The 109,811-nt window shown below is 42.6% G+C and overlaps 13 protein-coding genes across 20 annotated transcripts in view; 8 read left to right on the top strand and 5 right to left on the bottom strand.

The window, feature by feature from the left end:
* gpr25 (G protein-coupled receptor 25) overlaps positions 1-1,186 on the top strand; it is a 2,088-nt gene extending 902 nt beyond the window's left edge. The window contains exon 1 of the mRNA XM_076141098.1: positions 1-1,186. This exon is cut by the window's left edge and continues 902 nt beyond it. Within this exon, the coding sequence (XP_075997213.1) occupies positions 1-257 (257 nt within the window). The 3' untranslated portion in view covers positions 258-1,186.
* A 7,789-nt stretch (positions 1,187-8,975) lies between these two features.
* inavab (innate immunity activator b) lies at positions 8,976-18,762 on the top strand. Of its 4 annotated transcripts, XM_076141299.1 has the most exons (11): positions 8,976-9,206; positions 10,928-11,074; positions 11,188-11,301; positions 12,966-13,099; positions 14,340-14,462; positions 14,577-14,808; positions 15,015-15,068; positions 15,153-15,486; positions 15,905-16,060; positions 16,244-16,946; positions 17,571-18,762. In XM_076141299.1, exons 3-11 carry the CDS (start codon positions 11,247-11,249, stop codon positions 17,664-17,666), a joined length of 1,887 nt encoding a protein of 628 aa, XP_075997414.1. In that variant the 5' UTR covers positions 8,976-9,206; positions 10,928-11,074; positions 11,188-11,246; the 3' UTR covers positions 17,667-18,762. The 4 variants fall into 4 exon arrangements, with proteins under 4 accessions (XP_075997414.1, XP_075997415.1, XP_075997416.1 ...); XM_076141300.1 differs by lacking the exon at positions 10,928-11,074 and having other exon boundaries at positions 15,908-16,060; XM_076141301.1 differs by lacking the exon at positions 10,928-11,074 and having other exon boundaries at positions 17,574-18,762.
* Positions 18,763-20,957: 2,195 nt separating this feature from the next.
* adipor1a (adiponectin receptor 1a) lies at positions 20,958-26,150 on the top strand. The gene is made up of 8 exons (XM_076141069.1): positions 20,958-21,080; positions 22,239-22,432; positions 22,519-22,632; positions 23,429-23,600; positions 23,706-23,892; positions 24,520-24,707; positions 24,851-25,044; positions 25,296-26,150. Exons 2-8 carry the CDS (start codon positions 22,289-22,291, stop codon positions 25,422-25,424), a joined length of 1,128 nt encoding a protein of 375 aa, XP_075997184.1. The 5' UTR covers positions 20,958-21,080; positions 22,239-22,288; the 3' UTR covers positions 25,425-26,150.
* A 1,816-nt stretch (positions 26,151-27,966) lies between these two features.
* Positions 27,967-30,619, top strand: rabif (RAB interacting factor). 2 transcript variants are annotated; one of them, XM_076141386.1, is made up of 3 exons: positions 27,967-28,050; positions 28,625-28,788; positions 29,420-30,619. In XM_076141386.1, the coding sequence occupies exons 2-3, from the start codon at positions 28,633-28,635 to the stop codon at positions 29,666-29,668; spliced, it is 405 nt and encodes a 134-aa protein (XP_075997501.1). In that variant the 5' UTR covers positions 27,967-28,050; positions 28,625-28,632; the 3' UTR covers positions 29,669-30,619. The 2 variants fall into 2 exon arrangements, with proteins under 2 accessions (XP_075997501.1, XP_075997500.1); XM_076141385.1 differs by having other exon boundaries at positions 27,997-28,094.
* A 1,755-nt stretch (positions 30,620-32,374) lies between these two features.
* On the top strand, positions 32,375-47,795 carry kdm5ba (lysine demethylase 5Ba). Of its 2 annotated transcripts, none has more exons than XM_076140942.1 (27): positions 32,375-32,664; positions 36,635-36,712; positions 36,936-37,058; positions 37,176-37,346; positions 37,565-37,690; positions 37,965-38,055; positions 38,163-38,302; positions 38,643-38,801; positions 38,943-39,062; positions 39,510-39,668; positions 40,110-40,291; positions 40,517-40,679; positions 40,946-41,065; positions 41,276-41,470; positions 41,752-41,933; positions 42,346-42,470; positions 42,689-42,839; positions 43,040-43,160; positions 43,378-43,733; positions 43,933-44,071; positions 44,158-44,337; positions 44,431-44,589; positions 45,256-45,687; positions 45,767-45,854; positions 45,961-46,166; positions 46,264-46,536; positions 46,657-47,795. In XM_076140942.1, exons 1-27 carry the CDS (start codon positions 32,512-32,514, stop codon positions 46,792-46,794), a joined length of 4,530 nt encoding a protein of 1,509 aa, XP_075997057.1. In that variant the 5' UTR covers positions 32,375-32,511; the 3' UTR covers positions 46,795-47,795. The 2 variants fall into 2 exon arrangements, with proteins under 2 accessions (XP_075997057.1, XP_075997056.1); XM_076140941.1 differs by having other exon boundaries at positions 37,176-37,382.
* A 1,286-nt stretch (positions 47,796-49,081) lies between these two features.
* On the top strand, positions 49,082-54,649 carry nelfcd (negative elongation factor complex member C/D). Its single transcript, XM_076140973.1, has 15 exons — positions 49,082-49,267; positions 50,178-50,290; positions 50,379-50,488; positions 50,645-50,754; positions 50,850-50,957; positions 51,057-51,209; positions 51,357-51,487; positions 51,583-51,748; positions 51,833-51,967; positions 52,060-52,199; positions 52,322-52,436; positions 52,527-52,622; positions 52,719-52,859; positions 52,972-53,101; positions 53,748-54,649. The coding sequence occupies exons 1-15, from the start codon at positions 49,211-49,213 to the stop codon at positions 53,780-53,782; spliced, it is 1,740 nt and encodes a 579-aa protein (XP_075997088.1). The 5' UTR covers positions 49,082-49,210; the 3' UTR covers positions 53,783-54,649.
* ctsz (cathepsin Z) lies at positions 54,198-57,330 on the bottom strand. The gene is made up of 6 exons (XM_076140974.1): positions 57,083-57,330; positions 56,129-56,292; positions 55,783-55,962; positions 55,547-55,697; positions 55,264-55,426; positions 54,198-55,059 (listed from the first exon to the last, which is right to left on the bottom strand). The coding sequence occupies exons 1-6, from the start codon at positions 57,208-57,210 to the stop codon at positions 54,934-54,936; spliced, it is 912 nt and encodes a 303-aa protein (XP_075997089.1). The 5' UTR covers positions 57,211-57,330; the 3' UTR covers positions 54,198-54,933.
* A 1,015-nt stretch (positions 57,331-58,345) lies between these two features.
* On the bottom strand, positions 58,346-63,818 carry npepl1 (aminopeptidase like 1). The gene is made up of 12 exons (XM_076141280.1): positions 63,579-63,818; positions 62,199-62,384; positions 61,890-62,060; positions 61,659-61,748; positions 61,295-61,376; positions 60,997-61,139; positions 60,765-60,842; positions 60,566-60,666; positions 60,244-60,367; positions 59,972-60,148; positions 59,761-59,871; positions 58,346-59,318 (listed from the first exon to the last, which is right to left on the bottom strand). The coding sequence occupies exons 1-12, from the start codon at positions 63,735-63,737 to the stop codon at positions 59,160-59,162; spliced, it is 1,581 nt and encodes a 526-aa protein (XP_075997395.1). The 5' UTR covers positions 63,738-63,818; the 3' UTR covers positions 58,346-59,159.
* A 704-nt stretch (positions 63,819-64,522) lies between these two features.
* On the bottom strand, positions 64,523-76,003 carry ankrd52b (ankyrin repeat domain 52b). The gene is given in 29 exon segments (XM_076141118.1): positions 64,523-66,372; positions 66,375-66,535; positions 66,906-66,997; positions 67,390-67,472; positions 67,941-68,023; positions 68,255-68,400; positions 68,547-68,630; positions 68,736-68,823; positions 69,211-69,430; positions 69,585-69,702; positions 69,941-70,028; positions 70,134-70,335; positions 70,439-70,510; positions 70,605-70,716; positions 71,067-71,126; positions 71,221-71,361; positions 71,458-71,526; positions 71,655-71,772; positions 71,871-71,953; positions 72,204-72,318; positions 72,484-72,562; positions 72,657-72,869; positions 73,007-73,149; positions 73,255-73,342; positions 73,455-73,655; positions 73,736-73,806; positions 74,315-74,393; positions 75,001-75,084; positions 75,854-76,003. Coding segments are annotated over 29 exon segments (3,186 nt in total). The 5' UTR covers positions 75,881-76,003; the 3' UTR covers positions 64,523-66,306.
* A 112-nt stretch (positions 76,004-76,115) lies between these two features.
* On the top strand, positions 76,116-91,807 carry LOC142990980 (natural resistance-associated macrophage protein 2-like). Its single transcript, XM_076140888.1, has 17 exons — positions 76,116-76,269; positions 80,243-80,327; positions 81,941-82,077; positions 82,317-82,436; positions 82,670-82,789; positions 82,922-83,028; positions 83,125-83,195; positions 83,290-83,357; positions 83,465-83,620; positions 83,752-83,910; positions 84,047-84,133; positions 84,251-84,370; positions 84,527-84,676; positions 84,826-84,899; positions 85,276-85,429; positions 85,758-85,811; positions 89,677-91,807. The coding sequence occupies exons 2-17, from the start codon at positions 80,294-80,296 to the stop codon at positions 89,752-89,754; spliced, it is 1,689 nt and encodes a 562-aa protein (XP_075997003.1). The 5' UTR covers positions 76,116-76,269; positions 80,243-80,293; the 3' UTR covers positions 89,755-91,807.
* A 530-nt stretch (positions 91,808-92,337) lies between these two features.
* On the top strand, positions 92,338-93,874 carry cnpy2 (canopy FGF signaling regulator 2). Its single transcript, XM_076141384.1, has 6 exons — positions 92,338-92,420; positions 92,654-92,760; positions 92,848-92,963; positions 93,135-93,332; positions 93,448-93,544; positions 93,642-93,874. The coding sequence occupies exons 2-6, from the start codon at positions 92,661-92,663 to the stop codon at positions 93,683-93,685; spliced, it is 555 nt and encodes a 184-aa protein (XP_075997499.1). The 5' UTR covers positions 92,338-92,420; positions 92,654-92,660; the 3' UTR covers positions 93,686-93,874.
* An 8,486-nt stretch (positions 93,875-102,360) lies between these two features.
* LOC142991186 (EEF1A lysine methyltransferase 3-like) lies at positions 102,361-104,361 on the bottom strand. The gene is made up of 3 exons (XM_076141222.1): positions 103,878-104,361; positions 103,656-103,767; positions 102,361-103,088 (listed from the first exon to the last, which is right to left on the bottom strand). Exons 1-3 carry the CDS (start codon positions 104,037-104,039, stop codon positions 102,691-102,693), a joined length of 672 nt encoding a protein of 223 aa, XP_075997337.1. The 5' UTR covers positions 104,040-104,361; the 3' UTR covers positions 102,361-102,690.
* Positions 104,362-104,622: 261 nt separating this feature from the next.
* stx16 (syntaxin 16) overlaps positions 104,623-109,811 on the bottom strand; it is a 6,062-nt gene continuing 873 nt past the window's right edge. For 2 of the 3 annotated variants that reach the window (XM_076141219.1, XM_076141221.1), the window contains exons 2-8: positions 108,273-108,380; positions 107,964-108,104; positions 107,688-107,850; positions 107,443-107,531; positions 106,250-106,393; positions 105,975-106,055; positions 104,623-105,835 (exon numbers count right to left, since the gene is read on the bottom strand). In XM_076141219.1, coding sequence (XP_075997334.1) covers positions 105,734-105,835; positions 105,975-106,055; positions 106,250-106,393; positions 107,443-107,531; positions 107,688-107,850; positions 107,964-108,104; positions 108,273-108,380 — 828 coding nt within the window. In that variant the 3' untranslated portion in view covers positions 104,623-105,733. Of the gene's footprint in view, positions 105,836-105,974; positions 106,056-106,249; positions 106,394-107,442; positions 107,532-107,687; positions 107,851-107,963; positions 108,105-108,272; positions 108,381-108,547; positions 108,560-109,811 lie in introns of all 3 variants that reach the window. The other variant, XM_076141220.1, reaches the window with a different exon arrangement.

Below are 109,811 nucleotides of genomic sequence, written 5' to 3'. Positions count from 1 at the left end.
GTTACTCTTTATCGTGGCTGAGTAACGGCCTCCTGCTCTCCTCCTGCCTGGCTTTCTTCAACAGCTGTGTCAACCCGGCCATTTACCTCATCCTGGACCATCACTTCAGACGGCAGGCTCACGGCCTCTGCATGTCCTGCACTGGGAAGCCAAAGTCACCCCACAGTTCCAACTCTTCAGCTTCATTCACCAATGCTGCTACCTCGGACAGCTGTGGGACAACGCCTGTGAGGGGCCATCATCATCTTTGTGATTAGAAACTCTGATGGGTACAGTGTCTGCATTTAACATTACAGTAGTCATGGACGGATTACTATGTTTGTTATTTACTTGATCTGTGACACTGGTTACAATTTTGAATTTAGCTTTTAGTAATGCTTATTTTATCCTGATTTTAGACATGTATCGTACATTTAATAACATAACAGACCTTCTTTGAACATGAAGTTCATATTGCTTACACATTATCATGCAAGGATGTTGATATAAGGCAAAAGTCTTATATCAACATCCTTAACTTATAAGAAGAAAGTTAGATAGCCAGAACATAAATAAAAATGCTTATTTGTTTGTATCTATATTTCAATACATTGATGATATTGGCAGCATTACAGGCATCGGGTGCCATGGTTTTCATTCACCAATAGGATTTTTTTTTTTCTACATTAAAGCATTACTTTGTAAATAGTAATTGCCTGAGTAATGTTTCATTGATGTTTTTACTTGTGTGATAAAATTGTACCTTTTAACAAACAAACATTTTGCTGTTTGTGGTGTTTTTTACAACAGGCATACATAACGGACATACTGATAATGTGCTACTGTCAGGGCTTTTAAAGATATCAGAGAGAACAAACAAACAAACATGTGAATAAGATGTAAACTCACAAGCATGCATTATGATGTGCACAGTTGAAATGATTTACCTTCTTCCAGAAATTATGTATGAGCCACACATAAATGTAAGTTGTTTTTATGTTAACTAAATATTATTATAATCAAACTTACAATTTTGGTGAGTTGATATAAATGGGAACTAAAAAACTGAATGCCTGATGATTCCTCATGTTGCCTGACCTGACATCTCTCAATTATTATGTACTGTACTGCATGTATGCCTGTTTGTGCATGTGTGTGTGTGTATTTCAGGCCTGTGTCAGTTCAATAAACCGAGTGAAGAACTGAATTTTCCCAGTGTGGGACTATCAAAGGTTGTTCTTCTTCTTCTTCTTAAAAGTGCAACAGAAAACAAAGTTATGCTGCATAGGCAAACAAGATTCAAAATCAATAATCTGGCATATTGGGGAATAGAAATGTAATTTAATATCATTATTCAATTGTTTCATATAATGAAAAGGACAAAAAGAGCTCAAATCTAGAACAAATGATGCAGATTTAAAGGTGCAGAAATTCTAATGTAAAGTGACTCAAATCAGCTTTCAAAGTCTCCTAAATTTTCAGAAATATAGAAAAGATAATCACAGCTTTTCAGTAACAGCTGTAGCTTTTCAGCTACATTGTTAATTGAAGTTGTCCATTTGTCTTTATGATTGATGATTTATGTAATGTCACAGTGCTCAGTCTATACAATAATGTTTGGTTGTTAACCAATAGCACATTTGATACAATAATGTTGTCCTGTATTACTTGTCTGTACATGGCATGAAGAAATACATCACTGCTCTCTAGCCAAATGCGAGGTGTGAAAAGCGAGGTTTATTTTGCACCTCACACACCCTTTGCAACATGACTGACACACATTTCAAGACCAGTTTATGCAGTAGAAAAATTTAGAAATTCAGATGGAAATTATAGTAAATTGAAATGACAATTAGCTGGAAAATCATCCGACATAACCTTACGGGAAACTCCAGGGGTCACTTACAGCGAGTACAGCCAAAACCATCAAAACAAACTCTTTCCTAACCTCTTTGCAAGAATGTACTCGTCTGTAAACGAGTAGAGTTTAGCAGACAGATTCAACAGACTGTATGAATGTTTCAATGTGGGAAATTAGACATTTGAAAGTTCAAATGTTCATTCATGCCCAATCAGTTTGCACTTGTTGTTGTGTTATGAGTCACCCTGGGTTGGGTGCCAGGCTGTGTGTATGTGTGGGTGTGGGTGTATGTGTGTGTGTGTGGGTGCAGGAAGTTCCCTATTTGTTGCTGCATTTTCGTAGAACACTGACCTCATAAAAACTGATCAGAATCACAGGTAATGTTGCTATTAAATATAAAATAAAGAATGGCAGACAGTGATTGCGATGCTTAACTAAACTGACAATGAAACTAAGCCTGACTGATCTCTTTCTGTCACAGCAAAGTTAACTGAAATAAGAAGTATTGCAAATCATCTTCATATTTGAACTGTTGGAAAACATTTCAGACAAATAAAGAAAAGGTTTTTTTATGTTTTGTTCTCACAGCAAACTGCTGTATGCTGGACTACAGGTACACTTAAACAGTTATCCAGTTGTTTTTGCTTTAAAAGTAAGCAAAACAAGTTATCAATCAGTGTTTTGTTGTGAACAATCACAGTGTTCAAGCGAATGGAGATAAATTCCACATTTTTGCTGATACTCATTTAATTTGTTTGATTTGTGTGCCCCGAATTCGGTGGTTTCACGAGTCAGCTCTTTTAATTAGTGTTGCTGTGCTGTCAAGCACAATAATTCATAATAAAATTACTGAAGTTAGTTGTTTGCGAACACAGATGGCATTCAGTCAATGAAGACAAATTCTACTTTATCCAAAGTCCGCGGTCCAAGGCTTACATCATACTTTACTACTAATGGCACAATGGGGATTTATCTTTGAAAACTATACTTTTTTGTTTTAGGATTTGTAGAAACGTTGTTAAGGAAGTAGAGAGTTTGCAGGGTTTTATGAAAAGACGTTTCTGCCGTTATGTGATGACTGAATTCATCACATACATCATCACATACAGCAATTCTGTGTGTTTGGTTTACATAAATTGAAAGGTCCTGACCTTTATCTTCAATATGATTGTCGGGCACTTAGGGTGAGATCTTACAGTAGTATTCCATTAAACGGTGAGAATGCCAACCTGTAACGTTCTCCTGCAGAGGAGCTCAGATGTGTCTGACACTTCAAACTTTGATTTTGAAGACAGAATGACTCATTGATAGGTTCACATACATTGCCTTCAACTGTGACAACCTGCATCTCGGTTTCAATGATAAAGGCTTTTTTTACAAGTAAGACAAACACTGAGCAGACCTGATATAATTACAACGTCTTAATGTATAAAAGCAACTCCAATCAAATTTCAAGTTCTGAAACCAGGTTTTTGAAATGATGCTGTAATACCATAGATTCAAATCTTAAAGTTGGCAACAAACCCTTTACTGTACAAGCAAGAAGGATGAAGGCTGAAGAAACAAGGACATACATGCTTCCTGGATTCAGATGGTCCCCATATGTAGGATTATGTAAGAGTGAAACCATTTAAAAAAAAAACTCTATTAGCAGCACACATTACAGTGGGAATTAAAAAAGACTTCCCCACATATATACAGTACGTATATAGATAACGCACACACATTGTGAGCATCACCTTGCTCGCGCTCAGTAATTACAACTTCAGCAACATTTGCCCTTAAACTTACTTATGCTGACTCATATAGTGACAGTGTGTTACTGGCTGTAATCTGTTCATGTGAACGACAGAACAGAAGATATGAATTATTTAACCAATGCCATAAATAAGATATTAGCTTTTGAGATCATAGTAAGTCTGTGTGTAAGGTCTCTTTAATGAGAATACCCATTTAGAAATGCTATTTCAGAGTGTGATGAAATGTGATGAAATTTGTTATTATAATTTTTTTCTCACGTTACAATAATTCACAACATGGAACAGTGAATTATTAATGCATTATGGTTATGAGCACAATATCATGCTGGGGTGCATCAGTTCTGAAGTGAGGAAAACCTTTGCTTTTGGTGGCAAGAACATACTTGTAGTTGCCACAGTTACTGTATATTCTGTAGGCATGCAGAGGGTTTTACTGTTTTATCTATTCACACTCAGTTGACTTCATTATTATTATTTCTTATTCATTAAATCTCACATTTTCCTACCTTGCTGGTTCCTTTTCAGGGTCAGGTTTTCAGGGTGGGGTGGGTGTCTATCCGATTATGCACTGACCAGGAGGAAAGGACAGGTTGTCAGTTCCTTGATAGCTGTGCTCTGGCTGTTTCCTCTCTTTTCTTTCTTATTAATGACTCTTTGTTAACCACAATCGATGATAGCATTTGTTCCAGGTGATCAAATGTTAACCCACATGGCCGCTTTCAAAGCTTGACCCACTAAGGCCTGCAGCAAAATGATGAACGCCTTCATGTCATGTCACCTTTCATTGTTATTGGCCACACACAGTGTATCTACAAAGTCATAGCTAAAACACTGGTCTCATTCCTTACATATTAAATATATATCCCTTCAATCTAGACTTTGTTCAAATGAGGTATCGACTTTGTATCACATGGGTAAACGTTTACGTAATGCACTGCTGACCTCTAGTGGCTAAAACGTGTAAAGCCCTTCCAATAGTTTCTCCTCGTCAGTCCTCAGTCATAGTAGAACCTTGGCTTCGTTTAACTCGTTGACGTTTGCTTGTTATAAAAATTAAAGTTATTTAATGAAATACAAAAGGGAATACGTAAATACATGTACACAGATACATACATACCTGCATCATCTCCATCCGAAAAACCGCCCACACACCCCAGTGAAGAGAGAGGGCAGTAAATGGTGCTTTCAGGTGCTCTTCTAAAACTCGTAGGTATGCCTACCTTTAGTGGTAGATACAACTAGGCACCTAAACACAATAATACAGTAACTGACGAACTCGACTCTGTCACAAATACATTGTGGTAGTGAGTGTGTATAATCTGATCCAACGACGTCTTCACGGTGTCTGACAGCAGATGTACAAAGAGGAGAAAGTCAAATAACACGTATACTTTAACGATATTTAAATAATCAGCTGGGCTGTGTTGTAGAGATCTCTTTCGCTATGATTCTAAAGTTGACGCTTAATTACTTTAACTATACTTTACTCTTTTAGCTTTATATTACGCAACGTCTCCCCGTCTCAGTTGCTGCGATCAATGCTAATATGGCTTTTTCCGTTAACACGTGAAGGCAACAAAGGATTGGTTTACTGGACACTCGAAGTAGTCGCTCCAAAAATTCAAGATTGAGGAGTAAACGTGTTTTAATTTATACATGTATTCATAACTTTATCCGCAAGTTCTGTGTTTTGCGGGAAAACGAATGGCGGTGTGTCGTTTTCTTCCGCTTCTTTAATCAATGTGATCAAACAAACATCAGTTCCAGCTCAAATCTGGAAGAATGCATGAAGCCAGAGGAGCTCAGATTGCATGGATGCAGATGGGGCACGATGCAAGCTAACCAACTAGCTCCTAAGGTAAGAGCTCAAACACTGGGAACGCTCATGTTCTAATGCGTCTTAAAGGCTCTACATGCATGTGCGCAGGGGGCTTGTTTGTCTAATCTATACCTTACTTCTGTTGTTCCTTTTTAAAACTCGCAATTCCAAGCACCTAAGATCAATGAAGTAGGGCTAACTGGTAGCAAGTAGGTGACTTTGTAAAGTTTGTTAAACACTTCAAAGCGGAGGCCCTCTGGCTTTGTGAAGCAGAACTGACTGACCGACTTACTACCATAAACTTTATTCCCCCCCTGAGAGCTTTTAAGTAACCGAGGTTTGGGTCCAGCAGTTAAAGAAGAAGATTTTTTTTAATGATGCATCATATTTATTGTCTGCACATATAACACATGTCGTCATCTTTAATTCTACATTTTCATTTTGTTTGATTAAACACATTTTCCAGTAGTTCCAACTAGCAGTGATTATAACAAATATTATTATTATTACTTTTATGGTAGGACTTAGGTCTTTCTGGAACAAGGGAAAGAAATCAAAGACAATATGGTCGTAACAGTGTAAACACATGGTAATATACTCTGTCTGATCTGGAAGCATTGCATTGACCAGTACGGAAGTTCTAAACAAGCAACATCCTCTTTTATCGAAAGTTTCTGTCAGAGGGAACAATGAAGTTGAAGTATAAGTATACAGATAAAGTATACTATCAGTAAGACATTGTTATTTCTTCCTGCCATTGTCCCGGTCAGTTTATGTCTGTCATGTATGAATTTGTATCAAAAATGAATGAGCCTCTCTCTCACTCACACACGCACATACACTTATGCTGATGATCATACACAGCATCAAACATCCATCATAACACCCTATGTAGCAGTCATCTTGTGTCACTCTGCATAACAGAAGAGCTGTCACTTGATTTGTGAGAGATACCATCAGTATTGTTTGGATTGTTGGTGGTGGGCCTGACCCTTTTGTTTACATTCTGTTTACTGATTGTGAGTTAAATGCTCCAGTAGTCCCATTGCTTGGTTAGTGATTTCCTTGGCTTTAACCATTTCCCCCCCGTGCTGTGCATTCCTGAGCACAGAGAGAGCCGTGGCCACAAGTGGATTAAATGTCTGTGTGTGAAATGGTGTTCATGCGTTTCAAACTTGCCGACTCTCAGCTGCAGGGCTTGGTCACCCCTCAGATGTGGCCTAGATTTATGTGGTGGTGTCCAAACTCATGATTCCCTTATCCACTTCAGAGTTGTGCCACCTCTGTGATCTTGCCCGCTAAAGGCTCGGCGAATGATCATTTCACGTCCCCATTATGCTTGATTAGAACCTTGGCAGAAATTTGGCTGCAGGAAGCAAGGATAGAGTAGGAGAGAGAAAGAGAGAGAGTGTGCCAGTTTACCTTTTAAAGCCTTAGGAGTAGTAGCATATAACTGAAACTTAATTTACGTGCCAGCGTTTCATCACACCAGCTGGATTCAAGCATCATTACAGTCAAAAGGATTGCATGTAAGTGAACCCGCAGCGTTTGATGCAGAAGCGACAAGGTTGTAAAATGTTGAGGGAAATGATCTGTTGACAAACGTTCCTCTTGGCAGCTGATGGCACTACACACTGGCAGCACCCTGGCTCTGCACTCCTGTTGTTAAAGGACTGGAGAATATTTAAAGAATTTGTTTAGCCAGCTGCTGTGTAACCTACACAAAGGCCCTCCTCTGTCTCCTCGGGGCTGCTGGCTTATACAAACCACCCATGACATCCACCAACTGGCTGCTATGACGCCGAGCAGTGGAAGTTGTTGCTGACAAGTATCAAGTACAAGCATGATGGACAGAAAAGCAGGAGCGGCACCGGTGGAAGAATGACAGAGTATTATCTGATGGATGATCACATTTTCTAGTGGTCTTAAAAAGGAATCTGCATGCTCTCCTCTCTCCAGGTTTGGAGATCATTGTCAAGTAACAGTGTTGGCATCGCGGCTTAAGATCTGGCATCTTGAAAGGAGATTATTCCTAATTTGCATACGTTTATATTCTCTTCCATAATACCTGACTTTGATTGGCATGTAGTGCTGTTGTTATAAAAGGTAATACCTTTTATAATTTATTAGCCATAGAAGCACTTATAGGTGTGAAGTAGCCTTTTCATACTCAACACTCATTTTATAATGTAAACGATTCTGTACGTTATCATAGTGGTGGACAGTACTGTAGATTAACACACGTGGTTTTGAGCCAAATACCATTTGTTGTTCCAGATTGTATACTTAATTTCTCTCTCATTTGGCCAATCAGAGTGTAAAGAATGCAGACTTATTTACATATTTATGCATTTCACCTCTTGTTTCTGTGTGATAACCTAACTAAACAAACTATTAAGACATTTATGGATTTGTGATCTGTTCAGGCACATTATCTGTAAGTTATTCTATCATTTGCACTTTGTGTTGAATAGATGCATAGTGTTCTCAGCGAGTGAGATATTTGAAGTAAATTCATCGACAAATTCGACATGGTTTCAGTTTATATCTTTGTTAACCTGATAAATGTTATACTTTGCTGCGTTGCCAAAGAGAAAAAATAGCTTGAAGGCATTTATTTTCACGCTTGGTATTTCTGTCCAGTTGTGCTTCCACGGTCCGGCCTAAATGTGGCGGAGACCGAACCAGATATCTGCCCATTTTTCACCGGATAGCTGCAGCTTTGCCTGTGCCGTGTCATTTGAGATCGGATACTTAAGTGTCTGGGAATTGCTGGACCTTGTTCGGAGTGTCTAAGCACTGGCATTCCTGGAAAGCCTAAATGAATATTGAGAATCCCAATGAATGTGAACCATGCAGTGCAGAGCAGGTGCTCATTCTGGGTCTCTGTAAATCATGCAGACTCTCCCACCGCCATACGTTCCCCTCTTTTCAATGGAAGATGGCCACAAAAAGGGTGCAAATGTAAAGATGGTAAATTTCCACTCATGTAAAACAGTTATCACTGAATATCACATTTTATTGGCCTTTTATACAACCAGGAGATGGCAGCAGACATGCAGGCACACACACCAGATTCTGATCTTAGTCGAGACTGGCTTGAATGTGGACATTGTGAGAAAATGGAAAGGTTCCGTCCTGTGAGAGAAGCATGAAGAGGCTCTCGACAAGACGTTTCATCCACTTATAAAGAGACTTCTTCCACTGCCCTCATTAACCAAGAATGCAGGATTGTGTGTGTGTGGGAGGAAAGTCGTTTTATATCTTTCCAAAAGAGTTTCTTTGAATGCTTTAAAATGAAACCTTGCAAATTTCTCTGTGTGCTTAAATCAAAAACAGTGTTAAGTTCAAATACCAAGCAAGACTTTGACTGTTATCTTTTGGTGTTTGAGTTTTCCCCCCTGGGTCTGCTTGCTGACTGAAGTTGTCATTCTGTATCGTGAGTTTTGTAGGTTGTCACAGGTCTCAGACGAGTCACTGCCGGCCCCTGCTCGCCGGACACAGATAAGACGCGTAATTTGTCAGTATGTTGCTCATTGTTGTTGACACAGTTTCGTGCTCCGACAGGCGAGCCGAGTGACACGATACTGAGTCAAGTGTGGAGCTCCCTCTTCCCCGTCCGAGGCCACTCCTCTGCAGCAGGACCAGCGTTCAGTGGGCGAGTCTCTCATTCCGCTCCACACTCCACACTCCACACAGCTCAGGTTCTCTTCATTTTCATTCAAGCCAGGATTACTGAAGGACGGTTCACAGCATTCGGATTTTCACTTATTTCTCCCTTATGTTTGTAAGTAAATACCTGCTTACTTTATGTGTTGTCTGATTAAGTTGGTTTTAACTTCTTGATCCAAATGTTTTCATCCAGTGGATACTGAATGAAAGTATGTGGATTTATTAGGCAGTCTGTTATTGTATTAATTATGTTTGTGAAAGGGATTTTTGATAAGGATACATTTCCATCCATCTTAAATCTCTGCTGATGTCATTGTTTGCCTGGAACTCCATGCTGAAACCTGGCCACAAGTAATGAAACTAGTGTTGTGTGTTTCAGTACCTCTCATGCGAACAATTTTAAATGTCTGCTACCAGAATTTTTCCACATCTTATATTGGTTTCTTATGTGTCTATTTAATTGCTTATTCTAATGTAGACAGCTGTAGAAAGCTTAAACTGGACGAGACACATTTTCAAACATGTATTATGGGTAGTACACTAAATAAACCCACTAAATTCAGATTGTATTACTTTATAGTGTCAGGGCACTTTTGTAGTTATCGTCACGTACAAGTTCAAGCAGTAGTTCGACCATGTGGTGTGCAGAAGTAACAGTCTGCAGGTTTCCAGAGGATTCCTTCAGACAGAGAGGAGAGAACTGCACACGTCTGAGCCTTTTAAATGGACACCAGGCTTTAAATGTACTCCATGTGAATCACTGTTTTGTATACACTCATAAGAACATCATCTACTTCATCTGTGGAGGGATTTAGAATATTATTTGTTGATTTATTGCTTTAGTTTTCCATTATCTTATTTATCAGAACTGTGATCTGTATGGAGAAAGTGTATTGTTTTGTAGTGAAGTACTTTCTGTCCTTAGTGGGATTTTTGTTAACATTCTGCGATCGTGCACATCTATCATTATATCCTGCTTAATATGATGGATGGTTTCGATTTGTGCCAAACGTTTCGGGGAATGATTATCGATACAGCTTTTAGTTTCATGCGGTTTTGGTTTTGAAATGATTTGGTTTGTCTGCTTGAATCAATGTGATCGGATGGGAACCGTTTTACTTTCATCCGACGCAAACAGCAGAGAGGTTTGAGTCATTTTCAACGTGAGGAGTCACACGAGACCAAACGACCTCGTTCAGCTGGGTGGAGGGAAGTTTGGATCCTTCTCATGACACCTTATTAGTCTTTGTTTGTCTGAACCCATTTCCCAGTGGCTTGATGAGCAGCAATCAGAGTGTTAACCAGTTAGCTTCTTCACATTAGCCGCGGTTCTCCTTCCCTGCGTGCTGGAATGCAAACACAACCACATTCCTCGCCTCATGTAGTTAATAATCAAACCAGCACTTCAGAAGTTTCTTATTTTACCCGTATGATTATATGGCTTGTACTCTTTCAGCTACTTATCAGCAGGCCGGGGCGATAATGATAATCGCATGACATCAGTCACAAACAGGCAGGGGCAGGAAACTCCCCAGACTGAATATGGTCACGTGTGTGTTCAGTGTGATGACTACAGCTGATTCCGGGGTCAGGGAGATGTCTCAGCCCGGCACGTCACACCTGAATCATTCCGGCAAAGGGGTCACAGACACTGAAGTAGCAAGGAGTGCTCGCTGTGGCAGGATCTGACTTTGGACTTGTGTGTGTGTGTGTCTGTATTTGCTTTTTTATTACTCATCTATGCAGCTTGTGCCTCTATGAGCTGCTGGTAAGCTGTTTATGGTCTGTGTGCTGCTGGACACTGACTGTGTTGTCCTTTGGGTTAGTTTGTCACAGGGTTTGGTCTTTGAAGTGTTGCAGACGATGATGAAATCTTAAAGAAACAACGGTGAAATAGCGAAGAAAAGAGGCGACGTGTTGAATCTTTCGGCACTGATATTGCATCACAAATACCTCGTCTTCATCGTCTTTCGTTCCATGTAGGTGCAGTCAATTAAATGGATGATACCAAGTCGTAAAAGCAACATTATCCCTATTTTTTTATAAACTATCCATTGTTCAAAAGCCTGATTATGATGATTTGTCGTTCTTTACAGGACATGGTGAGCCTGGACGTTTACTGAAGAAGAAGCAGCAAAAAGGTTGATCTAATAACATGGAAGTCAACGGGGAGATCAGCGACACGGACAGCGGCATCATCCTTCATTCAGGTAAGACAGATGTCTGCTATAACGGCACAGATGGTTCATATACCATACACACACTTTCTGTTATGTATCAAACCTGCACACCCTGGATTACAGCCACACTGAAACAATAAAGCACCTGGCTCTCATCACCGCTCACCTGTGCCTACAAGACTTCAGTCAGTGTTGATTGTTCAGCCTCAGTCACATGCTTGAGTCCAACTAAGCGTATGATGTCATCGAAGCACCTGGTGTTCTTTTGCAGCTGACCTTAAACCTTCAAATTCTAATTGGGTCAAAACCTTGTTTGAAAATGTGTTTCTTATGCTCTCCAGCTGAATAAGACGAGCGGCTGTGAGCTCATCTTCACACATAATGTACGATGGTGAGAATATTGCTTTAGTTTAACGTATAACACTCCTCTTTCAACAGTCGTAGTCATAAATGAGCCCAGCCGTTAAAGTACAGTTATCGTTGACAGAGCTGTTAATCAGGTTAATCAATACCTTTACTATTTGACCTTGACCCAGTAGTTTTGCCTGCATTTGGCACTTAACGGTTCTTAATTTAAGCAGCTGCGCCACCTTGGGCCTGGCTTCTAACCATTCATCTTGTAATTTATAGATTTGATTAGCACGTGTATGTATTAAGTAGAATAACGTCCTTTCAGTGTTACAAAAGATTACATATAGATAACTGCTGCTGGTGTTACTCTCAGCTCGGCGTGAATTACATCGTCAGTAAAAGTATCCACATTCCTAAGTCAGCTTCCCGTTCCCGTCTAGTCACTTGATATATTGTGAAGCAATAATTCTTCCACCCATCGGAAAACAAGTCATAAACACAAGAAGTTGTCATGTGAACCCTGAAGACACATGTGATCCATTGTTGCCTGCTGGCTGATTGCAGTCACACTATCCTGCACGGCACAGACAATGCAATGCACAATGCTTCACACCGTGTTTGCGTTCACGTGGCCATCAATATTTTTAACTGTGTCGCAAATTGCCCTTGTGTAGGTTGTTCATCCAGCCCCTTAACTTGCCACACTCGGGAGTTCACCTCCGCTTTAAGGAAATCTTGTTTCTCCTCCCCCGAGCATATTGAACATACTGATTTGCTCTGTCCTCTCCTTGTGCCATAATTGAGCCACATGACGTCTGCTCTCCACAATGCTAAATATTGTCTATCGGGCAAGAACGGGGGGGATGGTCAGCAGTTTAGGAAGTGGTATGCCTCGGCTCTATTGTCTTCCCGTCAGACCGTGGCACCTCAGACATTTGTCGCTACCTGCAGGGTCTGTGTTAATAATCTCCGAAGGCATGTGGTATTCAATGCATTCTGCCTCGGGGCCACTCCCACGGCTCTGAGAACGGTCCTAATGTCGTTAGTCACCAAGGCTACACACAGTCACACTTTGTAGTCACAGAGATCGTAACACTCAGTCAGTGCAGTTCCAAAGTGTTGCGGACGACTGTTACAAAAGAAAGGTGAAGGTTTTTTACCGGGGGGATATTTGTAGTGTTGTGGCCTCAGCTTAATCGGTAGCAGTATGATGGAGTGCAGGATTGAGAATCAGGAGACAGTGTTTATAACCACTGTTCAAAACTACACTTAACTAAAACTAACTACAAGCATTCACTCAACAGTCGTATTTTAATCCTCCTCTGTGACTGTGTGTGTCGCAGGCTCAGACAGTCCCACCACCCATACAAAGGATGTGACCACACACACGCGGGCCATGAAGCTCAAGCACCAGGCTCTCCAGGACCGGCTGGAGCTCTGCATTCTGGAGCTGAAGACGCTCTGCATCCGAGAAGCAGTGAGTACAAAGCAGAATACAACGGACAGATCATCATCAGAGGGATTTTTTATGTATTCGTCCAGGTGTAAATAAACTCAGGGGATTCGTACATCATTAGGCAAGACGGTACGAACCATAAATGATTCAGTAGCTTTAGTAATGGGTGTGGAGGCTGGATGTTGGATGACGCACTAATGCTGGATGACAAAGTTAGCTGGACATGTGGACACTGTATGAGATGTGTTGGTGCTTGTTTTCAGAACATTCCATAAAAACAAACAAACAAATAAATATTAAAACGATTGAAAATGTCTTCCACTGAAAACATTCCCTGTGCATTGAGACCAAGAAAATAGGTTTTTTTTTATTGCGTGACCTTTAGCACAGCCTTCAAGTTTCAATGGTTCTCTTTTGACGAGACTCCCACAGAGAGGAAATGAAAGAAGAACACAATTCTCGTCCATTTTCTTTCAGTTCCTTTGCAATTAGTAAAGCAGTAAAGCCGCAGGAGGAATTACAATCTAAAGCAACGTCATTGTTCACGTATCTCTTTCTTCCAAGTTACAAAAACCCACAAACAATCTATCAAATTTCCACACTGAACCCACATTCTCAGCTTATCTGCTCGTACGCAAGTGCTCTGGGGTGAAATCTCAGGCCTGATCATTCTTTCCCGTTGACACTTGGTTGGGCTGGGCATTCCTGTTAGGACACGCTTAGGTGCACACACATAGGGCTCCTATGACGCCTCTCCGCTCTCTCCGTGACAAAAGAACGAGTAAGATCATCGGCCACACTGTTGTTTTTGTCTGTCTACTAAAGAAGGCTGGCCAAGAGTGACTCAAAGTGACAGAATCAAAGAGTTTACATGACTGATATCTAATTAAACAAGTGATACTAGCCGCCGCGCTTTGGGCTTGGCTTCGACGTGGAAGCTTCACACAGTAAGTGAGATCCAAAGAATGTGTTGTGAAACAAAATCTCTGGAAAAGCAAAAATTGTGCAACACACCCCTAGAACTTATACGTCTCAACACGTAAGGACAGAGCAGATTATTTCTGCATGATTTCAAAACTGCCACCAACACGGAAAAATATGGATTGGCTGCGTAGAGAGATACACGTCTTTATTTGAACTCGGAGAATTAACGTCACTGTTACACCAAGCTCATATCTGTTAACAGAAACCTGCACTTTTATTCCTGTTCAAACATTGTTGCGTTGACAGCAGCATTTGTGGTATTTCCCGTACCATTCAGGAGTTGACAGGCAGGCTATCAGACGATTATCCTTTACTGCCTGGAGAGAAGCTACCACAAATCCGGAGACGTATTGGAGCTGCATTTCAACTGGATGAGCAAAGCATCCCACAAGGATCAGAGGTGACAGCCGCACAGAAAGAAAGGAATGTTGTAATCTTTAAAAACCTCAAGCACATAAAGTTTTACACACATCTTCTCTCTCTCTCTCTCTTTCTCTCTTTTATAACTTTTCAGGGGTCGGAACTGAATTCAGTCGACTCCGAGTTGGCACTTCAGATGAAGATATTCGAGGCGGCTCGGAAGCTCTGTGAGGAGAATCACCTGAGCAAAGCTGTGAGGAAGAGCCGGCTACAGCAACGCAAGCGGGAGGAGAAGAAACTCAAACAGCTCCAGGAGACGGCGTTTCGTCTGCGGCTGGAGCACGGTCGCGCCTCACCGCTCCCTGCTTTTAATCTTGCACAACAAGGTGAGACACACCCTGCCCGATGACAGGAAAAGAGCTCCAAATCTAATCTTTCTTCGATGGGGGGGGGGGGGCGGCCCTGCTCGGAAAATTGAAATTTATAAGAAAGAAGTGGTGAATTAATTAACATTTCTTGGCTTTTTCTGTGTGTGGGAATGCATTAAATCTGATACCATTGAAATGAGAAAATCCTGCATGTTTCTATTCAGACCTGGGTACTTCTGATGACAGTTCTCTATCTGATTCAGCTGTGCATGATGAAGGTAAGACACACCCTCGCCTCATCCCTAACATTCACCCTCATATCAACCCAACAATCCACTGAATCGTCCTGTGATTTCTTGCAGAAGTGACCAGCCAGTCATCACAGCCGTCCTCAGGCCTCCCCCGTCCAGGACAGCAGGATCCTCCTCTGTCCCGCCCTTTACTGTACTCCTCACAGTCCTCCTTAGACGGCTCCTACATGTCTCCGGCCGTCACCCCGCAGTCCCTGCTGCTGACGCCGGGCCTGTCTCCCCACCCGAGCCTGTCTCCCCACCCGAGCCTGGGATCCGTGTCGAGTTTTAGTTCCAGCTCGGCAGCCTACGATCTCCCTCCAATCGAGCACTCCCCGTGGTCTGAGTCCAGCCTGGACCAGCCTTACCAGAAGACCAAGAAGTCGCGCTCCTCCTGCAAGACGAGGTGAAACGCGACGTCTCTTCTGCCCATATTCTGTTAGTTACGCTAGTCATGGAAGAAAGAGCAAAACATAGATTGAACATGTAGTATTTTACTTCAGAGATGATAAACACATGCATTTACCCCTGTTAATCAGATAAATGTGTTTATTTTCTGGATATTATAAGTGGAAAATGCTAATCAGCATGTCTGAGTAACAGAAATATCTCAAAGGCTCTTCAGCAGTGTCGTTAAAAAATACCAAGCAGACCTCCTGTTCTTCTGCCATTGAGAATCTTCCCAGTACAGATTTGCAAATTAATCAGCCCTGTCCATCTGGGCTGAAATCACACTCTACATTTATCCTTTCATACGTGTCAACTCTGCATACTAAATTGTAACACGCCTTCTTTGTTCCCGTCGTCCTGCGCTCTGCATTCAGCAGTCCGGCCAAAAGTGACGTGTTGCCACCGTTGGAGGTTTGCCTGGCACAGTCGGGTCTGCAGAGGCAGCTCTCCCATCTCAAACTGGGCCACACCCAGTCGTGCAGCACCCCGTCTACGCCAGAGATGCGCTTGCACAGACAGCTCTCCCTCAGGTAGCCCCGCCTCACACGCATCCATGCCAGCACCACACACACCTTTTGTTACCCTTTACTTTACTTACCCTTTAATTATCGTATAAAGACAGGATTTCCCTTTACATATTCAAAAACCATTGGTTGTCAATTCCTATGAAAGCGTCAATTCTAAAAGCAGGATTTGTTGTATGATTTGTACAGGGTATCCAACCCCGAGACCTCATTTAGTCCAGAAAATGAACGCGGACGCACCAGACTTCCCAGGAGGCGGTTGACCGATTACGCAATAACTTGTCCCGAGGCTCTCACTCCGACAGCGAACTATGGAAGCCCTGCTGCCTCCGAGGACAGCAACTCTGAACACTCATTTCCGTCTTACACCAGCTCCCCGTGTAAAGACGTGCCCTGTGATGTGCCCAAACCGTATCCGTCTGTATTCCAGCATGGCAGCCCTGTAGCCAGCTATGGACAGATGGCCTTCCCAAGTGCTGGGTTTTACCAGAATCCCAGGAACCTGTCCAGCCCCAACTTCCACAAAGTCTACTACAGTGACGACATGGGTTACCCTCTTAATTTGGACATGGTACAGAGTTATTATGTGCCCGCGGCTCCTTCTCCTTCCAGTAGATATGACTATTGGTACAAAGACGCTGCCGTGCCCGTTCACAGAGCGCAGAGGCCCCCTGATATCAGGCATCCTCCCTCCCCGGCTCAGTGGGATCATCCGCACTACCGCCCCAACGGTCTCCCGCGGCAAGTGGTAAACGAGCAGCTTAAGTCGTGGCACAGGCGGAATCAGCTCAGAAGTCCAAGGTCCCATTCTCTTGACAGACGGGGAGCAGTCAGAATGAAGAACATGTCCATGCGTGAGCCAACACGCTACCAAAGTCAGAAGCATGAACAGGTAAACAGACAAAACTACCTAAACAACAGCAAATGGGTTAGATGTTGAATTATTATGTCACTAGTAACAAAACCCAGTGGAAGAAATGATTTGTTTTCATTTCTGTGGCTTCATTTCTGCAGTTCACCCACACATCTTCTAACCACTTAGCAGTCAGAAACCTAGAACCTAAAGTTAACTTCTGTCTAGCGTCACATTACTGTGGAAATGTAATGCATTCAGTACTTGCAGCTGTTTTCGTTGTTTGTGTTTTTCCCAGTCTTCATGCTGCTTCTACATGAATATGGAACAGTTTTATGGAATAATGTGTAAATGTTAGTCACAGCTGCAGGGTCACCGTGATTTACAACTGGAGGAAAGTAATGGATGTTAGCTGGAGGCTGCATTTAAATCTGCATGTTAAAATCTCATAAGCAGCAATTACTGTATACAGTGAGTGCCTAGGATCATATAATCAGTGACTCAGCAGTAAAACAAGAAGGAACATTTAACCCACTGGCTGTTTGTATAATCATATATGTGTACGCTGCTTATGTCTATTCATCTTGTAGTTCTATACAATTGTAAGTCGTCTAATCTTGAATGTTACGTTTGAAGTATTTCATATTACTTTTATTTATTCAGCAGATGATCCAAAGAAGAGCTCCCCAGAGGGCTGCGGACGACACTGCAGGATGCTATGGTGTTGACGATACTTCACAGATTGTAAGTCAGGTGTGAGGAGGTGAAACCTGGACCTCTTCACCGTACAATACGTTCAATCAAACCCAAAGTGAAGAACTCTGTACATTGTGTTGGATTCACTTTTTTTTTGACCGCGCAAGTCACGCTGTTTACATGCCCCGCTTGTATTTGTACAGCACAGGGGGGAGGACAGATGATGGAATGGAGTATTTTCCATCATAACCCAATCTAATAATACAACAGAGCCACAAACAGCATTGCTCCCTCTGAACATGGGCCAATGACTCACTGGTCGTTATCGGGTTTGTCACAAGAAGTGTTGATTGCAGAGCCCTTGTGTTTGATTTAGGGGTGCGACAATTTGTGTGACAACGGTGTTGAATAATTATTATTCAATGAATGAATGTCCAAAATTTGTTAATAAATACAATGACAACGCATAATTAAAAGACAGTTTTGAAAAAGGGATTAAAAGAGGAAATTGCATTGAATGTCCGAACGTGTGTATTGATACACCCATAATTGGACTGGCTTCTATTGTAAGGTATTCCTGTTATAATTACCATCTGATGTGTGTCTTTCATGTTATCCATTGTAAATTAAGGCTGCTGTCCACCAGCTTTTAAGCGTTGTCCAAATGCCTTTAGAATGTTGTGAATTGTATGGACATAAAAATTCACTGCCACTGTTTCCTTAGCGAGATGCCCAGGAATGATTCTAAAAGTGGCTGCTGGCTCATTACTGATGAGCCGGCTCCCCACAGGGTCACAAAGCTTAATCATGACCACTGCAGTGTTTGACATTGAATAGATTTATTAAATACATAGTTATTTTCATATGCAAAACAATCAACGTGAAACGGTAATTGTGCTCAACAGCAGCTTCTTATTGTAGCAAGTAGATGTTAAATGAATAGTTTGCGGAAGAAAATAGTAATTGAATTATGAAATATAGTCATCAAGTCAATTGTTGAATCTTTTTCACAGTGTAGTGATGTTATGGCTCTCAGAAGCCAGAACACACATCCTGATAATGATGGTTTGTAGGGAGGATATGCTCCTGTCGGCAAAATTGTCTGTCTCTGCCAAATGTTTCCTTTGATAAAAGACTGTGACTTAACATATTCAAGACATTTTCTGTGTAATGTTGCCCTCATTGAGTCGTCGTGTTACTGAAGTTATTGAACTCCTAAGATTTCACAATTGTTGACTTTATAAATCCACACATTAGTCTGTAGCTGTGCCAGTTTACTTGAAATACTATAATCCACTAGTTTAACTAGACGCTGATTTATTCACGAGTTGCAAATGATCATGAGTAGAATCTTGACGCTTGGTATCTGTTGCAAGTGATGTTGGCGGTTAATGTAATGTCACAAGCTTTAACAATGACTGTGTTGTTGCATAAGTGTGTTTAAAGAGCTGATCACCTGAGACTTAATTTGCTGTTCAAAGCCAAAACAATTTAACTCCCTGAAGTGGAGCTTCCCATGTTGGACATCACTGCCTAAAGCCTTTTTCACATGCTCAGCCTCAAATTGCTTCACGTAGCTTCCACTGAGGTCATATCCTCTGTGTTCTGTTTTTGCATCAATGTAAGGGTTTTTAATAATTCAGTGATTCACAAAGTTCTACAGCTAAATGTTACACTTTGGCTTAGTGAAATATTTTTAAACTCAGTATATTTTTATATTAATATATTGATTCTGTTATTTGATTTGATTTTGGTCAGAAATTAGGCTGTCGGTATTTCCAAAGGATATTTATATTTAGTTATGGACTAAATAACTAGTCCAGGCTCTAAATTGTGTATTTGGAGCTTGAACCAGGTAAACAGTCTGGCTTTAGATCATCATTCATTTCAAATCATGACTTTGTGGTGGTGTATTTACCCCCAAGAAGTAACACTATGAATGACTTGGCAAACCACTCCAGACTGATATTAACCGCAATGCTCAGATTGACTTTAACCCTCTGAAGCACAACCAACCATATTACTACTGTGTGTGACTCATTGGCCAATTGTTAACATGGCAGAACAAGAAATTGCTCTTATCTGTTTCATAAGAATTTCACATAAACTAACAGAGCTACCAACACCTTTTTTTTCCGCTCCTGTATCAAGAACATTTTTGTGGCAGAGCAGCGAAACCGCCCCACGTGAACCACACCTGCTTTCTGTGGGGTGATCAGATAGCAGGACTTGTTCTTCTACTGTGAAGCCTCCACCTGACGAGGTGTGAAATGCAACATTTGATGCTTGTCATGTGAAATGAAGCTTAATTGTATGGGGAAACACTGGTCCCTAAACTGAAGCTCCCTTCTCTCAAACAGATTACATTGAAACTGGTGGTCTTGGGTCAAATGTGTTGCTTTGAGGTTGTCGGTAGATCATATAGGAGTCGGAGAAAGTTGTTACAACTGTCTGCAAATCACACCTACACAGTGACCAGTCCATCACAGTGACATATTTATTTGTTAATTTATTATGGTTTGCACCACTAAACCAACAGAACATTTGGAGAAGGCAGACTTGAAATAAATGGACCTGAGTATATGAATTCCAGCAACAGTAAAGATTGTGTGTACAGTGTACAGTAGGTTTTGTTACTTTGTGTGCTTTTTTTACTGTCTTTTTTTTATCAGATTGTCATACTTGCATATTAGTCTAACTTTAATGTAACATTGTTATTAAAAATCTGAAAATAACTTGCCTGTGGAAGTAAATAAAGAGAAAATTATGTATATTGATTCATTTGCAGTTACTTTCTATTCCATAGTCAAAAGCTCCATCTGTGTCTTGTTTGAATAATACTGCATATAATTACGTGTATAGCATTTTTATTAAGTGATAATATATATATAAGTACACATAATGTAAGTGTAGTAGGCATCTCTGCCCAGGTTTGAAGGCTGATGACAAAGAGGACTAACAAAGAGTTTGGGTACCTACACCTCAGATGTGTCTACCTAATGAACATAGACAGGTAATTAAAACATTTTTGGAAAGTACCAGCAGCTGTATGCTGGCTGACATTTTCAGACACTTCTGTAGATTTCTCCCGTTTATCTTGTTTCTAAGATCTTAACATTCCCATGACCCTTCCGGGTGCATGCTGACATTACACTCTGTCACCCTGTGTATTCACGAGGTTTTTACATGTGCATCCAAAACTTAAAGATGCTTCTGTGATACAAATTTGTGCGCACAGAGCAGGATTTCTCATACTAGACTCACATTTATAGCTGCAGTGCATCGCGAAAGACCAAATCTCGTGTGACCGGCTTTGTTTCTCTGATAAAGCCATTGTCCGTGTGTTTCATAAGCGCTTTTACTTTGAAAGAACGTCTGGTTTGGCTGGTTTGGTATTGCGGAAGAGACGCTAGCTTCCGGAAGGGATTGTGTTCCGATAAATAATTCACCTTCCTTGTTAGACGGCTACCTTGTCAGGTAACTAATGTCCTTTTCATGACATTTTCACACTCATTACCCTTGTTAGTATGCGACGAACTATATGTTTTAACCGACGCAACGCTTATTTAGCTTCTGCTCGTCGGTTGTTTGACCAAACTGTCGCTGCTCTGTGGTCACAGACGGATACAGAGCTAGCTAGCAGGTAATGCTAGCGAGCTCGTTTTGACAGTCGGATAACTAAAGCTAAATTTACCGTACAATCTTTGCAACGGGTTTAAAATTATGAATCCACTTTAATTAACAATCATATAGGCGCATCGAAATGACGTTTATGTGTCAAAATTCAGCGCTCGATGACATTTTGTTCTCCGAGGTGTTGTCGGGCTAGTAAACATCCGCCTGCTCGGCTCTAGTCAATGGTAACTTGGTGAAATGTTTTGTTTGCTGTTGTCACGCACATCTGTGTATCAAATGACATCACTCTTTTGCTCCATCTGAGGGATACTGTCCAGATAATAGGCTGCGATCATATTGGACCAGGAAACTAAATGGAATGTTGGCACTCCATTGTTCTCATGTACAGAATGTCTGGCTCAAGAAATGATCAACAAACACAAACGCGCTGTTTCTCAAAGGATCAAATGACCACATTCTGAAAACAAACGAACCCAAATTAAACTTGTGTTTGCTTGTAAAAAAAAAAAAAAAAAAGGGTGAAGATAAAATGCTCCTTAGGCTAAATTCTTTGGAATGTTAGTTGCCTCAGGGTGACACGAGCTTGGGTCATTTTACTGATGGTAGTTAAAGAAAAGAATGATTATGGACATTTTTACTCTTTTACTAATTTGGATAGGACAGGTGAATGCCACAGCCACAAACAACAGGCTGCTACATTGTCTGCTACAAATGTTGACATGAATCAGATTGATGGAAGTGGGTGGCATAAATTGAATCATCCCAGTTTTATTATATTTAGTGTACAGAAGTTAATGGACATCCCACTAAGCCATAGGGTTTTGTATAAGACCTTGATTTAATTCTAGACAATACAGAGCTACTGTATGTCAAGGCTTTGCTAAACTATGTAAAATAAAATGTAATACACGTTGTGGTTTAATTATATGGTAAAATTATTTTGTTATTATCATTATTATTGGTGAAAAAATCCTAACCATGAATGTGTTCTTGTTCAAGTGTCAAGCAGAACACAGGGGTTGTGAGAGAGTCATCAGGCACGTCTCCCTATGTCAGGCCGAAACGGGTCTGCGAGTGATGCAGACTGCCGAATCTCTGAGGACTGCAATGTCCCAGACGTGGAGCTGATGGAGCTGGGGCCCCTGCTGGAGGCGGGGGGGAGACAGACCGGTCCTAAAGGAGTCCATTCAGAGGTAGGAGGAGTGTTTTTGAACAAATGGACAAACAAAGATTGCCTCAGCAGCCTCTTATACAAACACACACTCTGATCTGTGTTAAGGGAGCCGCAATGCTTGCCGAAGAGGACGACGACGACGATGAAGTGGGAGAGGTCCTGACGTTACCGCTTCAGGCTCATCATGCAATGGAGAAGATGGAGGAGTTTGTACACAAAGTAACAATGACTTCTTTGTTTATATTTTTTCAGTGCACATTCCTATTTTTGGCCATCAACTATTATTTATTTGTCAGAAGAGTGAAGTGAAGTGACAAACAAAGATTTAGGCCAACACAGTGAGCAACCTTTGTCCCATATTGTGTGAGTAGGTCAAAGCCACCATAAACGCCATACGATTCCGTTGTTCTCATTGTGAATGACGGCATTACACCGCTGCTGAATGCATCAATTTGTCAACAGGCCCACGGATAAGGAAAAGAAATCCTAACTTTCTTTGTGTGGCGCCTCGTGTTGACTTTTCAGTATGAGTTTCTATCGAACTGAAACTGGTCGTCCTTGTTCAGTACAAAGCCTCGCCCGCGGTCTGATAGAAAGCTGTGGTTCAGTTTTGATGTTTTCATGATTGAACTACACCTGCAGACGCGCGTCTCGTGTGAAAGCACAGCCAGAGATAGAGAGAGAACCTGACGCAACAGTCCGGTATGAGTAAGTCTAAGGTGGATCCAGTGTGTTTATTACTCTGCGTCACAGGCTGAGTATGTATGTGTGTGAGAAAATGACAGACGGGGTACGTGCGTGTGTAAATGACGTAAATTAAACACTCAACAGCTGTCCCGGGATGCCAAAGTTGGCACCTGAGAGAGAGAGAAACAAACAAGCTACTTTAACACAGTCTGACATGTAGACACAGTGTATAAAGATGATCCAGAACCCCAAACATAGCTTTGTGTTACCCCTCTGTCATTCAGCCCTGGGACCGGTACATTAATGGTTGATCTGGTCTTCTTTCCAGGTGTGGGAGGGGCGCTGGAGGGTCATCCCGTTCCACGTCCTGCCAGAGTGGCTGAAGGACAACGATTACCTCCTTCATGGACACCGGCCCCCCATGCCGTCCTTCCGGGCCTGCTTCGGAAGCATCTTCAGAATTCACACTGAGACGGGAAACATCTGGACACACCTTTTAGGTGAGAAGGAACGACTCACAGAAACACATTTTGCTCAATTAGTGTATTGTAGTAATCCTATGATTTTCAAGTGTTTCTCTTGTAAAGCTCTTGTCTCTTCCTCAGGGCTGATTTTATTCATCTGTCTGGGCACGCTCACCCTGCTGCGGCCCAACATGTACTTCATGGCCCCGCTGCAGGAGAAAGTGGTGTTTGGAATGTTCTTCCTGGGAGCCGTGCTGTGCCTCAGCTTCTCCTGGCTCTTTCACACAGTCTACTGCCACTCCGAGAAAGTGTCCCGCACCTTCTCCAAGTAAGAACACGTCCGGTGCCACGGAGGACTCGCTCTGCCACGACGAGGCCTTCGGGGGATTAGTTTGTGTTTCACTCCCTGCTGTAGTCGCTCCTGTAGTACAACACGGGCAGGTTTCAGTTTCAGTCATCTGCAATTTCCTTTTTCGATGCGGTCCTGCAGCTCCAGCTTGCCACCTAGAGGTCGAGGAAAATAATGGGAGACGAAGCCAAATTCAGTTCAGATTTTTGCCTCTCCTCCAGTGATTTGTTACAAGTTTAACAATCCTTCAGCCTTTGCAGCAGCTGTACAAGCGGCAAAGAACACAGTCGCACCAAACTTTGTAGACAGAGCTGAGAAATAAACCTCAGACTCTCACCGTGACTGTAGGCTGGTTTATACCTGAAACTGAAACCTGTCCGCGGGGTCGAGCACAATTTTTCAATCCTACAATAAATACTGTGTTTGTGACTCTTATAATGTTACATTGCTGTTGACTAGAGGTGTCTGCTCTCCTCATAGACATGCAGGTAGAGAAAATAAGTCTGAACACCTGACAGAGTAATGCAGTCTAGTACCACAGTGCCACCATGCATGGTCATAAAAAACGACATCATTACTTGACTTGTAATCCTCCTCTCTCCCCAGGCTCGACTACTCAGGCATTGCCCTGCTGATCATGGGCTCGTTCGTGCCCTGGCTGTACTACTCCTTCTATTGTTCCCCTCAGCCTCGACTTATCTACCTCACCATTGTCTGCGTCCTCGGGATCGCCGCCATCATCGTGGCCCAGTGGGACCGATTCTCTACACCTCGTCACAGGCCCACCAGAGCAGGTGCTCCTCAATTCATTCATTCATGTTTCCTCTGTAATTCTATGCAAGTATGGAGCAATTTATCATCATCGTTTGCATTTCCTATAAGAACCGGATAAGAAGAGAGAATTCTTACGCCTAAATAACCTCCATGTTTCTCCCAGGCGTGTTCATGGGTCTGGGACTCAGCGGCATTGTACCCACCATGCACTTCACCATTGAGGAGGGCTTCGTCAAAGCCACAACAGTGGGTCAGATGGGTTGGTTCTACCTGATGGGCGCCATGTACATCACTGGTGCTGGACTGTATGCAGCCAGGATCCCCGAGCGCTATTTCCCGGGGAAGTGTGACATCTGGGTGAGTATATAATGTGCAGCGTCGAGATTCAGAAGATTAAAGAAAATAATGCTTTTAATAAACAGGGGAGATGTGGACATGGGTTTACATGCTGGGTAATATTCTGGGGCCTGCTAATGAATTTTGATAACTTAAGGAGGATTTAGAGTAATACTTGTCTATGTTGCATTCGTAGTCTTTGGCCATTGTGTTTCTTTGGTTCGCGGCAGTGACGGTCACTGATGCAAACGTGTCTCTCTTGCTCTTTGTAGTTCCATTCTCACCAGATTTTTCATGTTCTGGTGGTGGCGGCAGCCTTCATCCATTTCTACGGGGTCTCCAACCTACAGGAGTTCCGTTATGGCCTAGAGGGAGGGTGCACAGACGACACTCTACTCTGAGACACGACTGTGACTTACACTTTTCTTTATAGCCCCACACACACACACAAATGTCAGACACACACAGACAATTAAAATGCTGCTGGAATTCAGTATAGTCACTTTTTGCTCCCTCTCTACTTTTGACTTTCTCACATCCTGTTTGGGTTTTTGTTGTCTTTCTCCTTTGGCTCATTTTTGCTCCGGTAAAGTAGCATCAACATGCCAATGGGTTGTAGAGGGAAGCTTCAACAGGCACTACTTATTTTATAACTATTAAGTTTAAAGTGTATATGATCCGTAAAGATCAAAACCCAGATCAGAACCATAACCTCACAATAAGCTTGTTACATTTGCACAGAATTATAAAGCGTTTGGATCGTGCTGGAGCAGAGTGCACATACTGTAAATCATGTTCACCTTCTATCCTCCCAATTTCCATACGGGTAAGAGGATTAGTGTCCTGTCCACTGGAGTACAGCATAGAACAGTCAAGGGCCATTCAGGAGGAGGACCTACACACACAGACACGTACACATAATTGTTACAGGATAATGAAAGCATACACATGTTGTGTACAGGCATTACCAACTTTTTTTTTTCTTTTTTTAAACTCTGATTGTGCAGCTCTCTTTTAAAACCCAGATTAATGTCATCAATCTATACATCCTGCCTCTCCGAGAGGACATGGATGAGCCGAGCCTATAGTCTCAAATAAATAAAGAAACCGCATGAACTATTGAAAAAGGAAAATAGTGTTTAAAGCCCCCAAAATATGATGTAAAGTTGTTTCTGTACAACAGGCTGGAAAGTTAATCACATTTTCCGCTCTGAGGCAAGATGAACAGCGAGGCTGAACATTTACATTCAATCATTTATTTCTTAGTTATTTGCATTTTGTACTGTATATTTAAAAAAACAAGTTGCTATGCTTTAATTCACCCAAACAAATGAGTTTTAAGTTTCTTAATAGCACAACTAACAAGATTGTTCCATTTGTAGCAGCTGTAAAAAAAAATTAAAGAATTCGACCAGTAAAGATTAAATAAAGACGCTTAAATCTTTGAAGTGATAAGTGGTTCAGCCATCATCGTTCAGTCATATAATACTATGGATTAATTTCTTGAAAAACCGTTCCTGGGCTACGCACAATGTACAAATATGAATAGGTCAACTTTTTCCTGCTAGAGGGTTTTCTTTTATGCTAGATTTCCGATGCAATCAGAGGTGTAGATATCAATTACACCCTATATATTTTAAAATCACTGTATGGGATTTACCATGTGCTGTGTATGTATAAACTTTTAGTATTCCTGTGCCTTAGGCCAATGGAAATGTTTTTGAATAAAATGGCCTATCTTAACAGTTGAGGGAGCTTCAATGTTTTCCAGATAAATCTTTTCTTTCCCTGACCATATATACAATCAAATCCTTATTGATCTTACAACTCCATTGATAGGTTGTATCAACTGCTGTTTAAGACTCGTTTTTTCTAGATCAACTTATTCAAGCTTTATTACGACGACTAAAACATTGTGTATTCTTGACTTTGTGTTATGTCCTGTGTAGAAAGTGAGAAATCATGCATTTCCTGAAATGTAAACAAATATTTATTAATGGTAAACTTGGAAAATTATTGTAATAAATTTTTTCCACATGTACAAGTATGGTGTGTAATTGCTTTTGGGTTTTTTACTCTCAAACACATAAAAAACATCTTGCACATTACATGAGAAATGACTCCCTCCTGTGTTCTTTTGCAGGAATACATTGACACGATTTGTTAAACTTACAGACTGACACTAAAATGGCAGACTGCTGGAAAATGAACCTAAAAAGCATTAACACTGCATTCTTTTACAATTTCTTTTCAGGTTGTTTTTTTTGTAAAATGTCAGCCTCGCCTTCTATAAGACTGGAAATGTGGTCATGCTGCTGTAGTGATCATTTTTTACACTGGCCTTTTATTTGTCATGTGAGATTTTTTTTGTTTTTTCAGTTTGACCTTCTGTAAAACACATTTCCATGTAAAAAAAAAAAAAAAATGCTCCATTATTTTATTCATTCTATAAACACAGTCTCTGCATTGGTACATTGTCTTCATCTGCATACATTCTTACTTTGTAACCCCCCCCCCCCAATTTGTATAAAACATTTCTGATTTTCATTTCAGAAAGGTGACTAATTATTATTTATTATTTCATCTCTTAAATTATAACTAGGTGTATGAGTCACCGCCTATATGTCGGAAGTAAGACTTAAGTTCTCTACTTATTTAAAAAAAAATCCAGTTCAACCCCTTTATCACAGACACCATGACAAGACAATATAAAATCATACAGATTCTGCACTCAATTGCTCACATTGATTTTTATTTTTTATTTTTTTTGATAATTTTATACACAGGAGGGAAGAAAAGAATATAAGACACAAAAAAGAACAAAGTAAAAACAATGAAGAGAGCAACGGTGCGAATAAGGATGTTTTTCTCGTTTTTCTGCGATAGAAACCTTACTCGCCTTATGATATGAATACCGTGATTAAAACTCGTTAGGTTAGTTTCGCATCACGCCCATCTCATCGGCACGGTTCCGTGATGGATCCAGTTCCTAGCTGCCTGTTCCTGAACGGGAGCATTTAGTGACCGGTAAAACTCAAGGCTAGCTAGCTTAGCCTAGCTATCGTTTCTTGGTAATTTAATCTTACGATGTTGTCTTATTTACCGTCATTTCCACTAGGTTACACTTTACGGAACATATCATCCGAAGTTATCTACCGTCTGTGTATTCAATGCATTTTGTTAATTGTATATTTATTTTTTTACACCTCTTAATCTGTTCTGTTAAAGTGTACAAGGCGAGTAGCGGGGTTGCTGCTTCAGGAAACATTCTAGCATCGCTCTAGTCTCATGAGGGTTCATCATCTTATTAGCTACGTTTTCGCTGAAAGTATTGATTCAGCGTGTCCAATTGCTAATGAAAAGATGATTATAAGATCGAATAGTAATAGAATATGTAGGACTTGACGTGGACTTATTTTCGTCCACTTCCGCACTACAAAGGTGTCTGAAGGGTCCCACTTCCGGTCCCCTCAGTGTTCGCTAAAGAGGAGACAGCACGCTAATGTAACACCAGATATCCTCCTTTCTGCGGGTCTGTGAGGGACACAGCGTACCGGCCGCAGGGGTGCATGTGTACTAAAGTCAATCTGCCGTTTGTCAGGGTTCGAGATGGACAACAACGAGCAGCAGACCTCCCGGCCACAGGAAGACACGGAGCGGCCCGAGCTGGTGTCTGATGACGGGAAGAACAACAAGTCCGTCCTGTGCCAGCGATGCGGGTCCAAGGTGCTGTGTCCTGGCATGGCTCTGTTTGCAGAAAAGGAGGTATGACGAGTGACATCACCAAGTTACCTCTACCAAGTAAAGCCTGTTAGATAGACAAGTCACCTTTCTGTCTGTCTGTCTGTCTGTGCCAGTATTTGTGTTGACATTTGTAATCAACATCATCTGTCCTCTCATCTGTCCTCTGTCCCCCGTGCCTAGTGGCACATAGGCTCTGACATTTGTAATGTGATGTTATATTTTCAGTTTGGTCTCATTTTGAAGAAGCTCTACATATCTATCAAAATATAGTAAAAGAAAGAAGTGTCAAAATCACATGCAAACACTTTGTCATGCGAATTTTTCTTACGTGCCCCTCTTCCATATCACAACACACACATGCATGCATTACAGAGGGGACAACTCAGGGATTCGGTGCCCCTGGAGCAGTTTGGGGGTTCGGTGCCTTGCTCAAGGGCACCCCAGCAGTGGTCTGGAGACAAACTGGCAACACTCCAGCTGCCAGTCCACTTTCTTGGTCCATACAGGGACTCGAATCGGCGACCCACCGGTTCCCCTATGGACTGAGCTACAGCCGCCCCAGTTCTAGTCCCGCCTTAGTTCTGTGCTTAAAGTGTGTATATAGTTCATTTTTCTAAGGTCAATGTCACCATGTTGTGTTTCCTCCTTCCAGCTGTTCCTGCCATCCATGAGGAAAAAGGGCAGCCCCAGCAGTCCAGAGGGCTCAGTGGACGGGGACACTCTGACCTCTCACTGGTTGGTTGATGACATGTACACTTTTGAGAACGTGGGCTTCACTAACGACGTGGGCCGCATCAAGTATCTCATCTGCGCGGACTGTGAGATTGGACCTATTGGCTGGCACTGTTTGGATGACAAGAAGAGTTTCTACGTTGCCATGGAAAGGGTGAATCATGCGTAATTAAGCATGAAGCCCAGCAGGACTCTGCACAAAACGTTGTGTTAGCAGGCTATGCATCTTTTTGTGGATTAACTCCCAGAGATGGCCCCGCCCCCCTCTTATTAAAACTAAAACTAAAAATACAGATTTGGGTGTCGTGCATACACCAATGTTCATGTTAAAAGGAGTTACTAACCCTCTCACTATACATCAGTGTGGTCTCTCGGTTGTAATAAAGGTTTCTTTCTTTCGGGAGCTCTTAATGGATGCCAGCCTACAGCTTTCCTTACTAACACTTTGTAACTTTGTATTGATTTCCCCCTTTTGTGTTTTTAGCCTTCTTTCTCGCATGCAATAAAGAAAATATCTGTAGGCTTATGCTATAACTAGATGACATAACTGTGTATATCACAAGTATGGGATCACCACCGGAGCCATTGTGCCCTGAAGAAACAGAAGTAGCCATATTGCAAACAGAATCTGGTCCCAGTCAAGCATATCTGCGTGGTCTCACATTCCCTTCTTACAGCCAATCCGATGCAGTACCCAGCTATGCAAATCCAAACCATATAAACCTTATCAAAAAATTGTTATTGTGTAACTGCTGAACATAGCCATGATATCGAAGTCCAACGAGAGGCCAAATCTACACGTGCAGGGTTTCTGGTGTCCTTGGTCCCAGGCTCCAAGGATGTGTCCTATCTGCCACTTCTGTCTGTACTTGTGTCAGTATCTATTAACTTCAGAATAATATCTGTATTTCTGTCTCTATTCAGATGTAAACCAGAGGAGGACAGAAACGTTGTCTCTAACTTAAATTATATGCTGTATTTTGATGGCTGCGTAACATTGCAGAAATAAGATGATTACTTGTTTATATTGGAAGAATGTCAGTATTGCCTAACATCTCTTGTGTGTACTGCTTTGTATGGTATGGCATCTGGGCTAATTGGATAAAAACTACATGTTAAATGTGTCCTTTACTTTGACTTTGTTTGCTGTTATGTGGCATCCATTTTGGACCTTTTTTTAATCAAAGTAGAGGGAACACAACATCACAACACAATTACAGGACAGTAATTATGATGGCAGCAGTCCAACCAAGTGTGTTTTTATTTCACAATTAACTATCAACTGGTAGTATATTGAGGTTTGTCTCGTATGCTAGATTATTGCATCAGAAATGGAAGAGAGTTGACGCTTTTTGTGGAACTCATTTAACTCCTCAGGCTTCAGCAGTATTCAATTAAGCTTAATTATCACAATTTACAAGGGAAAACTTGGCTAATGTGCTGAGATTATGTACCTGCTGGGTGTATTAACCCTTAATCACTGGTAAATGAAATGGTAATTGAGTACATAACTATATATGATTTTGGATACATTTAATGGACCTCTCCTAATATATAATTGGTTAATAATTTAGTATAAAGGCATTAAAATCTCATAACATCGAGAGAGGCTATGATAAAGCTAATTCTAAAATCCATTATAGTTAACCTGTTTTCAAGATATTGCCTTTGTAATTTCCCTTAAAAGTCACTTTCAATGTTTATAGCAAGTTTGGAGGCGATAGGAGGAATGGTGCTCTTATTCATAATAAAATGAGTCAACCAACTGTGACATAATTCAAGTTATCTTTATGGGAGGTGCTTTGGTTCCATTCATGATATTATTAACAACTCATGATGTCATTAACAACTGTGACATGCCCGGATGTTTCCATTCAACCACTATTATAATTTGGTAGTGCAAATATAACGTAAAATGTAAATTAAATGTAAAGCACCCTATGCAAATGTTGGACCCCTGTTTTTGGCAAGTTTGGAGGCGAAGGGAGGACAAGTGCTCGTTGTGATGACGTATATACATACACACGCGTACTCCAATTAGTGATATGAGTTATCGTGTGTAACATACAGTAAGTGAACAATGCAAATAGCCAATTCCAAACGGGCGGTGTTAAGTACGCGACATATTTGCACATACTTAATTTCAATGTGTCATATTAAATTATACCACGTGTGTTTTGGATTCACAATAGAAAAATGTGTAAGCTTAAATGTTTACATTAAACGTAAAAGACTCATCACATGAACCTCACACCCAATCAACGAGCTCAGCTAGTCCATTTAAAAACGAAGTGCCGGCCAGCGCGCATAGATATCCTAGGGTAAGTTCGAATACAAAACCTAGTGTACGGTCAAATACGTTTACGACTTCAGCGCAGCCGGGCGGGGTAAGAAAGAGCCAATCCAAACCGTCCATTTTGCAGAACTCATTGAACTGAGTGCACAGTCGTACCCGAGGGTGTATGAATCAAACTCACCCAGTGGCGAGCGTTTATCTGTGAGGAAACCACGGAACCAACAGGCCATATAATCCTTAAACAGGGCTGTTCTCCAAGTGTTAACTACGTAAGAGTACTCATACGTGTTTACTTCGAACGCTACACTTTTCCTGAGTGTGACAATGACATGGCGTTTCTTGTATTCATTCTTTCTCAAACACACCGTTAGCCAAATGGACAAAAAACACAGAAAGTTTGACATATTCGTGACGTAATAAGCCAGTTAAGGCTGGATTCACGTAAAATAACCATCAACACGTACGCATATTTGTCATAAAGTACGTGTTTGAGTCCCATAAGGTAGCTTAAATAATTATTAGGTGTCTACTTTCTTAAGCGGAAGTATCAGCCTTCTGTCACCCACTCCCTCCCTCCCCTCTCCAACTCGATAATTCGTCTTTGAGTTGAATGAGTGGAGAGTGACCATGATCTGAAAGACTCACACCACAAAGCGACTATATTCACCGTGTGGAACCAGTAAATATCTGTCCGGGGGCCAGAGAAAGATGCAACCATGAGTCACCCGCAGCTGAATGAGTTCATTCCGCCCCCGGAGTGCCCTGTTTTTGAGCCCAGCTGGGAGGAATTTGCCGACCCTTTTGCGTACATCAACAAAATACGACCCATCGCAGAGAAAACTGGCATCTGTAAAGTCCGCCCGCCGCCTGTGAGTACTTCTTCACACGGACTCTTATTCTTCGCTTTGCATTGTGTAATTGTAACAGTTTTAATAATTTAGCAGCTAAAGTTGTGGTTGTGGACAGGTTTCAACATGGCGGATTGCGGCTGTGAGTTGAATTGTCAGCTAGCTGGGGACGGACTGTGTTGTGTTTGCAACAACGACACACTGACTGTTCGGTCACAGACATTCCACTCACAAAAGAAATAGGAGTTAACTTCTTATCCTCGACACAAACGCACATATGGTTGTTTTCGTTAAAAGTCATTTTAGGGGAAATGTCTCTTACACATAATTCAAATAGTAAAGTTTGCGTGTATGCAAACATAATGGAAATTGTTTACAATATGAAATGCTTCCTGGACTCTGGGGCACGGAAATGATAGACGTTTAACAGAGATTTAAACAAGTTGTTAGAACACTGTTGGTAACATAGATAACGGCTGGAATAGTCCTAGATTACATTTTGGCGTATTTAGTGAGAGTTAACCCGCTAATACGTCTTTAATCTGCTGCCTGTCCTGTGTTGGCTAACGTTACGTACGTGCCCGGTGACCGTGTGTTTATGGAGAGAAAACCGTGCACTGTATTCATCTAACACGATCAGCGTCATTACGACATATATGTTGAAATTAAACTGCTTCATTCGATTATCGATAGTGTTAACTGGCCTATCTAATATAGTTTACATCCACAGATAACCGATTTATTAAGGAAATAATTCTCAAGTTATTGTTTGTTTTTGTTTGTCATTTTCCTTTTCTGATTGGATGTTGATTATTAATAGGCTGTACTTACATACGCGAGTCATATTTTTAAATACGTATTGATTCTTTTCCCACCCAGATTAAAGTGGGTTAAAACAAATCTTACATTGACCTTTTAGCTCTGCTTTTTATAATTTGGAGGAAGACAAATGCGTTGTTCAAGGGTGTGCCCACGCAGCCAGCAAATTAGATAAAGGGTAGTTTCTGCTTAAAATATATGTTACGATCACTGATGACGTACTTTTTTCATGCAGAATCAGTGTATCATTTTCAAAACATTAATGCACCGGATCAAGATTGTTGTGTTGGATGTGTTTGCCATGAAGCAGTGTGGTTTAGATGAGCTTTTAAAACTGTAAAAGCTCATTTTCACAGCTAAACATGACGGAGGAAACACATAAAAAGGGCTTTTGTGGGTGGCTGTCTGTGGTTTTTCTCATTACCTAAGAAAAAGTAGCAGATCATGGCTGAAAACGGGGCTGCCCGTTTTGAACAAAAGAAGATGTGATCAAAGATTGGGGACATGGCCTCGGTTTATCCCGGAGCTGTTGGCCTTCCTGTTTACTGGGCTTTTTTTTTTGTTACATTTGTGGTTCTTGTGCAACGAGAACGCTTCAAAGCAACAGCGTGTTTCTCACTTCGATTAAACAACCTACCTGTATTGATCCATTGGCCTTTTTACATAATAATAACAATACTACAGATTTAGAGATATTTCAGTTCATGGTGTGATGAGAGCAAATAAGTTTGAACACAAAGATAAATGAAAATATGGAGACTGTCTGACTCATTGTACAGTGCAAGCATTGTTTTGTGCACCACTGTGGCTTTATGTACCAGCATCAGAATTTTAAATGATGAGAAGGGAACAAACTCAATTAGCAATTCTAATAGGTGCAGCAGTATGTTCTTGCATGTTTTGAGGCTGCAGTTTAAGATGATTTCCTTTATTATAAATTAATTGTTGCTGTTTTTTTTTTTTATTATTGTTAATTCAAAATAATTTCAGGACAAATCAGCTTTCCAGAGCCCCAATGTGTGCAAATTGCATTTCTATTTGTCTATTTACTGAAATAATAAATAAAACAATCAGAGAATGTCAGCAACTAGTAGGCGATATTTTTTCTGTCAACACCTCACTTGTTTTGAAAATGATGTGTATTTTGATAGCAGATGCAGTGTTGGTGCATGCAGTTCTGCTTACCAGAGCAAACCTCACTGAATGGATTTTCACCAAGTCAGACCTTTGTGTTCTCATGTTTGTTTTGTTTGTGCAAAGAGGATGGCACATTTGGCCGGTACACACCCTGTGCGTGTAGTATGCGGCCTCAAGCTGTCTTCAAATGTTTTTTCTCTCTTGTAAAACCTACAATCATTTTGAAGTAGGCACTGTAACACTACCTGCTTGTGATCAGAGATTAGATTGTCTTTTATGCACAAAATGTGGTCATTTATCTCATGGATAAGTAGTTAAGTTTCAGCCACCACACTCATTTGTCTTTACACTCCCTTGGATGTCCACTCACACTCTGACCTTAATGGCCTCTAAAGTGTTATGGTCTAAGTCTAAGGTGTTTTCTTTTGGGTGGACATGCAGAGGAGTCAGCCATCCCTCTGAAGCTTCTACATCTGTTGTCATTTTGTGTCAAGACATTTGTTGTTCTAGTCCAGTTTTGTTAAAAGCTGACAGGGCAGTGACAACGCAGGTGTTATTGTCCCTGCTCTGATCAGCATTTCCATCCTTGCGAAGGCATCAAAATCTGCCCCCGAAACCCTGCACAGTTTTGCAAAAAGTCTATATTATATCTGTATTATTAATCAACTGTTTTTACTGCAAATTAAGATTTCATTTCCTCCAGCTCCAACTAAATAAATAAGCCGACCAGACTGTTATGTAACATAGATCATAATCATGGGCATTTTATCTTAGTGAGTTATAATGTGTTATGAGTATTTACTGCTATAAAAGTGTAATACATCATCACTAATGGTCCTGTACTCAAAGTTAATTAAAATGCTTACAATCAAATACCCAACAGTTCTTGTTCAAGACTTCGGCACCCTCTTTCTCTTTGCCTGTGAAACTTTTTGTTTGGATTGCAGTCACTGGTGTTGAACAGTTACTGAGTATCCACTGCAAACAAGTTCTTTGTTGTCAGTAGATCTGCCACCAGCCCCCTCAGCACATATCAGTGAAACTTGAGGTTTTTATCGTGACCTGCTTATCCTGGAAGCCCAGAGCGGTGTTGAGCCGTCAGAGAAAGTTGACATTCTCTGACATTCTCTCCAACTTTGTGTAAACTTCCCCGACTGCAGTGACAATTCTTGTAAGATGTCTTGTGACAAATGCGAAATTTGTCACCGAGAGTCTTTGAAGAAATATCACAAGTGGCCATAAATCATTTTCTCTCTTAACATGTTGGTGTTTGTTCACACAGTTCTGTAACAGGCAAAGAAGAAGGAGAATAGAAAGATGTCAGCATGCTTTGCTAAAACCATTAGCATCGTGATGATAGTTGGCTTAAGCTGAGGAAACACCAAAATACTTTCGTATGCATGCATGTGTTATTAAGTTTGACTGAGTTGTGACTATTCCCTCTAAATGATGATGATGATGACGTATAACTGAGGTTTTGGTATGCTATCATGATGTAATGAGCCTTAAGCTGACAAGAAACGTTCATCTAAAACTGAAGAATGTTAAAGAAATATAAGTGGATTTAATTGCCAATGTCATTTAATGCATTTGTGTGCAATGGATATAAGGTTTGTGTCGAGGCTATGAGTAAATATCCTCAATCTGATACTGATCACAGTTAAGTTGAGTAGCTCTCCTTTAGTCCTTGTTTACAGCATCATAGGATTTCCCTGTGTAATGAGGATCACATGATGAAAATCACGCTGACGTGATAAATGCTCCCATTTACAGGATCCATTTATGTTTCTGACTTGTTTGTTTGACCCCAATGCAGTGATTCTGCAGCGTGTAGTCATGAGTGAATACTGGCACTCCGAACATGGAAATCTACCCCTTAAACATTGCATACTGTATATTTGAATTGTTTCATTCAAGCAACCAATCGTGCACACAGAACCTTTGAGCAGACACTACATGAACATCTTCAGCAGGCAAAGTGTAACAAAAAGCCTGCATGCTTTGATTAACAAAACTGTTTTGTTTACTTTAACAGGACTGGCAGCCACCATTTGCCTGCGATGTTGACAGACTCAAATTCACACCGCGGATACAAAGGCTCAATGAGTTGGAGGTACATTCATTTACCTGTTACACGTGTATATTTTAGATGTATAACATGCAGGAAGCCAGCAGTATTTCCTACAGGTTGCATTATATTTTTATCCTTTGATTAGAATATGAAATTATTGTTGCTTTGTAACTGTTTCTCAAAAATCACATAACAAATTGCAAGCGTGGTCCTAAACTGAGATTTGTACAAAGCATTAAGGTTTTCTTTCCTACCCTGGCTTTAGGCTCAGACCAGAGTTAAACTCAACTTTCTGGATCAAATAGCAAAGTTCTGGGAGCTTCAAGGCTGCACTCTGAAAATCCCTCACGTGGAAAGGAAGATTTTGGATCTGTACCAGCTGAATACGGTATCTGCCTCATTTTAGATCTCTAAATCTTCAAAGAAATAATAGCGTGACATTTCAACCTGTGGCGCTATTATGCACACAAAGCCCACTTAAAAATATTTTGTTTCTCTTTCCAAGCTGGTAAATGAAGAGGGAGGCTTTGATGCAGTCTGCAGAGAGCGGCGTTGGACTAAGATATCTGTCAAAATGGGCTTCGCTCCTGGGAAGGCTATTGGCTCTCATCTGCGGGCTCACTATGAGAGGATCCTCTACCCATACAACCTGTTTCAGACCGGATCCAATCTACCTGTACGTCCTAACTCCCGTATTTGTCTTTACCCAGAGGTGTGTTTGTATTATATTTGCATATTCAGTATCTATAAGACAAATGTTTGAGTCGCATGGATTGTTCTTTGTTGTTGTCATTTGTTGCATCTTAAATTCACCACATAGTTTTTAGTCAACCAGTGCATTATTAAGTGACAAGACCGTTATTTGTTAATACATGGGTCAACTTCTCGCTGCAGGAGGCGACCTTGACCAACGACACTAAAGACAAGGAGTACACGCCCCACGACCTCCCCCAACGCCAATCTGTGCAGCCCCAGGAGATCTGCACCATCGCTCGCCGCGCCAAACGGATGCGATCGGAAGTGAGTCTGCTCTCTGACGCCGTCTCTCGATTTCCAGATGTTTCTGCATGTTTGGGTTTGGAGCTTTGATTAAATTGACGCTTACAACCTGAGAATGTTCAGTTTCAGGTCTGCAGGGGGATTTCTCATCTGTCACCTTTTACATCAACAAGAGATGAATTTACATTTTATGTTGAAGGTGGCGGAAGATATGATGCTGCAGGAAGTGACCTAGAACTGGGGATCTGGTTCTCACTTTAACTCTTTATTTCTCTCTCTCCTTTGATGATGGCAGAGACGTATTAAAAGTGAACCAGGTGAAGATTGCAAGCCTCGGCCCAATCTCAGGAGGAGGATGGGACCCTGTGCTGCCAAGTCAGAGCCAAGTAAGCACAGAGACGATCGATCACATCGCTGTTTTGCTTAAAAATTAGCGTCTAATGATTTCTCGAAATGCAAATTCCTCTGTTGAGCATTCGTCCTTGTGTTTCAGTGAGAATGGCAGTGGCTGAGATAAAGCAAGAGATAAAGGAAGAGATACCGCACGCCCTACCAATACCCATGCCACATGACGAGCTCATAGATTATGGGGAAGCGACATTGAATAACATAAACAAACCAGCAGGGAGTAAGGTAAGACAAGGTTGACAACCATCCTTTCATCACCACACTCACAATACTGTTCAAACAGATGGCATTTTGTACCCCAACACTTGCTTTTCAGATGCATGAAGTTTTGCTGCTCCATCTTGCTGAACTCTTACAACCTTTTGACTTTTTTATTATATTAAATATTAAACCCGTAAATCTAAAAATCCAAAGAGTAACCCCATAAGGAGATAAATCCTCCCTCACTGATAAAGTTTAAGAGCTGAACTCACTTTTCACATAAATGCCAGGTAGAGAACCTTATGTGGTGAGTCAGGGATCCCAAAGTCGGGTTTCAGTATTCCCCCCTCTGCTCTCTTCTCAGGTGGAGCAGTACATGTGCCTGGTCTGTGGCAGTGGTAGTGCAGAGGACCGTCTGCTATTGTGTGATGGCTGCGATGACAGCTACCACACCTTCTGTCTGATCCCCCCTCTCCACGATGTCCCCAAAGGCGACTGGAGGTGTCCCAAGTGCCTGGCGCAGGTGAGCTTGTTCCCCACCACACCCTCAACCCTCAGGGGAAGCCAGCTCATTATTGTCTGGTGTTGTAACCATCCTTGTGGATACTAACCACAAATTTCCCTTTTTTGGTTTTGTAATTTATGTATTTCTTTCTTTTTATAGGAATGCGGCAAACCTCCTGTTGCATTTGGCTTTGAGCAGGCTAGCAGGAACTACACCCTGCAAGCTTTTGGAGACATGGCTGACTCCTTCAAATCCGACTATTTCAACATGCCAGTTCATGTGAGCATTGCACCGGTTGTTAACACACATCCCTGTCTTTTTCTAATGTTTTAATGTGGGGTGCCGCAAGGTTGTAGTCTGGGGCCACTTTTGTTCTAATGTGTATTTGCTTAAGATTGGCGTGTATCTTTTGTTTCTGTGGTATTTCATAATTGTTCAGTTGTTATGATATCCTTTTATACTTGCCAGCCATTTGCCTGGCGGTTTGCTGATGATAACAGGATTTGTCACAATGTGGCTAGTTATAGTTTTGGCTTCATAATGTCAGATTTACTAATTGTCCTTGAACCGCAGTGGATTTGTGCGGTTCAAGTAAGCCTTTGTCTTACCAAGTGCCTTCCCTGAGCAGATCAGGGTAGCAGACACAAAAGTCTTCATATAAATCACTTGTACATTATAAAATGGCTTTTCATTACATCATCCACTGCATCTATTTTTGTGTGTTAGATGGTTCCTACTGAGCTGGTGGAGAAGGAGTTCTGGCGTTTAGTCAGCACCATCGAGGAGGACGTCACCGTAGAATATGGGGCAGACATCGCCTCCAAGGAGTTTGGAAGTGGCTTCCCTGTCAAGAACGGCCATTTTGAAGTTACTCCTGAGGATGAGGTACAGTCTTACTTGTTGGTATGAGGATGGTGTGGTGTACTAGTTTCTTAACTAACTGCTTTGAACACGGACGTTACCGGAAAGTATACTGATATGTAAACTAGCCTTGACCCAATTTTAGAACCCTCAAGGGATTATCCAAAACAGTTACAGTCGGTCTATCTAACCTCCAAAGATTACATATTTAAATTTTCGTCATTAGAGGTATTATGAAACAGACTCCACAGAGAACCTTAACATTTTTCAAACCGACTTTCAGTGTTTCACAAAGGCAGAGTTGGTACTTAAATCGATAGCTGGAAAAAATTGGACCGAGTGACAAATGGACTCTTTTGTGTTGGTGTTTTTGTTTGTGATCACCTTTGCCGGTGCCAGCTGGACAGCTCTGTGCGTGTGACTGATAGTAGAGCAGAGTGTTGAGACCTGTTTCTGACCCCGCAGCATTACCTGAGCAGCGGCTGGAACCTGAACAACATGCCAGTACTGGATTCCTCCGTGCTCACTCACATTACGGCCGACATCTGTGGAATGAAGTTACCTTGGCTTTATGTGGGCATGTGCTTCTCCTCCTTCTGTTGGCACATTGAGGACCACTGGAGCTATTCCATAAACTACCTGCACTGGTACACTGCACTTTCACTAACCTGAGTTTAATATGTTTTAGAGGGATTTTAATGTCGGCAGCCTCCTCGATTGATTAACTGTCGGCGATTTTTGCAACTTTTTATCAGAAAATACCTGTAGTGTCAGACCAGCATTCACGCTATTAATATACAGAATATTATTTTAGAGTATAGCTGTAGTTGCTGCGTGAGTGTTTTTCTATAAATCTTTGTCCCTGTGTGCAGGGGGGAGCCGAAGACTTGGTATGGGGCCCCAGGCTATGCTGCAGAGCACCTCGAGGGAGTCATGAAGAAATTGGCCCCTGAGCTGTTCCAGTCCCAGCCGGACCTCCTCCACCAGCTGGTCACCATCATGAACCCCAACACCCTGATGAACAACGGCGTTCCGGTAAAGTTGAATCATAAATTATTAGTTATGAGTACACATCAGGGGAAACTCATAAATTAATCTGTTTTTGAAATAGAACTGATTATGAAATAGAGCATGTTGTCAACTATGGTAAGGTTAATAAATGAAATACAAAATGCCTAATTTTTTCTTAAAAATATGAAGTTGCTTAAATGTCACACATCAATACTGACATTGAAAGTACAGTGCACCAAGAAATAAGTTGTGGTTTGTAATTTTTGATTTCTTATCAAACCGTTATCCAGATCTATCGAACCAACCAGTGTGCAGGCGAGTTTGTCATCACTTTCCCCAGAGCGTACCACAGTGGCTTCAACCAGGGCTTCAACTTTGCTGAAGCTGTCAACTTTTGTACCATGGACTGGGTAAGGAAAGGGTTTGCATTTAACTGCACAATACCAGCCATCTTGTGTACTTCTGTGGATGTAACAGTAACTGAAAGACCCAGACACATTCATGGCAAAGGCATGTTGTAGAAACAGATCCTCTGCTAAACCAGAGTACTAACTTTTGGTTCTTTACCCCTGAACTGGATGACATGATGATGACATGATTGATTTTCTTTCTTTTGGCAGATGCCCATTGGCCGCAATTGTGTGGAACACTATCGCCAGCTGAGTAGATACTGTGTCTTCTCCCATGACGAGATGGTGTGTAACATGGCGTTCAAAGCCGAGTCCATGGAGATCGACCTGGCATCAGCAGTGCAGAAGGAGATGATGGTCATGGTCCAGAAAGAACAGGACCTCAGGGAGAAGGTTAACAACATGGTGAGCACTTCCTGTCTGACGGACCCATTCAGTGCAAGATGTAGTATCTATATATTGAGCACATACTGTACAGCGATAACAAGATGGAGGAAAAGTGACACCAGTGTGCCTGCTACCAGCTTGAGGCCAGCGTAAGGAAACACCCCAGTGAGATACACTAATCCTTCACGCTACATAAGATAACACAAGATCTAAATTAAACAAGGATATCTCTGCACATTGTGTCCTGCTTCCGCTTCTCCGCCTCCCCAACCCCGCTCACGTTGAATTTGTGTCCCCAGGGTGTGGTCCAGTCTAAGCAAGTCGATTACGAGCTCCTACAAGATGAGGAGCGGCAGTGCTACAAGTGTCGCACCACCTGCTACCTGTCTGGCATCGCCTGTCCCTGCAGCCCCGGCAAGCTGGTGTGTCTGCACCACACCCGGGACCTCTGCTCCTGCCCTCTTGGCAACCGAACACTCCAGTGAGTCCCCACACTCTTCAGTAACCATGACAACCAAACATTTTTCAATTTGAATGGGACTTGGGTGTCTTTGGGCGTCGCCAAAGGCTGCAAAAAACCTAAGAGGACCCTTTTTTGTTATGTTTCAGGTTTATATACATTATCAGAAAATGTGATGATCGTGATGTGATGATGTGATTCTAAATGATAACCCTGTCCGACACCATCGTACTTAAAGCATCACCTGAAGCCGCATTCTGAGAAATCTCAGATCGGAAGAGCAGAAGAGGAAACTTTGTTTACATGTTTAACTTAATTTAGAAGTAGAATGACAAAGCGAGTCTTCTTTCTGCACATTTATCTGTGCAGAAAAGCGATTTCAGTTTGAAAAAGAGTTATTCATCTCCTCATTATCTGTGTCTTCCCCCTGCAGTTACAAGTTTACACTGGATGAGTTGTATCCCATGATGGCAGCCGTCAAGCTGCGGGCAGAATCCTACAGAGACTGGCTCTGTAATGTCCAGGACATACTGGAGCACAAGGACGTCAAGAAAAGAGGTTAGAAGCGAAAGCAGTAAATGTCTTGATTAGTTTGTGACTTGTTATCTCATTTGCACAATCTGAAGGTTCTTTGTATTGTTTTTATATGGATGAACATAAACTACCCCTTAATACTAAGTTATGTATTGCTGATACAAATGTAACACACGTGCGTTTGATTGGATTGTACGGAGCAGGGATTTGTAAAGAGTCTGTGCTGCTGTCACTTTGGTCAGGCTTGGAGGAGCTCCACAGTCTGGTGGAGCTGGCAGAAGTGGGATCGTTCCCACAGCCCAGCCTCGTGGATCAGTTACGCACAGTCACTGTCGAGGCTGAGAGGTGTGCAGCGATGGCACAGCAGCTCCTCAACGGGAAGCGACAGACGAGGTACTGAATAGGACTTGACCCGTTGACCCCTACATTACTGAAAGATGATGGTTCCTACTGCCTCTTATTCTAACATCAAGATACATTTACTGTTTGGATACTACTTATACAGTATATTTTTTTAGTTTAGCGGTGACATGAATCTTTGACTTATTGGCTGTTAACTGTCAGTGATTGATGTTTGTCTGTGTTTTTTGCAGGTATCGCTCTGGAGGAGGGAAGTCTCAAAGCCAGAACGAGCTGACGGTGGAGGAGCTGAGGTCTTTTGTCAAGCAGTTGGACAGCCTGCCGTGTAACATCCGACAAGCTCCTTTACTAAAGGTTAATGAGCCTAGATAGTAGCTGCTGCACATGACTTGTTTTTTGTCAGCTCTGCCACAAAGAGAAGCAGTGAAGTGTGGTGAAGTCTTGCCATATCTGTACGTCTGTCATGACAGAGAAACTAAGGCTTGGGATTAGAGCGAAGTTGCTGAGTTTGGATGATGTGTTGTAGTGTTTAAATGTCAGGCCCCTAATGGTTTTTGAAATAAATCTCCAGGACCTTCTGACCCGGGTGGACGACTTCCGGCAGCGCAGTGAGCAGCTCCTCTCTGACGACTCGCCCAGCCCACAGGAGCTGCAGGACCTGCTGGATGTGAGCTTGGGCCTGGACGTGGAGCTGCCACAGTTGCCTCTGCTGAGAGAGCGACTGGAGCAGGCTCGCTGGCTGGAGGGCGTGCAGCAGGCCAGCAGCAGGCCCGACAGCCTCTGTCTGGACACCATGAGGAGGCTGATAGACCAGGGTGTAGGCTTGGCCCCTCACAGTTCTGTGGAAAGAGCCATGGCCCGTCTACAGGAGCTGCTGACGGTGTCGGAGCAGTGGGAGGAGCGGGTGCTCAACCTCATGGAGGCCAGGTGAGGATACGGAGCAGCGCAACACTAACGTCTTGTTTGAATGTTCCTTGTTTCCCGATCATGGCTGACGCACACATTGTACAACCCCAGACTCAGAATGTCGAAGCCAGCACTTTAATCTGCTCTGTCTGTAAAATCTACAATGCATTACTTTTTCCTTGAGATGCAATTCTGATTCAGATGTCATGTGGCTTCACAGGCCGTACCACAGCATAGAGACTCTGGAGGCTGCTCTACAAGAAGTGGAAAACATCCCAGCTTATCTGCCCAACTGTCTGCAGCTGAAGGACATTGTGGTCAAAGCGGAAGATTGGCTGCATGAAGTGGAGACACTGCAGGTAAGATATGTTCTTCATTTTCTTGTCACTGATGTCTTGACAGGAGGCGGTTCTGTGTGGATTGCAAACCTGTTGTGTGCTTGCAGCTTGGTGGACGTATTCCCGTGCTGGACAGCCTGTCCGAGCTGGTCGTAAGAGCAGAGGGCATCCCAGTGCGGCTGGACCCCCTTAACCGACTGGAGGCCCTCATCAGTGACGTGCAGACCTGGAAGGAGAGCGCAGCAAAGACATTCCTACTGAAGAACTCTCCCTACTCTCTACTTGAGGTAATCAAACAAGCATTTTGAGCAGTGATTGTTCATGTCAAATGGTTTTGTTAGGATCAATGAATAATGTGAGTTCAACTTCCATGTTTTCAGGTGCTTTGCCCAAGATGTGAAGTAGGGACCGGACACCAGAGGTCCAAGTCCAAGAAGGCAAAAGACACTCCTCCAATCAGCAAAAGAGCCTTGGCTAAGCTGGACTGTCTAAGTGATGTGGATCGAGCTCTCTCTGAGAGCAAGGACTCTGCCTCCGCTGTGCGTTCACTTCATTATCTGTTCTTTCCTAAAGCATGAAGTAGATTCATATTGTAATTAGCACCTCATGATTCATAATTTATTGCATATTAAACGTTTTGGGATTTGCCTTCCAAGATGTGCTGAAACTTGCAAATCATATATTTCCCAAATTCCAGGAAAACGAGGTATAGTCAAATAAACAAATCAACTAGAAAACATGTTGCTATGACAGCAGTGCTTATTTACATTCCAAATGTGCTACAAGATGGTAACATGTTGAACAGGTTGAACAGAAGTAGCTTAACTGAAATGTTTAGGTGAACTACAACAAACGCTCTATATAGACACAAGATTTGAGTTCTTTGTCTTCTATGTCATCACCATAATGAAGGCTGAGAAAGGGTTAATGAGCAGAAATAGCAAACAAAAAGAATGTAATGTCTTTTTGGGTAAAATGTTCTCTACTAACTAATTTGATATCCTGTGAGTAAATGTTGCTGAGAGGCTAAAAGCAGCAGAAGAAAGCCACTTAACTCTGTGCTGCATTAGCCGCAAAGCCTCAAAAGGCCTTCAGATCCCCGGCAGGAGGAACAACAGCAGTAATTCCAGTTAATTACACAGAGAATGAGATGATAGACTTTGATTAATGCACTGACTTTCCCCTTTAATCTTCTCCCTTCACAGATGGCCACACTCGCTGAGGTCCACCAAAAGGAGATGGAGCTCCTACTGGCTCTGAGAGCTTCAAACGAGTCCAAGCTTCTTCCTGCTGAAAACTGTTGTGCACTTAGCGTGTGTGTTTGCCAAAAGGCACCTTCGGGCGCCATGGTGCAGTGCGAGCTCTGTCGAGACGTTTACCACCACGGCTGCATCGGGACAACGGCGGACCTCCAGCCCGGCCACGCCTGGCTTTGCCCGCTTTGCCAGCGCTCGAGGAAGCCGCCTCTGGATAAAGTTCTGCCTCTGCTGGCCTCGCTGCAGAGGATCCGGGTCCGGCTGCCTGAAGGAGACGCCCTGCGCTTCCTTATTGAGCGGACGGTGCGCTGGCAGCACAGAGTCCAGCAGGCCTGCGCTGACGGAATGCTGGAGAGTGTGTCAAAGGCAGCCAACGGAAAAGTGCGTCATCACACCTCAGATAATGTCGGGGTTCAGCCCCTGCAAGCTTTCACTTATTGATTCTTAATTATTCTTTCAGGGAAGAGTTTGGCCCAGGATATCATCACATCCGACTCAGGAAACAAAAACCTCTTTTTACACAGAGCACATGTCTATTCCTCTCCAGGGTCAGTGTTTAAACCTTTGAAGCATTTTGCATTCAAACATGCTTTGCACATACATGCACGGTTGTCAGTTTCACCTCTAAACCCTCTTCATCTCCTCTTGCCTCAGGTCTTGGTCCTGAGCTGGAGGAACTGATGGTGGAGGGATTCCTGCTTCAGGTCACCCTACCTGAGACTGAGCAGCTGTACAGATATTTGCTCTACAAACTGGCGCCCTTGCCCTCACAAAGCCCCCCTTGTGGGAAAAGCACAGACGACGAGGAAGAGGAGGAAGAGGAGCACCCGTCTCCGAGAGAGAGCGCCCACCATGTCAAAGTAACGATAATTGAACCTGAATTAAAGCAAAGCAATTTGCTTTATACCAGTTTATACTTTTATCAATATTTAACGTTTCCGGTCTTGCTGTTTTCAGAATGGACTTTCCAGTATCAAAAAGGAAACGGTGAACGGCAAAAGGACCAAGCGGCGCAAGGACAGCTCCGACAGCTCGGATCAGCATAAGGAGAAAGCCAAGAAGTCTCGCAAGAAGAAGTGCAAGAAAAGCAGAGAGAGGAGCGAGAGGAGCGAGGAGGCGAAGAGTAGCTGCTCTCCCTCCAACTCATCCTCTGACCACTTGCCGTCGGACTCGGAGGAGGACTTCTCACTGTGTGCCGCACCGTGGTGCAGAGAGCCAGAGGGTGATGAGGTCAGTTTTAGATCAATCCATCATTTATATCCCTCTCATATTTACAGTCAAATCTGATCAATGGTGCTTTGGTCCAGCAGCATCTCATTTTTCTTTTCCTCGTGTCGCTGTATTTCTCAGGTGAACTGGGTCCAATGTGATGGCAACTGCAACCAGTGGTTCCACCAGGTGTGTGTAGGAGTGTCTGCCGAGCGAGCAGAGAAGGAGGACTATGTTTGCATAAGCTGCACACAGCCAGACTATGACAGAGGAAAATGAAGACCAAACGTCCACTTTGAAGGATCAGCAGTTTTCTGTCGTTGGCCACAGCACTAGAGTGCACCCATGAACTCTGTCCCCGGTGGCTTTGCCCTTTACCTTCTGGCTTGTCCTTAGTGAAAATGGTGCTATTTACTTTTTTCCGGAGTTACAAAAGCCTTCTGTCACTGTTTTTGTCACGGCGGCTGGGTTTTTTTTTTTTTTTTTTTTCTTCCTTCAGCCAATCAACTAATCTTTCTGAAAACTTTTTCAAGACCTTGATGCAGACAAACAAAATGGCAAAACGTTCCAAGAACCAACAGCGCAGGGATTTTTCAACCAAATAAAAATCTATTTGACGTCACATTTTAAAACTGTTTTATACATGCATCTGAACAATGTGAAACTTATCTTTCTCTTGTAGAGTAAATATTATTTATCTGAGCAATAACTGAATCCATGAAGTTCAGTTTTGACATGAGCTATATTTGTGCTTAGAAATTCTTTGATAGAATGCCTTCTTGAAGCAAAAACTTACCCTAAAGACTTCACTTTATGAATCCTATGATATTACACAGTTCAGTCCATTATTGTGAACAGGGATAACTCTTAAAGAATCACAAACCAGAGAGCAAAGACAATATTTTTCAGCTTGTGGGCCTAAATGTGCTTTTGATTAAAGTGCAGTCTGCACCTTTGTTTATTTTTTTGCCCGTAACCCTTCAAATCCGTGTCAAGTCTCCTTTCAGCTCAAAATCCATAATACTTTTGCTTTGGTTAAGACTTGGTGTTCACAGAATAAGAATGAGCTGTCCGACGTCAAAGGAATGTAAATTTTGGTTTAGGGTGGATTTTCCCTTTACAGTTTAGGACAATAATGTTGTGTTGGACTTAGATTTAACACAGACTGTATGATTTTTTTTTTGCCACGGGTATATGTCGTTTTTTTCTGCTCCTTTGGGTAAATAATATAATTCATATGTTGCGGTTTGCATTATAAAATAAAAATGTTTGTTCCCATAGCGATGAGCTCTTCAATCCATATATAGTTTATTTTGAGAAATTATAGTCTACAATGATTCTTAGAAAAGCTGTGTTTTAATATGGCATTTCTGTTGAACTTACTAAAGAGGTTTCTGTGAACTGGGCTCATGATGGAGTTATTAAGTGACAAAATTTTAAGGTATTGTATTTTTTTGTTTTGCTTTTTGCACCCCTTTCTTTGCAAAGAGGCTGAAGCATGGACAGTTAACATATCCTCTATCCTCAAATTTCCCCATTTGCATTAATAGTTTCATTAGCAATTGAGATTACTATTCACATATCAGTACATTATCGTCACAAATATCCCCATTGTAGACGCTCAGACAGTCAATCACATTTTGGACAGGCAGAATGTCTTTCACCTCCCTAAAGACATAAATCTGTCCCACTACATGGAGCAACTAATAAAACCAAGAATTTCAGTACAAACTAAGCCCTTTTGATAAACATAAGCCATGTCCTTTTCATCCCGCAGTATCAGTCTGTACCCCTGCATCTACTCAGGCCATCTTTGTGCCGATGAAGATGAAAAATGGAGGTCTGTATTTGGACGGAGGGACAGCTGCTCTATTTAACATCGCGTGGTATCCCAGCAACCAAATAAGGCTAGTTTCTTAAAGTGAAGCCTCACATTAAGAATAGATTGTATCTAAACTGTAGGAAAATGGAGGGAAAAAATTACCTCTGACATGAAACCACATTATGTTACCACATCCTCCATTAAATCTGTTAAGGAAGAACGTTGTGTCAGCAGTTAACAGTTGTTCAAAACTCCCGGTATTTTCTCTTAATATGTAGTAAATATATTATTAATATAACCAGTCTGGCATTTAAGATAATATTTTCTATAAATCTCATCACCTCAAATCGGTTACAAATATTCATGATTCAGTAATACGCTTAAACGACATCTTGGATTAGTACCTCGTGAATATTCATGATTTCCGGTTTACCCACAGAAAAATCATTCGCCTCCCGCCTGCGTAAATATTTCCCACCCGAGATTCGACAATAAGGCGGGCGGTTCAAAAGTATTCGCAACCAATAGAAAGAAGTGTAAGGGAACTCCACCAACATTAGATAGCCTAGGAATACTTAAAATTATATTTCTTAAGTGTTAGTGTAGAGTTATGTAGTGAAAACATATTACTATACGGTGATATTAGTGCAAAACAAAGAAACAAGTAGGCCGTTACACATGTCACGTAATAATGACTGACCAATCACAATCACGCTGTCGAATATCGGGTGGGAAAAATGACGCGTTTCGCCATTTTGCTGTTGTTGTTAGCTACGTTAGCTAGGTTAGCAGGCTAGCTGTTTGCAGCATCTTCCTTTACAGTGCATCATCTCATTGAAGCTGGTGTTTGCGCATAGGTGCTTTCCCGTCACCATGGACGAGGAATACTACAGCGGTGCCGCAGAGTGGGAAGCTCCGGACGCTAACACGGTGGGACCTCGACTTGTTGCCTTTTGCGTTGTGTGGGCTAGTTAGCAGGTAGCAAGCTAAGCTAGGCAGCGTTACCGGCAGATAAACCTGAGGCGAGTTTGTTGTCACCGGTCAGCAGTGAGATTCGGCGGCTTAACGTCACAGACAGATCGTGTTTATCTGGATGTTTTACGCAGACTGACATTGCTGACCTATGATAGCAGCTCCAACCCATAAAACATTCACTTAAACAGTAAAGAAAAAAGTATGAATGGACAGAAATGGTTCCATAGAGATCTGAACGCGTGCAGGAAAATAACACGATACTCAAAGTCTGATCAGAAATGTGATGTGATGTGTTATAATTTGTATTATGATTACGATGATTAAAAGCCACTAACTCCAGTGTCCAGATATTAATGGGCTCAATGTTGTGCAGTATTCTGGGTGACGAACCTGGCAACATGCAGCAATAGTCCTAAACACTAAATCTATCTTAAGTTTATACAAAAAACTGGAGAAAAATCTGTACTTGGATGAGTCTTAACTTCAAATCTCAACATGGAAAGCACTGATTTTCGAAATGCTTAAGTGAAACTCCTATATTATTGATTTATTACACACAAAGTGGACCATTCAAGCTTTTATTTGTTTTAATGTGGATGATTATGGCTTACAGCTCACAGTAAAAACACCAAATTCAATATCTCAGAAAATTAGAATATTGTGTAAAAGTTCAATATTGTAACCTCACTGTGTCACACTATAACCAGCTAATTAGCTTTAATCACCTGCTGAGGTTTCCTGAGCCTTAAAATACTGGTTCAGTAGGCGACACAATCATGGGGAAGATGACCATATTCTAATTTATTGAGATGCACCTGTATCCACCCAAAGAGGTCGTAAAACTAAACGCCACTTTATTTTTCAGGAGGATGGTTATGTTGAAGGGGAAAATGACGGGAAAGTCCAGGAAGATTGTCTCCAGAAATTCACCAGCAGGGATTACATCATGGAGCCTGCCATCTTCAACACCCTCAAAATGTACGTTTCCTCACAACGATACTAAACTATGTGCAGCGCTTTTTGGATTTGATTGAATTCATGAATCAAACTGTGGTTTTGGTCAAAGGTATTTCCAAGCAGGTGGCTCTCCAGAACACGTTATCGCGCTGTTGTCTGAGAACTACTCCGCCGTGGCTCAAACCGTCAACCTTCTGGCCGAGTGGCTCATCCAGATGGGTGCGTAACAAACTACGCAACATCGTGTTCAAAATGACACCAATCTTCTTCTTTTTCGTTACAATATCGTTTCAGGCTTGAAGTTGTTAAATATCCTTCAGCTCCTCCACTCTTTGCTTGCCTGACTGACTTTGTATAATATCTTTCTCCTTGCAGGTGTTGAGCCAGCTCAGGTCCAAGAACGTGTAGAGAACCACCTGAAGAGTCTCCTCATAAAGCACTTTGACCCTCAGAAAGCAGACTCCATTTTTACAGTAGAAGGAGAGGTGAGATCTCTGAATTCATTTCACACGTAACAACTCCCAGAGCACAAACAGTTTTGAGTGAAGGTGTACATGAACTCTCTGGTCTCTGGTTGTAGACTCCTGCCTGGTTGGAGCAGATGATCGCACACACTACGTGGCGAGATCTCTTCTACAAGCTGGCCGAGGCTCATCCCGACTGCCTGATGCTCAACTTCACTGTGAAGGTACGATGAAGCAAACAATGTGGTAAGGCGTCGTTCGGGGTAAGAGTTTTGCCTGTGAGAAGTTGTGCTCACCTGTGTTTCCTGTTTGTCTGTCTTTAGCTCATTTCCGATGCTGGATACCAGGGTGAGATCACCAGTGTGTCGACAGCGTGTCAGCAGCTGGAGGTTTTCTCCCGCGTGCTGAGGACCTCTCTGGCCACTCTGCTGGACGGAGGAGAGGAGAACCTGGAAAAGAACCTGCCAGAATTCGCTGTGAGGCTCTAGCTTTGGTCCTTCTATGTTCCCAGGAAGGCTTTAGGACCTTCCCTTCACATTCCGTAATCTAACGCGTCAAAGTTCCAAGTCGGGCGTTACAAAACCTCTCCTCTGTTTGACCGAGTGTTTGCGTGTGTCCTGCAGAAAATGGTGTGTCACGGCGAGCACACGTACCTGTTCGCCCAGGCTATGATGTCCATCCTCTCTCAGGAGGAACAGGGCGGATCGGCCATACGGCGCATCGGCCAGGAAGTACAGAAGTCGGCACACACGAGGTACCGTCAGTCCCCCGGTTGTTTCTTTCTTTGTTTTGTTTTCATCTTGGGCTGTTAACATCATCCGATCTGCTGTGTTGTGGTTTATTTTGCAGAGGTCATGACGCCAGCCAGATCACACTTGCGTTGGGTACAGCAGCAGCTTACCCTCGAGCTTGTCAGGCGCTGGGTGCCATGTTGTCCAAAGGAGCCCTGAATCCTGCAGACATCACAGTTCTTTTCAAGATGTTCAGCAGCATGGACCCCCCTCCTGTGGAGCTGGTGAGGACAGAGCGTCTGGACCCTCGTGAAGACTCTTAGTGATGCTGTTAGCCATCACTTAATATTCATCTCTGTCCTCTCCAGATCAGAGTACCCGCCTTTTTAGACCTCTTCATGCAGTCGCTGTTCAAGCCTGGCTCGAAGATCAACCAGGACCACAAGCACAAGTACATCCACATCCTGGCCTATGCTGCCAGCGTGGTGGAGACGTGGAAAAAGGTAAACAGAATCGGGGCTGCTTTGTTTTCTTCATATCCCCGTATTCCCTTTTTTAACTCCTCGTCTCCTTTTTTGTCGCCGTGAAAACACAGAACAAGCGAGTCAACATCAATAAGGACGAGCTGAAGTCGACGTCCAAGGCCATAGAGACGGTGCACAACCTGTGCTGCAACGAGAACAAAGGCGCCACAGAGCTGGTGGCCGAGCTCGGGACGCTGTACCAGTGCATCCGGTGAGTGGAGCTCATCTCCGCCAAGCCGTCGACCTCAGAATTGTGTAGCTCAACAGGAAACAGTTTGAAAAGGGAAGTCGTTTGTGATTTGTAGTTGTTTATGATTGTGTATTTGTGTTCAGGTTCCCAGTAGTTGCCATGGGAGTGTTGAAGTGGGTGGACTGGACGGTGTCGGAGCCTCGGTACTTCCAGCTCCAGACGGACCACACTCCAGTCCATTTAGCTCTGTTGGATGAGGTACAGTGACGCTGCCGGGTGGAAACTAAACCCCACGTACTACATATTAAGGAACCGGTCTAACTCGAACACAAACCTTCCTCTTTGCAGATCTGCACCTGTCACCAGCTGCTGCACCCACAGGTCCTCCAGCTGCTTATCAAGCTCTTTGAGACCGAGCACTCCCAGCTAGATGTCATGGAACAGGTGTGTGTGTTTCTTTTGATAATAAGCAGTGCCCTTGACGTGTTCGGTGGTTGACCTCTCAGCTAACGTGCGCTCGCCAATCCTCTCCCTCCTCAGCTGGAGTTGAAGAAGACTCTGTTGGACAGAATGGTTCACCTGCTGAGCCGTGGCTACGTCCTGCCCGTGGTCGGCTACATCCGGAAGTGTCTGGAGAAACTCAACACGGATATCTCCCTCATTCGATATTTTGTCACCGAGGTAAACACTGCCATGCTCCCATTTAGTGGCAGACCAAGCTGCTGCGGTAATTTTCCATTTAACTTGTAGGCTGGTTATGAACAGGCCTTTAACCTCTGCGCTTCTCTTGAAGGTCCTGGACGTGATCGCACCTCCGTACACGTCGGACTTCGTTCAGCTCTTCCTGCCCATCCTGGAGAACGACAGCATCGCAGGCACGATCCGCACTGAGGGAGAACACGACCCCGTCGCCGAGTTCATTGGTAAGTGTCGCGTTCACATTCTGAGTCACTACAGCCAAGCACCTTATATACACAGAGAGAAGACCAACTCTGCAGGATTCAAATGAATTTACAAACTGTTAACGTTCAAGTCTTCCGCTGGGCGCCTGGAGCCGGTCAGGTACAGGCACTTTGCTGTCTTAACACAGGAAATTGTTTATCTGAATACAGAAAAGTGAATGTTAATTTAAAAAGCAGCAAAATGTGTAAAGCTGTAACAAAACACTTCAAATGTCTACATATGAAAGTCACCATTAACCTTCTCATTATAACACCTATTTGAGATTTTCTTTGCAATGGTTTCTGGGAATTGTAAAGCAGAGTGATACATTTTTCAGCCACATTCTCCTTCTAAATGAGAATGTGGCTCAAGTGACGAGTTTTAAAATGACGAATGACATTTCAGAGAGAAATTGAACTCCTAACATGTACATAGGTGTGACTTAAGTTTTTATCACCAAGAGGAAGTAGGCAGTATGGCGTCCTCCTCAACCACAAAAGCCCTGACTGCAGTTGTTTTCACATACTGTAAAAATACTCCCCGTGACCGGCGACTATAAATGTGTAAAATTGTCACCAGCTTCTTCTTCAAGCATTTACATGCAGACTTCTATTTCCTGTTTTTCAGCTCATTGCAAATCAAACTTCATCATGATTAACTGATGTGAGCGAGGGCACAGAAGGTGTGTTTGAGACAGAAGCAGGAAGACGTCAGAGACACAGAGGACATCACCACCAGCTGTTAAGTGTATAAAGCTGGCATGGAGACACTTTGACCAAGTGGAGGAGGATTACAACCACAATGACGAGATCAGACTGAGAATGCAGCTCATTTGTTTTCCATTTCCAAATGTATATTTTCTATATTTTATGTTGGCACTGTTTAAAATTAAAAATCTTGAATGTTCTTGGTTCTAATTTTAAAGCTGCGGTTTTTTTAACCTCCCCGCCCACTGACAGGAAGCTGCTCCATCCATATCACTCAATAACAAAGTGGCACTGAAAGGAAACGGCAGTGTGAAGTACAAACATGGTGCACTGCAAGACGCACAAACAAAAAACAACTGAAAACTTGACATCAATTTCCATGCACAGCTTTATTTCAACAGCTTTACGTTTCATGAAACCACCCAATTATTATAAATTATTTGCAAAACTGATCTAAACATATTTGCTCATGTTGGCGTTGAGGTTTATTGGCAGTAAAGCAAAGCTGGAACTTTTTGGTAACATTTCTGATGTCTAGATTGTTCATAGCAGACGACTGAAACCTTTGCTTGACATACGCAAATAAGGCTAACTTTAAGTTGATCAAACAGTTTGTGTAGAAAATATCACGAGAAAACATTCATAGTCAAAGCAGTGCAGGGGAAATTAAACAATTTGTTCTTTGGCTGAGCAGGATATGTTCCTCATTATGTAACCTGAATACCGTCAGTAAGTTTCTCATGTATTCCTAATGTTAATGTCTATTTACCAACTTTGCTAAAGCTCAGAAATCAGTTGAACTATTTGGTTTTCCTCCCACAACACAGCATCAAAGGTCCTAACCCTGACATCATTAGACAGTTGCAGGTTTGAACTTGTGTCTGGTGTAAACTTGCACCGATGCCACAGCCAAAAAGTCCTCATAGTAGCAGATGTGCAGCCTGAGATTCGGTGCTAAATCCTTGCCACCGAGAATTGATTACATGTATAAAAATAATTGTGACAAAAAAATCAAATTCCCTTTGCTAAGCATTCCTCTGCCTCATACAGAGAGACAAAGACGGTGTGCAGTCACCTGTATTGCACACGGAGGTGGACACTGTCCTCTACAGATAACCTTTAGGGACGATTGGGTCTCCAAACATGCAGTCCTCCTCCACCGCCAGATTGTATTGGCTTCCACTTCCTCCCTTGAAGGCACTGGTGACGATCCTGAGCCAGCCCTTCTCCCCCTGAGCAGAGGGAAGATGAAGAGGAGAGACACTGAGCACGTCCAAACACACGCTTCACTTTCACTACAGACATTCAAAGCCAGTAAAGGTTTTATTCATCAATAAAGCGGTTGAACTGTGACATTGTGGCTCGTTGCCAAACTAAGAGAACAAGAGAATTGAAGAGGTATGTTTCAGCTCATATTCCATCGGAGGACCACTTACCCACGGCTCTCCCCAGGAATTGCGCACCACCCAGAACTCCACGCCGGCCTCGACCCCCCATCCTGCCACTGACACGATGTGGTTGATTGAAGGGTCCTCCGAGTATTCTGAGTAGACGCCCCCCGTGTACGCGTCCAGCTTATCTGTGGCCATGATTCCACAGCTAGAGGGGAGAAAGTGCATTGGTGACTAAATTCAGCTCGTATTGGAATGATTTGTGTTGCAAACTATTGCCAGTAAACTTAAATTCAGAATTCAAAAGATACTAAATGTAAATGTGAACCTGATTGGCCCTCGAGCGTAGATCTCTGCCATCATCTTCTCCCTCCCGCTGACATCTCCATAATCGCCAACTTTCCACAAGGTGTAGTCCTTCACAATATTGCACTTCCCAAAAGTGGTGCAGGTTCCACACTGGTTGAAGGTGTTGCACTCTGTGAAGAGGAACAAAGACCAGGCCATCACTGACTCTGTGCCAGTATCCATAAACGTTTACAATCTGCGCTGAAGGACGCTCACTCTGATCTTTAGCCTGGTAGTTATTGCAGGTCTCATCAGGGATTCCATGTGTGTTGGCGTATGCCCAAACCCCAGTGTGATCCCCTCCGTGGCAGGTGCCAGCTTCGCCGCAGTCAACCACATTCTGGACAGACAGATAAGCAGACGGCCAAGCTCCTTTCCGTTTGATGTTAATTCGATCTGTCGGGATAGAAAACACAGTTTCAGTACCGACCACAGTGTGTGAGCACCGAAGAGGAAGCAAAACTGCCTCTGTTACAATGTGTTGACGAACAGTAACGTGATGTTGTACAGTCATCAACTGGCAATTGCTGTGTCTGGACTTGCCTAACTTGAGGAGTCATACCTGCCATGGCGCTGGTGCTGCCATGAGCCCAGCAGGAGCCGCAGTACTGAGGGATGTGCTGGTTTCGGGTTGTGCTGACATAGTTGGTGCCATTGATGTTCCTCCAGTCCCATGACTTGGGAAGTTCAGAGACGTTCAAATACTCATGAGGACTAGCTGTGGTTCTGTAAAGACAGAGTGCAACACGTTTAACGCCTCAGTGTCTTAATTAATTGATTTGATCGATTGACTATATTTGAGACATCAAAATATAGCACGATAAAGAATTGAAGTTGTTGCTGAGGGAAGTGAGCATATGTTTTTAGGAGATAAGCAGCTGATGTAAACTCTAGAAAGTGAAAGTAACAAAAACAGAAGCGCACCTCAGAAGAAAACTACCATAATATTTAAATGTAAAATGTTAGTTAAATGTCCAACTCAAAATAATAAAAGAAAACAAACACTTACACAAGATGGTGGCGTTTTACATTCCAAAACTGCTTAAATGAGACAATAATGAACAATGACGTCATGGTGGCATTACAGAAACATGCATGACCCAAAATATGTGGAAATTTAGCTCTTTTCATGTAGATAAGAGTTTGTTTTTATTTTTAACGTCGTAAGGGAGTTTAAGCTTCATTGTATTAACCGATGGCAGGCAGGTAATTCTCGATGGGGAATTTCCTTCAATATTTTACTTCCTTAACCTGTGATTGATTGAACCTCGTGATTTATAAAGTAACGACAAGGAAGTTTCAGGTCCGTAAATATGGCATCATGCGTTACTGCAACGGAAAAGCTATCAAACCTCTTTTAAAAACATTAAAATTAGTTTAAGTAGGATTTTACGGTAACAACACTCACACATTAGTCTTTTGCATTACCGCAGCTTATAGTTTTACACGGAGTTTCTTATTCATTTAGTTTGAGGTGAAAACAAGAATAAAAATCATAGTTGAGAAACAAACTCACTTCACACCGACGCCGAACAGCCTCGGCTTGCGGACGTAGCACGGCTGCTTGTCATTGAAAAACACTCCGGCTGACACGATAGAAACAACAGCCGCAAACAAAACAACGGCGAAAACAGTCCGCACCATTGTTACCGAGGACTGAGCTCCGACACTGAAGGAGGAAAGAGACGACAGGTACAGGACAAGCTCGGAATCTCGGCTGCTGACTCCTCCTGGCGTAAAGGGAGAGGGCGAGCCGGTGTCTCGCGGATGCTGCGCGCAGTCACGTGATCATAAACACGTGTGTCACGTGGTTCGCTTAGGAAGACATAATAAAGAATGTACACTGGATGAGATGTCTTTATTAAATCACGTTTAGTAAAACAAAAATACGTACAAATAAGTTTCTGTGGTCCTTTCCGAGGTTTTGTTTCTGATTTTGCCCCAACCACAAATTTAATAGACTGATTTATTGAAGTCTTAATACCCTGACTTAACTTTTTTTTTGTTTACACTTTTACGTCAACAACATCTAAAACGATGCATAAGGTCAGCATCGTTTATATATAATTAATCAAACTGTGTGAAATTAGAAGTTCATCCAGCAAAGACACTGCTTGAGCCCTTTATGATTGATCATGGTCACATACTCTTTTCATTTTTTCGATCGTTCAGCAAAACATTTTGAGAAAAACAGAATTTCTTGTCCATTAACCCAATGACTCAAAGTTCATAGAGCAATCACTGGGGCGCTGAGTTAACATTCAGATTAACAACACAGCACAAATCACATGGCTCGGGTCATAATGTCTGTTACTGGACTGCTATTGCCATCAATGTGAATTTTGCACATCATCATAAAGTTGTTAAACTGCTTCAAATCCTCCCAATGTTCCTCAAGGGAACGTTTGGATTCCACCTGGCTGGACTTTAATCTGATCATCTCTGCATTATTTAAAATCCAATGATACAGAAAGAGCACAGAGGTTAAAAATTAACACATTTTAACATCCCCAATTGTTTTAAGTCAATTACCCAAATGAAAGTTACTGAGTGGAGTCTAATTTAAAGTTTACCACGCTGAGATTCACGTCGGCCACATGTGACCTGGGCCGAGAATTCAGCAGGTCTAAGGTGCAGTTAGGCCACAAAACCTTCCGTGGTCAGGCACAGAAATGGCTGAGGTAAAGCGTAATCGGTAAGAAAACACGAATCTCAGTCATTTTAAGATAGAATGCAGCTTTTCCTAGTTTACTTGAGCAGCACACAGTGTCAACACACATTAGATGGCACCATCTTTATTGAGGGGTAAACTGATTGTCACAATGGCGGAAAACAAATCAGATCTGAGCCGGATCTTAAAAAGTTACAAACCTCACCAGATAAGACAACAAATCAAAGGCTTTCTTTTCAGTTAACACATTTGTGTGTACTCAGTACTAACAAAACACAGGTGGCACTGGTTGTCAATTGCTCACCTGAAACCGTTATGAACCCATTAAAAGCAGCGGTATGCACCGGCTGGTTATCGGTCCTTAGTTTTAACCAGCTGCCTCATTAGCGCACACACACACACAGTCCAATTCTACACAGCATGAATCCAAAAGTACAGTGGTACCAAAAACAGTTTGGAGCTTTAATGATCTGGATCATCAATTTTACAACCAGTATGACATAGGTAGAAGAGCTGTGTGCACATTTATGACTGTTTGCATTACATCTCAAGCTTCTATGCACCAAAATATGACAGGAAATTAAGATGGTTTAAATTTCATGAGGTAAAAAACCCTCCAGCTGTCACTTGCATAAATGGGTCAAATTAAGGTAGGAAGAATGACAACTGAAATGTAAGACTGGCCAGTTTGCAAAACCTTTAAGAACTTGTTTTATTTCAGATTTTACATACGCAATAGCCTTTTAATCATGAGCAAAAGAGTGCCGGAGGCCGTCGGTCTCTCATCATCATCTTACATTTTGAATCACTTGATAAATGCTGGATTATCTGGTTTATTCAGGGACATCAAATTATTAGCGCTTGCTTGAATAGTTAAGTGTGTGTAGTAGTGAGGGCAGAGAGGGTCGAAACCGTGACCGCCTCAAACCAGTCGCCTCCTTTTGCAGTCACGCTCCATCTGGTCTCCAGACGTGACAGTGGCGGCGCCCAGAGGAGAGACGTCTTTCAGCATGGCGTCGTCGGACGCTTGGCCGAACAGAGCCATGAGCAAAGCCACGCCGAAGCCTGTGGCACGCTCGCCCTTTAGAGAAAAGCATGATTACAAAAGGGGGTCAGCTGCTGCTCTCTGGTTTGTAGTACTAACGATAGGATTAAAACAACGGTTAACAGCGCAAAAAAACTCAAATGCCAGTAAGTTATTTTCATACAACTTCCTTAAATATTTTGCTGACCATTTCCTGTCACATTGCCGAGTTTCCTTTAGACAGACCATGATTCTCCAGCAATCTTAATTTTTTCCAGGAGCTGCTCGTCATGTTGAGCAACAACAAAAAACACAGACGACTAAACTTTTCATAGTGGCCGTTTAAAATGAGATTTGAGAGGCGGGTTGTGCTCAGCACGCCGTTAAATTACCAACCAGACAGAAAGAATATGAAAGCAGCTTTTTAAATCGACCTCAATCCACTCCACGACCATTCCATACATCCATAACATGTATCTACAAAACTGCAGGGACTCACCGCATGGACAGGAGAGGCCATATCCACGTGGACCCAGACACCGGACCAATCGAAGCCCAAGTGAGAACCGACGAAGAGTCCAGCACAGGAGCTCTGGGCGTTCTCTCGGTCCTGTCAAACAACAACAACAAACACCATTTCATATGTACCGACCCCCATTTCATTTCAGTTTCAACTCTCAACTCGTCGATTTAGGGTTAGTGTCACTTACAGCCACGGAGTTCTTCATGTCGGCCACGGCGGAGGTGAACTCGCTGAAGTGCAGCTCGGGGCAGTAGACCAGAGGGTGAGCCAGGTCTCCGCTGCTGCGTCCGGCACGCACGCACGCCGTCTCCCACTGCTCGCTGTTGGTCATCACAGCTGCGTGGTGCTTCCCTGTGGAGATCCCCTGCACAAACAAAACCCAAACACAACCCGTCAGGCGAGCTCTTCCAAGGAACAGGTAGCTCCAAGGAACTGGACATCTGAGTAGCCGTCACCCACCTGCGCTCCGGTCAGGGTGGCCATGTCCAGGATGATGTCGGCTGACAGGTCCTTGCTGGCGTACACCACTCCGTCAGCCAGCACCAGCCGGCCCTCCGCATCGGTGTTGTTGATCTCCACCGTCCTGATAGGAAACAGGAAACACAAATCACCAATGAAATCACAGAAGTGTTGCCGTAGTTTTCCTGTGTGATGGGAGAGAGTTCAGGCTTGTAAAATAACACCAGCCAGGACAGAATAACACAACCGAATAGTAATTTGACTCTGTCTCTAACAAACGATGCTACGTGGAATTACATAGGAGTTACATAAAGAGTCTCACTTTCCGGAGTAGAGAGTGTGGATGTCGTCGGGCCGTGTGGCGGTGGGTCCCACTGCGTTCTCGGCCAGGCAGAACACGGCGTGGAGGTTGTCCTTAAAGCCCTGACGCAGACGAAGGAAGGGGATGGATTGGTCAGGCGGAGGACGTTAAGGTAACACCAGTGAGAAGTGCTGCGGGTTCATCTGAAGGCGAGTCTCACCTGTTTGATAGTAGCTTTGTAAGCTCCCAAAATGGCTGCAGCTCCACCGCAATCCCTCTTCATCCCAGGCATTGTGGTCTAAAAAATACATATTGGGCACAGTCACATGTGGTCGAGGTCATTCTGACCCAGTGGTTCCGAATACAAACAGAGACCTGAGAATAGTAAACACGCGGGAAAGCGTGTCTGCATTCCAAACGCTCGATCTTTAACAGGAAGAGCCGAGTCCTACCTTTCCCTTGATGCTGAGTCCTCCTGTGTCGTACACGATGCCTTTGCCCACCCAGGCGATGGTCTGAGTGGCGCCGTCCGGGGTGTGACTCAAGACGGCCAGTGCGGGAGGATGCTCCGCAGCTTTTCCCACTCCGTAAATACCTGACAGGAAGAAGACGCAAACATTAGAATGTTTGCATATGACGATACTGCGTCTTCATCCAATTTCAGTCAGACCTACACATCCTCCCTTTGTATTTCAATACTGCTGATCATTTAAACTTGAGACCGGGCTTGACTGTAGCCGTGTGCTTTACCTCCAAACCCTTTTTGTTTCAGCTCCTCTCCACGAATGATCACCGGAGTAATTCCCAGTTCAGCCCCCACAGCTCGGATTTCCTGAAACAGAAGTCGGTGTCAGTAAGCGGAAGTCGGAAGTGACACTTCAGTTACAATATTATGGGCCGAGCGGTATCTGTGCGCTTCACTGAGGGACTCCTGACACTTTAAAATGGATACAACACCACCTATGAGAGAGTTAAGACAATATTGACACATTTATGCATAAAAATAGCCAGGAAATGTATTCAATTATTAATATGGGATAACGGGATGATGATATGATCGATATGCAAGGAAACACCAATAGCTTTTACCCTTAAAGCTAAAGGCTTCACTTACGTCTAAGAAGTGATCTGTATTCATCTCGTTGCATGGCGTGTCCACGATGCGAGCTGCCAGCCTCACTCCCTCAGCCGCGTTGGAGAGACACTAAACAGAGCCTTCAGTGTTAGAGGACGTTTGACATGCACCGCAGCAGACTACATGCCACCACAGGAGAATTCAACACCAAAGTTTGCTCAGTAGAGGTGGAAAAATTAGAAAAAGCTACATTTCTGAGCAATACCATACCTGAACTTCAGCGGGTTCCAGGCGGTTGCCATCTCGGTCAACAATCACAAACTCCACAGTGACGTGCTTCTTCTCGGCCCGGCGTGAGGACGTAGAGCGGCGGGAGAAGATGGGGAAGGCCCTGGCGATGGCACAGGCGGAGGCAAACACGTCGGAACGCTCGCACACCATCTAAAAAGCAAACAGACACACCCGGGAAACGGGAGAAGATCAGGGCGGGGAGGCCGTGTACTTAGAGAAACGGTCGACTTTAGTGCAACTGCTGGGAGGCTAAGTGCTTAAAATCTAATTCCGGTGTCATTAACTCACCACGATGCAACGGTTGGTCCCTCCTGGCAGGCAGGTACGAACCAGACGGGAGACAAAGTTGGCCGACGAGGGGCTGTTGTGCCTGCTGACGCGCAAGGGGAGCGCCGCCACAACCGCATGGTTCAGGTACAGGGGGCAGCTGTCCGTGGGGTTTGGGTTCAAAGTGCCCAGAGCCGCCTGCCAGACCTGGGACGACACCAGAAGACAACACAAAGGATTACATCATTCAGCCTCCACCAGGACAATAACCAGGATCAAAATGTTGTCAGTAGAACACAATGTTCTATCGTCATCCCATTGGTATTCACACACTCGTTTAATGAGAGACGGTGCTTCTCCAATACACATGAACTGTGTTAGACATTCATAGCAGCGGTGGAGAGACGACGCTGACAAAATACCACTGTGTGACTTTGTTATCTAGTTGATAGTGGAAGATTAGTTACTGCAAAACCTGACATGTGTGCAGCAGTTAATGAATACCTCAACACACAGAGAGGGCTTAGGAACAAAACCATAAACAGGCAATCACCAAGGATGATCTTTACGATGTGTGATCTACGGTGTGTGTTGAATTTAATACGTGTCGGTGTCATGAGATCGTAAAGAGCTCTGTGCAGAAAGCCTTTGTTACACCTCAGAATCACTTTCTCGCGTCTCCCATTACAGCTTTGCACAACCGATTGAGGACTTTGCACGAGGACTCTGCTCACACCGCTCATACCACTCTCTCTATTTAACACCATTAAGTCTCAGTCACACCCACAGGACTCAACTAGGCTACACTGACATGAGCTCAGAGAGTTTAAGATCACACACTCCTGGTTCCTTGTAAGCTGGTGATGGGATGATGTGTGGGATTTGTAAATCACAGTTGAAACGAACAGCATAAAGCAATAAATCCAAGATAATCTGCCTTCATGCTGCAGCACCTTTGATCTCTTAAATATGCAAACTACTGTGCCATCAGTCAGTTATTCCTGGTCTAGTCTTTGACACACACATACGTTAGCTTTACGTGACAAAAGAACAAGATGGATACGAAGCATTACGCCTCTTAACTTGTATAAAAAATTCCGTGTCGAGGTTTAATTGTAGGATTTGCTTCCTCATACCACACGAGAAGACGAAGCCGCTCTAATCGTTGCACAAAGCCGACAACAGAGGAGTCAATTAGCGAAAAGTTAATCTGCAACGCATTGTGATTTAATCTTACAAACAATAAAACAGTCAACAAGGTTCCTGTTCACGCATTAGTTAACTCTCGTAATGATGAGATTGATAGCTTTTGGATTTTCAGTCAACGCTAACGTAGCTGGCCAACCGGGGCTAACGGCAGACTAGCTGTCACCGCTGTTTCCACCATTAAAAACGTGTTACCTCCTTGCTAACAGCGGGCTGCAGCTTCCCCTTCACCAGACTCCAGCTGACCCGCTGCAGGTTGCTCTGGTGTCCGAGGATGAGGACGGGGCGATTCTGTGGCTCGAAGTCCCCAGCGCAAGCCTGGAACTCCAACACCACGTTTGCCATCTTTGTCATTTGCTCACGAGAGAAGACTGAACGGGAGAGAGGAACACACAAGCTACCGTCCACACCGGCGACGGCTGCCGGCACTAGACAATCCCGTGCAGCGTTATATTATAACGTAACCTGACTCTATTGCACCCCCTGGTGGCGCGCACATCACCAAACCCCATTTTGTGATTTGTCGAAAGAGCCCAGAGGGAATAACGATTCTTATGTGAATGTAACGATTTAACCTCATTTGTTTTATTCTATCTTAGTTATCTAAGCCAAGGAGGTCATTTTCAGCCCATTAGTTTGTTAGCAGGATATCTGAAAGAGTTATGGACAGATTACTATTGAACTTGGTAGGCAGGTTGGAGTCGATCCAGAGAAAAAGGCAATACATGTTGCCACCACTTGGCTTGATCGTGGCGCTAAAAATCACTTTTACGCTTTGGCCTATAAAATCAAAAAGTGCTGACTCACATGAACGAGTTAGTCTGCTGTAACTACACGTATGTGCACTCGCTACATATGTATTGTCATTACAATAACTTGTTAAATCATGCAAATTATAAGAAATACAAACTAGTGCTTCACCATGTGCTACTTTAAATCCAAATAATACACATTCAAGGGAGGGCAGAACAAGAGGGATGTGGTTTCTCTTCTCAGTCCTGCTGCCTCACCATGGTGGAGTTGTGAATTAGACAACAAAGGAGGAGGTTTGCATCATGACCAGCAGTGGCTACAAGGTTGCTTTTTCTGTTCTACTGAAACAAATAAAGGAAAAACTCGTCCAACACACTTCTCAGATGGTAGTGATTGATTGATTTATTTTCCTTCACATCTCAGGATGAATGCCACCCACAAGTCAACCACACTGTGCTTGAGTATTCAGGCTTGACCGGCTACACCCTGACATCTCATTAAGAGGCATGGAAGACACAGAATCTCTTCACATAGACGTTGATCTAAAGCAATTCCTTCAGGACAAACATTGTTCATACATTGTTCACACTGCAACCTAAAGCACAACTCTGAGAGGCAGTTTGTGACACGTCAGGCATCGTTGCATAATCCTAGCAGGGATATATTGTTATAAAATGTAAACTTTGATATTTGAGTGCAAATACTTTAAAGCCTTTTGAAAAGCAGGAATTGCTAAAAGAAAAGAAATAAGGGTATGTGAAGTATGCTTGCACACTGTTTTCAAATCACACACAAATGGTACATTTGTCTATTAATTAAGGATTAAATATAAAAATGTGTTCTTTAATGAGACAGTAAAACTAGAAGTCTTAATCTTCAAGGTCTATTGTGCATATGTATTGAAGAAAGTCAGAGAGCTACAGCAATTTCTCAATTTCTGAAATATTCTCTCACGCCAAACACAATTATTTCCCGTGAAGAGATAATGGTCACTGAAATGTAAAGACTCAAGTTGCTATGGCTGAAGAAACCCATTTCTTAAAAACAGTTTCCACAATTTCAGAAAGTATTTGCTGAGTTAGATATGAGTAACTTTACTAACATTACGGGTCAATGTCATGTTTACCTTTATAATGCAAAAGCTTAAATGAGATTTGAATTCAATGCTCTAAGCAGGAAGGATGTGCATATGTGCTTCTTTAGCAGTGTTAGTGTTATAACAGTCCACAAACAAGTATTTCTATATCTTAGTATTTCTACACAGTAATCATTCTATTGAAACGTTACTTAATTTAATTGCTCTGTTCTATCTTACTTTACTAAAAATACTTCTGTAATACTTGACATTTCAAAATGTGCTGTTTATTGCACCAACAGCACACTGAAGCCCTGTTTACTACCACCTGAGCTCAAAGATCGATCATTTGGGATTTTCAAGTTAAAATTCATTGTACACTTAAAAAGTTAACTTCATCTTAAGAACTACAGTACATATACTAGGTAGCTTTAAAACTACAAGCATGCTTATTAATCTACTTTTTACTAAAATTAAATGTATTTTATGAAGATCCTGATGGCATTAGAAGGTTAAAAATGTTAATTCTTTTTTATCAGCTTAGCCATGGCTGCTAAACCATGGACAGAATAAGAAAATAGGACAAAATAGAATCTTATTCATTGCATAAAAGTTGTACAGAATCAGGTAGATATTTTAAAGCAAGTAGCAACAACAATAGCTAAAATTTCTCTTAAACACACAGACACACACACACACACACACGCACATAATAAAACAAATATCACAAGCAGCCTTGCCTTTGTGTATGAGACAGAACAGGACTCCTACAAGCTGAAGCTGAACATGGAGACCTCAGGTTTAGAGTGGCATTGTGGTCATGTTAAATCTTCCATTCACTACTAGTTGTTTTTCCCTCTAGATTATTAATTTATTCATTTTACAAATGTTCAAGGTAGAACATTTGGGGAGATTGGCTGACTAATATTAGTAATGTGAAAGGAGCTGAGAAGCAATCAGTGCTGTTAGTGCTACAGTTTAACCCATACAGGTCCACAGTATGGGTCATACTGCGTGTGTATGTCTGTACGGCACACGTGTACATGTATGATCATGTTAAGCGTTTGGGTTACATTGGGATTGAATTTCACTCAGTCAGACAGCTGTGCAGGCCAGTGGTACTCGGCAGTCCTTCACGTAGACGTGGCACATGTTTCCACAGGCCGCGAGCCACAGGTGGCAGCGATGCCGCAGTTCTTCAGGAGGCGGTTGAAGCTGGAGGCAGGTGCTGCACCGGGAGGGAAAGGCTTCATGGTGGAAAGGATCAGGGCCAGGCAGTCTGCTACGTTCTTATTAGGAGCACAGGCCAGTGCTGGTGTGTGGCCTGCAGAGGGTGACAACAAGCAAAGAGTTTAGGGCCCAGGACATGGAAAGAACAGGACGGTGTCCACAATACGTCCAAGAAGGTTCACAGTTCATCTCCTATCAACTGGAATTTGTTTAATGCAATTCCATGACGGAATGCTACGGGAAGGGGAAGGTAGATGTAATTTGCTGAATGGTCAAGAATTGACAGTTGACAGAGAAACAAGTCAGTAGTACAACGAGCCGTGTGATCTTTGGAGCAATCATGACTAGAAGGAGGTCAGCAGTGAAAAAGACAAAAAAAACGAATCAGTAGTAGTAGTAATGTATGAAGTATACTGGGCCCTTGCCTTAAAAACAAGAGAAACTGAAATAACACTTTTGCTTACCCTCCTCATCTACAGCCATGACCGCTGCTCCCCTGCTGAGTAACACCTGCACTACAGTTGCCAGGCCTTTCCTCGCAGCGATGTGAAGCGGCCTACAACAAGTGACCAGGACCAAGAGACATGTCTGATTACAGCTCAGTGCAACTCAATTCAACAATTCATAAGCAATCCTCCTGGACCAAGCGCTGAGTCAACGTTGTATACATGGGTAACTTTTCAACAAAAAACAAGTACAGCAGTTTCAAGATACCACCATTACAAGTTAACCATGTTCAATTCTGAGAAAAATCATTTCCCTAAACTTGAGCTCCTCAAAAAGTAGTTAACTTATGTAACTCAGCTACTTGTAACTGTTTTCCCACACCATGTTTTCGTGTTCATGCTTGTTAGGGACGACCTGAATGATGAGCTACATAGTGGCACTCTTGAAGCATGCAAATTGCTTCAAAGTTCCTTTTCAGGCATGTTTCAAATGCTAACTCACATTTGCAGCGCACTGTTTGCAGCGTTTATAAGGGTCGAGCCGTTGATCTCTCCGAGGATCAACAGGGCGCACATCTCATGACCCTACGGAACAAAACACAACGCACATGCCGTAACATACAACATACCAAGTGTCTAGCATTGTACAAATTGTCAAAATATAATGACTTCTTCTACATGAGTTAAAATGAAATGAAATCTATGAATGAATGAGGTTTTGTGTATTTTAACACATTAATGAGTATTTATTACTTCTGAGGAGTTATTATTAGGAAACTATTAAATAAAGCTCAAAATATTATGAGTACAACAACAATAATTATCAAAACTAAGACTTTCGATTATATTTCTGATTTCTATTTTGACTACTATTATATTTTGACAGTTTCATTTTGTAGACAGTTGCTTCATCGGTTGCTACACACATCTAAATGTTACTTTGCCGCTGATGTAAAAAAAAAACAGGGTTAATCCTGAACCTGAACCACTCATGGCTTAAAAAGTAAGACTGTTTATTAGTAGGAGAGTCTAGTTCATGAGTGTATATAGGACCTTGCTACACGCTAAGTGAAGGGCGGTGTTTTCATTGACGTCCACCGGGGTCAGGTCAGGCTTCCCCTTGTGCAGTAAGAGTTCTGAAAAGCAGCAAAAAAGACACATTTGACGGCATACACTGACTTTGATAATGAAGATATTCAGCTGGTTCTTCCGTTTGCTCAGCCAATCAATGCATCAGCAGTCTTATTTCTACAAACAGAGGGAGGCAGATGAGTTATCCTTCCTCCCCTTCTTCTTCTTTTTCTTTTAAATGCAGATAAGTGCACTCACTAACGGTGAGACTGACTGCAGGTGCTTTAGTCACATACCTACAGCCATGGTCTGCCCACAGTCAGCAGCTATCATAAGAGGAGAGCATCCAGACTGGTCCACAGTATTGACCTGTGCCCCCTGATCCAGGACCAGCTGGAGCCCAGCAATATTTCCTGAATAAGCAGCGGCGTGCAGCGGCGTCCTGCAATCACACAACATACATGAGTAGATACACTCTCTGCCTGTGAAAACTAGATACATAAAATCTTTGTGCAAGACAAAGGAAGGATCATTATAACTTATCACATCATATACAAAGTGAATTGTGGATCTTAGATCAATACTCGCCTTCCTTTGGCATCACGAATGTGCACCATTTGAGAGCCCATATTCTTTACTAGCAGTTCAGCAGCAACATCATGACCATTAGCTCTGCAGGGGAAGGAGAGAGTTGTCAAATGTCAAAGATTGACTACAAATCTGCCTTAAATGAACAGCTGATGTATGATTGGGAATTACATGAAAAAGAGTACTCACAGAGCACAGTGCAAAGGGCTGAAGGAGTTTCCTTCCTGATTGCTAAACAGTTTGTTTTCAAGTAAAATCTGTAAACAGCCCTCATGCCCTAAAAAAGACAAAGATATGAAATTAGAAATGACTACTAAAAATGCAGTATGACCCCAAGCCAGCATTAAAATTGACAGCCAAGAGTTTAAAGAGAGAGAAGGTAAACGATGATGAAACTAAGACAGTGGTCTGAGATATAAAAATGATGTCGGCTACACCTGATCAGTTCTGCTTTTACCCAGAACTTTCACCACAACATTTTGTTTTTCTCACATTTGTTCTGACATTTAGCTTCCCGGTACTTTCAGTTCCTCTTGGTTTCGTGGAATTATTCTGCACTTCTGCACAACTTTCAGTTTAAGGTCTGTATTTTATATGCACGTGATATAAAAATCTGAGCTGTGCTTCATTTACTGGACTTGAATCCTTTCTATAAGTGTCTCACCGTGGTAGGCAGCCCAGTGTGTGGGTGTGTAGCCCCTGTAGTCCAGCATGGAATCCAGAGGATCAGCTTTCACTGCAGCCTTTAGCAAACTGCGGAGCAGCCCTGTGTGGCCACAGGACGCTGCCAGGTGCAGTGGGGTTCTTCCCTGAGAGTCCCTGCACAGAACAGAGGCCCCGTGCTCCAAAAAAGCAGATACACACTCTGCACTGCCCAACATGGCCTGCAGGGGGAGCAAAGAAAAACCTTACATGAGGGGGAAAGCATCTAGTGCATCCAGGCTATTATTAGCGCATTATTAAAACAGTTTAACAAGGGATATATATACACTAACACACACACTCACACACACACACACACCATACAGACATACGTACAGCTCTGTGTAATGCAGTGCAGTTCTTCCTGTCTGCAGCATCAGCTTCAGCTCCTTTCTCCAACAGGATGTGGACACAATCTGTGTGGTTTCCCAACGCTGCCAGCATGAGAGCCGTCCTGCACAGAGAACAACGCAACCTTAAACTCCCAAACAGTCAGCGCCGTCTAAACAGACTGCTGGAAGGTCTGTCTGCAGGGTGAAGTCAGGTCAATCAAACATCAGAACATCACGCTGCCAGAATATTAACAGGAAATTAAAGAGATACATGACAATATAATAAAGAAACATACTCCTTGTAAATATAACTCTACATAACCTAACATTTCAGAGGGAAAAGAAAACGTTTTGACCCACCGCCCGTGCAAATCTGGACTGTCAATGATCTCAGCACTGTCCTCCCTGTTGACCAGCAAGAGAACACAGTCCACCTGTCCTTCAGCCGCTATGGAAACGGTTCCCAAGAATTAAACACCAACACAAAGACCTGTGCCATTGACAACATTTGTCAAACGTCTAAATTCAAGAGGTTTTGTTCTGTCACACACACCTGCAGCGTGTAGAGCTGTCCACTTGCGTTTGGGCTCCTTCAGTGTACAGGAGGCTTGATGCTTCAGCAGCACCTCCAAACACTGGGCGAAGCCTCTCCGAGCGGCAAAGTGGAGCGCAGTTCGACCTTCAATGTCTCGAACGTCCAGACTCACTAATGTCTCGCACAATGAATGAAGTGCCTCGCAGTGACCGTTATAAGCCTGTAGAGGTAGAACACTTATTAGGCAAATGTCCCACACCTTCACAATGTGTCTATTCTCTCGTGTAGTAAACAGGAGGCAGCGATGGAGTGGTGATACTCACAGCTAAGTGCAAAGGACTGACTGGAACGTTACTTTCCACCTCCTCCAGACAGTTGAAAGAAATCTCCAAAAGCTGAAAGAAAAATGTGAGAATTTCAATTAGGTTCCATCTTCAATCCATTGACCTGGAAAGATCAGAATGTCTCATAATCAAAGGTCTGACAGACCAGTTCCAGGTGCTGCTTGTTCCCATGAGCTGCTGCATAGTGGACAGCACTGTAACCCTTCATGTTCTTTAAAGTTGGATTTGCCCCGTTGTCCAGCAGGTAGTCTAAACACCTTCACACAGAGAACAAGGGACATCCTAACACACATTCTATAACAGACTCACAATGTATTTCATGTGGATGCCACGCAATTAAGGTGAATTAATTGAGTTTTTCCAATCAATCACATCAGTGTTGCAAATTTTGCACTTGCACGGAAATCCCCAAACTACAGCTGTGTTGGTTGATAGAGCAGTTACACTAATCCAGTATATATGTCTGATATGATTTCAAACAATCACCAATAAAAACAGATATCCCATTTAGAGAATTCCTTTAAAATGTCTTCTGAAAATTTTTTCAAATGGAGTTGAGGTGCTTCTTCAGGCTTTATTTAAAAACTGTAAATGATGTGTGCCTTACAAATATGCTTCCTGTTCCCTTTCCTCACTGTGTTTGGTGCCAGAGATCAGGCTTTCCCCTCTGTGGAAACAAAGAACAACGTAATTAGTGTAGAATAAAATCAGCAGGGGGGTTGGTACCACTCCTGTCTGTGTGTGTGTGTTCTGTCTCTCACCCAAAGAAGGTGTGTGAGGATGCAACGTAGTGCAGAGGGCTGCAGCCCGTCAGATCTCGCTCATTGATCTCTGCGCCGGATCTGACCAGGATGATTGTGCACTGGCTGTTCCCGTTGGCTGCAGCGTAGTGCAAAGGAGCTCTGAGAGGCCGAGCAGAGGAGAGCGATGTCAGAGCCAGAGCACAGTTAAGATGAACTTGAATTTGTGTTTAGTTTAGGTCAAACACTCTTGCTTACCTTCCCAAAACATCCTTTATGTTCAAGTCAGCACCGCTATTCAGCAGGGCGTTGAGACAGTCGACATGTCTGCCAAGATAACAACAGAAAAGGTGGCTTCAAACATACAGCATCATTTCATAAAACCCGAAATAGTACAACAGGAAATACACAAATCTGTAACCGCATGTGTGTTTGCGTGTGTGTGTGTGTCTCACCCTGCAGAGGCAGCAGCATGCAGGCAGGTCCTCCCGTGGTTGTCTACAGTATTTATATCAAACCCAGCTGACGACACATGGCCACTAGTCAGAGGCGACACAATATTGTACAACTGACCTGAAGGATACACAAATAACATTTTATAAGGACAAACCGTAGACACAATGAGGACTGACTGACTGACAGAATGATGACTTGTGAATGAATACACTCACCAGCTGACAGCAACTTGTGACAGCAGTCTGAAAACCCATAAAGAGCCGCCAGATGGAGAGGAAGCATCCCCTGAATCCCAGGCCTTATGAGATTACAACAGAGATGAAACAGTTTATTGTAATATAAATTATGTCAAGAGGCAAGAAAGTACCAACATCACAGAAGTCATTAAGTGTCACATTGTGATTTTGTTGGGCTGGATGTTAGTATGTCATTGTTGAGAGGGTAAAGAGGAGAGAGGGGGACAGCAGGGAGAGAGAGAGAGAGAGAAGAGAGAGAGAGAGAGAGAGAGAGAGAGAGAGAGAGAGAGAGAGAGAGAGAGAGAGAGTTACCTGGCTGTATCAGCACCATTTGTCAGCAGAGTGCTGACCAGCAGCTCGTGGCCGTACCTGGCAGCAACATGCAGAGGTGTGTTACCGTACATATCAGCACAGTCGACCTCCCCGCCTGGGTACACAAGAGGGAAATAGAAACAAAAGGAATCGTTTGATACTTTAGACTTATTTATCCTGTTCAATCACAGTGTCCTGTTAATCACTCAGCACAGTGGGTTACTGTTAACATTTGTGTTGTGATCTGCATTCCTCACATTTTACCATTTACACATTTTACCATTTTGGATAAGAATCTGGGAGCCGGTGAAGCGTCCGTGCATAGCAGCAATATGCAGAGGACTCTTGCCTTCTTTGTTCTGTTCAAGAGATGGAATATAACAAAGACATTTTAAAAAGTTGTCTGTTTAATCCTCAGAACAATGCAGAGTTTTGTTTCTTTCTGCTCTTTACCGCCACACAGACATCGGCACCATTGTTGATTAACAGCTCGAGACACAGCGCCCCACTGGAGGAGGCAGCGGCCAGATGCAGCGGTGTGTTGCCATTGGAGTTGGGCTGACTGATGTTGGCCCCGTAGTTCACCAGCTCACTGGCCACAGTGTCCTGGCCCGTGTTACAGGACATGTGAAGCGCTGTGTTCCCAAACGTGTTCGGCTCATCAATCTGAGGCGCAGTGGGGGAGAGTGGGGGAGAGTGGCCGAGATTTAATGAGGACATTTAAGAGCACAAAGGCCTCATCCTGCAGCCGGAGCAATGCTGTGGAATGTGTGGGCCAAGTGTGGGATAAAGGGCAGATTTACCTCCACCCCTAACTTCAGCAGATATTTGGCTACATCTGTCTGTCCGCCGGTAGCCGCGGCATGGAGCGGAGTGTACCCACGTTTGTCCTTACACATCACATCGGCCCCGTGAGACACCAGCAGCTTCATAACCTCCACGTGTCCTGAACATGAACACATCCACGGTTACAACCATCTGGCACAGTACAGGCACAGTAGAGCACACCTAACTCTCCTGCTTGCTTGTATGAGATAACATATTTGTTTACCGAGATATGCCGCCCAGTGGATTGGCTGCCTGTCCTTCTTATCTCTGACGCTGGCAGTAGCACCTTTCCTCAGGAGCAAGTTCACCATCTGCAGAAACAAAATAAGCGGGTAAAGCACTGGATAAAAATGAATCAAAGGCCATTTACGTGAGTGACACTATCAGTAAATAAGACTGTTATTCTATCAACACGCGACTCACCTCTGTATGGCCGCTGTGTGCCGCGTGATGCAGCGCCGTCCGTCCTGACTTGTCAGCGACGTCCAGGCTGCGCACGTGTGGTATCAGGCCTTCCGCGCACCTCGTGGCCCAGTTTGCAGCTGCCATGTGGAGCGGTGTGTGCCAGAATTTATCCCGAGTGTTGACCTCTGCTTTGTGCTTCAGTAACAGCGCCACGGCTTTCTGAGGTAGAAACAGTGGAACGTTAATATCTGGCGGTCAGGCCTAAAGGAATGAGACGGGGTCTTTTAAAATAGGAGTACTTCATTCCGTGAGGCAGCTGCTCGATGTAAAGGAGTCATCAAACTGTGGTCCTTAGCGCCGACACTTGCTCCTGTAAAGGTCAAACGGCAAAATGAGTTGGGTACAGTAACAGACAGACACACACAGACAGACACATATTAACTGTAAGACTTAGGTTCAAATTATACAAAAGATGATGCAATGGGAAGATCACATTGTTGCAGATGTCATGTAGCAAATGCATGAGCAGGACATTGATTTTGCTTTGGTCCTCAAAAGGGCACAATATTCCTCCTTTTCCTTTGTGTTTTAAGCCATTTCAGGCAGGATGTTTATGACGGACAAAAAGTGAGGTGAAGAAGAACCTGAACGCATCCTGTTATTGTGTGTGTACAAAGGAACACACAGACAGAAAAGGTGTTTTGTCCATTGCAGCTATTCAGACTGATAGTGTTGCTGTTATGTAGCCATGCTTGCAAGTGTGAAGAGTAAACACCATGAAAGACAGACTGAATCCATTGGGATTCTTATCTAACAGGAATTCCAGCACGGATGACAGGGGTTCTTCATTACAACATTTTGCAGTAGATTAGTCTTACCTGAGGTGATAAGGAGCTCCATAACCTGGATGTCTCCCAGGAAGGCAGCAGCATGAAGCGGTGTGCTTTGTTCTTGGTCCTGAGGGAAGAAATGAGGCCATTCAATATGCAAACATGACAAGAGAAGATGAGTCACTAATTAGTCCTAAAGGAGAAAAGTAGAAATGCAGAATGTTGAGTAGGACAAGTTGGGGGAAGTGACAAGGGCCAGAAGACTTCAACACATAACAACATAATAGTGGTAGAATGATAATGGATATGTGAAAGTGAGCCTTTCCAGCGCTGCACACTACACTTCAGATATGTGAAATATAAATAAATATACTTTTTGTTCCAAGTAAGGTCCATTGATGTTATATTATATGAATAGTTATGTAGTTCTGACTCTTTAGAGGTTTGCATATTTAATGTGCACCCCAATAAATATGCTTATACAAATGTTAAAGGTTCATTTTGTAAAACAATTTGTATGTAAATGACAAGTTGCATTAAATAATTGCCGAAATGAAATGTATCTAGCAAACTAACATTAAGAAAATATATAAATGGCCTCAATTTACAGTAAGAGATAATACATTTGATATGATTTGGTACATTGGAGCTAAAATATGGTTACATGCGGAAAAATGTGACACCATATTTTGTGAGAAAACTCGTCTGCAGAGTGTGTGAGGGGAAAATATTACCAGTGAATTCACATCTTCGTTATGATTCAACAATAATGTCACTTCCTCAGTGTTCCGGCTGAATATAGCCTGGACCAACGGAGACTGAAAGAGAGATTAAATATTAAAAAAACACATACAGAACTATAAGAGCAATTAAAAACTTGAAAATTCCTAGTTTTGTTCATTAAATGTACTTGGAAAAATAAGGAAATGCATACAGTGAGTTGTGTGAGTTGAACATCAGGCGTTTCATTGGTCAATACAATACAAACGCTCAACCAACTGATTCTAGGTTTAGGAGCACAGAATCACTAACCTTAAGTCTAAATATGAACTGGAATTATAAAGATGTTTATGATTAATTTGTTGGAGTAGAACCAATGATTAAAACATAACATCATACAGTCTGTTGCATGTCATACATTATTTACTGCCACCACTATCGCCTTATGCTTGGCAGATGTATAGTAGAATAGAATAAGTAGAATTGTCTTCTTAAGAATTGCTTTCCAAACATAATCGGTGTTTATTTTTGATCGTATATTTATATTATTTGTATTATATGTATCCTCTGCATAAAGACACATTGTACCAACGGAGGAAGCTTTAACTCTCAGAGGGTGTTATGTTATTTTCTGGTATTATTTCTTCACGTAAGAAACATTAGTACCCATCATGCACATTTACATCAAGTCCTGGGTTTCCTTTCAGTAACTGATCGTTTATTTAAACTTTGTAAACATGTCGCTAAGCACGGTTAGCCAGATGTTGCAGTGGTGGTGGGGGCTGACTATGAGCAGTGCTCTCTAGAATGCTACTTACTAACTTAGCCAACAGTACAAACTTGTCTTTGCTCTGTCATGCATGTTACCTGGTCCAATATATTTCTGAATTCCATTTCCAAATCAGTGTGGCAGCTCCTTAATTGGGGCGAAATGAGTGTAAAGTTAAACTACATGGCACTCTGTAGAGACTCTTGTTAGCCTAGCATTGTTAGCGAACAGCTACGGCTTACGCTATCTCCACGTGAATATCGCGAGAGAACGCGAAGACGGAGAGAGAATCCGGCGTTTTCATTTATTGGCCAATCACAGCGGAAATCGTTTGAACGCATGCGCAGTGGGACGCTAACTTATAGTTTACATGAAGAGAGACGACTTTGCCTGTAGGAGAGAACGTGTCACCTAGCTAGCGATAGGGCTCAATTCATCAATGGTTTTACGTGAGAAGTGGCTTTGATCGTCAGGATATAACCGGTTACATCACAAAGCCCCAAAGTGAACCCAGGTAAGACATTTTTCCAGACTTTAAAGAGGATAACGTTAGTAAATCTTGTCAGACAGCTATCTTACATGAGCACTCGTTAGCCTGCTTCGATCCCCTCTAGTAGCAGTACGTAATAAACTTCAGTCTGGCTCCGTATCACTCTACTATCTTCTAACATTAACGTTAGAATTAGTAAGGACGAGAGGTCATTCGTTATTGTTCCGTTAGCTACACTGAGTTTGTAACATTTGTACCACTGTTTCTGTAAAACGAGGTTGACTTTGGTTGCTGTCAAACTGTCACTGTGCCTATAATTAGAATAAATCCACAAAAACACAACTAACAGTCTGTGTACAGATATAATTTATGTTATGAGAGTCGTGGTTTAGATCTGGATGTATACAAATGGTGTTAATGAAAAGTAAAACTGTACTTAAAAACATTTGTATTTAGATTTGATTTAGATGAGATGAGATTCAACGTTGTTGTCTTTGAGCAGTGTACAGGTACAAGACAATGAAATGCAGACAATTATATACAGCTAATAATTTGATATGTAAAATAGTTAAAACGTTTTTGTGTGCATAACAGTAGTTCAGTCTGAAGTGAATGGATTGAGTGAATTAATTGCACATGACATAATTAGTAGTGCAAATAGCAGTAGAGAGTGCAATGACATAGATGAATATATATAATTTTTAAATTGCTGCATCTTCAGAGTGCCTTTGAAAATGGACATTTTTCCAAAAATTCCACAGTTTATTGTGGAAAAGGGCAGAAATGTGTCCTTGTCCTTCCATGTGTCCTCTCTGATATGGATGTGGCCGTTGTGCTGTAGGAGTCTGTCGCTGTCACCTCAGTTGTTCCATTACACATTTGAATGGGAATCTATTCAAAGTTTTAGATTGCTACCAGTTTTCAAACACACCTTGATGTGGAATGTAATAGTCCTAAGAGTTCATTTTCCTGGCATTTGAAGGTGTTAAGTTCTACCCGGCTGATGACTCACTAAAGCTATCAATGCCCATCTGTAGCCACTGTTCTTTAAATGTTAGTCCCATAAGGCATGGAGTCATACATAAACGCTACATATTAGAACATCACGTTGCTTGATCCTCCTTTCTCTCTCTTTCTCTCTCTCTCTGTCTCTCTGCCTTGAAAAAAGTTAACAATAATAATAATAATAAATACACAACCTTCTTTCTTTTTTCTCTCTCTCTCTTCCCCCCCTCTTTCTGTATTCAGTACACTTGGGATTATGTTGGTGTATCATTTAAAGCCTTTAACAGAAATTTCAGTCATTGTTGAACCGTTCAGAGTGCTCAGATAAGAGATTGAGAACACAGGAAGTTATGAGCTTACGTGAACACAAGCAGGAACATAGTTTAAATGAGCAATACTGCAGGTGAGTTGGGTTCAAGCCCTTAATTGACCCGGATTAGAGAACAGGTGGTTCCCTGGCTGTGTGAGGACAGACAGGCTGTTATTTCCATGTTGCCATGTTGTGTCTGGATGAAGCTTTACAGATGTCATGGGAGAGACACAGCTGGGTTTGAAGATGTTGACTGGTTCTAATATATAAAAGGTATGGTGAGCGAGTGTGAACGTTTGCAAATCAAATTTAGTTGATGCTTATATGGATGGTTTTTCTATTAATTGCTTTCTCATATAGCACATTAGGCCTGAGATGGGGTGGAACGTTCTGGATCATGTGTCAGTTTGGGAGTTGTCATAGATTTAGTGATTGTAAAAGCTGTTCAGCACAGATTAGGCTTTCCTAGTGTTCACTGAGGCCGCTGTTTTGGGGGGAAGTGGTGACTAAATTGTGTGTGTGTGTGTGTATGTGACAACTTGCGTCAATCTGGTCAGTCCAGCATTTGGAAAAAACGAGGCACAGAGTCGATGACATAAATTGGCGTATGCTACATCAGTTCTAGAAATAGCACTTCTATATTAAATGCGTATGAAGCCGACTTGCTTGAATGTTTAACAAGCTGTCAAAATCAAAGTTTCTTTCCGTTGCCAAGTACAGTGGTGAATAGGTTGAAACTTTACAAGACACTTACACAATCTAGGACTGACACACACCGAGCCTAGAGATAAGAAGTACTGAATGCAGCTTAAACATAAAGGCTTTGAAGTTATAGCATATATATATATATATATATATATATATATAAATTAACAACATATTGTTATTGTGCTGATACATTGAGAAGATAATGTGTAGAGATGCAGGTCTCCAAATGTATGGAACATCAGACATTTATAGCCGCTCAAAGTACATATACAGTAGTTCGTTAAAAAGTTAAATGGGGCTTGAATATTATTTGTCTGTTTTATGTAATATCAGTACATCTATACAGTATAACCAGCTGCCACGGCAACGCAAAGGGAGCTCCTCTGTCATCTTTACAATGATGTTTCGATCAACAGTGGTCAAACTCACAGGAAAGCTTTTGTTTTCTGTTAACATGATCTATGATTCAACAACATCCAATGATTATAAAGATGCATATTTAGATTTTTCTTTTTGTATTTAAAGATCCCCCCCCCCCCAAAAGGTGAATCCCATTGAGTGCGTATGGAGATGAGTTGATGTAATCTCTTGTAATAAATCCCATTGTAGCTCTTACTTTTATAGATTTTCTTGGCAGGATCCTATTGTGAAAAAAACCCCAAAGGAACTCGGCTCTTCCGAACTGTATTTGACTGAAAAGGATGTCACGAGCACGCAACACTTCTTTTTCCCCAGACTGCTGAAAGTCTGCTCTGCCTGGCTCGCCCGCTCTCATTTTGTTGTCCATTTTGCTCTTAATTTGTTATGACGCAAATTCAAAATGAGTCACTTCAAACAACACCGTCTATATTAAAACATGGGAGATACACAGAGAGCATTTATACCTCTGACCTATCGGCCTGACCGAGCAAAAACAAAACACCAATGTTCATCTTTCAAATGTTTATGCTTTTGATCAGAAAGCTATAAACTATTCTTTGATCATGGCGACGGAAATAGTATTACAATATATAAGCTATACAATAGTATTTGTGTTATATGATTGGGTAATATCCTGCTCAGTATTGCCAGAAATCTGCTCAATCCTCATTCAGTACATCTGAAAGTAGGACACAGGTCGTGAGAAATACAGTAGGCCAGTGTTTCTATGCGAGAAATGTGAGTGGGTGAAACTTGTGGTGTCAAAGCAACACCACAGAACTGCAGTTAAAAACAACAACAACAAGCGACAAAAACCTCCCCGACAATGCTGCTAATTACACAGTGCACACACAGCACACACCGCACACACACCACACACACACACACACACACACACACACACACAGCATTTAGCCATAATCCAGAGTAAAGAGCAGACAGGCAGGAGCAGCCCCTTCTCCTCCGTCTGCTGCCTCCACTCTGTGTCTGCCTCCTCACAGTCACATGATCTCACAGCGAGCGCGCCGCCTCTCTGTGTCAGAGGTCTCGGCCGCTAGAAAGTACATTCGGGGGTCCTGGACTGGGGTGGTAAGATGGAAAGCGTTTTGTGTGTGTGTGTGTGTGTGTGTGTGTGTGTGTGTGTCTTGTGTGTCTCAAAGGTGACTGGAGAGGAAGGATGTCGTATTGAGGAACAGAAATCGAAGTTTCAATTGTCAATTCAGGGTTTAATGTGAAAAGTTCCCGTTTCTTGTGGACAGAGCAGCGGAGATATTTCAGTTTTTGCGTGGTCATTGTATTACTTTTTTTTGTTATTTTTATTGGAGGGGGAAAGCACAGTCAGGCCTCATTTGGTCTCATTTTGTGAATCAGCAGTCTGTTTAGTTTGCGGTCTAAAGAGCTAAACAGCTAGAATGCTTTCTCATTTGTTTAATAATCTTACTTATCATAAACAAATGGTGATTTATAATATCTTTAAATGAAAACTTTACCCATACGTGTCTCTTTTTTTCTTTTAGTCTCTCCCGTTGCGTAACTGTTGTTGTTTTATTACAGGGAGGCTGACATCCATCCCTCAGGTTCCCAGGGATCCCTCAGCCTGCCCTCATGAAGGCCCAGCAAGAAGGAGACATCCTCGAAGGTAACGGGACGGCAGAGGGTCGAACACAAACATGACTAACATTACACTGCACACACACATTGAAACTTAAACTCCTCAACTTTAAGTGATACTTCACATCGGCATATTTTCTCATTTTTAGAGCCGTATTCAGCGACATTGTTTACATTTAGTGGTTTGTAAGCATCACAAAATCAAATCAAATGAATGTAAAAAAATCACTCCTATGACACATTTAAAACCGGGAAAATAGAGAACAACAATCTTCCAGTTGAACAGTCGTTTCTTCCGTTTTTAACTCTCCTACAGTCGGTCTGCTGGTGCATGATTCACCTATGATAAAAGGACACAATGCCCTTCATATCCTCACTTTTGGGCTTGTGATGTCTTTCTGCGTCTGTGTGTGAAAGCGTATTCCACAGTTCTCTCTCTTTGCGGGTAATTTTTAGTAACATGATGTCAGGATGTCATTGTGACATCTAATGTGTGGGGGGGGGGGGGGCGGCTGGGTTGATAAAAGCCGAGTCATCGTTAGTGAATAGTGGACTTTGAGAGCCACAGTGAGTTGGAGATGAAGGGGAAAAGGAATCAACGGTCCATAGCCAGTGAGTAATACTCATTTACAGGGATTCTTTAAACGTATGATTAAAAACAAACTGCTGCCTATTGCTTGATTATATATTGTGGCACCGTTAAGTTATATAGAGGATGCTGAGGTGTTTAAATACATTGTTCTTGTTAAACATGGTATTGGAGTCAGTCGGATCAGGGTTTATAACTCCAATATAGTTTTATTTTATGGCTGTAAGTAAAGCTTGTTGTGGACTAAATTAACGTCACTGAATGTTTTACTCTGCGCTGCTTATTTAGCAGTTTTGCAATTTATCTTTTCATTGCTTAACTTACCAACACCCGGGTTTTCACAATTCTCGCTCTCAGTCATTAAAAAGGCACAAATTGCTCAATGCTAGAATCGTGTACTGTGACTTTAATAGCACTGCTGAACTCAACTCTCCATCTTAAAATCTGGCTTGAACAGATGTAGTCTGTAAAACACTGTTTATGCATTTGTAAGGCTGTAATTGAGAAGAAACACTGGAGTTTTTGTCCCTAAACCCTTTAGTTTTTGTACAGCCTGGCCAGTTCAAGTTATGTTTGTCTTACACAGCCCAGCCATGTCTGCTGGGGGAGTTGGAACATGACCTTTACGGTCTGAATGTGGTCAACCTCAGGGTAATGGCTTGGAGAAAAGATAGAAAAGGTCTTCAAATCAGTCAGAATGTTGTCCAAACTTTGTTTAAGGGTGAAAAATAGAGAAAACGAGATAAATCGCACACTGACACAAGCAACTTGTAAGACCGAGAAGTTTGTTGAAGAGGGATTCAGTTTCTTCCTAACCTTAATTTAACCACAGTGGATTAGGAGGAAATGACCCTGAAACCAGAACGTAATGTCATTTTTAAATGTCCGCTGCATTGAAAAACAGAAATTGGACCAAGAAGCCACTAATGGACATAAAAAAGGCAGGTAACATGGTGAGAGAGATGTTAAGGGAGAAAACCCATTTACTGTACGCTGTTGTTTCATCTTGATATCGCTCCTCAGCACTAATTACCCCCCCCCCCTCCCCTCAGAGGACTCCCCTCAGGACAATGGGAGCGTCCAGACTCAGTACAGCTCCATCTCTCCCCCCGCCTCACCGGTGGACCAGGATGAACCCTTCTCCACATACTTTGAGGAGAAAGTGCCCATTCCCGAGTCCATCAACCAGGTAACTGACATGCGGCACCGGATACACGTAGAGCAGCAGTTGTTACTTTAAGGTGGTAGGTTTGTACTCAGAGACCTTGTTTAAACTCCCACCCATTAATCTTAATCCCTTTATTGTTGACTGAAGTCTCTGGTTTAGCAGGAAAATCGACGCTTGTTATTTTGAGGTATTAAATGTAATTACTGTACACAAGTTGAGTTGGCACAAAGTGACATTCTTGCTGCGCTTCCCCCTCGCAGGCTTTCAGTTTCCGTAAACTCTGGGCTTTCACTGGACCGGGGTTCCTGATGAGCATCGCCTACTTGGATCCAGGCAACATTGAGTCTGACCTGCAGTCCGGAGCAAAAGCAGGTTTCAAGGTGATTAATCACAACGCCTTCATATGCACAAGAACGCAAAGTTATAGCTCTCGGCTGTTGTTTACCCCATTCTCCGTTGCCGTGCCTCCTACAGCCCAAATTTAAAGAAGTGATGGCATGAGCAAAAACTTTCTTTGGTTGCAGTCTTCACCTGAATACATAGGTTTCTAGTTTTTCTCAAACTCTAGTGCTTGTCATAGTTTGGTGATTCTCTCTTGATCTTTCTTCCGCAGCTCCTATGGGTGCTGCTCGGCGCCACCATCATTGGTCTTCTGTTGCAGAGGTTGGCTGCTCGCCTGGGCGTCGTCACCGGGATGCACTTGGCCGAAGTCTGCAACCGCCAGTACCCAACAGTGAGCGTTCCACTCTCATCCTCCTCCCCTCTCTCTTTGAATTCCGCCGTATCGCCGAAGCCTCCATCAATAACAATGCACCTCTTAGTATAATAATATTGTGCAAATAACATTTTTTTTCCCCTTCTTCAGGTGCCGCGCATCTTGCTTTGGCTTATGGTGGAACTGGCAATTATTGGCTCAGACATGCAGGAGGTCATAGGCTGTGCTATAGCTCTGAACCTTCTCTCAGTTGGCAGGTAGCATATCCCTGTCTATACCTCTGCACATTCTCACCCAGCGCTTTGAGTCAAAAAAGTTAACCAGAATACATTTGCGTCTTGTTTCTTCCCCAGGATTCCACTGTGGGGAGGCGTCCTCATCACCATCACTGACACGTTTGTCTTCCTCTTTTTAGACAAGTATGGTATGTGATTCTTCTTCTCTGCAGACCACCTGTTACTAATAATCCATACGTTTTAAAGCTCTGTATCCTAATGTTTACTACCGTCTCTTTATAGGCTTGAGGAAGCTTGAAGCATTCTTTGGCGTGCTCATCACCATAATGGCTATTAGTTTTGGCTACGAGGTAAAGCTTCCTCGTCTTTCTCCCACAATTCAGGATCGATGAGAACTCTTTTTGAGGTGATGTCCGTGTGTGTGTGTGTGTGTGATGATGTCTTTGCCTGTGTGTAGTATGTGCTGGTAAGGCCAGACCAAGGGGAGCTGCTGAAGGGGATGTTTGTCCCTTACTGTGAGGGCTGCGGAACCCTGCAGATGGAGCAGGCGGTGGGCATCGTGGGTGCTGTCATCATGCCCCACAACATCTACTTGCACTCGGCCCTGGTCAAGGTTAGTAAAACACACACTTGACACATGCAAAACAACTTAATGCACTATTTTCATACCGCTTTTACTACTACTACTTGAACCAATGCAAAGGCGCAGTTGCACATCCCATTTATCGTTGCGTCGCGTTCCAGTCTCGACAAATAGATCGCAACAACAAGAAGGAAGTCAAGGAAGCCAACAAGTACTACTTCATCGAGTCGACCATCGCTCTCTTCATCTCCTTTCTCATCAACGTCTTTGTCGTCGCAGTCTTCGCTCAGGCCTTCTACAATAAAACCAACATGGAAGTGGTGCGTACACATTCTGAAGCTTGTATTGTCATATATTAGAAGTACTCGCCTATTGTTACTGGTGATACTCACTATAGTGTTTGGAGCATCAAGTAGTCTGCATCATGTTTTCATGCATCGGGTTCCTATGTTGCAGAACGCTGAATGCAACGCAACAGGCAGCCCTCACACAGATCTGTTCCCGCTCAACAACAACACGCTGGAGGTGGACATCTACAAAGGGGTAAATCTGGACTTTGCTCTAACGCCAACGGAGCCACACTCCCAAAAAATCCCAAAAGGAAGATGTGGCTAATGAGTGTGCATTTAATAAAAGCTTCAAATGTCATGGTGTCTTTAGGGCGTGGTCCTGGGCTGCTTCTTTGGCCCTGCAGCGCTCTACATCTGGGCCATAGGGATCCTGGCAGCCGGACAGAGCTCCACCATGACAGGCACTTACTCTGGACAGTTTGTCATGGAGGTAAAGAATGTGTATTGCTTATATTTGTCGAGTGGCTGTGGACAAGATGAATAAACAAACAACGCGGAGAATATAATGTGGTTCGTCTGTGTTCCTGCTGCCCTGTTTTGCATTTCTCTCACTTGCTCTCTCTCTTGCTCTCTCTCTCTCTCTCAGGGTTTCCTGAATCTGCGTTGGTCCCGCTTTGCTCGGGTGCTGCTGACTCGCTCCATCGCCATCACGCCTACGCTGCTGGTCGCCATTTTCCAGGACGTTCAGCATCTCACAGGGATGAACGACTTCCTCAACGTTCTCCAAAGCATGCAGGTGAAGCCAACATAAAACCCCTTAAAGGTCTTAACTCCAATTTTACACCGTCGGCGATCTTCTGTTCTGTTTTATATAGGTTGCCTTGTTGTAATGGTGTCACACAAAACACTAAGATATTTAATCTTATTTCTCTTCTCATCCCACAGCTTCCATTTGCTTTGATCCCCATTCTGACCTTCACCAGTCTGAAGTCCATAATGAATGACTTTGCAAATGGAATGTGAGTAAGACTGTGAGGAATTTCTTCTTTTCTATGTTAGAACAGACGGTCCTCTGTGTCAGTTAAACATTTGCTGTGATGAATGTGCAGGTCTCTCATACACACACACATACACATACACATACACACACACACACACACACACACACACACACACACACACACACACACACACACACACACACACACACACACACACACACACACACACACACACACACACACACACACACACACACACACACACACACACACACACACACACACACACAACCTCCTCACACACAACCTCACACACACACACATCCTCACACACAAGATTTATTTCTGGACTATGTGTATGTACGTACTATATAAGTGTTTGTGTGTCCTGCAGGGTGTGGAAGGTCTCTGGAAGTGTCGTCATCCTGGTGGTTTGTGCGATCAACATCTACTTTGTGGTCGTTTACGTTACGGCGCTGAACAGCGTGCTGCTCTACGTTCTGGCGGCGATCGTCTCCTTAGCTTACCTCTGCTTCGTGTGCTACCTGGTGAGTCCCTGCAGGTTTATGTTCTCACTTCAGAGGCGGTTTGGTTCTCTAATGTAATACTAAAATGTTTAGTATTGCATCAGAATTGGTAAATCACATTTAAACTGTTTTTTAAAATAGAATTACTTAGTATTTTATACCACATTTGATGAATTCCTCTTAATGGACCCTTCTCACACACATTGCTTTGTCAAACACAGGTGTAACTAACGACATGAATTACCCGGCAGCTGTCAGCTAATTCATGTTATCAGCACACGTGAGTGGGACAAACACAACGTTTTGTTTATACTATTAACGGCTTTTCTCCTCTTGTCGTTGTTCGCAGGTTTGGCAGTGTTTGATTGCGTTGGGGGTCTCCTGCCTGGACTTTGGCAGCAGGGTAAGACACAGACCAGCCGTGTTGATAGAGGAACAGTCTGAGTACGACTCGTAGAGCTGATCAGGACAGTAAACCAGCAGCTTTCTCCCCTCTTTTTCCACCCCGGACACACTGAGCCCCCCGTACACACCCAGGATCACACAAGCTCATAGGATCCTTTTGAAAGCACATTTTCTCATCATCTTACATGGTATCTGTGTGTAGGGCTGGGTATCAACATTTGGTGCTTTTAGGTACCCAACCATCTGTAGCAATATGGCACAACACCAGCAAAGATGAATATTAGCTCCTGATGCTCGATCTCAAATGCAGTCAACAGCTTTAGAACCAAGTGAGCTTCAATGACAATGAGCTATAACATTATGTACAGAGATTATCCAGCTATAAGTATGTTTTTAACTTTTAACCAGACTCGCCTTTGACTTCTATCCCATCTTTGTGACGTTGCTCTCAAGTCTTTGTGTTTTGGCTGTTCTGATATTGACAAAGGCTCAGTCGCCTAAAATCCACCAGGAGGACGTAGGAGTTAAAGTCTGAGCATGTAAACTAAAGCTGAAAGAAACCTGAAGCTGCTATTCTGATCCAATCCCACGCTCCTCCGAACATTTGCGCCGATGTAGCTGGATCGCTCACACTCGACACGCGTCTCCTTGCTATCGACGTAGCAGCCGGATGGGACAATAAATAAAGTTTTAAAGTGGACATAATGCGCTTTCTTTTTTCTTTTTTTTCATATCCCTCATTTGTACAGTATGATATGGCAGAGTGCTTGTTTACAGAGTACAAACACATTCAATAAGTTAAACCTACTGTCCGGAGTTCCGTCCTTCACTTCATTTATGAGCTCGTGAGTGTTTGGCAATCGGTGTTCTGCTCAGATGGGACATAACTGGCCAATGAGAGCAGAGCAGGGCTGTAGGGAGATAGCAGGGGCGGATATGTGTGTTTTTAAAATAATAATCTTTAAAATATATCAAGAGAAATTCATGTATATAATTGATTCGTACCAAAAAAATCTCCAAATGATATCCAGCCCTAACTGAAGAAAAACCTGTATTGGTTACTGGGGTTTGATGTATTGAACAAGTTTCCTTCTGTAATCTCTGACGGCACATACTGACTTTGACAGATGACAGATTTGTGTGTAACTAGGTTGAATAAAGAGCCGATGCTGTGTAAGAAATTCTTTTAGGAAGGATAGGAGTTTTACACACTAGTTTTGCGAAATTGGAGGGCTGCTTGAACGCACCGCTGCACAGCACAGCAGCAGTGTGTTATCAGCTCCATCCAGACCGCTTCTTTCCATTAGGTAAAGATATAAAAACAATCCTTTATCCGCAGAGTTTGTTTCCCCCTAATATTCCCGATCCCAGTGAGAAGCACTATAAAGAGGCGTCATTCATTTGGAATTGAATACGGATTTATACATTTCAGTTCCGCCGCACATTTATGAGTTCTTAAAGTGCGACTCCTGGGATCAGAATGTGGGGAAGAAATAACTGTTGGATGTAAAGAGAAAAAGAGAGAAAACTGAAGCTGTGATCAAGCAGATTATTTGTTTATTAAGCGATACAGAGGAAACGCCTCGGATATGTTTGTATATATTAAATGTTGTTAATGCAGTGTTTCTTAAAATGAGGTGCAAGTGTAGCGAGTGCACCGTGTTCAAGCAGAAGTGCAAGTCAGGACATGTAGAGACAAAGCAGTGTTACGGCGATTTAGAGCCTAAACGTATATGAAGATAGAACTTAAACCAACCTGCGTCAGATTTCACAGAGCTCCACTTCTCCAGTTTTTAGTCTTGGGCAGTCTCTTAGTAACCTTTCATTGATTTTAGCTTTCACTCCACAATTGTTATCTTTTAATCCTTCACTTTAGACTGTAGACCTGTTTGCTGCTCAGAGGGATGTTTCATTATTTTTTCTTTTCCAACAGTAGGCACGTTAAATGAAGGAAAACGTTAAGTATTTTAACTTCAGATGTCAAACACCAAGTGCCATCATCCTCTCTCGCACTCAGAATCCTCCAGAATTTAATGAATTCAGTTTTATGCCTTGTCTATAACTAACCCTCAGCTAAAGAGAGCATAGCAGGCATCAGCTGTGCTTTAGGGAAAATAATATTTTGTTTATGTAGGTCTTATGGTTGTGCGATAGTGCAGCAAGCATGGAAGTAACTGCTTCTATTTGAAACACAACCATCTTGCGTTACATTTAGTTAATTGACCATCACATCGTCAATTACGGTCATTTGTTGTTTGCGATAATTGTAATGAAAATAAAGGAATTAGTTCGGGTTCATTTTTTTACCGAACGGATTGATTACAGTGGAAAGTCTTTGGGTTCTCACTGAGGTCGTGGAAATGTTTCTTGCATTATTTCTAGCGATTATGTGTGAGATGTCATGTGCATACCTCCCTGTCATACAACTGTCAAATGTCGAAGTGTTACAGAGAAAACCCTCAATGTAGTTTTGTGTAGTTTGCAGTTCAATCTCACGTCTCTGCTTTTCATTTGCGAATTGCCTGAATGAGTGTCTGTCTGGATGAAGCGCAACATGTGTCAGAAATAAATTGGAAATCATGGATATGTGGACATTTGTTGGTGTCTTCTGTCTTAATGTCTGAAAGGAGCATTTATGATCTGTGCCTCAGAGCTGCACAGAAAGAAAATGAAGGTTGAAGGAAGGATAAAAAATTGAAGGTTTAAACAAATTTGGATTTCTTGACAAGACAAGGGGCGGCAGTAGCTCAGTCCTTAGGGTCGCTGGTTCGAGTCCTGTATGGACCAAGAAAGCGGACTGGCCGCTGGAGAGTTGCCGGTTTGCCTTCAGGGCACTGCCGAGGTGCCCTTGAGCAAGGCACCGAACCCCCAAAACTGCTCCAGGGGCGCCGAATCATGGCTGCCCTGCGCTGACCCCTCTGTAAAAGCATGTGTGCGCTTAAGAGGGGCACGCAAGACACATTTCAGATTGCATGGAGACGTGTTACCATGTGATTTGACCCAATAATGTTCTTCATTCTTCTTCTTAAGATGAAGAGATAAACCACACCCAGCATCAAATGGTGTGGATTGTTAGATTGAGCTTAAAGAAAAATGTAAAACTCTTCAAAGAGCAGATTCTCCAGTATAGAGCACTAATCATATTCCAGGATTTTTCACAATGTTGTTTGTTTAATAAGGGAAATAGTGTTTTGGCAGGTAACACAAGGTGAGCACCGTCATGCCTCACAAGTCTTTCGACGACCCCACCGATCTGACAATTGATTGATCTTTTGTATTTTAAATCATAAATACTATTCATATGCTGTTTACATATCTCCATCTGATTTACATCCTCTAAAACCAACAACACCAGAATCCCTGTGCATCTGCAAGCTTTACGTTTCCTTTCCCTGAAAACTCAAAGTCTACAGAATGATACAAAATGATGATGTAACTTTACAAATGATTTCCCTGCTTTGTTTATTAACCTGGCCGCTGCTTTTGTTTTAAAAGATTCTCTCTGAGCTTTCACCTCTCAGTGGAGTTCTGAAGCTGGACTTGGGCTCCTAGCTTTTATTTGTTCACGTTTCTTTGCTATGTTCATAAGATAACAAACAATGGGGATTCTCGTATCATATATCATATCAGAACTTCAGTATGTTGTGATGAAAGCACAGAACTCCACGAGATGTGAAAAAATAATAATATTAATTGATTTAATCACAGGCAAAGCCCCCCTAACAATTAACTGCAGTTTTATTTGTAACCATTTTATTATTGATGTAATGATCAAAAGGCAAATTGTGCAAATAATTAGTGCTGATATTCTCTGACCTTCTCAACCCGTATATAAACTCCATCTCTCCCCTCCTCTCTTTCAGATGCAGCTGGGGCTGTCGCAGCACACAGACATTTATTTATTAAATGACATGGACGCCGACGCGTTAGTTGACCGATAGAAGAACATCTTGTCGTGGATTTTGATATGTAGCACTGATGCCTGGAGAGCAAGGGAACGCAACCTAACTGCAGCACGGCGTCACCTACTGTATATGCTGGGTCACCCCGTGTTCATCTTGTGCCTCTGGGTTCCTACAGCGCTTCAAAGTGACCTTACAACATGCAGCAACCCCTACATATTTAATTCAGTAATGGGTGAGTTGCATCAACAAATCTCCCAGCAACCTCAGTGGGGACCACTGTTGGAGATATATAATGAAATGTTAGTTTACTGTCATACAGTAAAGACCAGTATAAGTGTGTTAGCAGCCCTGTAACATCAGTAATACTGATAAAAGACAGCGAGAGGCAGCCGACTGTATGATATGAGTTCTGTTGTATTAAATAATCATGTTACTGGCAGAAATAAGACCAAGAAAACTAAATCTGTTCCTAATTATGAATCCTAAAGGCCCCTTTGTTAACCTAACTTGTTTCTGCGTTACCTGGCATGATGATAGAGAACCTAGTTCAGATGCCTTGCCATGCGTCTCCACAGGGCTGAAACCTCAAAGTACTAACACCAAAAAAAGGCCTTAACGGACTTATCACGTGTTTTAATACATTCATACAGTTTCCAATAAGGCTTTATTTCAAATAAGCTTATTGAATACTGTATACGGGTGTTTGTGTGTGATTAATCGCACAGTTTTATACTTTGATAGAGTTTTGTATCACATTTTGAAGTGTAATTGAAGAACAGGCCTTTGACCTTTTTCTATTTTGAGTCTGATCACATAAATATTAGATCATTGTAAAGCTACACGATAGCGCAAGTACGTTATTGTTGTGTATACATTCCCATTGACGATATTAATGAATTGTCTAGTAAATCTGCAGTAAATGTGAGCTGAAATATGAGCTGACCGTACATAATGTAGTACTTTGACTTTGATGGGCCTGTGGGGAGCAAACGCTGGCATCTGTCTGCACACTTCTTTGACATTGTTTAGGCAGGATTATAGTTTGATATATTCCATTTTGTAAATTGAATTCCCATTCAGTTAAGTTGAGGTCAAATTATTTGAAGATGTATTTATTTAGGGTTGGCTTAAATTATGTTGATGTCCATTTATTATCAGTTATTTGGGGCGAGTGAGTGCAGATTCCTTTGTTTATTAATCAAGTCTAACATGCTGAGAGGTGTGAGAGCATTGTTACCAAACAATCATGCCATTGACTGGAGAGAGAAAGTCAAAGTTGTCTGTTACCGTGGTGCAGGTTAGTGAGGTAACTGGTAAATAAGTCCGTTTACTGTGTTAATGATAGAAGCATTAAACTGCATATTTACCAGTTACCCACACTGTAACTCCAGCAGGTTTGACAGCTTTCTAACACCATCATGAACACGTGAAACACTGAAATGTGCAAAATGTGGAAGCGGTTTGAGTTTTGACAGTGTGTCATTTATCACAACAGCTGCCTATAATGAGAGAAGCTAATATAAACACTTTGACACTCTTGTATGGACTTTTGTGCACTTACTGATAAAATATATTCATGTAGCACTTTATATAGGCAGTGTTACAAAGAGCTTTATGAATAATATAGAGAGTACTGAGAAAACACTGAAGACTTAGGACTAAAAACACAAACAGCAGAAACCCTAAACATGTTACTATTGAAACAACCAAAAGTCATCAAATCTGTGTTGGAACAAATGTTAATCTGAATTTGTGAGATGTTTTCTGATGTCATTGACCGCAGAGCCTCCCATGTTCACCACTGTGCCTTGTTTTCCTTTCCGCACTTGCCAATGCATGAAAGTCAAATTGCTGTTGTTAGAAAAGATGAAGTTGCATGTCGGAATTTGGGATCAGCTAACAGTTGGGACTTTAAAAGACTATTTTCATGCCCATGGCCATTTTGACTGTGACTGTGTGTCGCATAATGGACTAAATCAAATGTGTGTCAATGCGATTAGATGTGATGGTGCACTATTGATGGGAGTTTTGGTTGGTTGTAATGTTAGATTGTCCGGAATTTCTTTTTTTGTATTTAGATATAGGTATTTAGTCTTTTTGAAAAATAAAACAGTTCAATTCCCTTTTAAAATGTGATTTTGTGTTATTTGTCACATTACATTCATATAAGAGACCATTACAATTGAAGTTACCATTTCAAAATATAACAGAGACGTTGCACTTTATTTCTACCCTCCTGTAGCACTAAATTAACATTTTATGGGTTTTATTGTAAGCTCTTGATCTATAGTAATGAGACCTTTCTCTTATTTTCATCAAATAACATCCCACTATCCTTACATTCAATAGAGATGCCTGAGACACAGACAGTCGTCCCTGGTCCTGCACTAACCCTGTACTAATAAAACACGAATGATCAATGACCAGATATGCAGAGCGCACAACATTTTATATATGAAGAAAAATACCGTCATCAAAGTTCCATACAGATCCAGTATATGATAAATTGTAATGATATACAGTGGTTTAAAAAGCTATTGCTGCTGTTATTGCACTTCCTGGCCATGCGGGGGCGCCAGCCGCCCGGAGCTCGGCAGCTCATTTGCTACGTCACCACATTTCACCGAATACGATGGGACAGCGTGGAAGAAGAAACGCGTCTTTCTCGTAGCGACTGACTCCAAAAACACTGACACAAACTCGTAAGTTGAATGAAAAGTTGAAAACTTTGTGAGTTTTTGTTTCTCCTTCCCTTCGAGAGCCACTGTAGACGAAGAGACTTGATGTTTAGCGGGAATAAGCGGGTTAAAACAGCCGAGTGCTTGTTGGCCGTTGATGGCTGAGCCTGTGTGATGCAACTTTTCAATTACTGAGCTGCGACGTGTGTGTTTGTGTGTGTGTGTGTGTGTGTGTGTGTGTGTGTGTGTGTCTTCAGGTAGAAGATGAGGGAAGCGGGTCTGCTACTAAAACCGTGTGTGTTTGCGGTCCTACTCCTGAGCTTCACACACGCAGCCAGACAGGGACAGGACATCAGATGTGGAGGTATGTTTAACTCGAACACACACTCGCATACACACTCACGTACACACTGAAGTCTCCTCCATGAGTGTGTGTGTGCTCTGCCCGCAGCTTGCAGGGCTCTGGTAGATGAAATGGAGTGGGCGATCTCTCAGATAGACCCGAGGAAGATGATCCAGACCGGGTCGTTCAGGATCAACCCGGACGGCAGTCAGTCCATCAGAGAGGTGAGCCACGTAGTAACAACAACATGCAAGCACGCACGAACGCACAAACACACACACACACACACACTCCCCATCTAATTCCTAGTGTATATATATTTTCAGTATATTAGTATTGAGGTAAACACTATCAACCTCTTTTTTATGTTGAGTTTGTGTGTTTGACCCCTCCAGGTTCCTCTGGCGCGTTCGGAGGGAAACCTGCTGGAGCTGATGGAGAGTGTGTGTGAGAGGATGCAAGACTACGGCGAGCAAGTGGCCTCATCCACCAACAGGAAGTCCTACATTAGGATCAAATCCCGGAGTGGAGAGGCCATGGACCTATCTGAGGCCACGCTGGACTCCAGAGTTACATCCAGTCTAAAGTTTGCAGTGAGTACAGTTTGTGTGCAGCTCTGCCTCCTGTACGTTTGAAGACATTTTTACCAAATGATACATTAGTTATGCAGTGAAAACGTTTATTTTTAACTCTATTGTTTTCCCCCAGTGTGAAACAATCGCTGAGCAGCATGAAGATGAAATCATCGAGTTCTTCTCTCATGAAACAGAAAATGTCAAAGACAAACTCTGCAGCAAGAGGACAGGTAGGTTTCCATGCACCTTTGGCCATATCACACACACACACACACACTCCAGTCTCAGTGTTGTCATTGTGTGTTTTGGTTTCTCTTTTCTCTGCAGACCTCTGTGATCACGCTCTGACAATGCACCATGATGAACTTTGATGACATCCGGCCGTGGCTGCTGTCTGACGCACCGGGCGCTGTGTGTGTGTGCGCTGTGTCGTCACCAGGTGAATCCATGGCAGCGGTGGAGACACACAAACAAAAACCCCTACAAAATAAAAATCTGCCATCATTCACATTATTCCAGGGTTTTCTTCCTGGAAGGAATTTAAGAATCCCTCCAATTTATATATAAAAAAAAAAAATATTCCTCTTGTATTTGTCTTTGATTGTTTACACCTTTATACTTTTCAATTCTCTATTAGATTAGAATCCAAATGTGAAACATGAAAATGGAAGATTAGAGGATTTAGAGCTGTAATGGTGTGTTTAAACTTAAATGGTGCTCAGGTTGACATTTGGTCAAGCGGTCCTTAAATCGAGTTCACAGTGACTGAACGCCCACACAACCAATTCATGAATCACACTCTCACTTTTGGCTTTAGATAGTTTTTTATTGCTCATCGTTATTTATTGACCTGTCCAAGAATAACTGATGGCAGTTCTAAGTGCTTCACGCTGTAGTTCTATAATTAAAGAACATCAATTAAAGGTTCATTTTGACAGAATTCCATGCTGATGATTTACAGTCAACCAGAGAAGAAGCAGAGACAGATCCATCACATCTATGTTGAATAAGGAATAAAACTGATAATCAGACTAAGATCGAGTCCATATTCAGTGCACTTATGCTTATTCTGATGTGATACGTACTGGCCCTTTAAAATCCAATTTAAGCAAGAGATTCAGTACTACATCACACTTAAAAAGAAAAATATCCTTGATGATGGCCTTTGATCAACATGAAGAAAAAACATAGTAACCAAGTAAAGACAGGTTTGCAGCCTGAATTCTTAGATTTGAACTAAATTCTCTTCTGTTATTTGGACATTTTTGCAGGGGTTTAAGTTGGAAATGTTTTTTTTTTTCTTTTACTTGTTACTTTTGCTGTCCATCCTAACCAACCTCAGTTCATTTCTATCTTTGTACTTGACAATCATTCCAAATCTTACACTATTTGTAGAGTTTAGTTTAGTTCACTCTGGGCGCTAGAGGGCGCTGTAGCCCACAATGAGATTTCAAATAACAGCACTGTGACCTAGTTCACGCTGTGTTACTGTGTGTGTGTGTAAAGCGACCAGGAGACGTTTTGTCCACATTTCTGTGTGATAACTGAACTTACTGTCTTGTGAACTTTTTCCTGAAATGTCATTTTTTTTTCTCTTTAAATACATTTTTGTACGTTTTCTGCATCGGATTTTGTCTTTCATTAATATCACACACACACACCACACATCAAATGAATCATTTATTGATCAGTGTATTTATACATTATACAGTGAATCCACACAACGGGGACATTTAAAGAGTTTGTGGGTGTAAATTCAGTGTTAAGGTGACTTCATGTCTTTATGCTCAGTGGTAGTAAATGTGTGTTTGTATCAGGTAATCACTATACTCCTAGTTATACTAAATGCATAGAAATTGATATTTTACTTTGTAGGATTTCTGGAAATTGATTTGACACTTTTAACTTTGCCCAATATCAAAGCTTAAGATTCCTTAAAAAGGCAGCAGCACTCAGACATTAAACAACAAACCACTAAGAACGATGAAAGTGTGAAATGCATTAGCCTCTATTAAAACATCTACAAAATACGATTGATTAATTAAATATCAGATCAGCAGCAGATTTAGATTTTGGACCACTCACTCATTCACCTCTGACCTTCAGGGACATGAAAGCAACCTCAGTGGTTTCTGTTTACCCGGTTTCTGACCCGACTTCTGTCATCTCAGCTGTATCAGACATTGTTCTCCTTATCTCTTCTTGATCATCATCCCCTTCCGTCGCATCCTTCTCCTCCTTAGCCTTGTGTGACTCGCTGTCGTGCTCTGCCGGAGTTTTGTCTTCCTCCTCCCCCTTTTGGTCTTGTATCGCTGCGTCGTACGTCATTTCCTCGACGTCGCCCTCAGATGCTGCGATAATAGTGTCGCCCGAACTGTGGCTGTTTGTGCTGCTGCAGGACAGTGCGTCTTCCTCTGCATGTCCGCACAGATCCTGCTGTATTCCTCTCACCTCCGCTTCCTCAACACTTGGACAACACAACTCCTTTGAAACCTCCAGCTCTGCTTTGTCAAAGATCATCTTTTCTCCAGTTGTGATTGTGGTGTCGCTGGAGGAAGACACTGTTCCCTCTTGAAGTCCATCACTACTATCAAACACTCCACCCTCTGAATTCTTATCCGCCACCACATTCATGCAGGTCCTTCCCTCTCCTGAGCTCTCTGGATCCCAAAGTTCGCTCATTTCCTCATCTTCATTCTCTGAGTCCGGTGCTGTATGTTTCCTAATGCGATTGACTGCATCCCACAGGGACATGGGACACTGAGACAGTTCAGCAGAGGAGAGCAACTCCAAAGAAACATGTTCACATCCCTCTTGCAGAAGAGAAGAACTGGCCGACAAAAGCTGGGCTCTTTCAGAGGGAGATGGAGATGACAATGGATGTGGATCTTGTCCAGAGTCAAGGTCCAGGTGAGAGGGAGGGGAAGTCTCTGGGATGCTGGCAACAGGAGCGTCAGGATGAAGAGACGTGTCATCTGAGGAACAGACTGAAGTTGTCACCAGATCAGCTGCTGGCTCTGTGTGGTGTGGAGGAGAAGGACGCGGTGACGAAGACAGCGTGACATCCAAAGGGACCGGAGACATTTTACAATCTGATGAGTCCGAAGGTGAAAGTAGAGAAGAGACAGATGTCTCTGCTGATGGTTCACTATTCTGCAATACTCCAACATTTGTTTGACATTCAGCTGCATCCTCCTTGGATGTTTCACACTTCTGATCCAAAATGCAGACCAACTCTTCCTCAGATTCTTTTGGTAACTGCTCTTCATTGTCTTTACTCTCTTCTACACAAGCATCATCCTCAGCTTCATCACCAAACTCTAGCAGTGGCGCCGTCTCCGCCATCACAGCTTTGACAAGATGTTCAACAACATGGCTGACCTCAGGGTTTATCAGTGATGGAACACCTTCCTCATCCTGGTCCTCACTGCACACATCAACAGTGGAGGTTGGATCTGCTGTTTGAGATGCAACATCAAGAGGAAGGGGACTTGGAGAATGGCTTCTGTGGGGAGTGGAACACTCAGATGATTCAGGGGTCAGAGGAGATGGAGATCGTTGAGTTGTAGTGTGAGATTCCGGATGAGGAAGGTGCGAAGGTTCTGAAAGGTTTGGGGCCAACTCGGGATCGAGGTCGGCTTCTGCGTTTGACCCTGAAGTATCAGACGGAGATGTAAGATCCGAATCCGAGAGTGGAGAGGAATTAGAAAGGTCAGTGCATGAACTAGGACACTTGGAGGAAGGCTGAGCAGAGGCGTCGGCATCATCATCATCATCTCCAGGTTGTTCTTCTTCGTTCTGACTTGGTTCACCTGGGATGGCTTCACTGTTGGACTCCAGCAGAGGCTCCTCCGTCACTTCAGTGTCCGGCTGAGGAGAGGCGTCGGCATCATCATCATCATCATCATCATCATGATCATCATCTCCAGGTGGTTCTTCTTCGTTCTGACTTGGTTCACCTGTGATGTCTTCACTGTTGGACTCCAGCAGAGACTCCTCCGTCACTTCATTGTCCGGCTGAGCAGAGGCGTCGACATCATTATCATCATCTCCAGGTTGTTCTTCTTCGTTATGACTTGGTTCACCTGGGATGGCTTCACTGTTGGACTCCAGCAGAGGCTCCTCCGTCACTTCAGTGTCCGGTTGAGGAGAGGCGTCGGCATCATCATCATGATCATCATCTCCAGGTGGTTCTTCTTCGTTCTGACTTGGTTCACCTGGGATGGCTTCACTGTTGGACTCCAGCAGAAATTCCTCCTTCACTTCAGTGTCCGGCTGAGGAGAGGCGTCGGCATCATCATCATCATCATCATGATCATCATCTCCAGGTGGTTCTTCTTCGTTCTGACTTGGTTCACCTGTGATGTCGTAACTGTTGGACTCCAGCAGAGGCTCCTCCGTCACTTCAGTGTCCTGCGAAATCTGCTCCTGAAGACACGGGACATCCTCAGCACCTTCACCTGTCGCCTGCTTTGCTTCTTCGCTTACATTCAGACTCGCAGCTTCGTCGGTTTGACTCGATTCTGAGCAGAACTCCTCTTCTTTCGTGGCCTCTGAGAACTGCTCAGGTTCCACAATTGTGTCATTAGTTGTCACTGGCGATGGTTCTCCGTCTTCGTGCCGCTCCAGGAATGATTTAGCCTCTTCAACGTCTTGCTCAGTGTCACTGTCACGTAGAGAGATTCCCAGGATTCTCTCTGCACGTTCCTCTAACGTCTCCCTGTGACAAACTTCAGCTGAGGCCACGCAGGGGGGAGAGATTTCAGTTCTGCTCACTTGCAAGTGCTCTGTCTGGATTCTGGTTTCTGTGGTTGGCTCAGTTGTAACACTGTGATTCAGGTGAGTGTTACCTGACTGGAGTGACTCAGAGAAGACTTGTGATGGAAGATCGAGAGGACTCTGCTCTGTGTCTGGCGAAGAGCCGACATACTGAATTTGCTCTTTCTTTGGTGACGCTATCAGCTCCATTTTGACAACAGCACAGGTTGTGTCGATAAGCAGCAGTCCACTGCTGTCCTCAGGTTCCGTGTCTTCCTTGACGTCCGGTCTCCTTACTTCAGTATCAATCGGATCACTGCTTACTTTCAGTTTGTCATCTCTGTTGTGTAAACCATCTGATTCTACTTCCTGGTTGTTTGCTTTCAGGCGCGGAGGGGAGGAACTCTCTGTTTCACACCTGTTTGTGAAACTGGGTTCCCTCCATAAAGGATATTTGATGGACACGGGCGGTGATGACCGACCATTTGGTCTCTCAAACACAGGATGTGCGTGGTTTGTGTTATATTTATCAGTGGAATCGCCAACTGTCTCTGCCTCGTTTGATAGATTACCAACCATCTGCTTTTTGCAAGGAGCTGCTTGTTGGGTCGGTGCCTCATTCTGTTTAGCTTTTAGATTTCCCAGATTACGGGCTTGGGCAGATGGATCAGGCTGCTTTGTGGATGTTAACCCTTTGAAGTCGACTTCATCTGCCAGCTTGGGTGTTTGGTCAAAGTAACTACAGTCCTTCACACTGCTACACACCTGGTGTTCTGTTTCTGTGCTTGCAGAATTTGTTTGGGAGCTGCAAACTGGCGAGGAGGAGAATTCTGATGCGTCAACAATCCGTGACACCAGGCAGAAAACGGTCAACCCCCCTGTATGTTTACCTAATCTGAATTTCCTTCCTTCGATGACTTTTGAGGGAGTGTCCAGGCTTTTCTTTGTGTTCTGAACTGTTTGTAATATCTGCGGCCATCGACACTCAGGTTGGATCTGCCTGTTCTGGATGTGGCTCAGACTGTTTGCCGCTCTTTGATTCTTGCTTCCCTCAAGCTCGGAGCCGGTAAAGTCCTCTTTCTGCAAATCTATATAGACATCCTGCGCTCTAGCTGTGGAGTGTGTGTATCTGTGTATCTTACCTCCCTGCTCCCAGCTGTCAGTGTATCTGTCACTGTTATGCTGCATTACAGGGGAACATTTATGGGGGCTGTTATAGGGAGGAGGTGCCATGTAGTTGGGAGGATGACTGAACATTCTCCTTTGGTAGTTTAACCTTTCTTTGGTGCCCAACATGTGGCTTTGGCTTGTATCTGGGACAGGAGCCGGCGCTGGATAATGACTAGTAGTTTGTTGTCGCCACACTCTGTCCTGTCCCCACTGTCCTACTTCTCTGTTGTGCGCAGACACTCTGGCTTGATGCAGTGCCGCCACCCGAGGGTCCGTCCCACTCCTGCTGTCCCTCTCCAGAGCCAGATGACTCTCTGACAGCCCGTGGGCGGCCCCCCTCAGCTCCGCCTCTATACGCCTCCTCCTCGGAAGCGAATGGCTGTAACGGGCCGCCCAGGCCTCCAGTTCTCGATAGCTGCTGTCACTCAGACTCCTCTTGGAAATGTCCCTTTGGTATCTGATAGGACTATAAGTCTCACACCTCCTCTGCCATCCCTCCCTCTGGATTCCTCTCTCACATTCCCTCAGTGTTGGCTGAGCCTCTCCTGCTGTCCACTCTCTTTCTCTGGATTCTTGATGCTGGTAGTCTCCCAAGTCATGCGGATGCAGAGGGTGACGATCCAGAACAAAAGGGAAGTGAGAGGTTGGGCTGGTCAGGTCTGAGTCTGTCCAGTTGGTGTAGTCTTGCAGAGCCCCTCCTTTTCTGGAGCCTGGTACAGTCCACGGTCTGGACTCCCTGGCTTGATCTTGGTGTTCACCAAAGTAGAGTGGGTAATATGTAGGCTGGTGTTTGTCATGAAAGCTGCAAGTACAATTGTGGGAAATGTTTATGAATGCAATGCAAAACAATTCTTTACTAATTTAAAGTCATCATTTTCTTCTTTTAAAATATCACAATTTAACACTAATTTCCCAAGCTGTTTGATACTTTTTTGCAAAAATCTCTGCATGGAATCCGGGAAAATGACACAAGTTGTCGACCTTGTATGATTGATTTGTTTGGGCGAGGCGCTGTCACTCAAGACATCATGCACTGCGACAGTTGCATTTCATATAGGGAAATATACTACGTTATATATTATTGTTTGTTTGCTGACCTGCTGTTATTAACCCCGGCTGCCGTTAGATGTCAGTCCCAACACGAGGAAATGCTAAACTATCACTGAAAATAAGCACACTTTATTTTGATGGTCTAGATCTCTGGTGCCTCGGTGTAACTAACATCTGAATATGCAGTCTGGGTGCTGGTTGGAGGTTAAGTCACAATCACAATGATATCAAAAACACTACAGAGAACAAACCCAGTGTTTCTGTTCACACATGTATAAAATAAATAAATGAATATTACTAAACTCTGCCATCCTCTATCCTCATAGCAGTGAACTCACTTATATGTGCAGTTTCTCCCAGGAACAGTGCCAAATTTCCCATATTGAGGCGATTGTCTCTCATTCTCAGCCCAGAACGCCATCATTTGGTCTGATGATAGAAAAACATGAAAGGATCACTTATGTAACTATTTTTGCAGTTTATGACACATTGCGAAGATTTATAAACATTGTAAACTATCTTACACACATTTTTTTTTACCAGCAATTAAACATTAAGTTTGTATTGTTGGTTATATATCGTTACAAACTCCTAGAAATGTACACACACGTACCTTTTTAGCTGCTATTTTCAGATTGTCACCCTGTCAGATGATGAGGTCGCATGAGGTCTAATGAAGTCCAAACAGGCCGTGTTTTAAAAGGACAGAGGTTTTCGGCCCCCCTCCCACTCCATTAACGCTACACACACTCACTCCCCTGTCACACACAGAGGCCGTCCTCCCTCACAACCAGCAAACCTGCTCAGTTTAAATACCAGAGGAATTTTTAATCTGTTGTTTCGAGATGCTATTTCTTCCCTACAGCCAACCTAGAAAACTTAAATGAACTCACTACACAATTCCACATAACTGGAACACACAGAAAGGAAAGCACTCTTCAGGGTTTTCCTCTGTAGTTTTATTATCGACACCAATTTCAGGCGTCAAAGTCCTTTAATATCAGCCTCCATTATTAGCATTTAATAGTAAATTTGCTGTCAGGCCGATGACATACATACACACTCATATCGCCTGCTCACCTGCTGTAGCCCCAAACTTGCTACCTTTCATGAAGATGTTTCAGTATTTCTCATAAAGAAGAAAACCGACTGCCTGTTTTCGTAACCTTGCCAAAATGATGAATGTCAACGAAACAAACGATACACACTTTCCATGACATTTGTGTGATGGCGAGCAAACTCTGCATGTAGATAGCGATCTGTTGTTTTGTCGGTTGAATTGTAGTAGAGGGAGAGACGGGCAGTGGACAGGGTTGTCTCCCTTTCTTTGAAACTCTCCAGCGGAACAAACAGGCTTTCCTTTTCTGAACAGAAAGTCAGTACATCAGCAGAGAGCAGGACAGAGGGGATAAAGTGCGTTCAGACTGGGAGGGCAATGTGTTGATGTTGACAGAATCATCAGTGATGGGATGATTTGTTTTGGGTTTGACAAATCTTCATATGGTTTGCTGATGAGATTGGTAATGGACCATACTAGAAAAAGGACACAAACATACAAGGTTACACTAAAATGAAATACATGCAAAATCATCTTAAAGTCAATATTAATGCACAAATTCTAATTATTGCGAATACTGGATGTATGTTTGTGTTATTTATTGTATACTGTATCACTTCTTATACCTTTATCATTATAAATCATCATGAACATTCCTTAATCGGCCCAAAATGCAATGCATTTTTCCCTTAGTCAAGCCCCGCCCCTTCTGCAACGTCTCATCAAAATCATTTCAGAACTTTTGAGTGATCCCCAACAACAAACCAACCAAAAGATGCCCATGAAAGCTCAACCTCCACATGCCACTAATCTCAGGATAAGCCCACTAATTGGTTACTAACCGCACTCAAAACACTTAAGGTCACCGGCTGCACCGCCACCACCAAGTCATAAATATCGTCATCATTGTCTCTAAATATCTTCATCATCAATCACATGCATGTAATAGTAGTCATTAGTAGTAGTGATGAATAATAGTAGTGAATGATAAATACAAGGACACGTCAATCATCATCATTAGAAAATATATTTGTATTGAAATGCACAGCAAAATCATTCTTTTAGAGGTGAAGTGCCTAAAAATAAGTTCATTTCTTTAAATAGTCCATTATGAAGTCACAGCTTCACAAAAAGTGACACCTGACATTATTTTTGACAAAGAAATGCAATGAAAATGTAAAGACAAACTGTTATAATTATATGAATATTCTGAAACTCTGTACTTTTAAGTTACACATTACAGTCAGATTCTAAGATGCTTGTTGTTGTTGTTGTTATTGTTGTTGTTTCTTCTGACAGCCAGGATCTAAAGCCGGAGTAAGTGTAGCAGGCTGTCTGCTGTCAGTGGTCTGTCCTCAGGGAGGCCCTGTAGATGTTAATGTTCTGCTGGTCATCACGGTTCAAGAGCTCCACATTAAATCTGCTTGTCAGACACTCATCATAGAAACCCGGAGTCCCGTGCTCCCGTCTCATTTTGGACGAGAGGTACACCACAGCGCCGTTCTTGCACAAATGAGTTAATGTTTCCAGAAGCAGAGGGTACGTCTCTGGGAGGTAAACGATATCTGTACAAAGTACCAGATCCCAGTCAGAGGGGAAGCGGAGATGATCCACACCCCAGGACAGAGGGAGCACAATGGGAGGAGCAGCAGGCCAACCACAAGAGGGCGAATTATCAGAGACGTTGGATTCCAGTTGTGGGAGAGCTAATGGAAGGTCTGTCAGGGTCACGAATGCTCCTGAAACGAGAATATCCCAAAATCTGGAGGTAAAATCAAAACATATCACTGCACGATTCATGTAAACATCATTCATGTACAGATGAACACAAACTGTTTCAATCTGATCTAAAAATAAAATTAATGAAAAAAATCCTTTGTTACTTATTTGCCACAGTAGTCTTAGATTGCTTCGATTCTCTGCAAAAACAATTAAACTGATTGTACTCATACCACAGTTTGAGAACCACTGCTGTCCGGCCTTAAGGGCATATATTGTGGCTTTAACTACATGATGCATCTTTCCGTGTTTTTGCCATAGTTTAGTTTTCTTCTGGCTGTTGGTCGGAATTTGGCAAACTTTATTCTCTTTCATAATTTAAGTTAACAATAGAAAATATAAATGTAGACAGGTGGTACAGCGCCTCTAGTGGAGGAAAGAGGATCAGCACATGAATCCTTAATTAAAAAGTCAGTACTTGAATATGGAGACCAAGAGACATTTCTGCCCATAACACAAGCTCATAGTGTCACGTTTCATCATAAACATGGAGACAATGTTTAATCTTTAAATAATTCAAACCGTACCGACGCGTGCAGCCAGGATCCCCACCAGCCCGGTGCCTGCTCCCAGCTCGATGACGCGCTTGCCCCTCAGACACACCTGCTGCTCCTCCAGGTAACCGCACAGGTGCAGCGCCTGCGCACGCACACCGAAATGAGATGTTTACATTTAGAACCCAATGTTACATTTGCATAACCCCCCCCCCCCCCACCCCATTATTAAAACGAGTCCCAGTCGAGTCTTACAGCTTCCCACACCGGCGCAGCCACGCCGAGGTTCGCTCCGAAGAGCTGACAGATCTTCAGCTCCTCGCCCATGAATTTGTACACGTCGTGCACAGCAAATGTGTCGTCAAACAGATCATCATTTGCGGGAAACGGACAGTCTTCATCTAGACCACAGGACATGGTAGTGAGATCAATATAAGGTCATATAGTCAGTAAATGCCACATCCACGCAGCACAGTTAAAGCTACCACATGTGTGCAGCAGCTGTTGACTTGTCTCACATGACGTTAGCAGTGTGAGCTAACTGAAGCTATGTGCTGAAGAAAGAGGCTCTCACATATCTGAGACAGTTCATGTTACGTTTAACTCGACGTCAATCACTGAGGCGCTCTATGCTTTTGAAATAACTCTGAAATAACCTACACAATACAAAAACTTTGGATGGCATTCTATATTGTTATAAGCATATTAATTCTGAGAATAACATGATGCTCTCCTTGGATTAGTATCAATACTGATTAGTACTAATAAATTGTTAGTTGTATTAACTTAGTGAAAAAAAACAAGCTTAAGTACAAGTTGAAGTTGTTTGTTACATATTGTACAAGTACATGTTTGAACTAAAACATAAAATAAAGTGATGAGCGTCATCTTTATGACAATGAAATCAGAAATCAGTGCCTTATCATCCCTGCCCTAATGTTAGACTCAGCCTGTGTGTGGAGCATAATAGTCACTCCTGCACTTAAAAGAGACAACTGGATTCTTTGTGTTGCAGGTTTATTATAAAAGTCAGCTCTCTCCCCAACAGTTCTGTTTGACATACAAAACAAAACCTCTGTAGAGTTTCACTAAGACATAACCATGTTCACACAGAAATTCACATCAATGACAATAATGATTTAACAAGTATACAAGATATGTCAAATAAAGCTCTTCATTACAGCGTATCAGTCTTTATAGAACACTACAACATGTAGAGAAGTTTCAACACAGTGAACAAACACGTCATGTGTCCATATGTGTCCGGCTCATACTTTTGGACAGCACTAGTATCCTCAGTGGACAAAGTAACTGTTGGGTTTAGACGACAGACAGGTTGTACTTGACATAGTCACTCTGGCTGAGAGAGAGAACAACTTGTGAAGCTCATTATTAAAAAATAAATAATTATTTTCATCGTACAGATGACAGTAGTATTACATCCATAACAGAACCCCCCAGGCCTCAATATGTGCAAACTGCAAGAGTTAAAAAGGTAGCACTTAATGCAAGGACCATAAAAAAAAAAGCACTTCATGGAAAGTGCGGAGTGAATCGTGCGTGATTTTGGAGTACAGGTGGTGTAAAACACTTCCTTATACCAGGGGACAATACTGATGCAAAACATTTTTGTAGTTGGGCTGAAAATAAATTAAATGTATGTGTCAGGTATGCAAACATTCATTCCTTGCATCTTCATCTTCCTCTCAACAACAACATCTGCAACAATGACTGATGATGCATCACATGTCAGGCTCCAAGTTCAAGCAGAGAAAGCTCTGCTTTAAGTGTACATAAAGTTTTTTTTTGTAGTATTTTTTAAAGATGCAGGTCTGTCAGCATGGTCGTGATCGACAAATGGTTCAGAGTCACTTGGCGTTTGTGTGCCAGTCAAGAAAACATAAAGGGATCATACAGATGATTGTTTCTTTCATTAAAAGTCAACCGGTAAACACTCCAAACTGCTCCTTCAAACACGCATGTGGAAGTCTTGGAACGTTCCCTGGTGGGTACTAACTGCACTCAGCTTTGTTTTAGAGCAGAGACTCTCCACGTCCACGCAGATGCACAACAAACACCCACACAGAAAACAAAAGCAGAGGAATGCAGAGTTAGAATTTTGTTCCGAAAAGAATAATAATTAGAACGAGGACTATGACAAAGAGGATCAGAATGACCAGCATCTTCCTGTTCTTCTTCTGATACTGTTCCGCCTGCAAAGGAAACCAAGGGTGGGTCAAATACATCCCTCACTTTAAAGGATGAGACAGTCTCAATATGTGTCCGCTCCGTGTAACTTCAATGTTCAGGTGTAATACACAATTACATAACCACTCAGTTGTAAATGTTTACCTTTTGTAACTGTTTCATTCCTTCATCTGTTTTGACACAAGCCTGCTCCACGTTGAAGTCGATTCTATCCAGAACTGTGCCCTTCAAGAGGAAAAGGGAATGTTATCAGCAAGGAGAGTTTCTATTCTATCCTCTTAGCTGCAGATCATTCATATTAGACAAAGATACTATTGTGTTGCGACTAAGTGCAGCACTTTCCAAACCTGAATCTGCTTCGAAATGACGTGTATGTGTTGAATTTCATGAATCCAAAGTGTCAGCACTGCTTCAAATACCTGCTCCACCACCATTCCGGCCAAGTCCCGAAAGATCTCATTCAGGTCTGAGATGGACTGCACTATTTGCCGGATCTCCCGTTCCCGCTCCTCCACCATAACCGAGTTCTGCTCCACCATCATCAGCTGGTCGTCTGTGAAGCCCTGACAGAGAAGACGGGAAACGCTGTGTTAGACCGCACAAAGGTCAGTCAGGTGTGGTAAATCAGGACAATAATAAAGACGGATAAAGTGATTAGAAATGACATTTTGAAAAGGAAAACAAACCGTCTTGAAAATGGCCACTTATATTTAACTCGACCAAATGAAATAGAAATGGAAATGAATATTTGGACAGACGGCAGGAAGCACTGTGATAGCAGAGTGAAACACAAAATAACTAATCTGACAGCAGACATTCAGGCTCATCACACACAGTTTAACATCAACAGCGGCTGGGTTCCATTTCGGTTCCCCAGCCAGAATCCTTTTATTGTGCTCACTGGCTCACCTAAGTGGAACTGGGGATTCATTAAAAGGTCAGTTACACCTGTCCTTCTCTGGACTAGTTCTAAACCTCTTAATGATCATTTTCATAAACCCGGAATATGGCGTGTGTGTGTGTATGTGTGTGTGTGTAGATTTGATCAGCGGGGGAGCCCTTTGACCGGTTAAATGGGACGGATCCATCACGTTCTGAAACCGGATCACCCGACTTGTAAAGTTCATTTTTAAATTATTAATCCAGATTCCAGTCCTCCGCGGGCAACACCTGAGCCAGCAGTGCTCACATCTGAATGTTCACAGACCTGTTAGGCTCTTTGGCTCATAGTCTCATATACAGGTGCAGCTCAATACGTTACAAGATGGACGTCTTCCCCATGATTATGTAGCCGACTGAACCAGACTGAGAGACAATTTAAAGGCTCGGGAAACCGTTGCACAGGTGATTTGAGTTGACGAGCTGATTAGAGTGTGACACCATGAGGCTACAATATTGGAACATTTCACAATATTAACATTCTGAGATATTGAACGTGGGGTTTTCATGAGCTGTGAGCCATAATCATCAAAACTAAAACAAATAAAGGCTTGAAATATTTCACTTTGTGTGTAATGAATCTATAATATATATGAGAGTTTCACTTTCTGAATTGAATTAGTGAATTAAATGAACTTTTCCAGGCTTTTCTAATTGCTCTATCTGAACTCACCCTCTCATATAGAGCTAAATCCTCATCCTCTTCCATCAGGGGCCCTGAGTCAAAAAAGTGCTTTGATCTTTCCTCACGATTCTTCATCCCTGGAATACAAAGAAGTGACATCCGATTACAAACACATCAAAAGAAAAATGTAGAATAGTACATTTTTGGATTTATAGTTTCCACTTTTACTGTGACAATGTCAGGAAGGTGTTGAGTGAAAAAATGTGTGTGAGGTGATTGAGTGCAGTTTGTACGTTTTAGGTAGCTGGACTGTGTGTGTCTGAAGTTGAGGGAGAGCTCCTGCAGGCTCTGTGCCAGAGAGCAGACCACGTTCCTCAGCAGCCGCTCCTCTTGCTCGGTGCAGTGGCCACAGCGAGTCTGCAAACCCGTCACGGACCGCTGGCACCGGTGGAACATCTACGAGCGGAAACGAACACACAGAAGGACCGTCATATTGAAAAACTCAAGGTTGTGTGAAGCCATATTGGACGCGGTTCCTCCGACTGCATCTCCTGCTTCGGGCTGTGTACCTGTGTGATCTCCTGAGTGGTGATTTCTATGGCGTGCTCTTCCTCGCTGCTGTCATCCAGCGTGGGACGGTTCATGTGCTTGTCGTGAAGCAAAGCCAGCTCCTTCATCTTCTGCCGCACCCGTGTGATTTCGTATTGGATCTGAAAGGGAACGCTTGGCAGTTAATGACAACAGAAGACCGGCATTAAAAACCAGGATACTCAGGATGATCTTTGAGGAAAGTAAAGGTCACGATGCACTCAGGTGTTATTACTTAGGCATATTGAAGCTCATTTCTGGACCAATTCTTGATGAATTCATTCTTTTACCTCATCCACCCCCTCAATCCATTTGGGTGGCAGCTTTTTAGTGACGCCGATGGCCGCTTCAGGATCCAGACTGATCCCTGACACCAGCGCCATCCGGTCGTCTGCCAACTATAAAACACAACAAAGACGCAACTCTAAGAAAACACGACAACACATCATACACAGTATAACAGATAATATACGGTATATACATATTTAGCAAAGAACTATCAGAGATTTTGTGGTATTATTCTATGTGTCTACAGCTGTTCTACCAGAAGGGGAAACATCAGTACCTCATCAAGCTCCTAATGTGATTGGCAGAGAGCAGAGGGGTCCCATCCAATAAAGAACAAGGGGAAGAAAGAGAGAGAGAGAGAGAGAAGCAACAGAGTGTCAGCCCGAGTGGAGAAAAGGCACTGAACAGCAACATTTTACATGCACTCTCACCACAACCATTTTATTCCCCCGATATCAAAAACAATGCTAATGAAATAAGACATGTGTGTGTGTGTGTGAGATTGTGAGTGAGTGTGTGTGCGAGAGAGAGAGAGAGAGAGAGAGAGAGAGGATATCCCCATTGTGAACTGGAGAGTGATTGCAAAAATAGCAAACGTAACAAGGGAGCGTCTGACACCAGATCTCAATGCGATGAACGTAAGAAACAGTTGGACAGGAAGTGACAAGAAAGAGGGACACGTTTAAAGGAATATTACACCATTTTAAATCAAAGAGAAGATGATTTATATTCTGAATTAAATGATCGTGCAGTTGTGTGATTGATGTTTGTTGTAACTTGGCTGCTGGCGTTATATTTCTCAAATTAACATCTTGTTGAGTCAAATTAAATCATTTTAGCCGAGTCATCGCTTTATAAATGAACCATGCATATAAATACATTAGACAGGTGTGGACATCATAACAACACAACACAAGAGAGAACTAGAAAATAAAAGGAAATTACAGGTTAAAATCTCAACCTAACAACCTGAAACACACACACACACACACACACACACACACACACACACACACGGCTGGACATAAAGCACAAAAACACAGCATGCAACATGCAACATGCAAAACAGATGATTACATCAAATAGACAAAATAAACAACACTAACTTTCTGTAAACAACAAACTCTAAAGGTACATGGAGGAACAGGAAGTGATACCTTGTGTCAGCGGTCTTGGTTACAGAACACTAAAAGAAAATGTGGAGGGGGGACGCTGGGGATGATGATGATGTACATGTAGCTCAAAGCTCAAAACCCAGCATGACACAAGATGATCACTTCATCCTCCCACAAGTGTCTAACTGCTGACCCACCTACTGTCCCACACCCACACACACACAGATAGAGAGAGAGGAAGGGCCAAGCAGCAAACCATTGTCCTCTCTGACAGATGACAAGCTGAGGTTTTGCCTTCTTACTGGTGACACTAAAATGATATATTTGGACTATTTGGACTATACTCTGTCTGATCCTGTTATTCTGTAGGGATGACAAACACCTTAATCTTGAATCTTGGATGTTTTGAGGGGGCCGGAGTCAAAA

Source organism: Genypterus blacodes, unplaced genomic scaffold, assembly GCF_046128005.1.
Source record: "Genypterus blacodes isolate CSIRO-AG114 ecotype Tasmania unplaced genomic scaffold, CSIRO-AGI_Gbla_v1 ptg000017l_1, whole genome shotgun sequence".
In the NCBI taxonomy this organism is placed as follows: Eukaryota; Metazoa; Chordata; class Actinopteri; order Ophidiiformes; family Ophidiidae; genus Genypterus; species Genypterus blacodes.
Note: the sequence above shows the minus strand (reverse complement) of the source record. Positions and strands in the feature narration are given on the sequence as shown.

Coding starts and splice junctions, on each gene's coding strand:
- rabif (XM_076141386.1), top strand. CDS start 28,633: ATGGACAACAACGAGCAGCAGACCTCCCGGCCACAGGAAGACACGGAG. Junction 28,789..29,419: donor CTCTGTTTGCAGAAAAGGAG/GTATGACGAGTG, acceptor TCCTCCTTCCAG/CTGTTCCTGCCATCCATGAG.
- npepl1 (XM_076141280.1), bottom strand. CDS start 63,737: ATGACAAAGATGGCAAACGTGGTGTTGGAGTTCCAGGCTTGCGCTGGG. Junction 62,061..62,198: donor GGACCAACCGTTGCATCGTG/GTGAGTTAATGA, acceptor TTTGCTTTTTAG/ATGGTGTGCGAGCGTTCCGA. Junction 61,140..61,294: donor GAAACAAAAAGGGTTTGGAG/GTAAAGCACACG, acceptor TCTTCCTGTCAG/GTATTTACGGAGTGGGAAAA.
- adipor1a (XM_076141069.1), top strand. CDS start 22,289: ATGTCAGGCCGAAACGGGTCTGCGAGTGATGCAGACTGCCGAATCTCT. Junction 22,433..22,518: donor CTAAAGGAGTCCATTCAGAG/GTAGGAGGAGTG, acceptor ATCTGTGTTAAG/GGAGCCGCAATGCTTGCCGA. Junction 22,633..23,428: donor TGGAGGAGTTTGTACACAAA/GTAACAATGACT, acceptor TCTTCTTTCCAG/GTGTGGGAGGGGCGCTGGAG.
- inavab (XM_076141298.1), top strand. CDS start 11,247: ATGGAAGTCAACGGGGAGATCAGCGACACGGACAGCGGCATCATCCTT. Junction 11,302..12,965: donor CGGCATCATCCTTCATTCAG/GTAAGACAGATG, acceptor TGTGTGTCGCAG/GCTCAGACAGTCCCACCACC. Junction 16,947..17,570: donor AAAGTCAGAAGCATGAACAG/GTAAACAGACAA, acceptor TTATTTATTCAG/CAGATGATCCAAAGAAGAGC.
- LOC142990980 (XM_076140888.1), top strand. CDS start 80,294: ATGAAGGCCCAGCAAGAAGGAGACATCCTCGAAG. Junction 82,437..82,669: donor GAGCAAAAGCAGGTTTCAAG/GTGATTAATCAC, acceptor TTTCTTCCGCAG/CTCCTATGGGTGCTGCTCGG. Junction 82,790..82,921: donor GCAACCGCCAGTACCCAACA/GTGAGCGTTCCA, acceptor CCCCTTCTTCAG/GTGCCGCGCATCTTGCTTTG.
- ctsz (XM_076140974.1), bottom strand. CDS start 57,210: ATGGTGCGGACTGTTTTCGCCGTTGTTTTGTTTGCGGCTGTTGTTTCT. Junction 56,293..57,082: donor CTGTTCGGCGTCGGTGTGAA/GTGAGTTTGTTT, acceptor CTGTCTTTACAG/AACCACAGCTAGTCCTCATG. Junction 55,698..55,782: donor CTACCAGGCTAAAGATCAGA/GTGAGCGTCCTT, acceptor TCCTCTTCACAG/AGTGCAACACCTTCAACCAG.
- nelfcd (XM_076140973.1), top strand. CDS start 49,211: ATGGACGAGGAATACTACAGCGGTGCCGCAGAGTGGGAAGCTCCGGAC. Junction 50,291..50,378: donor ATCTTCAACACCCTCAAAAT/GTACGTTTCCTC, acceptor TTTTGGTCAAAG/GTATTTCCAAGCAGGTGGCT. Junction 52,437..52,526: donor ATTTAGCTCTGTTGGATGAG/GTACAGTGACGC, acceptor TCCTCTTTGCAG/ATCTGCACCTGTCACCAGCT.
- LOC142991186 (XM_076141222.1), bottom strand. CDS start 104,039: ATGTCCTGTGGTCTAGATGAAGACTGTCCGTTTCCCGCAAATGATGAT. Junction 103,768..103,877: donor CTGCGCCGGTGTGGGAAGCT/GTAAGACTCGAC, acceptor GTGCGTGCGCAG/GCGCTGCACCTGTGCGGTTA. Junction 103,089..103,655: donor GATCCTGGCTGCACGCGTCG/GTACGGTTTGAA, acceptor TTCTCGTTTCAG/GAGCATTCGTGACCCTGACA.
- cnpy2 (XM_076141384.1), top strand. CDS start 92,661: ATGAGGGAAGCGGGTCTGCTACTAAAACCGTGTGTGTTTGCGGTCCTA. Junction 92,761..92,847: donor ACAGGACATCAGATGTGGAG/GTATGTTTAACT, acceptor CTCTGCCCGCAG/CTTGCAGGGCTCTGGTAGAT. Junction 93,545..93,641: donor ACTCTGCAGCAAGAGGACAG/GTAGGTTTCCAT, acceptor TTTTCTCTGCAG/ACCTCTGTGATCACGCTCTG.
- kdm5ba (XM_076140941.1), top strand. CDS start 32,512: ATGAGTCACCCGCAGCTGAATGAGTTCATTCCGCCCCCGGAGTGCCCT. Junction 39,063..39,509: donor ATTTCAACATGCCAGTTCAT/GTGAGCATTGCA, acceptor TTTGTGTGTTAG/ATGGTTCCTACTGAGCTGGT. Junction 42,471..42,688: donor CAAGGACGTCAAGAAAAGAG/GTTAGAAGCGAA, acceptor CACTTTGGTCAG/GCTTGGAGGAGCTCCACAGT.